The sequence below is a fragment of the Bidens hawaiensis genome, unplaced genomic scaffold (assembly GCF_021521415.1).
Source record: "Bidens hawaiensis isolate Kalapana, Puna unplaced genomic scaffold, B.hawaiensis_p1.1 tig00025381_1, whole genome shotgun sequence".
Classification (NCBI taxonomy): Eukaryota; Viridiplantae; Streptophyta; class Magnoliopsida; order Asterales; family Asteraceae; genus Bidens; species Bidens hawaiensis.
Genome location: NW_027494054.1, coordinates 72,236 through 216,414, shown reverse-complemented (window position 1 = coordinate 216,414; position 144,179 = coordinate 72,236). Strand labels below are relative to the sequence as shown.

At 38.2% G+C, this 144,179-nt stretch overlaps 8 protein-coding genes and 3 pseudogenes across 11 annotated transcripts; 7 read left to right on the top strand and 4 right to left on the bottom strand.

Moving 5' to 3' along the window:
* Positions 1-25,446: 25,446 nt before the first annotated feature.
* On the top strand, positions 25,447-30,752 carry LOC143571485 (uncharacterized). Its single transcript, XM_077056895.1, has 8 exons — positions 25,447-26,842; positions 27,162-27,995; positions 28,107-29,322; positions 29,480-29,826; positions 29,907-30,080; positions 30,288-30,430; positions 30,511-30,605; positions 30,682-30,752. The coding sequence occupies exons 1-8, from the start codon at positions 25,475-25,477 to the stop codon at positions 30,720-30,722; spliced, it is 4,218 nt and encodes a 1,405-aa protein (XP_076913010.1). The 5' UTR covers positions 25,447-25,474; the 3' UTR covers positions 30,723-30,752.
* A 2,052-nt stretch (positions 30,753-32,804) lies between these two features.
* Positions 32,805-34,997, top strand: LOC143571471 (putative L-type lectin-domain containing receptor kinase S.7 pseudogene; annotated as a pseudogene).
* A 5,830-nt stretch (positions 34,998-40,827) lies between these two features.
* LOC143571484 (E3 ubiquitin-protein ligase UPL1-like) lies at positions 40,828-57,801 on the top strand (annotated as a pseudogene). The gene is made up of 18 exons (XR_013142102.1): positions 40,828-40,931; positions 42,244-42,339; positions 42,418-42,624; positions 43,161-44,713; positions 47,856-52,059; positions 52,117-52,672; positions 52,751-53,159; positions 53,246-53,743; positions 53,836-54,153; positions 54,237-54,438; positions 54,516-54,798; positions 54,898-55,166; positions 55,249-56,356; positions 56,449-56,595; positions 56,685-56,765; positions 56,864-57,089; positions 57,171-57,310; positions 57,394-57,801. The product of XR_013142102.1 is annotated as an E3 ubiquitin-protein ligase UPL1-like (transcript).
* A 12,908-nt stretch (positions 57,802-70,709) lies between these two features.
* On the top strand, positions 70,710-72,296 carry LOC143571470 (protein NOI4-like). The gene is made up of 3 exons (XM_077056885.1): positions 70,710-70,822; positions 71,421-71,615; positions 71,936-72,296. The coding sequence occupies exons 1-3, from the start codon at positions 70,817-70,819 to the stop codon at positions 71,978-71,980; spliced, it is 246 nt and encodes an 81-aa protein (XP_076913000.1). The 5' UTR covers positions 70,710-70,816; the 3' UTR covers positions 71,981-72,296.
* A 14,093-nt stretch (positions 72,297-86,389) lies between these two features.
* Positions 86,390-88,193, top strand: LOC143571469 (WEB family protein At5g55860-like). The gene is made up of 2 exons (XM_077056884.1): positions 86,390-86,635; positions 86,728-88,193. The coding sequence occupies exons 1-2, from the start codon at positions 86,465-86,467 to the stop codon at positions 87,928-87,930; spliced, it is 1,374 nt and encodes a 457-aa protein (XP_076912999.1). The 5' UTR covers positions 86,390-86,464; the 3' UTR covers positions 87,931-88,193.
* A 752-nt stretch (positions 88,194-88,945) lies between these two features.
* LOC143571483 (altered inheritance of mitochondria protein 32-like) lies at positions 88,946-91,549 on the top strand. The gene is made up of 5 exons (XM_077056894.1): positions 88,946-89,404; positions 89,499-89,584; positions 90,346-90,651; positions 90,715-90,798; positions 91,074-91,549. The coding sequence occupies exons 1-5, from the start codon at positions 89,072-89,074 to the stop codon at positions 91,459-91,461; spliced, it is 1,197 nt and encodes a 398-aa protein (XP_076913009.1). The 5' UTR covers positions 88,946-89,071; the 3' UTR covers positions 91,462-91,549.
* Positions 91,550-91,662: 113 nt separating this feature from the next.
* Positions 91,663-94,033, bottom strand: LOC143571467 (SEC14 cytosolic factor-like). Of its 3 annotated transcripts, XM_077056882.1 has the most exons (11): positions 93,860-94,033; positions 93,730-93,758; positions 93,490-93,573; positions 93,359-93,412; positions 93,209-93,286; positions 93,065-93,118; positions 92,760-92,819; positions 92,578-92,673; positions 92,393-92,494; positions 92,227-92,307; positions 91,663-92,142 (listed from the first exon to the last, which is right to left on the bottom strand). In XM_077056882.1, the coding sequence occupies exons 1-11, from the start codon at positions 93,912-93,914 to the stop codon at positions 91,816-91,818; spliced, it is 1,020 nt and encodes a 339-aa protein (XP_076912997.1). In that variant the 5' UTR covers positions 93,915-94,033; the 3' UTR covers positions 91,663-91,815. The 3 variants fall into 3 exon arrangements, with proteins under 3 accessions (XP_076912997.1, XP_076912996.1, XP_076912998.1); XM_077056881.1 differs by having other exon boundaries at positions 91,663-92,307; XM_077056883.1 differs by lacking the exon at positions 93,730-93,758 and having other exon boundaries at positions 91,663-92,307; positions 93,490-93,596; positions 93,854-94,021.
* Positions 94,034-98,446: 4,413 nt separating this feature from the next.
* Positions 98,447-100,205, bottom strand: LOC143571482 (pentatricopeptide repeat-containing protein At3g61360 pseudogene; annotated as a pseudogene).
* Positions 100,206-115,646: 15,441 nt separating this feature from the next.
* Positions 115,647-117,770, top strand: LOC143571466 (uncharacterized). The gene is made up of 5 exons (XM_077056880.1): positions 115,647-115,811; positions 116,692-116,754; positions 116,869-117,020; positions 117,221-117,296; positions 117,415-117,770. Exons 2-5 carry the CDS (start codon positions 116,706-116,708, stop codon positions 117,597-117,599), a joined length of 462 nt encoding a protein of 153 aa, XP_076912995.1. The 5' UTR covers positions 115,647-115,811; positions 116,692-116,705; the 3' UTR covers positions 117,600-117,770.
* A 3,841-nt stretch (positions 117,771-121,611) lies between these two features.
* LOC143571480 (heat shock cognate protein 80-like) lies at positions 121,612-124,830 on the bottom strand. The gene is made up of 3 exons (XM_077056891.1): positions 124,686-124,830; positions 123,704-123,845; positions 121,612-123,621 (listed from the first exon to the last, which is right to left on the bottom strand). Exons 1-3 carry the CDS (start codon positions 124,806-124,808, stop codon positions 121,787-121,789), a joined length of 2,100 nt encoding a protein of 699 aa, XP_076913006.1. The 5' UTR covers positions 124,809-124,830; the 3' UTR covers positions 121,612-121,786.
* A 7,505-nt stretch (positions 124,831-132,335) lies between these two features.
* Positions 132,336-135,765, bottom strand: LOC143571481 (heat shock cognate protein 80). Its single transcript, XM_077056892.1, has 3 exons — positions 135,601-135,765; positions 134,538-134,679; positions 132,336-134,435 (listed from the first exon to the last, which is right to left on the bottom strand). Exons 1-3 carry the CDS (start codon positions 135,721-135,723, stop codon positions 132,610-132,612), a joined length of 2,091 nt encoding a protein of 696 aa, XP_076913007.1. The 5' UTR covers positions 135,724-135,765; the 3' UTR covers positions 132,336-132,609.
* Positions 135,766-144,179: the final 8,414 nt, after the last annotated feature.

Sequence of the window (144,179 nt, the reverse complement as noted above, 5' to 3'; positions counted from 1 at the left end):
CAAGGGCAATTTGGTCAAAACACGACAATTAATTAGCAATTACCATGTTTCATGCAACTTTTACAAAATTCAGCAACTAGTTTCTTAACAACAGAATTCTACTTGTAAAACTAGTCTATTCCATAGATCATAGCATCTCAATTAATTTACCAAAAATCATCACAAAAGCATATATGTGTTAGGTTTCCAGAACATATTTTGTTGTATTTTTATTCCATATATATTTCTCATAATGATCAATTTACCACAGCAAACTCATAACAGTCAAATTTATGCGCAACAGAATGTTATTTAAAATTCCCGTTAAACGAAAAATCCAATAAATGCAAGACCACTTGGGTTAGGTTCCTAAATCAACAAGTCAACTTTCAGAAGTGGAACCAACCCAATTGGTCTCGTAGTTCCTGAGATATAATATTTACAAAACAACCTAATAGCAGGTCTCACAACTCAGATTTGCACAACGTTTTGTAAAATCATAAAAGTTAACTTTTACACGTTCAAAAATTGCAAATTTATATTCTTTAGAAACTAGACTCAACCTAGTTTACTGTAGTATCAATTATCTCAACCAATTTTCACATTTACACCCCGTTACAGTCAATTGAACATCAATAACACAATCTGTCCAGAAACTGTTTGCATCCAAACTCAACATATTAACTATCTATGGACCACAAATCATTCATATAACATTCTAGACACTATAACCACTATCCATGCATATCAATTACACCATACACACATGGTTAGGGTTTTATTTGATCTCAAACTCAGAGACACAACAATTAACATGTAATAATATCAATACTAGTTATCAAATCATCATCAATACATCATCAAATCAAACAAAACATATGAACACAACTTATATACAAAAATCGGCCCTAGGGTTTTTAATTAACCCATTAAAAATCGAAATTAAGTATAAAGGATGCAAAGGATAGTCGTTTATACCTTCCTAGCACCTTAATCTTCAATCAAAAGCTTGAAAGATTGCTTGTATGTGTGTGTATGAGGGCCGATCGCAAGGGGGGGGGGGTCTAGAGGCTGCCGTCGGGTTTGAGAGGGAGAGAAAGAGTGTTAGGGTTTTAGGTTTATGTTATTATTTATAATAACATGTTATACTTTAGTCCCTCAACTTCCAAATGTTATTTTTCTAGCTTAATTAACTAGTTCTAGCACATTGAGTTAACGTTTATAACAATGTTATCACATAACACATAAGTCTAACACCTAATTATCACATAATTATTGTTTTGACGTTTTTCGTTTATTCACCAATCGTTTGCGTCAACTCGTTTGCGTTTCGGTGCAAATCCCCAAAGACTACACATGTACTAATTGTCAAGCGTCATTTAAACCCTAGTTTAAATGTAATGAGATGTGCGTTATAGATTCAGTGATCTTTAAGTTTGAATTGACGGAGTTGAGTTAACGGAGTTAACCTGAAATTGACGATTGTCACATCATTCCCTTGTTAAAAAATTTTCGTCCCGAAAATTTGAGTCAAGTCGTTATGAGTGTTTGAAAAAGTAAGAAAAATTTTCAGTTTGTCATAGTTTTAGTTTGAGTTTCGTTTATCTTTTATTAATTTAAGGTCTTGAGTCACGTTTATTATATGTCTACATGTTTTATATCTTTTGGTGTCTTGCATGTTAAACTCAATTCTTTCTATCTTTTCATGCGAAGTTTATGTTCGTTTTGTTCGTTATTGATTACATGATTACTTCACTTACGAGTTTTGATTTATTTTCATGTAGATGATGGCTTGGTGATCAAGGGAAAGAAGGTCTAGAAGGTTCTATCATTGCTTGGAAGTTAAGAATGAGATCTAACTTATTTAAAGAAACAAATAACAAGAAAAATTCGTGGGATATGTTTGGAGGGCGCCGCGCCGTGTTAAGGCAAAAGGCAGTATGCCTTCGCCGGGCGCTAAGGCCTTCTGGTCAGCCAAAAATTGCAGCCCAAGCCCATTCTCGCTTATATAAACATCTTCATTCCCTATCCGATCCTAAGATATATTGGAGCCGATTTTGAGAGGGTTTCCAAGGGTTTGAAGGTTATTTGGAGCTAGGAACCAAGGAGGATCGAGAGAGCTTTCGTACAAGTGTTCGAGGATCAATCGCAAAGGGTTTTATCGCTCTAACTTTCGTTCCTTGTTCATTATTTTTGATGTCTTTCCTCTTTGTTTTTAAGACTTGTTTAGGATTGTTTTTAATGATGATTCTAGGCTAAACTTCATGTCTACCTAGGTTTGATGAACATGTTTTTGACTTGATTCTTGCTTTGGACAATTATTTGATTATGGTTTCGTTTTATTAATAGTAAAAGACTTGGTTTTGTTTTCATGAAGCGTATAAGTATTTATTATCTTGATTGATTATTTAACTATTGCTTCACATGGATCTTGTTTTCTATTGATTGTGTTCTCTAGATATTATGGTTCATGTTTAATCTTTACTTAGTGTTTTGATTATTATTGTTGAATAGGCCTATTAGATCATAGAAGCTTGTTGATAGTTGGTTAGGGATTTGAATGTTTTGCTAAATTCCAATAGCTGTAAGGTGAGGAGTTGTTCATGTGTCTTGGTCAATTGCATGCTAAGATAGATAGCGACAATATTCTTGCTTATTGTGTTGATCCATGTTCATGATGTCATGTTAGCTTATCAAGTTATCTAGGGTTCAGTGTTTCGTAAGATTGCTTGCCTATGATACTATTAATTAACCCTACTTGATAACTTTGCGGAAATCAATTCAACTATTTGCTTAATAATCTAATAATTGTTCTTTGGGATTTCATTTGATTCAGTCAAGGGTCCTTTAGGGTTTGTTAGACGAATACGTTTAGAAATCAGTTTCCATAATCATGTTATTTGTCCATTGCTTGATGATTGTTGATGAATGGGATTCTTACCTAGGTAGATTCCTTCTCTATTTGGTTCCGATCTTGTGTTTGGTTGTTTGTTTCTCGTTTACTTGCTTATTTGTTTTCTTAGTTTAATATTATTCTTAAAATCCCCCTTAAAACATTAATAATAAATAGTCGTGTCGTAAGTTGAGTCTAATTAGTTAATTTACGTAATTTATAGAGTCATGTGGGTTCGATATTCCGGACTTACTTAGCTTTAGTACAATTGATCGGTACACTTGCCGGTGTTTTGTTTAGTTGAGTCTTAAGCTAGTTTTTATTACTTGTTTAATTTAGTTAATATTAATTGATTGTTTTCACCACATCAATCGACCCATACCTTGTGGACTAATTGGACCTAGACCCTTAGGGGATTAGATCTGTGTTTCTTCATTGGCGTCATCCGTGCTTATGCTAGAATTGTGAAAGTTTTTTGTTGTTTCGAATGATATGAGTCAATAACTTCAAGGGCCGACGAAAACTCCAACGACAGTTAGGCGTATGATTGGTGTTGAAGCACCTGGAGGTCCAACTTTGGGTGACTTGGGACATGTTATAGTGGAGACTCGCTGGGCTCGTACAGAATTAGGTCTGGAAGACGCATCTGATAATTCTGAACCGGCGAGATCTCACCGTCGTAACCTTGGATCTGAAGGGATTCAATTTCCCGAGGACTGGTTATGTATTCAGCAAGAGAATGCCTTAGATGAATACGAGCACATGATTCATGAAGAGCGAATCCATGCCCGCACTTTGGCCTATGATGAGACTCCCAGGAGATCTCCATCTCCTCCTCCAACAGTTCTGAGGAGCCAGATGCGTGACAGCCTCCAGACAGAGAGATTCTCTGAGAGGTTTTCTGAGGAACAAGCTAGACGACACGATCGTAACAGAGGACGTCCAGTGATGCGAGAGTCTTCCCGCAGAATAAAGCGTAAAACATAATTAACTTTAAAAAAATAAATTAAAATATCATAATTAAGATATGATTAAATTAAAATATCATAATTAAAACATAACTAAATTCAAACGAGTGACATGAATTCGTATTTGATTCCGTATCGTCCACGTTTCTCATAGAGGGTTTGGTTGTTGCACAACTGATAGACGGTTTGGTTGTTGCGCGAATGGGAAAGGCCTAATCGATAACCGCATTCCAATCAAAGTTATCATTGCCCTGTAGATCTTCAACGATATCAAGAGGGATTGGTTCTTTATATACTTAAAAACATAGTCGTCGGAATATATAGTCCTTGAAAAATATACCCGTTGGTAGTATTTGTTTTAAATTTTAATGTTAATTAAGTTTAATTTAAAGTTAGTTTTTTCCTAATTTTATATTAGTATTTAACTTATATCATATAATAAAAAGATTGGGTTGGTTGGATTATCGATGGGAGTGAGAATTTGAGTTTGGTTGGGAGGTGAAAGAGAGAGAAATTATTTTTTTAATAAGATTTTGAGTTTGGTTGAGTTGTGAATGAGAGTAGCCTAAGGTCCTATTTATTATAGATAGGACGTGGTAGGGTAAAATTAAGATAAATATGGTACAAATCTATCTTATGTTTTCAATTTTCTTTTGTTTTTAAACGTACATAATTCACCTTTTCAACCTTACAATCATATCCTTTTATCACGTACAAACCGGTGAGCATGTTAATTCTTATACTCACTAAACTTACACTAATTCATAATTCTTCTAAAATTAACTAAATGTTACACTAGAAAATAAAGATTTAAAATAATTTCATACACCCCTTTTAACAAGTGTGTTTTTTTCTTTTCCATAAGCCTTTTAAAAGATATTCGATTTAGCTCTAGTGCATTAAGAACAAATCAAATTAATTTTTAATCATTCGACAAAATAAATACTTTTGCAAAGTCACATCACTTCTACCTTTAAAATATTTCACAATACGTGAAATTAAGATTGGTATGGAGTGGAATATAACATTCATGACATATCTCATATGGTATGTTTGGAAAAACTAGTTGGCGGCTGGTGGCTAAGGTATGGTTGCAAAAGCAGTTGAAAGTTCACTCGCAATCTAGGCCGCTAACGATTTGGTAACAAAATTTTGGTTGCAAACTTGCAAAAGTAAGTAGCCACTAAGATTTAAGCGACCACTGTAACTGGTAGCTAAAGGGACAAAAAATGTCGTCTTTATAGTAGTGATCTTATAGCAAAAAAAGGGGGTTATGAAAGACAGATGTGTTTGCAAACTAATTTGCTAAATGTTGTATAACTTGTCTGAGATAATCCGCAGATTGTGGCGGATGTAAAACTTTTTATATTTCGACGTACTCGTTATGGTAACCAGAGAAAAAGGATCAAAGAAATATAGTCGTAATATTACCAAAAGGATAGTGAAACACGTTTGTTTCTTTGTATTTCTATCGTATAACATCTAAACATGCGTGCTGCAACAAATACCAAACAAAAAGATTTAAACTGCCAGTTAATTAGTCTAATTAACATGTGAGTTCATTAAAAAAATAACTAAAAGTATATCACGTTTTCGATTAATTGGTTTTGTTTATACACGTAGTACATTACAGAAACAACAACATCCAACTAGAAGTCTTGAGGCGAAAACAACCACACAGGAAAGACGGTGGAAATGTGATGACGGTAGTGGGTGTAATAATCTTTTACAACACTAAATATAATTTTTGTAGAACCATGTATTTTGTATATAACATACTGATGTATATAAAAATATACATCTTTTTAGCATCAAATAATCTCAAAAACTACAACTTCTATTGTATAATATAGTTCAAATAACTACTTATCATGTTAAAATATATTTACAAGTGAATCCAAGCCTCAAACGAAGAAACAAATGAAGAAAAGACAAAGAAAAATCAAAGAAAACCAAAGAAAACAGCAAAACATGGGGTTGTGCTTGAGAGAACATGGGGCTATGCTTCAGAGAACATGGGGTTGTGCTTCAGGAGATACGGGGCCGTGCTTCAGCTAACACGGGGCCGTGCTCATCTTTCAGAAAAGCAAAAATATACAAGAAAAGACAAAATACTAGACAGCTGGACAAGGGGCCGTGCTTCGAAGGACACGGGGCCGTGGTCACCTTTCAGAAAAGATAAAAGAGATGTAACAGACAACCAAAAACACGGAGTCGTGCCTCAGGAAGCACGCCCCCGTGCTGAGTCACCATGTACGATCTGACAGAGCATTTATTGTGACTAGACACGTGGACACGGGGGCGTGCCTCATGGAGCACGGGGCCGTGCCTGAGTGCCCATGCTGCCTATAAATAGTGGATCATGTTGCACTCATTTGGTGTGCTTGAAGAAAACTTATATACGGGTCTCTTTTATAAAAACACTCACTTTACACTCATATTGAAGGTCTTGTGGAGAGTAAGGCTTGGAGGCTATCATCATCATCATCATCCATCACCATTGAAGATGGAAGATTCATCCACTATTGGTTAGATTGTTCTAGTTTGATCATGTGTTTGTTATCTTCATCTCTTTTAATGTTCATAACCATGCTCATCATGAGCTAAACTCCATTTACCATCTAATTTCTATGAAGAAGCTTTGTTTTACTTGATGATTATATTAAACATGTGATTTTGTTTGGTAAAGTACATGGTTGTTTTCCAATTATCCTTCGGTGAAGAACTTTTTTATCACTTTAACTCTATACATCAAGGTTGATTATTACAATCATTCATGATTCACTCATGTTCTTGGAGACTATAAATGGTAAAAAGAATACATTGATACATTATTCAAGATAAAATATGGATCCTTATATTGTACTTAGAAATGATGAGATATAAATTTGTAACTTTTACTATTAATCATTGTTTATAATTGTACAAATTTTTAACTTTTACTTTTATCTTATTTTCTTTTTACTAACTATTATATTAGAATTTTTTTTAGGCTAGCCTAACCTTTAGCTTAATTAACTTATACCTTAGTTTAGTTTTAAAATAACTTAGCCTAACTTTTAGTTTAACTTTAACTAACCTTTAGATTTAAATAGTTTAAAATTTGATCTAATCCCATGTGTGTCCTCTACATTCGGACCTGAGCTTGTTTCCCCAATTTCTGAACCGGAACGACTTTTTCGTCGACGAGAACGTAAACGGACTACAGAAACCGCTGAAAACAATCAAAGATGAGTCAGTAGACTCCAATGCATCAGGAGAAAATCAAACCGAATAAATGATGGAAGCACAAAACAATGAACCAAACATGAGCCAATATGTCAAGCCAACTCTCGAAGGCTATGGCAATGGAGTGGCTCCACCCGATAACACTGAACATTTCGAAATCAAATCAAGCACCATTCATATGGTGGAAAATTCAGTTCATTTTCATGGTCTCCTTGACAAAGACCCTCTTCCTTATATATCTCGATTCCTACGAATCTGCGGAACCTTTAGAATTCAAAACTGTTCAGAAGATCATATCAAACTCAAACTCTTTCCTTTCTTTCAAAGGGTCATGCCTTAGAATGGATAGAATCTATTCCTTATGGTTCCATCACCAATTGGGACCAAATGGTTGAACAGTTTCTCCTCAAATACTTTCGGCCATATAAAACTACCAAATATCGAGTCAGCATTACCGGATTCCGGACCGACGATGATGAGTAATTACAGGCAACATGAGAAAGATACAAAAGTCTTTTGAGAAGATTCCCACACCATAGACTTAGCGTATGGTTACAAGTACAAATTTTCTTTGACGCAAAATCCAGTCAAAACAAACAGGCCATCGACCAAGTCGCCGGTGGAGACTTAGGATCCAAACCACCTAACGAAGCATTTGAAATCATGGAGAAAGCAACAAAGAAGAGTTTCGCCTATAACCCACCAAGATCTACACCAACACATAAAGGAATTCACCATGTCGATTCCAACACTCTTGTCACCGCACAGCTTGAAGCCATTTCTAGAAAATTCGAGCAACTTCAAGCTGAACTATCAAAAACCAAGATCACCTGTGGAGGAACTCATAAGACGAGTGACTGCAAACAAGTCATTATGGCCATGAAAGAAGTTGACTTCATCTCCCGTCAAAACAACGCTTTCAACAACAACTACAATCCAGGTTGGAGAAACCACCCGAATTTCAGTTGGAAGGACGGAGGTAACACTCAAACTCAACCCGGATTCGAAAAGAGGCCGGTGAATCAATCCTTCGAGCTTGAACTTCAATTTCAAGAACAAAGTTTCAGTAGCCATCAAAATCCGAGCTACTAAAAAACTGAAGAAATGTTGATCCAAATCATGACCAAGACAAATGAAGCAGAAAAGAAGGCCGACTCAAGAGCCGTTGATATCAGCGGAGAAGGGAAAGCAAAGAAGAAGGGTATTATAATCTAAGATTTAATTACCAAAAAAGGATTCAAATCTAAGATTAGCTTCTTTTTGACTTTAGAAAGTCAAACTATCAAGAACATGAGAAAAGAAGCTTATAACTAAGATTTGAGAGAGAGTTTGAGGTTTGAGCAGCTGAAAAATGGGAGGGAATGAATTGGTATTTATAAGGAAAAGGTTAGGGGGTTGCCATCAAGTTCCACCAATAGAATTACATGCATTTAAGATGGTTGGTTGGGGTTAAATGAAGTTAAAACCTTTAATTTAAATAAATTAATTAAAAGAATTATAATATTTAAAAGAAATATGGACATAAGGTATATTTTATAGTTGGTAAATTATTTATGGGATTTATCTTGGTTGGTTTTTGGCAACTTTGGTCCTTGTAGTTCGTTTTAAGCCAGATTGTATATCCGACTAACAAAAAGTTATACTCGTACTATAGGTGCGAGATAACAAAGAAGAGGGAAAGACCCTCGGACAGTGTATTGAAGCTGATCCAAAAGAAAAGGCTATACTCGTACTATAGGTGCGAGGTAGTAACGGGAAAGACCCTAGGACAGTGTATTGAAGCCGATCCAAATCGAAAAGGTGAATACGCCCCAAACTTTACAAACTTGTTTTCAAGCGAGTCCAATGTGTTATGTGAAAAAGAGTTTACATGAGACTACGTGTCTCTAAAACATTTATAAATGAAAAGTATAAACCTTGCCCTCAAGCTGTAGTATACGTTTGTCTGGATCCTTACATGCTCACCACACCTAGTTATAGTTCACTCGCTGTTGGTGCATGATGTCAGTAGTTCAGTGTCGAGTGTCTGTAATCATGTTAGTTAGATTTGAGTTTTGTATGTAAGCGAAGTTATCACAAGTTCGCTAGTTATAGGCGAACTTGTGGAACAAGCGAAGTTAGGAACAACTTCGCCTGAACTTACCAGGCGAAGTTGTCGCCTATATATTCAGCTAGGTTACGGCTGAGAAAAGAAGTTATTCAGTTAGTTTTTCGTGTATTCGAGTCAGAGAGTTTGTATTCAGTGATCATAGTATCACGTGTTTACGGTTGGAATACAACGTGTGTTTTATTATCGTATCGTGTGTTAGCTCGTATCGTTTTCTATACTCGTAACGTCTTACGTAGAGATTCCGCACCTACGTAGAACGCGATATCTCGTGTAGATCCGGCTGGGAACCTACAATTGGTATCAGAGCTTTTGCTCGATTGTGTGGTTCGTGATTATCACGCGGGTGTAGAAATCGTTCCGTTCGACTATTCGCGGGACGAGTTTTCTGAGTTTTTGTGTTATACTCACCTCCTACAATCATAAACAACCCATAACACCTTCACAAACCTCGTAAAATCCAGAAATAAAACCTGCATATTCATCGTGTTCATCAGGCGAAGTTGCCGTCACTGTTCGTAGGGTTTTAGCGAAGATATAAGGTTAAGCGAAGTTATCCATAACTTCGCCTACCTCTCAAGTTCGCTTACCTCAAGCGAAGTTATTCACAACTTCGCCGAATCAGGCGAATTTAAAAAAAAAGCGAAGTTCATAATCAGCGAAGTTCAGACTTAAGCGAAGTTATCCACAACTTCGCCTACAGTACTGTTTAAAATAAAAATTTTTATTTTTCGAGTTTCTTTGGGTTTCGTGAAAGATGTCTTCAATAAACATTACGGAACTAGTTAAGATGGAAGTCGAAGCGGGTTCGGCTACAAAGGCACCGAAGATGCTTAAGAAAACCGATTATGTAGCGTGGAAAGATCGTTTTGAACAATATGTCAAGTACCAAGATGCTAAGATGTGGGTGTGCATACAAGATGGTTACATTCCACCTACTGCTGAGTATGAGGGTCGTGATCAGATCAAGAAATACAAAGAGATGGAAGAAGAAGAGAAGAAAATGTATGAGGCCGAAAGCAAAGCTCATGCAGCAATTACAATGGCTCTTCCACAAGAGATTCTGCACACTTTCAGAAAGTATAAAACTGCCAGAGAGCTTTGGGAAGCGCTTGAAAACCGGTTTGAGGGCAATGTGGGAATTCGTGCATCAAAGATTAAACTTCTAAAAACCCAATTCTCGGTCTTCAAGTATCTGAAGAATGAATCACTTGATGATATCATCACTAGATATTATCATCTGATGACTGAACTCAGCAACTATTCAATTGTTTACAAAGAAGATGAGATTGTTGAAAAGCTTCTTGATGCTCTCCCACCGAAATGGGAGATGTATACTGTGTTGATGAGAGAAGACAAAGACTTTGCTGACTATGACCTGGAGACAGCAGTTAACAAGCAAAGAACGTTTGAACTGAACATGGTACGAAAGGAGACACCTACCGATCAGGTTCAAGATCCGGGTATGTATGGTGCAAAGGTTAACTCAGGATCAAGTTCGAAAACTGAATCATCTGCTTATTACTCTAAGGGAGAGTCAGGCGCTAGCTCAACACATGAAGGACATGTATCTCTCAACATGAACGGTGATGTGTGCTTTGTAGCTGGAGGATCAAATGCTTCTCAACCTCAAGCGACCAAGAGTAGTTTTTCCCCAAGTGTTTCAAACAACAACTACTCGAAGATGCCCATGAGTGTTAAATCTGCTGAACAGCAGTTTGCTCTCTATGCATCTTTTATTGCTTCGTATGAGAATTACATTCAGGGTAAGATTGTTGATCCTGCAATTTTGGATGAAGACTATGATCAGATCGATGCTGATGATCTGGAGGAGATGGATCTGCAGTGGCAGATGGCTATGATTGTGAGAAGGGTTAAGAGGTTCATAAAGAAGACTGGCAGGAAGTTTGTCGGTGAGAGGCCAGGGTTTGATAAGTCGAAGGTTCGCTGTTACAACTGTCAGCAGAATGGCCACTTTGCAAAAGAGTGCAAAAATGAACGTGTAGAACGCAGTCAAAACAGATCTACACAGCAGAGTGGTAGTGGTAATGACTATAGAGCCATGATTTCCAGACAGAACGAGGAGTACAACTGGAATCTGCATGTTGAAGAAGTATTTGAACAGGCCAATTTGGCAAACATCGAAACTGCAGATAGTGAGAAGGGAACTGGCGAAAATGAAGCTTACATGGCAGATGTGGCAGACCAGCTCTCCGAGGTAAGTACCGAACTCCCTTGTACTAAGTGTGAACATCTGTCTGAACAACTGACAACTATAACTGATCAGTTTGTTAGTTTGGATGCACAATTTAAAACTTTAAAAGAAGATCATCATTTCACTAAAGCTAGAGAAAATAGTTACAAAGTAAAAATTAAAGCTAGTGAGAAAGATATTAAAAGTCTTAAAGCAAAGCTTGCTGAAAAAATTCAAGTGATTGATCTTAGCTATGAAGTACTAGAAGAGAAAACCAAACTAATAGCTGAAAGGGATAAACAGATAGCTGATCACCAGGTGAAAGTGGTGGAACTTAACAGGAAACTTGAGCAATTCAGAAATTCCTCCGCTATACTTGATCACCTAGTTAGTGATCAAGGTTCCCCAAAAAGGGGAGGAATTGGTTATCATGAAGTTCCACCACCTTTCAATCATAATTACACTTATGACCCTAGTAATCAGAAATCTGTCGATGTTGACTATGGTCAGACAGTTCCGGTTAAGGTAACGATTAGAGAACCAGAAGTTAGTAAAGGCGAAACAAGTAAGCCTGTTACTAGTGTTAAGATTTCTGCTCTGAGTCCTGTCTCATCAAACTCGGACAAGTCATCTGAGTCGAGTGAGACAAAACAAGAGGAAGTGTTACCAAAAAGTGGAGAGAAAAAGAAAACACCTGAAAAGAAGTCTCCACTAAACCCGTATGTCCCACCTTATGTGAGACAAACGGGCGGTAATACAGCCTCAACATCTAAAACAACTATAGAAAAGAAAGTTGAACACATGAGTTGTTTCAGATGTAATCAATTAGGACACCTTGTTGCTGATTTCCCTCTGAAGCAGAGATTCAGAGATGTGAGGCCTTCGAGAACTGAGAATAGAACTAACGGAAATGTTAAAACTGAAAACCCATCAAAATTCAGAAATTGGTCTAATTCAGGTTTTCAAAGAAAAAGATCTCAGTTTTTCACTGCTAACAACCAAACCATAAGTAATAATTCATTTAATTCAAGACGGTTTGGATGGCCTCATAGACAATCCACAAGAAGGTATCCTGTTAGGACTCACAGAAATTATTATGATACTAACTTTGGACAGCCAAGGTACGGGATGTATCGACCCAAGACCAATCGGTCTTGGGTCCTCAGATTTTAATCATCTACTTTAATCGTGCAGGAACAGTTGAACAGGGCTGCCAACAATCAATGGGTTGTGGATAGCGGCTGTTCCCGGCACATGACAGGTAACAAGAAATTGTTACACGACTGGAAACCTGTTCAAGGAGGAAGAGTGAGTTTCGCAGGAGAGAGCGGTGGAAGGATTACCGGAATAGGGACGGTGTCGAATGGAAAGATGACTTTGGAGAAAGTAAATTTTGTTGAAGAACTGAAGCACAATCTGCTGAGTGTTTCGCAGATCTGTGACAAAGAGTACACCGTACATTTTACCAAGAATGAGGCGATCGTGCTATATCCTGGTTTCAAGATACCAGAGAATTGGATTGTTATGAAGGCTCCAAGAGTGAAGAATACGTATATCATGGATATGAGGTCGACTGAGATGGCCACAGAAGAATCGTGTCTTCTATCAAAAGCAACTGAATCGGAGTCCGAGTTGTGGCATAGGAGAATGGGGCATATTCATCTTCGGAAAATGAACTACCTTGTCAAAAATGGGCTTGTGCTGGGTGTTCCCTTGAAGAATTTCAACTTTGAAGACAAATGCTTATCAAGCAAAAAGGGAAAGCAACACAAGAAATCCCATCACACCAAGAAGGACAATTCAATTGTCAGTACCCTAGAATTACTTCACATGGATCTCTTCGGTCCCGTGAATGTAAGAAGTCTAGGAGGAACATCTTACTGCTTGGTGATCACTGATGATTTCTCTCGATATTCCTGGGTATATTTCCTGAAGTCAAAGGATGAAACAGTGCAGATGGTAAAGAACTTGATTACCAAGGTTGAGAATATCATGGGGAAACGGGTTAAATTCATCAGGAGTGACAATGGAACTGAGTTCAAGAACTATGAGATGGAGATCTTCTGCTTACAGAAGGGGATAGAACACCAATACAGCGCACCGTATACACCGCAACAAAATGGAGTGGCTGAGAGGAAGAACAGAACCTTAATTGAATGAGCCAGAACCATGCTGGCTGATTCGAAACTTCCCGTGGTGTTCTGGGCTGAAGCTGTTGCAACAGCTTGTTATATCCTTAATAGAGTGTTAACTGTTAAAAGATTAAATAAAACCTGTTATGAACTTATGCATGGGAGAAAGCCCAACTTGAGTGGTCTTGAACCATTCGGGTCCCCGTGTTCGATATTAAAGACCAATTCTAAATTTGGTGAAGTAGCCGACGAAGGAATCTTAGTCGGATACGTTGTTGGGACTCCCAACAGACGGGTCTTTAATACATCGACCAGCAAGGTTGAGGTGGTGTGTAACACTGATATCACAAGTTACAAATCACCAAAACCAAGCACGGGACCCGCTGGGGTTTTCGACTATGATAGACTTTTTAAATCTTTTAACATACCTTATCTGGATTTTGCAGAAGTTGAGGAAAGAATTGCTACGAAGATGATATGCGATGAGGAAGACACTTTGGTGCAACGACCACAGTATGATGAATGTCAGCCTTCCTCGTCAAATGCTGTCAATACCCCTGCTGCCTCTACTGAAGAGGAATTCATCAATCCGTTTCACTCTCAACATCAATCACCCATTGATGAGCTATCTTCGAACTTGGAAGATAATCTGAATGTCAGTTCGGTTCCGACTACGAGAATTCACAAAGATCATCCTTTGGAGAACGTGATAGGTGATCTGTCCGCCGGTGTACAAACAAGAAAAAGCTTGAATGAGCACACCTGTGTTTACACAAGCATTAAAGACACGGGCATTATCAACGAATGCTTGTACACCTGCTTCATCAGCCAGATTGAACCAAAGAACTATCAAATGGCTCTTAAGGACAGCTCGTGGGTCGAAGCCATGCAAGAAGAGTTAGCTCAGTTTAAGAAAATGGAAGTATGGAATTTGGTTGAAAAACCGAAGAATGTGCATGCGATAGGCACGAAATGGGTCTTCAAATGTAAGAGAGATGAGAAAGGGATTGTTATCAGGAACAAGGCGAGGCTGGTTGTTAAAGGCTTTAATCAGCAAGAGGGGATTGATTACAATGAGGTGTTTGCTCCTGTGGCAAGATTGGAAGCCATTCGGCTGTTTTTGGCATTTGCTGCTCATAAGGAGATGAAGGTCTTTCAGTTGGATGTGAAGAGTGCGTTCCTAAATGGTAAAGTCGATGAGGTTGTGTACGTTGAGCAACCTCCGGGTTTTCCTGACCCTGACTTTCCCGATCACGTGTACAAGCTAAGTAAAGCGCTGTATGGACTACATCAGGCACCTCGTGCCTGGTACTCAACGTTATCCGATTACTTGCTTGAGAATGAGTTTGAAAGAGGTAAGATTGATAGCACATTGTTCTTCAAGAGAAAAGGGAGCGACTTTCTACTGGTTCAAGTCTACGTGGACGACATTATCTTTGCTGCATCAAAGGTCGCCATGTGTCAGGAGTTTGAGGCCGTCATGAAGAAGAGATTTGAAATGAGTGCTATGGGTGAACTAACCTTCTTTTTAGGATTGCAGGTTGATCAGAAGAAAGATGGGATGTTCATTCATCAGACGAAGTATGTCCATGATGTTCTCAAACGTTTCAAGATGGAGGACAGCACTCCATATGATACTCCAGTCTGCGTCAATCACAAATTGGGTGCTGATTCAGACAACGATGCAGACGTGGACCCAACCCAATATCGGGCAATTATAGGTTCTTTAATGTACTTAACTGCTTCTAGGCCTGATATAATGTTTGCTGTTTGTCTTTGTGCACGCTTTCAGGCAAACCCAAAAGAATCTCATTTGAAGGGTGCGAAGAGGATACTGCGATATCTCAAAGGCAAGCCGAAGCTGGGGTTGTGGTACTCGAGAGGAGGAGACTTGGAGCTAGTCGCTTACACAGATTCTGATTATGAAGGGTGCAATCAGAGTCGGAAGTCAACGACAGGTGGATGTCAGTTTCTTGGTGGCAGATTAGTGTCATGGCAATGCAAGAAGCAGACCTCAGTCGCCATTTCAACCTGTGAGGCAGAATACATGGCAGCATCCAACTGCTGCTCCCAGGTTCATTGGATTCAACAACAGTTGCGCGATTATGGTCTGAATTTCTCACTTACTCCTATTTGCATTGATAACACTGCTGCTATCTCAGTAACTAACAATCCCGTAAAGCACAGTAAAACTAAACATATTGACATTCGTCATCATTTTATACGGGATTGTGCTGAGAAGAAACTGATTGTGCTCGAAAAGGTTGACACGTTAGATAATTTCGCTGACTTGTTCACGAAAGCGTTTGACAAAACTAGATTTCAAAACCTTGTTGAGCTGAATGGGATGATCAATCCCGAGTAACCATGTCGTGTGTTTGTGTTTAAAAAAAAAAAAAAAAAAACGTCACTATCGCTTAGAATTATGTCGGTTACTTCGGTTTGAAGGACATATCTTCGAATATGTTTGGTCCTCATTTCTACTTGTAGAATATGAGGATAGCCATTAACCAAATGACTGAAAGTGACCGGGGCGGCTTATTATGTGTTTTCATTCTTTCGCTGAAAATTAGTCGATCATACTTAGTTAGAAGGACACATACTTGTATGTGGTCGGTCCACCTGATCCATTGGATCTTCGGGATAGCCGTTTACCTGAAAACTTCAATTTGATCGGGGCGATTGAAGTTAAAAATTTCTTTACGGGAGATGAAATTATTTTTCAAGTCTACTACTTCGTAAGAAGTTTCTTTACTATGTTAACAGAAAATTGATCCAACCTTGGAAAGTGATAGATATACTGATTTTGTGTGCTTAACTAGTGAAGTTATTAGGCCTAAAAGACTTTAGAACAGTCATTGTATGTCATGGTAGCTTTTTATGGTGCGTAAAAGTAGAAGTGATACTAACTAAATCTACTCGATTTTATGTGGAAACTCCTTAAGAGTTGTGCATGTCTTCATACATATCTTTCCGAATGATAGGCAGAAAAGCGATTACCCAGTCATACACGAGCCCGTGAGTGTTCTGATTCCCGTGAAGATAACGTGTCAAGACACTGCAGTGATCCAGATTCGGGACTTGCAGTTGTTTTCTACTTGAAGTTGTGTATATACATGTTAAAAAAAAATTGTATTCTAGAGTTCATAATGTTAATGATTCTCAATCAAGACGCAAGAAGGTGAACGGGAAGCAGAGTCTAAGATCGAAGAGTAATTACTACTTAATCAGACACTACGGGTCGAGGTCAATTCGGGGTGACTTGGGGAAAGCCAAATACGCTTTGAGAATTGATAGGAGACATCATAATCTCTGAGTTGTTGCCCACTTAAGTTTTGAGCTTAATTGAACCTAACTCGTATCACAGAAACGATGAAAACCATTTTAAGTATATTACCTGCTTACAACCTGTTTCTTTATGTCATAATACAGCTGAACACGGATCTGTGTGACAGTCACGTAATTAGTATGATTCCTGTTCGGATCTTTTCTAAAACATGGTAGTCCCTGTCAAGACTGAAATTTGATCCCGTGTACTTTATTTTAAAAGTTTTTCTACTTATGTAGTTGTATTATTCTATACGTGGTTACTTGGTCTTGATCGTATCATTTAACGCTTTAAATGAAGTTTTAAAACTTTATTGAAAATTGTTCAAAGTATAGGGGTTTGTTTTGTAAATACCGGCGAACTTGTTCATAACTTCGCCTGGAATAGGCGAAGTTATCGATAACTTCGCCTGTACTAACTTTGACCCTATATAAAGAAGTTTTAAGGTCAGATGATTCATTATTTTCCAAATCTCAGCGAACTTATCTCCGAAACCTAGGCGAACTTATTGAGCATATATCATCGATCATCTGTGTTAACTTTCTTTTGATTCTAATCCGATTTCAAGGTGTGTAGGGTTCTTTTATCGTATAATCTCTGTCTATTGAGGTTGATCATCGGTCGTTTCGACTCGATTAACGACCTCGTTCTTTCGAACCTTAAACACCCGATTTTCAAACTTGTTATTACGTGATAGTAATTTACCTGAACGTCTAAAACTTCATAAAATCATGTGTTACGAAGTCCTCGATCTCCAAAATCATCATCTACACGTCGTTCGACAAACCTAACTGTTGCCGATTCGAATTCGGCGAAGTTACAGTTTAGGCGAAGTTATCCGTAACTTCGCCTGAGGTCTAACTTCGCCTGATAATTAATTTTGAAACAGTTTAGGAGGCGATGTTGTGGTTAGGCGAAGTTCTCTTTAACTTCGCCTGGACCATTTTACTTAACGGTTATCACACGAAGTTCAAGTTGAAGCGAAGTTGTTTCCCAACTTCGCCCCACCTTTAACTTCGCCTATTCAGAATAGATCACAACTTCGCTCATGGTAACAGGCGAACTTGTGATTTGCTTTGACGTTTATCTAACTTAACCTGTTTGTTGCAGATATGGCTGCTGTTGCTGGAGCAGGTGGTGCAGGCGGTGATGACGGAGGTGATAACCAGAGACAGTTCTTCCCGGGTCATAACATGTACATAACATTAGACCCGGAGGCGAGCGGAGTTGATGATTTTCGCGAAATCATCACGTTTCTGTTACGCTCGCGGATATTCCACGCGATTACAACAACTCTGCCGATATCCTTGCCCAACATTGAGGATTTTTGGCAGACCGTGGAATATGACTGTAGAGTCGAACCCCCGGTGATGCGCGCAACAGTAAACAATCAGATTGTTCAGTTCTGAATTAAAGTATGCAAGAGATCTTGGCTACACCGTGCTCCCACTCTCAGGCTACATCTATGAGGAAAGGGAAAGCCCTTTCAGGATCCATAGTACCTGCAGCCTCCCGGACTTCATCTTCATCATTTTTGAAAGCGGGGGGAAGGGATCTTTTTTCTACAACGGAAAAAAAAACGGAGCAGATTTGACAATGAGACCTCACTTAGTGGACGACCCAGAGGACTTGAATCAAGCCCCTTTAGCCTCGTTACGAGACTTTTTGGACGTGTTCGGTTTTTCTGAACAAATCCGGGCGGCTTTACGGTTTGGAAATGAGACAAGGGATGACCCGACAGAGTTTGTAGCTCCTTTCCGTGATTGAGCGTTTTTGAGGATGGGATACTCTGGTCCCTTGGGGGATACGCAGAGAAGGAAAGGGTTTTTTCTTGACCAGTGGCGCTTTCTCATGCATGTCATGATTGTATGCATGTCAGGGAGAAAGGCGGGCACTGATGGCATGGGTGCGACCATGCAGTCGGCGATGACTGCTCTGACTTACAACAAGCGATACAGCTTCAGTCAGATGGTCTTCTATGAGATTGATCGTCAGAGAAGGGCGATGGCGCGTGAGAGATTCATCATGTATCCAAGATTCCTACAAATGATCTTGAATCATGTTGCTCCTAGGCTACCTCAGAGCCGTCCAATCAGATATGTAGAGAGTGTGAACAAAAGAATCTTCGCCCAATGCAAATCTTCGAGTGCGAGGAGCAAACCTGAGCTCCGTCCTCGGCATACTCCACTTTTTGGGTACTTGATCAACCCGGGGTATGTGCCTGCTCGTGGGGACGAGTTTAGGGACCCGGCACCACAACAGGCAGGGGCACCTCAAGCTATACCTGCTGCTCCTGTTGTGTCACCGGAGGAGACCGTTGACCTTGACGCAGCGTTTGGCGGTCAAGGATTTTTTGACATGGAAAGGGTTGATCCAGAGGAGAATGTACAGGTCCCGGTTGAACGTGCTTCGGGTGTGAATGTTACTAGGGCAGCTACAACGGTGGCTGGCTCAGATTCTGATGATGAAGTGGCCGAAGCGAGACAGATTTTGGTAACACATGAACGGACTCATGGGAAGAGAAAGAGAACATATGATGACAGCGAGTCAGACTATGAGGAAGAGGTACAACAGTTGATCCGGAGGTCAAGAAGGGAACAGATAGGTGCAGGATCGGGAGCCGATGAGAGCTCTAGGGTGGTACGTTTCACTCCACCAGCACTATCCGGTATGACAACGGTTCCCTCATCATTATAGGTTACAAGGCCAAGCGCTACGGTTGTTCCCGTGGTGGCTACCTCATCTACATTTGGCCTCCCACCCACTACTTTCCATCTTTCGGCTCCTGAGATCGTTTCGTTGCCGCCTCCGACTGTTATTCCAACGGTGGTCGTGGCACAATTTATCGAGTCGACTGTTGTGGCCACTGCAGGGTTATCGGTGACGATACCACCTGCGGTTACGTCTATTTCTACTTCTGAGGTCCCGGTGACATCGGAAATCCCTCCTCAGTACACTCAAGATATATCACATATGAGGTTCGATTTCGATGCAACCCTATCAGACTCTGAACGAATAGCAGCACTTGAACGGGTCGTGGCAGAGCAGTCAAGGATTAATCTTATCCAGACCCAGGCTATTCAACGCCTAGTTTCAGAGAATCAGATGCAGTCGTCCCTGCTGGTAGAACATGGAAAAATCATAGATGCTTTCAAGGAGTTCTTGGCATCTCAGGGGGAGACGAGCTGTAAAGGCAATGAGTTGAGGACCAAGAGACGAAATGATAGAGACGATGATCCCAATGCATCGAAAGGTGCAGGTGGTGAGTTGCCAAGAACTGATCAAGCTCTTGGAACTTCCACAACGCAGGGGGAGTCGACAACTGCAGCTGGTAGTGATGATGTGGTGGTAGTGGAAGTTGAGGAGATGGATGATGAGTTGGTTGGTGATGATGATGTATTACCGAGTGAAGAGATAGAGAAGATTGGTGAAGAGATTGTGATTGATACAGAGATAGAAGAGGGAGAGATAGTTGAGGAAAATATTGAGCATGACATTCCAGATGTTGAGAAAGCATATATGAGTAAAGAGATGGCAAGTGATGAATCTGAATGGGAAGAGCAGCCTAGATGGAAAGAAGGCTATGCTCAGTGGTTCGTCAAAACGAAGAAACCAGCGGTTCCTACAATGTTTAAGAAGAGTTACAACATTAAAGGTTATGCTGAAGCGAAGAAAGGGATTATTTGCTGGATATATGATGAGCAGTTGAGGCTCTTCGTGATTAAGAGATATGACGGTGTTCAGTATTTCAAAAGACTGTTAAGATCGTTGAATACACTGCCAGAATGTGAAGTGAAAGACTTAGCCAGATTGGGGTTGATTAACCGAAGTGATGATAATATGGCTAGAGTTATTGGGAAAATTGTGTGGAAAGAGAGTATAAAAGAGAAGAAATTTGAGCTGTTGAAACCACAAAAGGGAAAACTTGTTGAAGACAAGGATAGAGGTTTGAGAGCAGATGGAAAACCTTGGATGATTATGAAGTATAAGCCGATCCGGTGCCTTAAAGAAGTGCCGATGAAACAGATGCCCAAGGATGTGCTCAAAGATCTAAATTGGTGGTATGTTGATTGTGAAACAGCTGAAGCAGTGATGGAAGACGAAGATGAACAAGAGCTGCTAAGAGTTTATGATCCGATGCATCTAGTGAACTTGTCACAAGCTAATTTGCAGGTGTTGCATGAGAAGAAAATATTTTATATTCCTGCTTGGAAAGACGAAGCGAAGAAATATCAAAGAATTGTATCAGTTTGTGTACGCGAAGGAGTTCATGCTTAAAGATGAAGATGCAGGATTGTTGAAGATTACAAGACACGTGTTTGAAGCTAAAGAGATGAAGCTACTGCCGGGGGAGTCTGTTGGTGCATGATGTCAGTAGTTCAGTGTCGAGTGTCTGTAATCGTGTTAGTTAGATTTGAGTTTTGTATGTAAGCGAAGTTATCACAAGTTCGCTAGTTATAGGCGAACTTGTGGAACAAGCGAAGTTAGGAACAACTTCGCCTGAACTTACCAGGCGAAGTTGTCGCCTATATATTCAGCTAGGTTACGGCTGAGAAAAGAAGTTATTCAGTTAGTTTTTCGTGTATTCGAGTCAGAGAGTTTGTATTCAGTGATCATAGTATCACGTGTTTACGGTTGGAATACAACGTGTGTTTGATTATCGTATCGTGTGTTGGCTCGTATCGTTTTCTATACTCGTAACGTCTTACGTAGGGATTCCGCACCTACGTAGAACGCGATATCTCGTGTAGATCTGGCTGGGAACCTACACTCGCCTGCGGGGAGTAATGACCATGTGTATACCTATGGTACCTAAGTAATGTCGAACGCTGCGGTGTTTGCTGGGGAGACCTTATGTAGAGACTTGAGTTTATAAATTATATTGTTTTAAAACTTGATTATTCCTAAGCCACGATGGGTCGGACCTAAGTTATGTCTCGAGGGGTAATCAAGTAAAAGAAAATATTTTTAACGTCAGCGTATTCACCAGCATATCGCTGACGTATTTTCTAACATTTCAGGAAATTGCAGTATCAAGAATTGGAGCCATTCATGAAGTAGATGTTCGCAAGGTAGAGATGGTTCATTGTTTTAAATTATTAAAACAACAAGATTAAACAAAGATTTATAAAACAAATATTTGTGTATTTATTTCCCGAGAAGCTTTTTCAAATAAAAGAAATTATATTTTATTAATAATGGTTTCAAAAGTATATAAATATTTTATAATAAATAATAAAAAGTCTTCCGCTAAAATAAACTCTGATATATTTACAAACATGTACCAACTGTTGGTCATACGCCTAGGCCGTAAGTTGGGGTGTGACAAATGTAATCGACCACATCCATTGTATTCGAAGTAGACATTGTAATCGAACTGGGCATGTAATCGAATATATATATATATATATATATATATATATATATATATGTATATGTATTCGAATGAGCTGAAGTTGTTTGGCCTTTTTATCACTATTATCAATACATTTCATGACCTTAACACCTTATTATGGTTCGGTATTAGCCTATAACCATTTACCTAACCGTTTTCGGCCAAAACTTGACCCTTACAACCTTAAAGCTTGGACATGGCTAAAATGTTCAAAAACTAGATCTAGGGTGTCTTTGTGAGCCGTTCATAACCATAAGTTCGTTAAGTCCATTTTAATCATCAAGTTTGCAACTTTATGATTTATCTAGACCCGATCTACTCTATGTTTAAGTTTCATGGCAACCCGTTCATAAAAACATAACCTTTAAAGATAAAGAACGTACCTTTACTCGTTTTTAGGTTATGGTTTAGCTTGGTTATGAACTACAATCTTGTATATTGCTTGAATATCCAAGATTTATCAAGATTTGGCTTGATTTTGGTCTTGGATTCCTTCTTCTAGCTCACGGCCGTAAGTGAGGATTTATATGTGTGTGTTTTGAGTGTGTAGAGAATAAGATTTATAGAAATGAGGGTATTAGGGTTTTAGGGTGGTTTAAGGGAGTATTTATACTCTCTTAAGCCCATGGACCTAAGGTCCATCCCATCCCTTATTCCATCTTTCCTCACCCAAGTCCATACTCTTCTTTATATTTATTTTTAATTAAATATTAACACTCGTTAAACAAACATAATTCCTCTTATTTATTAATATAAGTTTTAGGATGTTACATATTTTTATATGTAATTTTTAGTTATTTACAAAATTTGTCTAAAAATAAGAAACTTGAAAGACTTAGCCCAACCTTGACTCTAAAAGTCAAAATTACAAAGACATCAAAACAGGAGAGGTTAGAAATAATGTGAGAGTGAAATGAGTTGTGACATGGAATGAGAAGAGATAGAGACCTCTTTATATAACCAAAAAAATCATTAACTTCTAGGTAGAATGAACTAATTAAAAATAACTAGTCAAATGGCAAATCTCATGGGCATAGATCATGGAATTGGCAAAATAAATAAATATAGTTGAGTGCCATTCAAAATATGCAATTAATCATAATTAATAAAAAATGATGGTTGAAATGTAGTCAAATGTATTTATGATCATCATTACAAGTTCAAACAAAACATAAACAAATTGAATTGGCTTTGACTCAAATTCAATGTTTGAGATAACAACATTAATAAATAAATAAAATTATGGTTGAGACATGAGATAACATAAATAAATGCATAAAACTCTTTGCTTTATAAATCTACCAATACTTGCAGTTTAAGATGGGTCGGGTTTTCGAGTTTGAAAATTAACGAATGTTACACAACACTTACTGGTTTAGAATATCTTAACCATTCAGACCTCTTACTGGTTCAGACTTTCAAACAACCCTTAACCTCAACACCAACCAATTACAACAAGTTACGAGTTATCAATTTAAGAGCATTCCCGACAGTTTCTCTACCTATATCTCTATAATAATAACACTATATTTTTCTCTCATATACAATTAAATAATATTTTTTTTACATTTTTATCATTATCGTTTCTTTCTAATCCACTCACAACAACTTTCAAATATATTAAAAAATAAATAAAGAACAATATTTCTATAAATTTACTCATATATTTTAAATTTTCTCTCTTATTTACTCACAACCAGTCAACCACTTACAACCCTCTAACAAAATTTAAAGATGTCTTTCACATAATTATATAGCAACTACTGAAAATGCGTTGAATTTGAATATAATTCTTTTTTATCATGTTATAATAATGGCAATAAAAGATAATGTTTTTCTTTTTATTTTTAAATTTATTTATTTAAACACGACCGTAAAATATTATATTCGATTATTATTATCAAACCCAGATTCGAGATGCAAACATTTGAATTCTTCGCATTGGCGCTTCTTCACAACCCAAAATAATCACCACACCATCGACGGACTCCGTTGACCGGCGGTCAACATGTCGACGCTGGAGAAGATGATTGCTCAAATGTACGGTCGCAAAGACAGTATCATCGACCAATTGCAGCAGCAAGCTGACTCATACACTCAACAACTCGCTTCCAGACTCTTAATTGACGGATTCACACCTCCTCCCTGCCTTCTGAGCCCTAATTTCATTTCACAGTCTTCTAATCCCAGTGGTATTAAATAACCATCCAATTGTTCGATTTAAGTACGCGTATGATGTTAATTGCTGAATGAATTAGTAGACATATCATTTCTAGGGTTTGTCTGGGGTGAACGGGGTTTCTTCAATGTGTTTTTTAATCGCTAGGCACTTGTCGGCCATTGTCCGTTTAAGCAATTGTGAAAGTAGATATCAAATTGGATAGTGTTTGGGAGTGTTGTTGAACTCGGCCGGTGGGGTGGGGTCTAGAGATTCGATTGGAATTTTTTTTATGGGTACGTTGCAGTTTTATACTTTTATATATACACACAAACACACATTTTTATATGTAATTCTCAGTTATACACACACACACACAAACACATTTTTATTTGTAATTTACAAAGGTTGCTCGGAATTTACAAAGTTTGTTTGGAAATTTGCTGGCGATTTGGTCCAACTAGGACCGATTTGGCCGGTTAATTAAAAATTAGTCGGTCACTTGTCGATTAGCGATTAAGCATTGAGTTGACTAGTCCAATTTTTCCGACACTGATGTTCGGTTACTACTATGAGTATCTTACTACCTTTATCTTTCTGTGTATTATATATGGAACAGTGTTATGAGTTTGTGAAAAAATGGTGATTTTTTTTTTTGCAGAGTTGGAGAAAGAGAAGATCATATCTAGGCTCTTACTTCGACCTCCACTACATTCCACTCGATATTCAACTGGTGGCTGCTCTCTGTATGACAGACCAGTTGCTGCTGGGGGCAAAGCACGATTATCAAGTGTAACGTGTGTGGATAACTATGCTTTTAACAAGGCTGTCAATAAACCAACTACCGTGCGTGACAGTAATGAAATAGTAGGTAGCTTAAATCGATTTCTTGAGCTAGATGACAGTGTTAAATCTCCTCTTAACAAGGTGGATGCTAGAGTATCAAGCGTATGTGCTGCACCAGATGTGTCACTTGAGTGTAATAATAATGAGATAGTTGGTAGCTTAAATTGTGTTCCTGAGCAGGATGACAATGTTAAATCCCCTCTGAATGAGGTGGATGCGCCACTCGAGTGTCATAATAATGACACAATGTGTAGCATAAATTGTTTTGCTGAACATGATGACAGTGTGGAATCTCCTCAGAATGAGACAGATGCTAGAATAACAAGCATTTATGCTGCACCAGATATATCACTTGCTAGAATTCAGAGATCCAAGTCTCGGCAAAAAGCTCGGGAGCTTCGCAATAGTGGGAAAACGACTGCCAAAAGTTGTTTAAGTATTGAAAGCAGAACCCATATTTCTTTTAGTGGTGGCTCCAATTTACATCAAGTCACTCAAGATAAGCATCCTTCAGAAGTGGACAAATGCAATGATATCATTGGATCAACTTCTATGGCATTAGAAGAGAAGGGTGACAAAGCAAATGATAGAACCAGTCATAGTGCTACACTTGCAAAACCAAACAATTGTTATGAAAACCCAAGTTTAGAGAACGATCATGCTGAAAAAGGGTCATCTTCTGATAAGGAAAATTTTGATGGTGGTATCAAGGTGCAGCCAACAGGTGATTCATCACAACAAGATCGTCATGTTAATGGTGTTAATCTTCCTCATATCTGCTTGGGAAGTTACGCTAGCAAAAAATCAAGAACCAGGAAGAAACAGGGCACAGAAAACCGAAATATGCCCTATAGTGGGAGAACAACAAGGTCTAGAAGTTCAAGGCAACAGATTAGTGGTATAAACAAGTCTTCAAATATGGGCACATCAGTTTCTTGCAATCCAAAAGAAGGCGGAGGTGTATTGAAGCCAGTCATTTCTTCCAATATAGAGATTGAAAGATCTTCACTTGGTGGCAACAACCAAGAAAATGCTGAAATTGTTGTGCGAAACGGGCCAATAGATGCACCAGCTGTAATGCAGCCTGTAAATTCTGGTATTAAGTTGGATTTGGCCACTTCAGACTGTTGTATGAAAGTTAAACCAAAGCAACTTAACTTTGATGAAATCGGTGAATGTGATTTAAATGAAATCTGTAGCCCACTTTCCAATAAGAGAAAGTCGGATGTAATGTTGGGACAGGAATGCTATTCTTTAAAGGAGTCTGCATCATCAATAGATCATAAATCTAGTGGCAATTTATTTGAGCAGCAATTACCAAATGCAGATGTTGTGTCCAGCAACCCAAAAGCTGCAAGGACAGAGTCTTGTAACAACACTGATGAGTTTGTAAAAGATGTGATGATAAATACTGGTTTGGAAACGAATGTGAACTCAGTGGTGGAGGATGTTGAGCACAACTCTATGGTCTCCATACCTGATGATATTGATGTAACATGTGAGGTAAATATATCTTCCAAAGAAGTCGACAGTGTTTTTAAAACAAAGACGCATTCAGGAAAGTCTCATTTGAAGGAAGATTACACATCCTCGTTAAAGGTGCAAATCAAAGAGGTATTTTTACTTGATATGGTAGTTTTTTTATAAATCAAACAAACCCAATTCAATACAGCATACTCACTCAATTTTATTACTTCCTGATGTTGGCTGGAGGCCATGTATAGGCTTTGCCAACTATTTGATATCCTCCACAACTTTATGCTATTTATTTATGCTTAATGTATACTAGCTATTTATGATACATGAATTTATGTTGTTCTCCCTACTTTTGGATTTAGTTATCAAAGTTCTGATGCACTTTAAAATATGACATTTAATGATTATTTTCTTCTATTAGCAGCATTGTTCACATGATATATTTCTTTTTTGACAGGGTGATCTTAGCCATAAAAGGAAAGAAAGTGCTTCTGGTGTTTTTATACCTGTATCCCCAGATAGCAAGTCATCGTTCATTTCAAGTTTGACTAAACAAGGAAACAAGGGTTTTGATGTAGATCTTGGTTCTTCAATATCCAAGGATTTTGAAGATGGCACAAATTTAAAGGTTCCCAGTATGAAATTGAATTCTGCCAAGTTTAACACATGCCCTTTGAACCAGCAGAAAAATGTTGAGTACCAACCAAACTGCTTTTCAGAGTCCCGGAAATTTAGAGTACCTATTCAAAGAGATGCTATTCATTTGAATCTGAAGACACCTGAAAATGATATAAATTCTGTTGAGGAATCTGCTTCAATACTTTTATCTGAAAAGATCAAACTATCCCAATCACATGGCATTCAGAGCCACGATAAGAGTTTTAATAATGAGATGATTTGTGTTTTGCCAGATGGGACAGAGTCCGTACATGAGCCTCAAGCTGCAGAACCTGAAAATGATTTAAATTCCATTGAGGAATCTGCTTCAATACTTTCATCTGAAAAGATCAAACTATCCCAATCACATGGCATTCAGAGCCGCGATAAGAGTTTTAATAATGAGATAATTTGTGATTTGCCAGATGGGACAGAGTCCGTACATGAGCCTCAAGCTGCAGAATCTGAAAATGATTTAAATTCCATTGAGGAATCTGCTTCAATACTTTCATCTGAAAAGATCAACCTCTCCCAATCACATGGCATTCGGAGCCGCGATAAGAGTTTTAATAATGAGACCATTTGTGAGTTGCCAGAAGGGACAGAGTCCTTACATGCGCTTCAAGCTGCAGAGGTATTAATGCTACCCTGATAGCAACTTATTCGTGTTTTTCAGTTAAATACATTTAGTTTTCCTCTTTTGCAATCATATTCTGATCAAAATTTCTCTGTGATGTATTCACAGGCAACTGTTACTAAAGTGGATGATGACACTACAGCTATCTCTGACGCACTCAAACAGTTTGAACCAACTGCTGATGCGGGGCCTGTAAGTCCAACCATCAATGATGATGTGGTGGTTACTGAAAATAATAACTTTGAAGTAAACCTTTCTGAATGGGTGTCCTCATATGACTCAGTTCAGCCTTCACAAAATGATGACAAAACTATGGTCTCTGATGAAATTAGACCTGTTTATGAGGGTTTTTTGATAGATGAGGAAATTGGGAATTTAAATATTGAGAATAATGAAGGTGGAATAAATTTAGACACACTGGAAATCCCAAGTACCACAATGGAAAGAGTTAGCATCATAGAGCAGATCTGTAAATCTGCAAGCATGCAGACACCATCATCTCAGTTTTCACATCAGTTTCAAGGCTTATATGGATTCATGGCAGATGGGAATCAAGGGATTCTTGATGAAGATTATAGAAAGCATCTACAAACAAGTGATAGTTATGTAACTGAAATTGATTCTGTTTTGCCACAGCATCAAACGTTTAATTATGGTACTCCATTTTACTGGCAATCAGAAAACCTTTATTCGTCTCCTACTGGAAAACTATGGGACAGATCAGCATCAAGTTCTGGTAGTTCAGAGATGCAATTGAGTTCAAATCCTGAGCTTACATGCTTCCCAATTGAAGAAGATCCAAACAGTAATGAAGAAAATGAGAATGCAGAGGAGGTGAATGATGAACTTCAAGAAAATGTAATAGCAGAAAATGAAAGTTCAGTTAAGGTTTCTCCCAAAATGGAAATTGAAAGAACCGAGAATGATTATGATGAGATGGTGGTTGAAGTTCCTGAAGTAGGGTCTCAACATGCAAAACATGTATCTACCAAATCCATCAAGTATTCAGATACGTATAGTTCAAATTTAGTCAGTACAGAGGCTAGTGTTTCTAGGACTTGTGAAAAAGTCAAACATAAGCCTAAAATCCATCATGGGTTTACGGCAAGTACATATAACGGGAATAACCGTAGTTCGTCAATTGTTACACGTGCTAGTACTCGGGGGAACTTATCTGAAATTAGTAAAAACAAGAGCAGTATGAGAAGTGGAATACCCAGATCATCACAAAAGGACACTAAACGTAACAATATTGTATCAAATATGACATCATTTGTTTCACTAGTTCAACAGAAACAGGCAGCAGCAGCAGCAGCTGGCACAGGTACAAGTTATATCTTTATCTGTTTACATCTTAAATATAGAGGTGGAAGTTTCGACTAGTTTACTTATGTATGGATCAATTGGCTTCTGTTTTTTATGTATTTGTATTTTCTTGATGAATTAACATGTCCTGATATACGATTAAACTTGTTTTGAAGTGAAAAGAGACATCAAAGTGAAGGCTTTGGAGGCTGCAGAGGCCACAAGGCGCCGTGATCAAGAGAAGGAAAACGAGAGAAGAATGAGAAAAGAAGCATTGAAGCTTGAACGAGCGAGAATCGAGAAAGAAAACGCAAAGCAAATGAGATTAAATATGATAAAGAAGCAGGAAGAATTAAAGAAAAAAGAAGCTGACATAGCAGCAAGGAAAAGGTTAAGGGAGGAAGAAGAGAAGAAGCAAGTGGCTAAAAAACGAAAGCTTGCTGCAGAAGCACAAAAAACTCAAAAACTAAACTTTGAAAAAACACGTGTCGGGAAAATGGAGATCGAAAAACACGCCAAAAATGTTAGTTGTCTTTCAGTTCTTGTAGTTCTTTGTGCTCATTGTTTCAACTTTCAATACTTACTGTATTGATACTGTCATAGGCTGCAAATGCTGAAAACAAGAAGAAAGCTGAAAATCTGAGACAAAATAAGAATGCAAATGAAAGTAGTGTTAAAAAACAAGACAATGAGTTCAGGACAAACAAAGTTTTAGCAAATGCTGTTCAGCAAGTTGAATCTATTGCTGAAATTCGTGATGCTTCCGATGATTACAAGGTAAGAATGAAACTGGCCAAAAGTTGTGTAAATCAATTTATTTAAAAGAAGTTTACATTATTTAATGGACATAATCTTTTTAATCTTATTTAATATAATACATAAACAATTTACAAATTTTAAAAATTTGGGACGCTTTTATAATGTTTTTCACCTTTTACCAGAATGCCTATTTTCCTACACTGATTAACATTTTTATTTTCATAGGCAACAAACGTACACGGAAAGTCACCAGTAATGAAGTTGACCAGTCAAGAAAATTCATACGATATTTCTCCTTATCGATCTGATGACGACGATGATGAAGAGGACGACCGGCCCACGAAAAAGTTTAAACCTTCATGGGCTAGGTGAATACTAACATATATTTTTTTAATCATTAAATCTTTAAGTGAAGTTGCAAGTAAATATTCTGTTTCACTGCTTTCAGCAATAAAAATCGCTTGGCTATGGTTCTACCACTACAACAGAAACTCAACCCTGAATCAATCTTCTATGTAGATAGCTTTTGCAACATGGATGAAGGTAATTATAAATTATCCAATATTTTGTAGTGTTGATTGATGTATGATAACCATGATTTATGATTACGTGCTTGCAGTTCTCTTGCCTCGAAGGCTACTGGGAAAATATGTTACCTAAGTTAATTAATTGCTCAGCTGGAAATTAAAGGTATCAGCTTTCTTTTTACTCGGGTTTATATTTTTGTTGACATTGTACGTTTACCCAACAGTTTATGTTGCGCATATTGAATTATGACCATGCTTACAAATTTACATGCAGCTCTAGTGCCAAGCATATGTTATTGTGGGTTCTGTCTCTAGTTTTCATGCTGGTAAGCAAATATGTTTTTTGCTGAATGATGTGAAAAAGGAATGTACGGAAATGATTGTGATTCTTAGCATGTAATTATTCTCCGAAATGATTCTCTCTGGGTGGGTTATGGGTGTAATAAATCCGCCCATTTGACATAATCTTGGCCATCGGTGTTTTGGATCATGACTCTTGTTAACGGATCTATAACACATTCGAAGTTCCAACTTTTTAAAACAGTTTGTTTTGATCTATACCCATTTTTGTCAAAACCTACTTTTGGCCGAACCAAATTGACCATTTTTAAATGACCTGCTACATTGTCTGGCATGCCAGCTCGTTTTTCCAGTTGTACTATAAAGTAAGAAAACCTCCCAACCATGTTTTTGAGGCTACAAGAAACGGAGCCAGCGTGTAGTTTTTCCGATTGTGGCACAGTTGGAGTGTTGTTGAACCTAAGGTGTTCCATGACACTGACGAACCTTATGATCTACTGTGTATTTACCAGAGATATGTAATAAGTGTTAATAAGTAACTTCAAGCTATAATAAATATTATAGATCTATCAATCTTTATAATTTTAAAATCTAGAAACTATATAAATAAAAGATAAATAAATGTAGAAGTGTACAAGAAACCGAAAAAACTGAGAAATCCAAACCGAAACATAAACCGATGGTTTGGCTTTGTGTTTTTGTAAAAATTGAACTTACAGTTTGGTTTTGGCTTTGTATGTAACAAAAACCGAAAAACCCAAACCGAACTGAATTTATAGATCTATATGTTTATATTTTTTATGTTAAGTAATTCATAAGAACTTAATAAATATGTAACTCAAATGTTTTTGCCTGAATGTATATTAATCAATTTGTTAGTACTTGGCAGTTAACAAAATTACTTATATCTAAATTCATTATTTTCGGTTTTAAAGTTTTAAGATCAAATGATGAAAACCGAAAAAACCAAACAATTTGAAACCGGCCCAAACCGAACCGTGCACACCCCTAAGTGTTACTAACCCAATATCCCATTAAAATCTCAAAAACATTTCAACACGTTTCTAAGTTTACAAACTAATAGAAACAATAACATTGAAGTTTTAAAACTATCTTAATATTTCATACCTTTTTTTAAATTCATTGTACAATAGAATGTATGTTATTCTCTATTATTTCAAAATAATTTTCATTGCTTGTTGCAATTAAGTGATGCTTGCTGTCGTGGACAACTGTTTTCGATGAAAATTATGTATGGGATCAGTAACCATAGTATTGGAAAAATGTAAAACAATTTGGAGGATTGGGAGGACTGGTTTGAGAACAATTCGGTATCACGGTGTAAGATTTTGGGATAGTTCTTCAAGATTATCAACTTAGATTAGTTTTTGAATTACAAATATTTTAAATTTTTGAAAACATACAAGAAAAGTGAAACTCGATTGGTTCCGTTACATAAACCCTTCCTAGACAAGTATAGTTAAGTTGGCTGAACTATTGAATCCAGTTTCTTAAAGTTAATGGAACTATATAAACTTCAAAGAATATGAATTGGGTGATCTTCTTTGGTTTAAACAGTTCGGTCAGTTTCAACTCAAGTTACGGTAGAAGAAATGTGAACGAACACAACACCCATTATTCCAAATTTCCAATACAACCAAAGGCATAGATGTATAAGTTTAACAAGCCGACGGTTTTATGACGTGTGACAGAATCTGATTAATTTAGAATACATCGTCTAACAATTATCAAGTGATTGAGTCAACGAGTTTTAGTGCAAACATTTTGAGAATTTTTGGTCAAAAACAGTGGCAAAGCTTGAATGACAACATCAGGAGAGGAAGACTCAAATTTTCAGACGGAAACATGATAATTTACACTGCGTATACAAATTTTGTCTGAAGAAGATTTTGTCGATGTTAACTTGCCATAAGGGCATTTTGGTCATCCTCCCTCTCAACAAACTACAATATTAATCAAGAACGGCGTCGTTTTAGTATTTCAATCATATATTCTCACTCCCGCTTTTTTTCCTCTTTCAAACCGTTAAAACCCACCATCGTAATCCACCATCATCTCCACCATGAACTCAAGAAACCCACCAATTCTCTTCACAATCCTCACACTCAGCTTCATAATCAACCAATCAACCGCATACCCACGGACCATCTCCTTCCAATTCCCACCTCTGCCTCTTCAAAACCTCACCTTCTCCGGCGACTCCTACCACCGTACCACCGCCGGAATCACCCTGGACTCCAATTTCCCATCTTCCTCATCCGGCACCGTCATCTACAATAACCCAATTCGCTTCTCCGACACCCGAACCAACTCCACCACTTCATTCTCCACAGCATTCTCATTCTCAATCACAACCCTCAACCCGTTATCCCCTTCCGGCGGCGGCGGCTTATCGTTCTTCATATCCCCTGAGAATCGGACCCTCGGGTCGCCCGGAGGGTACTTGGGTCTTGTCAATTCTTCCCAATTGGCACAAAACAAGTTCATTGCGATCGAATTCGATACACGACTCGACCCGCATTTCAATGATCCCAACCGGAACCATGCCGGGTTGGATATCGACAGCTTGAACTCGATCGTGACGACCGATTGTGGGGCCGTGGGAATCGATTTACGAACGGGTGTTTCGTTTAGTTCTTGGATTGATTACAATCATGATGAGAGGAGTTTGAAAGTGTTCTTGACCCTCTCGGGTTTCAAACCCGAGAACCCGATTTTGAATGTGTCGATCGATCTTTCGGTGTATTTTCAAGAACTTATATATTTCGGGTTCTCGGGATCGACAGAAGGGAGTAAAGAGACGCATTCTATTGAAAGATGGAGCTTTAAATCGTTCGGGATCAAACGGTTCGTTCCACGGTTGGATAACCCGCATAACGTTAGCACCGAAACCGTCCCGGTTCGGTTTCCGAACACTTCTCGTGCTCGGTACAATAACCGTAACGGGCTCAGGCTCGGTCTTGAAGTTACGGGCTCGGTTTTCATCTTCGCGGGCTTTCTCGTTTTCGGGTACATTTCGGTTAAAAAATGGCGGGAAATCAAAACACAAACGAACATAAAGGAACAAGTTACGAGAAAACCGAGAGAATTTAGTTACAAAGAGTTAAAGACTGCCACGGGTAACTTCCACTCAAGCCGAATCATCGGGCACGGTTCGTTCGGGACAGTTTACAAAGCCTTCATATTATCATCGGGTACACCCGCAGCCGTGAAGCGATCATTGAGGCCTCGGGAAGCGAAAACCGAGTTTTTCGCAGAGTTATCGGCTATAGCGGGGTTACGTCACAAGAACCTTGTCCAGTTACTCGGGTGGTGCGTAAAACGGGGCGAGTTGTTACTTGTTTACGATTTAATGCCGTACGGGAGCTTAGAAAGCGTGTTGTATCAAGACCCGAAACATTGGGGGTTTTTGAACTGGGCACATAGGTATAATATTGCTATCGGGTTGGCTTCGGTTTTGGCTTAATTGCATCAAGAATGTGATAAGTTGGTGATCCATAGAGACATAAAGTCTAGTAATGTGATGTTAGATGCACATTTAAATGCCCGGTTAGGCGATTTCGGGCTGGCCCGGTTAATAGACCATGACAAGAGCCCGGTGTCTACTCTTACGGCTGGGACCGCGGGGTATCTAGCTCCCGAGTATCTACATTGTGGGAAAGCGACCGATAAAACGGATGTTTATAGCTACGGTGTGGTGGTGCTAGAGGTTTGTTGCGGTCGTAGGCCGATTGAGAAGGAGACCGGGGGTGTGAGTATGGTGAACTTGGTGGATTGGGTTTGGGATTTGCGCGCGAAAGGGGAGGTTTTGGGTGCGGTCAATAAGCGGCTTAATGGGGAGTTTGACGAGGAAGAGGGGAAGAGGCTTTTGATGGTCGGGTTGAGTTGCGTGAACCCGAGGAGCGAAATGAGGCCGTCGATGAGGCGGGTTTTGCAAGTTTTGAACCGGGAGGGGGGCGAGATGGAGGTCCCAAGTGTGAAGCCGAAGGTGAGTTTTTCGGCTAGTATGCCGTTGAGTGTTGATGATCTAGTGAAAGAAGAAGAAAAAGATGGTGATGATTCTAGGTTTGAGATACGTATAGATTAGTTTCAAGATTAGCAAGTTTGTGTATTGGTTTTGGGTTTATTCTTTGATTTGATTTGGTGTTGTTCATGCACAGTTTATGGTCATATGTGTAGTTAAAAGTTAATTGTTAGGAATGCCTTGGTAGAAACTCAATGTTAGGTTAATATTCGGTTTTGATGAATGTATAGGGCTTCGGGTAATCGGACAACTATCATCTAATACCTTATTCATTCAAAACTCATTATAGATGACAATAATGACCCATTGTCTAAATAATGGGTTGATTTGTAAAAAACGTATATATATTATATATGAGTTTATTTGGGTCAACTCAAATTAATCAACATGTTAATTCAGGTCTACTCATATTAGCCAACGAGTCAATATGAGTAATCATATATAACTTGTGTTAAAAATGTCCGAATAGGTTACTCATAACCATTGTCTGTCTTCAAAACCTACCTCATTGTCTATCTTCAATACCTACCTCATTGTCGCCGCCACCACTTCACCATCGTCGTCATCCCACCACCGCCGCCATTGCATTCATTCGTGTTGTTTTGGCTAAAAAAAAAGTTTGGTGCATCAGCATTTGCTTAATATATTTTTTTAGTTCTTACATTTAGTTACATCAAAAGTCACATAACTTCAAATATTAGTTGCTTTCGAGCATTCACATCCCACCCTCTATCTCCAAATCAAAAATTATACTAAAACTCACTTTATTTTCTCTCTCCATTTCAATTAAATAATATTTTTTATACCTTTTATCATTACCTTTTCTCTTTCCTTCACTCACAACCACTTTCAAAATATATTAAAAAATTATAGGGGATGAACAGTAACTTTTCAAATATACAGAAAAATCACTACTTTTTCTAAAATATAAAAACTCTTCACTCACAACACCTTGAATCACTCTCTAAATTATAAAAACACCCCTCACATAATATGAGGGGTTGGATGAGAATGCTCTTATACTAATATAGTATACTAGTTTTTAACCCCCCGTATTACAGGGTTGTTTACATTATTTGTTTATAATACTTATATATTTTTTTGGATTTTAATTTATTTATTGTAAGGAAGTTAATAATATACTTAAGATTTGATGATGAAACGGTTCACAAATAAATGAGATGTTATAAACCGGTTTAAAAGCTATATGAGTTTTGTGAGACCCATGACCCGCTTATTTTTTAGACTAATTGTTTTTTAATTATAAATAACTAGTTGTAGTACCCCGCGCGTTGCTGCGGGTAAAGCCAACTTTAATTCACCTTCGCCACGACATTAGTAGCTTAGCTCATAGCATGCACAGGCTGTTTTTTTATAGGAGTGAATCAGGGTTGGTACGAAAGGATTGTTCCGCTCCGCAAAGCTTAGCTTTTCGGTTCCTATCTGGTTTGCATTATTATCAGTTTGCCTCCTTTCTCTTGATGGAATATCTCAATACCCGAGCTCCTGATTTCCTTGTGTACTTCATCGGCACTCGCCGGATATATCACTCATCCGGCTCCTAAGGAAAGGAGTCTTCTGTGTTGAATCTTTACACGAATGAATCACAAGTGAGTGTCGTTCGGCAACTTATTGATAATGATAATATGCTACCAGGTTCTAGGGGGCTACTAATCTTTTTTTCTCGAGCGAGCCTCTCTCTCTCATTCCACTCGTCCAGCTCTCTTCACGAACTTGACAACCTAGCTTATCAACCATCTATTCCTGAATACATTTTAAAGCGCATTACACAAAGATGATAAAAGTCATAAAAATAAGAAATAAGATTCTCAAATGAAAGTTACCATGACAAGGTTGAAAAACACAATTAGCTTACCATCCATGACCAGAAGCTGCATAAAATACACACTGTTGTACAAAATTCTCTTGTCCTCCCTGCAGGTGATCATGTATATAAACATAAGAACTATATATTAATTAAACCATTTCACAAAAGATCCAAACCAAATATCCTAACTATGCAATTATCCTTTACTAACCGTGGTAATCACATAACTCGACACTGCTGTAACTTCCAAATATTCTACCAATTTGAAACCTCCAAGAGGAACTGTGCACACCAGGGCTATTATTATTAAATATACATATACTCAATGGTATGTTTTAAGAATCTAACTCCAAGTTGTTATCATATATCATAAAGAAACCAGTTCTACTCTATCGTCTCTAAATCAAACCTAATATCAAAATCAAAATTAAACCTGAAATCAAGAAATTAACTCATTATAACAAAGATTAAGAAGAAAACAAATCATACCGAATGTTGAATTTCAAAGTAAACCTAAAATCAGCTATACGGCGACAGTATAAATGAGAACGAACAACGATTATAGAAGTTACAAACTTAGCTTAAGCATTCATTGATAAGGACTTGAGATTGTCACTGAGCTTCCGTTGTCGCTTATTACCACCGCCGCACGCCTCATCTCCACCAAGACGAAGACGATCAACGAAGAAGACCTGCACCGCCAAGGTGTATTGTTTTTGAACGCGGTGATGGATGAAATCATGAAAGTGAGCCGGAAATGGGGTGAAGTGCCAACTGAATTCAGAATTTAGTGGTGCTTGAGGTTACAAATTCAAAACCATAACATACTACCACTTATCCTTATTTTATATTTTCTGATGAGATTAATTTTTAATTAATGAAATATTATAACTTGTTTAAGAATTATCTGGGTTTGGTGAAACCTATACCTGTGAATTCGGATCAAATACATGAGAAACTTCAATTTACAAATAAAACAAAGAGTTTAAAGGAAAATAAATAATTTAATCAAGTTACAAATATAATATATATGAAGTGTGAAAAGAAACTTAATAATTATTGATTTTTCGAGGGAAGAAAATTATGGTGATTAACCACAAAACGACATATGTCTACAATATTTTACTTTATTATAATAAGTAGATTCCATCATGTAAACATTTTTTATTAAATAGTTCATGTCAAAATATGATATTCAATTAATATTTAGTCATTACTTAATATATTGCAGTTTGAATGATACTTTCTAGATAGTAAACGTATCAATGAAATAATGTTATGTGTTGGTGACAATCATCCGTAAGAAATGATCCATAGATGATATAAATGTGTTGATGTATTGGTTAACACTTATTATTTACGATGGAAGAAAATTCATTTATGTTCATGCGCTTCATAGAAGTTATTAAAATGTGTAGCTTGAATATCAAGCATAGAGTTCAAGCCTCAAAAATTCGGTGACAAAGTAAAAGTTGGATTCACGTTTTACCTAAGGGTGCAAACGAACCGGGCTTAAATGAGCTCGGGCCTCAACTTCACTTATCAAGCGCTAGCCGACTCGTGATCCTAAATGAGCCTGTCATTAACATATTTTTATAACATATATTTATTAAATATTAATTAATATGTTTAATATTATGAAAAAATAACTATAAATATTATCTTATGCATAAAAAACTATATACAAAGTAATTATAAATATGTAAAAATATATTAAGAAATAGTAAACAAGCCGAGCCCGAGTCGAGCTCAAGCTTGAAAAGATATTCACGAGCTGCTCGTTCTTTAGAAATAGAAATAGAGATTGGAATGAGTCAAGCTCGAGCTCTAGGCTCGTTTGCACCCCTAGTTTTACAATAATCCTCCACATTGGACACACACAATTATCAAATGGTTATGAATAGTAACAACGCCACTTAAAAGGTGACATGTGATATCTTTTTAGCTTTTTTAAATTTCAATTTCAGCTTTAATGCTATAATAATCTACACGGTTTACCTATTTAATTTTTTACAACTTTGTTTTTTTCTAATAACTCGCATTAATTAACTTAAAGACTAAACAAAATATTCGGTGGTGATTCATTTTGTTTCTCAACATTTCGATATATAAATTTTGTTTAAACTGAATTGCATTCAAAATAAAATATATTTTAGCATTGTAAACCAGAGATTAACATTTTGTACTAAGTACCATTACTACTCCAATGACACCATCCTAACGATATTGTAACCGTACCATTTTTTACTTTGTGTTTTATTTCTGTATCTTTTAATATTCTTACATTGTAGATACTGAACTGGTGTTGTAAAGTCACAATCGGTATGACTTTCTGTTTGTGCTTTAACTAGTTTTCAGTTTTGGTATTAACTTACAATAAAAAAAGATAATAATACTTTATTATATTATACTTTCTAGATAGTAAACGTATCAACGAAATAATGCTATATGTTGGTGACAATCATCTGTAAGAAATGATCCATAGATGATATAAATGTGTTGATGTATTGATTAACATTTATGGAAAGCTTTGAACTTATTGTTTACGATGGAAGAAAATTCATTTATGTTTATGCGCTTCATAGAAGTTATCGAAATGTGTAGCTTGAATATCAAGCATAGAGTTCAAGCCTCAAAAATTCGGTGACAAGGTAAAAGTTGGATTCATGTTTTACCTAAGGGTGCAAACGAACCGGGCTTAAACGAGCTCGGGCCTGAACTTCACTTATCAAGCTCTAGCCGGCTCGTGATTCTAAACGAGCCTGTCATTAACATATTTTTATAACATATATTTATTAAATATTAATTAATTTGTTTAATATTATGAAAAATTAACTAAATAAATATTATCTTATGCATAAAAAAACTATATAAAAAGTAATTATAAATATATAAAAATATATTAAGAAATAGTAAACAAGCTGAGACCGAGTCGAGCTCAAGCTTGAAAAGATATTCACGAGCTGCTCGTTCTTTAGAAATAGAAATAGAGATTGGAATGAGTCGAGCTCGAGCTCTAGGCTCGTTTGCACCCCTAGTTTTACAATAATCCTCCACACTGGACACACGCAATTATCAAATGGTTATGAATAGTAACAACGCCACTTAAAAGGTGACACGTGATATCTTTTTAGCTTTTTTAAATTTCAATTTCAGCTTTAATGCTATAATAATCTACGCGGTTTACCTATTTAATTTTTTAACAACTTTGTTTTTTTCTAATAACTCGCATTAATTAACTTAAAGACTAAACAAAATATTCGGTGATGCATTTCGATATATAAATTTTATTAAAATTGAGTTGTATTGAAATAAAACATATTTTAGCATTGCAAACCATAGATTAACATTTTGTACTGAGTACCCTTACTACTCCATTCTAACGATACTGTAATCATACCATTTTTACTTTTATTATTTTGTTTCGGTATATTTTAATATTCTTACACCGTAGATACCAAACTGGTGTTGTAAAGTAATAATCAGTATGACTTTCTGTTTGTGCTTTAACTAATTTTCAGTTTCGGTATAAACTTACAGTAAAAAAAGATAATAATACTTTATTATATTCTATTATATGGAGAAAATTAACGTGCAAATGAAATTAACGTTATAAACGTGAGAATCAAGTAGAGTAATTATATATACAAGTAGAATAATTATGTAATTAATCTACTCTATTTATATATATAATTACTCAACTTGTATATATAATATTTTCATGTTTGGGACGTCAATTTTGTTTGTATTTGATCCAAACAATATATTATATTATATTATTAATTAATATGAAATATATGATATAATAATAATAATCAGCCTGTTTGCTTAACGTGTTATATATATATATACATACACATGTATATATATCGTTCGTATGACACCAATAGCTTTATAGCTTGATTCTTCTTCACTAATTCGCTTATCTTTCTTTCAATTTCAATTTCAATTTCAATTTCGGAAACAAAAACCCTAAAACCCTTCAATCCGCAATCCGACGCCATACAATTTGATCATTCGTCACTTAGGTTATAGTTTACGCTAATTGCTTCTATCTGATTCCATTCGAACGATCAACGGACCGATCGCTTCTGTTCGTTTAGCCATTGCGATTAATCTGTCTGGTTGATTTCAGTATGAAGTTGCAGAGAAGAAAGTCATCAGAAGTGGTTAGTGCAGTTGCTCTTTTACTTTTACTCTGTTTTTGTTTTGTTTTGTTTTTTGTTTGTGGTTGGTTAGGGGTTTGTTTATTGTTTTAGGGATATTTTGATTTTTGATCAACATGATTGATTGTTTGATTATGTTTATTTTTTTTATTGATTTAATGTATGATCATGGTGTTTTGAATCTACAAAAGATTGGCTATTTGTATGCGTGCACGGTGTACCGATCATCAGGCTGTACCTTTTTACTGTATAAAGTTGGAAACTTGATTTTCGAAGCAACCCTAATTCCAACCAGCGGAACGGTTCGTTATGGTACTGTCGTTTGCTATAGCAAACGATGTGTGTGACGTGTCTACTTTAACATGTGAAAAATACTATAACTAAAATTTTGCGTTGAAAAATCAAAAGTTTTGTGGTCAAAGTTGAACGGTAAAAAGTTTTGACGTGTAAAAGTGAAAGTCTAAAAAGTTTTGTGGCAAAAGTTGAAAGGTGAAAAGTCTTGATGTGTAAAAATAAAAGTTTTTGGGCCAAAATTGAAAGTTTAAAACTTTTCATGTTGCCTTTAAGATATGTAAAAGTTTGGTGGTCAAAGCTGAAAGTCTAAAAATTTTGTGGTCAAGGTTGAAATGCGAAAAGTTTTTATGTGTAAAAGTATAAAACATTAGTGGCTTATGTTGAAAGACTAATACTTTTCATGTTCTCTTTTAATATATATATAATTTTTGGATTGATTGTATGATTACATATTATATTTCCTGAAATGCATGTTTGCTTGTCTGGTATGAATTATCAGTTACTTCAATATAATGCTAAACATTCACATCTTATATGTAACTTGGAAGTGTTTGACGATGAATGGTGTGTCTGTAATAATCCTTAATATACCATGCAGACAATTGGACCGGAAACTTGTAAGATGCTGATGAATAAAGTAACTTTTTTTGACATTTGTAATTGAACTGGAAACTAGTAAGATGCTGATGGAAAAAGTAACTTTTTTGACATTTGTTTATCTTTTTGAATTGAGTGTGCTAAATCATTTCACTAATCACTAGCCACTTTTTTTGCTTCATGTGTAAGAAATTATATGAAAATGAGTTATTTTTTATTCCCTCTTTTATTGTTTTGGTGATATCGTCAATATTTTAAGTGCAACGTTCACGCCTATTTCTTTTTTACAAATATCCTTGCATTCTAGATCGTGTTTTAATTTTCTAGGCATGGCCTGCTCCCTGCAATAAGAGTTTGACATTTTAATAGTTTGATATGCTCAAAATTTGTTGACACGTGCTATATTCTTTTTATTGTGAATCAGCCTCCTAAAATTAAGTCCTTCATCGATGGTGTAATTGCTGCTCCACTTGAAAATATTGAAGATCGCTTGAGAAACTTCTCATGGGACTTTGACAAGGTATCTCTACAATCTAATTTAATTTGCATCATAATATTGACTATATTGAATTGATTGTGGTTATTGTTGTGAATACAGGGAGACTTCTATCACTGGCTTGATTTATTCAAACACTTTGAAACATACTTTGAGAGGTATATACAACCGAGGACAGATTTGCATGTGGAAAATGATTACTCGGAATCTGACATTCCTTTCCCTAGGGATGCTGTCCTGCTGATCTTGAGTGTTGTAAGAATAATTTTGGACAACTGCACAAATAAGCATTTCTATAGCTCATATGAGGTAATTTTTTTTATAAGTTCTTGATTATGTTATTTATAGTGCTCTAAAAATCCCTCTTAGGAGCAGTTAGTAGTCCATCTAGGCATTAAGCGTCGCATCACTGCTAATTAGTTGAGGTCTCTTAATTGGCATTTTAAGAGTTTATCAGCTTTTTTAACACTTAGATAAGCAACTGGTTATTAATTTAAGCATCTTAAATTAATTACAAGAGATAAATCTACCTTATTAAACTTGTTTTCATCAGCCAGTTAATTTTCAAGTTGGAATGTATTTACATGTATGTTAGAGAGGTAATTTGTAAAATGATATTATAACAAAGTTGTAAAAGTATGGTTCTTTTTTTTTTTTTGGCGTTAAATTCTGCCTAGCACACTTTAGAACACTAATAAGTTATTTACTGTCATATTGCGATTAACAGCCACTGATATTACAAGTTGATATGTATAATTCTATAAATCAATCATATGAACAATATTTCATGATAGGTTGTCTTCATTATATTGTGTATATACTAATCCTGGATTATTATCATGCAGCATCATCTCTCTTTTCTATTGGCTTCCACTCATGCGGACGTGGTTGAAGCCTGTTTGAAAACTCTATCATCTTTCTTAAGGAAATCAACTGTAAAACACATTATAAGAGACAAAACTCTAAGATCAAAGCTATTTGCCTTTGCACAAGGCTGGGGTGGGAAAGATGAAGGGCTAGGATTGGTTGCATGTGCTCTAGAGAATGTATCTGACCCAGTATCTCAAGAGTTGGGTAGCACACTCCATTTTGAGTTTTATGACAACTCTGATTCAGAAAACTCAACTAAAGGGTTACAAATAATCCATTTACCTAAAATCAACACTTACAAAGAATCCGATGTTGAACTTATGCACAGGTTAATTCAGGAGTATAGAGTACCAAGTAGTTTAAGATTCTCACTTTTGACAAGGTTACGTTTTTCAAGAGCTTTTAGCTCCATTACTGCTCGCCGACAGTACACAAGTATTCGTTTAAATGCGTTTATAGTTCTTGTTCAAGCGTGTGGTGATACTGATGATCTGGTTTCGTTTTTTAACACCGAACCTGAGTTCATCAACGAGTTGGTAACACTTTTGAGTTATGAAGATGCAGTTCCTGAAAATATTCGAATATTAAGTCTGTTATCATTGGTTACTATTAGTCAAGATCGTTCTCGCCAGTTAACCGTGCTGGTTGCTGTCACATCTGGCGGACATCGTGGCATACTATCAAGTCTCATGCAGAGGGCTATTGACTCTGCGGTTAGTAAATCGTCTGTTATGTTTGCTCAGGCTTTACTCTCATTGGTTACAAGTTTAGTATCTTCTACTGGCTGTTCTGCCATGCGTGAAGGGTTCATGCCTATCCTTTTGCCTCTTCTAAAAAATACAGATCCTCAGCCTTTGCATCTAGTCAGCATTGCTGTACATGTTCTAGAAACTTTTATGGATCTCAGTAATTCAGCTGCTGTTTTGTTTCGAGACCTTGGTGGATTAGATGATGCAATTTCCCGATTGAAAATAGAAGTTTCTCATGTTGAAAATGGGACATCTGTTCAGATGCACACTAGTAATTCGTCTGACTCAAACGCTACAAAGCCTCTTTATTCTGACGCTTTGGTATCGCTCCACAGGAAGTCATTAATGAAAGCCTTACTGCGTGCTATATCACTTGGAACATATGCACCGGGAACCACTGCTCGTGTTTATGGCTCTGAAGAAATTTTGTTACCACAATGCTTACATGCGATTTTTAAGAAAGCTAAAGATTTTGGGGGTGGGCTGTTTTCATTGTCGGCAGTTGTAATGAGTGATTTGATTCATAACGATCCAACTTGTTATCCCATCTTAGAACAAGCTGGTCTTCCGTCCGCATTTCTAGACGCTATAATGGATGGTGTGCCTTGTTCTGCTCAAGCTATAACATGCATATCCCAGTGTTTGGATGCTTTGTGTCTTAGTAATAATGGTCTTCAGGATATCAAAGATTGTAATGCTTTGAGGTGTTTTGTGAAGGTATTTACTTCACGAAATTACCTTCGTGCCCTTATGGGTGATACTACAAGTTCCTTATCTATGTTGGGTTCGTAGGCCTTGTTGGCCCGGTTTATTATATGAAGTCAAAAGAGGAGACGGGTGTGGGCGGTCGGGCCCAAGCCCGGCCCGGTTTAGATTTCTTGCATAATAATTTACTAACCCTAGTTCAGTCTCTATATAAACAACATTATGTACTTGTAATATTTGGTCACTCAATAAAGATATACCTAGTTGCCACCCGTGGACGTAGGTCAGTTTAGACCGAACCACGTTAAATCCTCGTGTTCGTTTACTGCTTTCGTGTGTGCGTTTAATCCTAACAAGTGGTATCTAGAGCTTAGGTTCGGATCACGCGAAGAACACGTTGAACCAGTTCTGCCGCCGCCGCATCAAGAGTCGGAGCTAGGGTTCCGCTACGGTACCCAGTAGCCACCGGTCAGTTTCGTTGCGTCACTGCAGAAGGGTAATCGCCGGCTAGGGTTCTGCCATACCCAGTGCCGACGATCTGTGTAAAGGTTCTGTTCGAAAGTAGGTTCACGCATCACCACCGTACCTGTGCCGCTTTCCGCCACCGATTGCTTGGTCAACGTGTATTTGTTTCCAGTTTGTTTGGCTGTATATGATTGACCATAAAGGAGAAAGTTATTATTTATTTTTTCTTTGGAGTTTGGTGTTCTTGTGGCAGAACGTTTGACGGCCAGAAGGAGCAAGAAATCAAGAATTGTTATTTCAACCTTTTTTTGGAGTTCATGCCACTATAAGACAAGAGAGTTTTTTTTTTGGTAGGGAAGAATACGTGAGCAAGGGTTTCTTAATTTTTATTTGTGGGCTGTCTCTTTTGGGCCGAAATACAAAGGGCTGTAGGCCCAGTCTCTTATATTGTGTGGGCTTGGGTTGAAGATCAGTTTTTTTAATCAGCTTTCGGTTAAGCAAAGAACGAGTAAAACAGCGAATCAAGATCCTATTTTCGTTGAAGAACAGTTTCAAGTCAGAAGAAATTTAAAGAAACTTAGAACCAGTGCCAACCGCGTTTGTCAGGTTTATCGTTTCAGTTTAAAGTTTCGGTTTCTGATTTACAGTTCGTTATTCCGCTGCACGTTAAATAGGTTGATTGTTTAACAGAGTTCAGTTGAACAGCCGTTAATTTCAGGCTCGTGCCATTGTTGTGTCTGTCTCTGTTTTTATCCAGTTTTTCGTTTTAGTCATTGTTATGGCAGAAGACGGAAAGGTTTCGATACAGAAGTTTGACGGACAGAAGTTCGGTTGGTGGAAGATGCAGATTGAGGCACTACTTTGTCAGAAAGACTTGGATGTAGTGTTCGAGGATGAAAAACCAGAAAAGTTGTCAGAAGCAGATTGGAAGAAGTTAGACAAGCAAGCTAGGGCTTGTATTACATTGTCGTTGTCGGAAGATGTGGCGTTTAACATCATAAAAGAAACCACAGCACGTGGTATGATGGAGGCGCTATCTAACATGTATGAGAAGCCTTCGGCAGCGAATAAAGTCTATCTTATCCGAGAGCTAGTGACAACAAGAATAAAAGAGGGTGGGTCAGTTACAACTCATATCAATAATCTTAATTCGATCTTGTCCCGCTTAGTGTCAGTTGACATTAAGTTTGATGATGAAGTTCAAGGCCTCTTGTTATTATCTTCTTTGCCCGACAGTTGGTCGCAAACAGTGACTGCAGTTTGTAGTTCGTCTACAAATATTACTTTCGATGGGATTCGAGATCTGATTCTGGGAGAAGATTCAAGACGCAGAAGTTCAGGTGAATCATCAGGCAATATGCTAGTCACAGAAGGTAGAGGTAGGGGAAAACAGCGAGGCAGTGGGAGCAGGAAGAGGAGTCAGTCTAAGACTCGTAAGGATATTGAATGTTGGGGTTGTAAAGAGAAAGGACACTTCAGGAATCAGTGTCCGAATGGTAAGAAAGAGGTGAACGTTACAGAAGACGACACAGATGACGGGGTCAGTAGTGATGAGGCTTTGGTTTGTAGTGTTGAGAGTAGCGTTGATGCTTGGGTGATGGATTCTAGTGCATCGTTTCATGCCACTCACTGTAGTGAAACGATGAAGAATCTTAAATTTGGGGATTTTGGAAAGGTTTGACTAGTGAATGATGATATTTTAGAGGTTACGGGTATGGGAGACGTTGATTTGATAACTTCAGCCGGTACTTCTTGGACTTTGAAAGGCGTGAGGGTTATTCCAAGTTTGAAGAAACGTTTGATTTCAGTTGGGCAGTTGGATGACCAGGGGCACGATGTTAAGTTCGGGAATGGGCAGTGGAAAGTAGTCAAAGGGAATCTCGTGGTTGCTCGTGGCAAGAAAATGGGTTCGTTGTATATGGTCGATATGTCACCGAAAGAAGTGGATCCAGTTTTGGTGAAAGACAAAATCCGGTTCACAGAATCTCGTGGGCAGAAGAAGGTTCGTTTTGCAAGTAACAAACCCAGAGCCAAAGTGAAGATTCAGGATGAACGAGCTAGGAAGGTTAAATCAGTTGGGGGACATCGTGACAGTGGGAGCACAGGTCGTGTTTCAGTTACAGTTCCAGGTCGACAGTGGATTAAGAAAACCAGTATTCCAGCTGTAAAAGTCTCTCCAATGAATTACTTGCTGAATATGGAGAGTGTTTGTTCTCAGGTTATCTCAGGATCCGGTAGTTCGTTACAGTGGGAGCCGGTAGGGACAGAGAACGGGTCAGGGGCAGTTTCAGCCATGACTGACGTGTTGGAGCTCCGGGGAGCTTCAACGGGCCTTCAGGTTAATTGATGAGAAGGCGGTGGCAACTAGAAGAAATTTAATGTTCATATTACAGAAGTACAATCAGGAGTGCAGACGAGAGTACTCAAGGCCTCCGAGTGGGAGATTGTTGGGTTCGTAGGCCTTGTTGGCCCGGTTTATTATATGAAGTCAAAAGAGGAGACGGGTGTGGGCGGTCGGGCCCAAGCCCGGCCCGGTTTAGATTTCTTGCATAATAATTTACTAACCCTAGTTCAGTCTCTATATAAACAACATTATGTACTTGTAATATTTGGTCACTCAATAAAGATATACCTAGTTGCCACCCGTGGACGTAGGTCAGTTTAGACCGAACCACGTTAAATCCTCGTGTTCGTTTACTGCTTTCGTGTGTGTGTTCAGTTTCGTGTGTGCGTTTAATCCTAACAATCTAGTGGTCTTGGTGTATTGATGAGACATGCTGCTTCTTTACGTGTGTATGGCGTTGATATGCTGATAGAGATTTTAAAATTCATTGAGAAGCTTGGTTCTGGATTTGAAGTTGTTGAAGCTCTTGACTCCTCTTCTGTTCCAATGGAAACCGATGGGGAATCCAACAAGAGTGAAAATCACGAGAACCTTGCGGAATCTTCTGCCGATACGTCTTTGTTGAATGTGGAATCTTTTCTACTTGATTGGTGTTGACAACGTTGCTCGTTTGCTCGAAACGATTCTTCAAAATGCTGACACGTGTCGTATATTTGTGGAGAAAAAGGGAATTAAAGCTGTTCTGCGGTTATTTACCTTACCTTTGATGCCTTCTTTCTGTTTCTATTGGTCGTAGCATATCAATTGCATTTAGAAGCTTCTCTGCTAATCATTCGACATCTCTAGCTAGAGCATTATATTCATTCTTGAAAGAGCATTTGAAAGTGACAAACGAGCTACTTGCATCTCTTGGAGGCATGCAACTTGCACAGATCGAAGATTCTAGAAGAACAAAGGTGTTAAGATGCCTTTCTAGTCTTGAGGGTATTTTGTATCTTTCTAATTTTTTATCAAAGGGGACTGCAAATCTCGTGTCTCAGCTTGGGACTTCTGATTCTGATGTGCTGAGAGATCTCGGAGTTGCTTACCGGGAAATACTCTGGCAAGTTTCTATTGGTTGTGAGTTCTAAAGCAGATGAAAAACAGAGTAATAAACAGAGCCTGAAAAGCTTAATCTTAATGGCACCAATACCACCATTGCTGCAAGTGATGATGATGATGATGCAAGTGTGCCAGTGGCGGGGTACATGAACCCATTTTCAAGTCGGAGCAGTTCACACCCTCATTGGAGTCTAGAACGTGACTTTGGCACAGTGGATCGATCCGGTGATAGGCTCAGTCGGCGGTCAACGACTCATTTTAGCCCAATTAAGTGCAGGAAACACCAGAAGACATCTAGAAGCCATACACGTTGATCCAGAGGCTTCCATAAGCAACACCAAGGCAAGTTCTTCACAAGATATTAAGAAAAAAAGCCCTGAGGTTCTTGTTATGGAAAATCTTAACAAATTGGCTTCCACCTAATATACGTTCTTTCTTTACCACTTTAATAAAAGGATTTCCTTCATCTAACCGGCGAATGGCTGAAAGTGGATCATTAAGTTCTGCTTCCAAGAATATTGGAACTGCATTAGCAAAGATTTTTCTTGAAGCACTTAGTTTTTCGGGGTACGGCATGGGTTCGGGTCCTGATACTTTATTGTCAGTTAAGTGTCATTATCTTGGAAAAGTGGTGGAGCAGATGGCAGCATTAACGTTCGATAATAGGCGAAGAATCTGTTATACTGTTATGATAAATAACTTTTATGTCCAGGGTACCATTAAGGAGCTACTCAACACTTTTGAGGCTACAAGTCAGTTACTATGGACATTGCCTTATTCTGCTTCAACATCTGTAAATGAAAATAATGAAGGAAACAAATTGACTCACAGTAAATGGTTACTTGACACATTACAGAGTTACTGTCGGCTTTTGGAGTTTTTTGTTAACTCTACTTATCTTTTGCCATCAGCCTCCACATCTCATGCTCAGTTACTTGTACAACCGGTGGCTGTTGGGTTATCAATTGGGCTGTTTCCAATTCCTCAAGAACCCAAGGCGTTTGTTCGGATGCTGCAATCTCAAGTTCTTGATATAATACTTCCGATCTGGAATCATCAGATGTTTCCAAGTTGTAATCCGGGCTTCATTACAATGATTGTGACTCTTGTCACTCAGATATATTGCGGTGTTGGTGATGTGAAACGACCTCGTGGCAGTGGTACTGGCGGTGCTAACCAGCGGTTAATACCACCACCGCCTAATGAAGCCGCTATAGCCACCATTGTAGATATGGGGTTTACTAGGGCAAGGGCAGAGGAAGCATTAAGACGGGTTGAAACAAATAGTGTCGAGATGGCGATGGAATGGTTATTTACTCATCCTGATGATCCTGTACAGGATGATGATGAGCTGGCAAGAGCACTTGCTTTATCTTTAGGAAACTCATCAGAGGCTCCCAAATCAGATAACAACACAGAAAAGTCAAACGATGGTCAAACAGAAGTGGGGGAAGCCAAAACACCAACGCCCCCTATTGATGACATTCTTGCAGCTTCCATTAAGTTGTTACAAAGTAGTGACTCATTGGCTTTTTCCTTAACTGATTTGCTTGCCACTTTTTGCAATAGAAATAAAGGAGAAGATCGCCCAAAAGTGATATCGTATCTTATCGAACAGCTAAAACTTTGCCCACTGGAAACTTCAAAGGAAACCAGTACACTCTGTATGGTATCACACACACTAGCATTGATTGTTACTGAAGATGTCACTGCTAGAGAAATTGCTGTGAAAAATGGCATTGTTTCTATAGCCATAGACATTTTAATGAAGTTTTTAGCGGAAACTGAGTCACAGAACGAGCTACTCGTGGTACCAAAATGCATCAGTGCTTTGTTTCTTATTCTGGACTATTTGTTGCAATCCAAACCCAAAGTATCATCTGATATAAAAGAAGGAACAGAACACATTGATGAGAAATCTACCCCGGATAATCTTGATGATGATTACTGCTGTAAGTTTGAAAAGATATTTGGAAAGTCTACTGGCTATCTGACTGTTGAAGAGGGTAGCAAGGTAGTTAATATTGCATGTGATCTGATTAAAAAGCATGCCCCTGCTATGGTTATGCAAGCGGTTTTATTAGTGTGTGCTCGTTTGACAAAAACACACACTCTGGCTTTACAGTTTCTTGAAAATGGAGGTATGAGTGATCTTTTGAGTATACCAAAGTCTTTCTTTTTTCCTGGTTACGACACAGTGGCATCTGCTATCATTCGACATCTCATTGAAGATCCTCAGACGCTACAAACAGCGATGGAGTTGGAGATACGGCAGGCTTTAAATGGCAGCCGCCATGTCGGTCGTATTGCTTCGTGTGTATTTTTGACATTAATGGCACCTCTTATTTCTCGAGATGGTGAGGTCTTCATGAAAGCAGCAACAGCTGTATGCCAGTTGATTACGACAGGTGGCAGAACCGTAGTAATACCCAAAGAGAAAGATAAAGAGAAAGAACAAGATAAATCAAAAACTCAAGGTGTTGAAATTGGAGCATCACCTGTACCTGAAAATATATCTCAAGGTGGACCAACAAATGGTGTCAAATCCCAGAAAAAAGTGCCTGCTAATCTCACTCTGGTTGTTGATCACTTACTTAAAACTGTAATGAAATACCCTTCACTGAATCCTGAGGAAGATTGCAATAAACTTTATGGTGCAATGGAGGTAGATGGCTCTGCTGCAATTAAGGGTAAAATGAAGGTCGATTATACAATGAAAGAATCCGAAAGCCTGTCAGAAAAATCAGCTGCTGAGTTAGCTAAAGTGACTTTTGTTCTCAAATTGCTTGGCGATATTCTTCTAATGTATGCACATGCAGCTGGAATACTTCTGAAACGTGATCTAGATATGCACGGTGGGATTGTACATCATGTTATGCATCACCTTCTGTATCTCTCTGTAGACAAGATATCTGGATCTGATGAATGGGGAGGGAAGTTATCTGAAAATGCCTCATGGTTATTGGTGGTTTTGTGTGGCAGATCAAGTGAAGGGCGTAGGCGTGTCATAAATGTACTTGTGAAAGCTTTGTCTTCATTTGCCACATCAGCAAGCAGTTCATCTAAGAATGGTTTATTGCCTGATAAAAGGGTGCTTGCTTTTGTTGATTTGGTTTATTCAATTCTATCCAAAAATCCATCTTCGAGTAATGTACTGGGATCTGGTTGTTCTCCAGATATTGCTAAAGGCATGATTGATGGAGGACTAATTCCGTGTTTATCCAGCATTCTTCAGGTGCTGGATTTAGACCATCCTGATGCCCCCAAAGTTGTAAATATTATTCTTAAATCTTTAGAAGGCTTAACGCGTGCTGCCAATGCGGCGGAGCAACGCTTTATCTGAACCGGTCAACAAGAAAAAGTCTGTTGGTTTGGGCAATCAGACGATTGATACTACAGTCAATCAGATACCAGTGGGTGATCAACATGAAAGCACAGGTACTGATGATGCCGAAAATCAACATCATGAAGAAACAGCTCAAGATGAAGGTGATCATGAGATAGAAGATGGTGTCGTGTTAAGAGATTCTGATCAGATTGAGATGACTTTTCATGTTGAGAGGGGAGGTGGAGATAATACTAGCGACGAGGATGATGACATGGAAGATGACGAGGATGATGGTGATGGCGATGGCGATGACGAGGATGAAGATTTAGCTGAGGATGGCACTGCTTTAATGTCATTGGCTGACACAGATGTTGAAGACCGTGATGAAACTGGATTAGGTGATGAATATAATGATGACATGGTTGATGACGAGGATGATGTGTACAATTTAAACCGTGTTGTTGAGGTGTGATGGCAAGAGGCTCTAGATGGGGCACTCGGGCAAACAGGACCCGGCGGTGCACTTATTGACATTGCTGCAGAGCCATTTGAAGGCGCCGATGTTGATGACATTTTCGGTCTTCATAGACCGATAACTGGCGGTTTTGACCATGGCCGCCGCCAGCAGAGCAGAAGCTCGTTTGAGAGATCTGGTTCAGACGTGAACAGCGGTTTGCAGCATCCTCTTCTTGTGAGACCATCATCACAGTCTGGTGAACTAGGTTCAGTGAGGTCATCAAGTGGTGGCGGTTCTATTCGGAATTTGGAATCTTTATCTGGCGGGAGCTTTGAAGGGTATGTTCCCCATTTTCCAACGCTTGATGCTCCTGTTCTTCCATTTGATCATGTACAATCTACCGTGTTTGGTGACAGAAATGGTGGTGGGGCTTCACTGCCACTAGCCGACTTTTCTGCTGGTTTGGAGTCATTACGAGCACCGACAAGAAGAGGACCAGGTGATGGGCGGTGGACCGATGATGGTCAACCGCAAGCTGGTGGTCAAGCTGCTGCTATTGCACAGGCTGTAGAAGAGCTTTTCATATCTCAGATAAGCACAGCTACTCCTTTAGCCAATGATGTTCCACAAGAAGCAGAGGCTACCGATAATGTTTTTCAGCGCCCTGAAGGTCCGGAAGATGATAATGATCAAAATATTAATCCGAACTTTGAAAATGCTGAACAAACACAAGAAGGCCAGGCAAGTGGGCCCAACCCTGATGCTGTAAACAACTGTGCAGATAGTCACGATAACATGGAAATCGGTGAAGGAAATGAGCAGCAGGTAGATTTTGATTAATTCTTTGTTCAACTGTGTAATTTTTTCTGTTAGTTCTTTTTAATTTAATTACACATGATGTGTATTTTCAGGAGTTAAATGTTGACGTGGCAAGCAATAATGTCTCCAATTTTGGTGAAAATAATGCTGATGTTAATATGAATGTTTCTGAAGGGCACTTGCTACCTTCAGTTGGTGTCATTGAGGAGTCAATTTCTGAACAGAACGCTAACATTGATGATGACAGTCAAACCGGTCAACCTGATGAACCGGTTGCAACTAACGTAGCCCAAAGTACAAATGGCATAGATCCATCATTCTTGGAGGCACTACCTGCAGAACTTAGGGCAGAAGTATTAGCTTCACAACAATCTCGGTCGGCCCCACCTCCAGTTTCTGCTCCTGCACCTGTTTCCGCTACAGCTGAAGAAATAGATCCTGAGTTTTTAGCTGCACTTCCTCCAGATATCCAAGCAGAAGTTTTAGCTCAACAACGGGCGCAAAGGGTTGCACTGCTAGCTGAAGGTCAACCCGTTGATATGGATAATGCTTCAATTATAGCTACTTTTCCACCTGATTTGCGTGAAGAGGTTTGCATACTTGCATTGTTGCATCTTGAAATTTAGAAAATCATTTGCTTACTTGTACTATGTGTTTTCTTTTTTTTTTTAACTGTCTTTAGGTTTTATTGACATCATCAGAAGCGGTTCTTTCAGCATTGCCATCATCGTTACTTGCTGAAGCACAAATGCTGAGGGATAGAGCAATGAGTCACCATCAGGCTCGTGGTTTGTTTAGAAACAGTCATAGACTTAATAGCAGGAGGAACGCGTTGAGATTTGATAGGCAGGCAGCAATAGATAGGGGTGTTGGTGTTACAATAGGACAAAGGGCATCTTCTGCTTTTTTAGAAAACTTGAAAGTGAAGGAAGTTGAAGGGGATGCGCTTTTGGATGCTGATGCTTTGAAAGCTTTGATCAGGCTTCTATGATTAGCACAGGTAATGATTTATGATTCAACAAATAATGAAGTAAATGTTTTTTTTTATTAATTGTTATGACCATTTTTACCTTTTTCTTTCAGCCTCTTGGGAAAGGCCTTTTACAGAGACTCTTTTTGAACTTATGTGCTCGTAGTTGTACACGGGCAGTTCTTGTTTTCTTGCTGCTGGGCATGATCAAGATGGACACCGAAGGCCTGACAGGTGGATTGACAATGGTTAATTCTCAGAGGCTTTATGGGTGTCAGTCTGATGTTGTTTATGGTCGATCACAGCTTATAGACGGTATGATTTTCTTTTAGCCTGGAATCCGTTTTTCTTTCCAACATATATGTTGTTTTTTATGTTAGACTCATTTACAGGTCTCCCGCCACTAGTACTGCGTCGGGTGTTAGAGATTTTGACATATCTGGCTACAAATCATTCTTCTGTTGCTAATTTGTTATTTAGTTTTGATTCTTCACTTGTTCCGAGTCTTTAAATCTCAAATGCAATGATAAAAAGAATGATAAGGGAAAAGAAAAAGTTGTTGAAGGTGGAGAATTCTCTCATCCTGTTGGATCCGAGGGTGATATTCCTATATTATTATTTGTAAAACTCTTGAATCAACCATCGTTCCTTCGCAGTACTGCCCAAGTAGAACAGGTAGTTAGACTCTACTTTTATTATTATAAAGTGACAAATTTGATTCTTACTTATTCTTTTTAGGTTTGACATTCCTTATATATTATATATGTGATGCAGGTTATGAGTCTAATTAAAGTTGTTGTAGACACTGATGCTTTAAAGTTAGAAAGCAAATCTAATACTAAACAAGTTGAAGTCAATGGATCTGCTAGTCAACTTCAGGGAGATTCTTCCTCGGCAGGAGCAGAACCTAATCATGATGATAAAGCTGTCAGCGATGGATTATCCACATCAGATGACCAGAAAAGTGTCAACGTGTATGACATCTTCATGAAACTCCCCCAATCTGATCTTCATAATCTATGCAGTCTTCTTGGACACGAGGGGTAATATTAAGTTTTTAATTGGTTATTTTGTTATTCATTTATAAGCTGAAAGCTTAATGCCTGATTTATTTTTGTTTATTAGGCTATCGGATAATGTGTATCTGCTTACTGGTGAAGTCCTGAAGAAGTTAGCCTCAGTTGCTCCATCACATAGAAAGTTGTTCATTGTAGAGCTTTCAGAGTTAGCTCATAGTCTTAGCGGGTCCGCCATTCAAGAACTTGTCACACTAAGAACCACAAACATGTTGGGTCTGAGTGTGGGATCCATGTCTGGGGCTGCTGTACTAAGAATCATGCAAACACTTAGCACACTCAATGCACCTGATGTTGATGACAGTAAGGTTTCCAAAAATGTTGATGATCAGGAGCACGCTATAATGTTGAAGTTAAATATTTCACTTGAACCTTTATGGCATGAATTGAGTGAGTGTATAAGTGCAACAGAAACACAGCTGGTGCAGGGCTCGTTTTCGTCAGATAGTTTGAATTCTAATACAGTTGAGGATGTCCCCGGTGCTTCATCTGCGTCTTCTCTGCCACCTGGCATTCAGAGACTTTTACCTTTTATTGAGTCCTTTTTGGTCCTATGTGAAAAGCTGCAATCAAATAGTTCTAGCCTACAACAAGATGATACAAATGCAACATCAACAGCACGGGAAGTGAAGGAGTTTTCTGGTAATTCGTCACCAAGTGGGACCGGGATTGATGGTGCTGTAACATTTGCTAAGTTTGCTGAGAAACATCGACGGCTATTAAATGCTTTTGTCAGACAAAATCCCGGGTTGTTGGAGAAGTCACTTTCTATGATGTTGAAAGCACCGAGGTTAATTGATTTTGACAACAAAAGGTCGTATTTCCGTTCTAGAATCAGGCAGCAACATGATCAACACCTGTCAGGCTCATTAAGAATAAGTGTTCGTCGGGCTTATCTTCTTGAAGATTCTTACAATCAGCTGCACATGCGGCCCACTCAAGAGCTAAAAGGACTGTTAAATGTTCATTTTCAAGGTGAAGAAGGTGTTGATGCTGGTGGCTTGACTAGAGAATGGTATCAGTTGTTGTCTAGAGTTGTATTTGATAAAGGAGCTTTACTTTTCACAACTGGAGGAAACAATGCAACTTTCCAGCCAAACCCTAATTCCGTTTATCAGACTGAGCATCTTTCCTACTTCAAGTTTGTGGGCCGCGTGGTACTTATTTTTATTCGAGAAAAAAAAAATTCTTATTTGTATAATGTAATTTTTAATTTTTAATTGTTGTATAATGATGGTTTGTGTTATAGGTTGCTAAAGCCTTGTTTGATGGGCAACTCTTGGATGTTTACTTCACTCGGTCGTTTTATAAGCATATTCTAGGTGTGAAGATAACATATCATGATATTGAAGCTGTTGATCCTGATTATTACAAGAATTTAAAGTGGTTGCTCGAGGTACTTTTATATAGTATTGTGGATTTGTGGTTCATTTTTTCTTTATACTTGCATTGTTTATTTTTAAACAACTCTGTTTTCTGTATCAGAATGATGTAAATGACATGCTGGGCCTGACATTTAGCATGGATGCTGATGAAGAAAAGCACATCCTCTATGAGAAGACAGAGGTATGTATTTAAAATCATATTTAAAATATGTTTCACCAAGAAAGTTGGCATTAAAGTTAAATTTGTTAAGATTTGGTTTTTATTTTGATATGGAAAAGGTTACTGATTATGAGCTAAAACCGGGTGGACGGAACATAAGAGTAACAGAAGAAACAAAGCATGAATATGTGGATCTTGTTGCCGAACATATACTTACAAATGCAATATGTCCTCAAATCAATTCCTTTTTGGAGGGTTTTAATGAGTTGATACCGCGTGACCTCATTTCTCTTTTCAACGATAAAGAGCTTGAGCTGCAAATAAGCGGGCTTCCAGAAATCGATTGTGAGTTATCTTATTTGTTCAATAAACATTTCACAGTTGTATTTCAAGATCGTTAATTTAGCCAACCTGTTTATGTTGCAGTGGATGATCTGAAGGCCAACACTGAATATACCGGATACACTGTAGGCTCTAGTGTAATTATGTGGTTTTGGGAGGTTGTCAAAGCGTTTAACAAAGAAGACATGGCTAGATTGCTTCAGTTTGTCACTGGTACATCAAAGGTATTGTACAGATTAATGTAATAATTATCATAATTATGCTGGAAGTTGAATATAATAACATAATACGTGTATAATTTCTTCAGGTTCCATTGGAAGGTTTTAAGGCATTGCAAGGTTTATCGGGTCCACAAAGATTTCAAATTCACAAAGCTTATGGAGCTCCGGAGAGGCTGCCATCAGCTCATACTTGGTTTGTGTTTTCCTTTGTTAGATTTTTTTTCCTTCAATTTTAAGCTTCGTGTTCTCACTCGTTATTTTGTATTATCAATTTCAACCAGTTAGATCTTCCCGAATACATGTCAAAAGAACAGCTTCAAGAGCGGTTACTACTTGCTATCCATGAAGCTAGTGAAGGTTTCGGGTTTGGCTAATGATGATATGCTGGATGATGTGGCGTAGGGAATGGGACCCCTAGCATCTTTCCAGCCACTGCCATGTCATGTAGATGTTAGTTTCACTTTCCCAATTTATTTTATAAAGTTTCTACTAATATGAAACATAAAGTTTTTTAAATTTTTTTGGTCGTTTTATAGATAAAGAAAGAACATTGATTATGCATCGCGATGCAACTTGAACGCGAGTCCCTGTGAAGAGAAAGGAGTCGTGTGTATCACAAGAAGATGATGAAGTAAAGCAAGTGGTTTTTTGGTTGGCTCTATTTTGTAGCATGGATATGCGATTTTTGTGGGTTGCTTTCGCTTCATGCAAAACTGAATAAAATGAGAACTTTAAATATTCATAGGTTTTATGTAAATCCTAGCCCTTTTTTTGTGATTTATGCATTTGAAGCATTGTGAAACCATCTTTGGTTCATTTCCTACCTTTGAAAAAGCTCATTCTTTGCATATGATGTGGTGGTTGAATGACTAGCCAAAATAACTTTGGAACAATGTGAGTCAGTTTTAAGAACCAGGTTTGTTTGACTAGTCAAAACAATTATATAATTTAATAGATATATATATATATATAATATATTAAATATTAAGTCGACAAAAGACCAAAAGGTTTCTGTTAGTATTCAGTGATATAAGTTTGTGGAAGGGTAGAATACAGGTTAGAAATTTTTAAGATGTATGGATTAGTGTCCATGGTGTCAATAATGGTAGGTCTGACTTAGCTGCTACACAGACTGTTATGTCTTTGTTATATTGTCTATGTGGTCGTTAAAACCGCCATGCTTATCTCACTGTGGATAAGACATGGACATCGAGATCATTATATATGGTCCGTGTAACCATCTTTTTTGGATATTTTAATATCTAGGGGTGCGCATGGTTCGGTTTGGGTCGGTTTTGGCCTAACCAAACCGAAATTTTGGTTTTTGGATTTTTGAAACCGTTGAATTTTGGTTTTTTGCCATTTGAACTTCATAAATTTTGGACAAAAAAAAAAGAAACTTGCCCCAAATATTGAATTTAAGTATAAACCATTTCGTAAATTATTAACTAAATGATTATTATACATTTTAGCAAAAACATTGGAGTAACATATTTGTTAAATTCTTATAAATTTACTCAAAATGACAAATAAAAAATGAATATCTAGAAATCCATTTCGGTTCGGCTTTTTTGGTTTTCATTACATGCAAAACTAAAACTGAACCATTAGTTCGGTTTTTACAAAAACATAAAACAAAAATGTCGGTTTTTATTTTGGTTTGGATTTTTCAATTTAGATTTTTTGTTTTTCTTTTTCAGTTTTTACGGTTTCATGCACACCTCTACTAATTTCAGTCCTTGAACTTATACTGTGAGTTATTTATCATTTGGTCCTTTAGCTTTTTAGATGAGTAATTCAGTTATATCAATTTATAAAGATTTATTAAAAGAAATAAATTACAAAAGGTTTTGATAACAAAAATATTAAATAAAGCTAACGATAGACTCATGAAAATACGTGTGCACATATAAATTAATATAATATATTTTAATTATACAAGTACTAAGTATTTAGTTTATTATAATACGTTTCTTTTACATAATTGACTTTAAACTAAAATTTCGCTTTCAATGATGAAATAAATTAAATGGTGATAATTATATACAATAAAGTTACTAGAAAAGAAGTCTTAAAAGACTACCCGACTATGAAAAGTTATAACTGAACCTGTGACGTAGCAAGCTCTGATTGGCAGAGACGCTATTATTCACTTTGCTCACAAATTCTACTCTTTTTGCTATAAATAATATATAACAAATTTATTAAAGTCAAACTTCTACCTGTAATTTTACTAAAATATAGCTTTTTATTCGTTTAACGTTTTTTTGTCGTTCATGAATGTTAAACAATATGGTTAGTGTTTATTAAAATGATCAGTATAGGCATTCATTAAAAATTAATAAATTTAAGGGATATTGATTTTTAATACTTCCAACTTTCACACGTTGGATGATAACACTTCCAACTCTCGATTTGTTACCCATCATTTCCAACTTTCACCATATTCCATGTACCCACTCCCTGTCTAACGAAACACCTCGTTAGTGTTTTGGACAACAAATGCCATTCAAATTAGTTGAGGGGGTGAATAAGAAATTTAATTTGTTTAACATATACCCAAATTTGTCTCCACCACGCACCAGATCAAGCACCCCCACTCCATCGTCAGCTTCAAATAAACCTCGCTTAGCTGCTCCTCCAGCAACTCCGCCAATGTCTCCCTCATTAGAATCAAAGTCTCCCCCATCACCCTCCGACTACCGAAGATGAAACCGAAGAGTCTCCATCGGAAGAAACCGAACCAGATCTGGGAATAGACCCGTGAGCTATTGATTATGGTGTGGGAGATAGCAGCGGAGGAGCGAGCATGTATGAAGCCGGCGGTGGAGTGGTGGTGCTTGATCTAGTGTGGAGTGGAGGCAAATTTTGGTATATGTTAAACATGAATTTCTTTTTCACCCCCCCAACTAATTTTAATGACATTTGTTGTCCACAACACTAACGAGGTTAGTGTTTCGTTAGACGGGGAGTACAAGAAAATAGGGTGGAAGTTGGAAATGGTGGGTAATAAATTGAAAGTTGAGATTGTTAGCATCCAATGAGTGAAAGTTAGGAGTATTAAAAACCAATATCCCTATATTTGAAAACTATGTAACCTAGAACACCATTTTTTTTGTTTTCTCTTTCACTTATATCTGATTAACATCTCCCTCAGGTTGTTGCAGTTTTTTCGACGATATTTCACCCCCAATTTCTATCGCATAACCTTAAGAGGCAAACCAAATGCCATCTCACTAGATGTTGCTTGTCCCCTTATTATACGTCACTAGTTGTTCACAAAACCCAAAAAGCAGTTGCAATGCGTTCTCGATTCTATAATTCATTGTAAAATAGGAGGAAAACGATAGAAAACTAATTATGCAAAATCCACACATAACTTTGAATCCAAGCTCTAGAGATATGTTGGGTGGTGAAGATTCAGCGTTGCATCCGCCGAATACTTTGATTTCTAGTTGTTCTTTGATTTGTGGTCACTAACTTCAAGATGAACAACATATTGGTTTCTTGGATGATCTCGTCAAAACTAGCAAGAAAACCACATTTCACTCAAAACCTTTTCAATACACATATGAGGAAACCAATCACAATAAAACATACATTATTACGTCAACCGATAAAAACAAATGGTAATGTATTGGCGTCAAGTCACACAAAAGTGATATTATGTTTGCACATTTATCTAATCACCATTAAAGTAAAATACTTTTTCATCAGGTGACACAAAATTAACTAAGTCTTTTATAAATATTTGATGTCTGATCTTTTTTAGCGACCAATCAAGAAATATTATTAAAAAGAAGAAAGCGAAGACCAACAAGATGCTAGTCCAGCCAAAAACACTACAAACGTTAATACCCGATCACAAACCAACCACCCACACCGCCCATAACCCTTACAATAGATCAAAGTTGAAATTGTCCCATCTCTCCAAAGTTAAGCTTGTATGTTTTGACCTATTCCAGACCCAAATAAAACTTAAGACCTTTATTTCTCGTATTACTCCACTTAGATTATGATCATTTCCTTCAAACACCGACTCGTTTCTAGCTTTCCAAATACACCATATTTTCTTTTATTGAAATATTTTATAAAAACAATTAATATATTTAGAAAATAGATTTCCTTAACAGTGTGCCCCATTATTAAATTCGATACAAATGTTTACAAAATCCCCTGGTCACGTTAACCCGAATAAAATTATTAGATACACATCATACACACAACTCACAAGCTATAATAATAATTTACAACTTGATTGTTCGTTCGTTACATGCACACAATAATTAATTGTGCCTGCTACATATTAGGGGTGTTCTTCGGGTTTATTTATTGTGTTTCGGCTTTTTCAGGTCGGATTCTTCGGAAAAGTTTTAATTTTTGAACCGAAACCAACCCAAATCTCTCACGGGTTTTTCGGGTTCGGGTTTTTCAGGTTGGGTTCATAGGGTTTCGAGTATCCTAGAAAACAAAACAAATTTAAAAAACTACAATGCTAAAATAAAAACAACATATTATTCTTTGCTCGTAAGCAAATAATCAAATAATAAACCATCATAACTTGATAAAACAATCAAAAAGAAGAGTAAAACTAAATCGAACCATAATCTTCTTCAATCGGGTGTGATTTGGTTGTTTGATGACGGTTGCTATTAGTAATAAATGGAAAATATAAATAACAATAAACAATCGATCTATAATAGTTGTAATAGCAACAATTGATTAGGATGTAACATTACGAAAATAACGAGTCAAAAATACCAAGTTCAAAAAGATAAAGGACCAAAATGTCAAAGTTTTGAACTTAAAAATTAAAAAATGAAAAATCTATCTCCGGGCCTTATCGCGATACGCGACGGCCTTAGACCAAACATCATCGCGTATCGCGATGACGAGGTCTGAGACGGTGACACGTGTCCTGCCACGTGTCACCACATGGCATAAAGCCATGACAATGTGACACGTGTCATGCCACGTGTCACAATGCGGCATAAAGCTCGCCACGTGTCACCACGTGGCACCGCGTATGCCACGTGGCAAACCTATCTACGACTCACCATAGCTACGTCGTGATACGCGACGGCTATGTCTAGGGCCATCGCGTATTGCGACGGGTCTCCAGAAAACGCTATAAATAGCAAGTATGGCATTTTAAACATCCTACAGCCTACAGCGGCTAAGGGTGCTCCTAAACAGCCTACAGCGACGAAAGGGTGCTTTGAGTGTGGTCAAGAGGGTCACTTCAGGAAGGATTGTCCCAAACTGAAGCAGAATGAGAACAATGAAGGCAATAACAGTGGCGGGAGCAGTGGTAAAGGTAGAGCTTTCGTCATTGGGTCGGCCCAGGCCCGCAGCGATCCGAATATGGTTACCGGTAAGTTCCCTGTGAACGACTGTTCTGCTTCTATTTTGTTTGACACTGGAGCTGATAGGAGTTTTGTATCGAAATTTAGTAAACTCTTAGACTTAACTCCAACCCCGTTAGATGCTAAATTTCCTGTTGAATTAGCCGACGGTAAGTCTATAGAAACAACTCATGTACTTGCGGGATGTAAGTCAAACGTGTTATATGAAAAACTTTACGTGAGACTAAGTGTCTCTAAAAACATTATAAATAAGAGTATAAGCCTAGCCCTCAGGCTGTAGTATACGTTTGTCTGGATCCTTACATATGTGGTAATAGCGTGGTGGGCACATCGCACCACACTTGGTTATAGTCACGCTCGCCTGCGGGGAGTAATGGCCATGTGTATACATACGGGTACTTAACTAAGTCGAACGCTGCGGTGTTTGCAGGGGTGACCTAGAGTAGAGACTCGAGTTTATAATGATGTTGTTTTAACTTTGTTATTCCTAAGCCAAGATGGGCCGAGGTGTCACACCCCGACCAAAGGCGGCAGAACATGCCGGGGTGCAACGTGATTGGACAAATACACAAGACACTATTTAAAGTGACAATATTTATTCAACTCATTTTAGTTCAACAAATCAATAAACAACACATCTCATTCACACAACCAAGTTAAATACAAGTAGCAAATATATTGTTCGTTTTACAAATATCCTAATAGTCTTGGTAACGTTTTCGTCAAGTCCTCGAGTCAACAATAGTCAAACCTGTAACATTTCATAAAATAAAGTTTGTCAACACAAAGGTTGGTGAGCAATTCATAAGTTTGAGCAACAATAGTATATAATATGAAAAGCCACAAAACTAGTATACAAAACAATAAATAAGAGCTATAAACCTGGATAAAATAGTTATCGCTAAACAAATTAGCGACACCTAGCTATTGGCAATTAGTCTAGGATTTTATTGACAGTTGCTAATAAGCTTACATTAGCACCACCTAGCTACAAGGGGTTGCCAAGTAGTCTAGGATTTATAGTTATCGTTAATTGCATTACGTTAACGACACCTTGCCATTGCCAAATGGTATAGATAGTTCCACCATCCAAAAGCTGTAAACACATAGGCAAATAAGCATAGAACACCAAATCGAGCAATTATTCAAGTCAAGTATACAATCACGTTTGTGGGTTTAAGACTCAAGTAAATAAAGCATTTAGTTTGATAGGTATGAAATGTCACCCCAAAACGAAAGATGGAAAAAGGGGTATGAAAGTACTCACCTTAAAATAATAAAGTTAACGAGAAATTTAAGGATGCGGTTAAGCGAGCTGACTGGTCAGAAAATAAATAAACCTGAAACTTTGAGGGAATAATATACAATTAAAAACGAGAACGTAGCCGTTGAAATCAGGTCTAACGGATGTCTAGAACTTGAGTTATGAAATAAACAATATTTAAGCGAGCTGGTACTGTTCAGAATCCAAACTGCGAGTTTGGAGTCGGGCTCTGACCACTACACTCAAAATATTATGACGAACAGAAAATTCTTCTGGTCCGAAAGCTAGTTCTAACCAGAAGATAGAGTATTCGAATTATTCCAAAATTGACTAAAATGCCCCTTAACGGGCCGGGATCGATTTGACCACCGAAAGCTCCAAATTTACAGATTTTGATTTAAGGCTTACGTTTATCATGTGAAAATGTACATCTTTTATGAAAATAACTTTACCCAAAAGATGGTGTCGGGTTTAAATAAGTTAGAGTTTGTTATTTATATATTTACGATATATACATACATATATATCTATATATAGATATATATAAACATATATACATATATAAACACGAAAACCTTGAAACGAGATCGAGATAAAAGTTTCGGTTTTTTTATAAGTTTATTAGAAACTATTTTTAATATTTATTATGATTTTTAGTTAATTAAAACGTATTTATTAAACATTGTATAAATATATATTTATACATATATACATATATATGTATAGATAAAATTAGTTTAATGAGTCAAGCCGAGAAAACAGGTTATAATGATGTTCGGTTTTAATACGAAAAAGTTTATTTATATTTAATATTAACTTTTATAAGTTTTATAACCTTTAAAATACTTAAAAATGGATTAACAAAATAAATAACGAAAATTTGAGTTGAGCCGGACTCGAACACGCGACTTGAGCCGTGCAACCCAAGTGCACTGGCCAACTGAGCCAGTGGCTAATTCAGTAAAGAAATGGAAACTAAACTTTAAATACATTAACCCAAAACCCCCAAATTGATTATGAACCCTAGAAAATCAAATCGATCAATCCGTTTATAGTTAATCAAAACGAGTTTAGGGGTTTTGATCCTCATGTAAACGTGATCAAAACCATGTATTTAATTACCTAAAACGATGATGGATTGATGGTGAACAAGGTGAAGAACGATCGATATCAAACGATCTTGTTAATTAGATTGGTTATAGGGTTTTTGATCGTTGGCTTGAGAGGATGTTGTGGTATCAATTAATTGAGTTATGATTGAGAATAATTAGTCAAACGGCTCGTTTGTATGTTTCCGACGAGTCCGTGATGTCGATCCGCGAATCCCGGCTGTGTAACGTGTTAAATCACGTGAAAACTGACCTAAACTAGCGGACAAACGTAATGGAATCGTTGTTTGGAGTTATATTGCATGTGATAAGGGGTTGCCGGAGGTGGTGGTGTTCGCCGGAGATGGTGGCCGGAGGTTCGCCGGAAACGACGGCCGGCAAGGGTGGCAGGTTAGAGAGAAAGAGATAGATGTTGTATATTTATGTTAGGGTTAGGTTTTGTGTTGGTGATATATGTAATACATATTTTCAAAACAAGCCCTCCAAGTTTCAATCATTGTTTAACATGAGTTTAAAGGTTTCCAAAGTTTATAACGAGTTTACGAAAACCCGTTTGAACCTCTTATGTTTTTCTTAACAACACTAAATTATGACAAACATCGGTTTATTTAATATCGAGGTCTTTAATAATATTATATAATAATTAAATAAAGTTCTAAAATAAGTTGAGTCGGGTTTGCATGATAAAATTTTTCGACACGAGTACAAATCGAGATTCGAATTTTGACGAATGTCACACGAGGCTTGCGTAACCCTCGAGGGGTAATAAAGTAAAAGAAAATATTTTTAGCGTCAGCGTATTCACTAGTATATCGCTGACGTATTTTCTAACATTTCAGGAAATTACAGTATCAAGAATTTGAGCCATTCATGAAGTGGATGTTCGCAAGGTAGAGATGGCTCATTGTTTTAAATTATTAAAACAGCATGATTTAAACAAAGATTTATAAAACAAATACTTGGGTATTTATTACCCGAGAAGCTTTATCAAACAAAAGAAATTATATTTTATTAATAATGATTTCAAAAGTATATAAATATTTTACAATAAATATTTTTAAAAAGTCTTCCGCTAAAAACAAACTCTGATAAAAGGTATATTAATATTTTATTATAAATAAAGCTTTATTTCAAAATATAATAATAATTTTTAAAGACTTCTGCTAAACTCTGATACATTTACAAAACCGGTACCAACTGTTGATCACACGCCTAGGCCGTAAGTCGGGGTGTGACATAGGACCATATTCTGATAACGTTAGTGGCTAAGACTAAGCCTATTATACCTAAATATATATTTAATTTCAAAACTAAAAGTTTATTCGAGTTAATTATTCGGGTTGACCCAAAACTTATAAATCAAACACGAGAACCAACCTGAATTACTTCGGTTCGGGCTCGGGTTAGTCTTTTCTCAGGTTCGGGTTTTCCGGGTTGGGTTAGTTCGGGTTCGGGTACGTGTTTTCTCGGGTTGGGTTTCGGGTAAAACTGACAGCCCTACTACATATATAATGGATGAAGCCTTATAGGGATGTTTTGAGTCACTTGTCGTTCATATTGATACATTTTCTCGATAAGAATCGTTCTTTTGGTACTCATCCTCTTTGACCATTAGTTTGAAAAATGGTCCATGAACTTTATCCTGAAATATGCCTAATTTTTTATAGTTGCTATAAAAAGAAAATGTTAGAAAACATATTAGTGACCGTTAATATTTTTTAAGAAACATTTAGTAAAATAGAAAAATATATATGTTAAACACTTACCACATTCGGGATCTTTCGAGACCGAGATCCACGACAATTCAAGCGTCAAATACTCCTCGGGCGTCCACGGCAAAATTGTTTTTTTAGTCCCTTTTTGTGTGAGCGTCCTCGCCCAACTTTGCTCGAACTGGCTTTTTTAGCTTTGCTTGAACCGGGTTGTATCACAAGCTCGTCTTGTGTCACCGGATCAGCTTGCTCTCTGTTGCTGTCTTGTCTTGTGTCACCTTGAAGTTCAGTTGAGTTAGGTTAAAAACATCGGCTTGTAAGTTGGGCATACTAAATATTCCATGTACGATATCATGTGGGTTGAAATTAACACTGAATGGGAAGTTCGGTCGACTTGCTTGGGTGGTGTGCGTCACTGTTCATGCATTGATTGATTATATTGCCCAAAACCGAACATCAAATGATTGAATGGATTCATGTGGGTAGAATGAGAGAAATTTGTTATGTTAAGACCGTTAGGTATATACTTTTGGTAGAGAATGAGATTATGAGTTGTGCTTTAAAAAATTTGATAAGTTTAGTTTTATAGGGTATAATTTTTAATAAATAAAATGATTTTTTTAAACATAGCCGTTTTACGACTATTTTAACCAACCCCCCCTCCCCATACGCTCGGGAGGGCATTCTTCCCCGTGTTTTGCTGGTGTTACGTGTGGGTACGACAGATACTACGCACGGTCTTAACAATCATTTAAAGCATTCTTAGCCCATTTCTTATCCATATAATAATAATTATATTATTATTACCCTATGCGTTGCGGAGGCTTAGGAATTTTCTCGGCTGAGGATGTCTCCGCATATGCATTTGTAGCTTCCAGGTCTCAGTCGTGGAAATTGCAGGACCACGTCCTGCGAAACACTGGTGTTACGGGGGTAGATCCTGACTACTCTTTTGCACTTGGTAATATTGGAACAACTCTCCCGAACCTTGATATAGGCGGTTTTACTGATAAGGAGACCGCCCCCAAGAAACCTCAACAAACCTTGGCGAGCGCTCTTTATGGTAAACACGTACATGATTTGGAGGAGAGATTCGATATGACCCCGAGACAAAAGGCAGTTTTAGCTTGTCTCAAGGGGGCTCATGCCCAGGATTTTTTGACTGTTGTGCCCATTGAAGGTCTTGGGCAAGGGATGTTAGCAGTTGAATACAGAGCCATCCTTAAATACCGGCTTATGATTCCCCTTTTCCCTCCAGATGAATTATGCCCCATTTGTAAAAAAACTTGTTTGGATAGATTCGGTGAGCATGCCCTCCACTGTAAGGAATTGCCGGGATTCAAGTATCGTCATGACTGGGTTAGAAATGTGTTATGGGATGTGCTTAGACGTGCCGGGATCTCAGCCAAGAAAGAGGCACCTGTTAACTTTTTGACTGATCCGCGTGAGGGAAGATCTACCCTGCGTCATGCGGATGTTCCTGTGTTTGGCTGGGCAAGGGGTAAGTATGCGTGTGTTGACCTCACTTGGGTGTCCCCGTTGGTGGGGCTGAGAGACAGTGGCTTCGTACCGGGACAGTCGGTTTTGAGAGCGGAGTCTAGGAAGGTTTCTAAGCATGAGACATCGTGTTTGGAGAATCAGCACGTGTTCATTCCATTTGCCTTCGACACTTTTGGATCCCTAGCTCCCGAGACGGTTCGCTTCTTGGAGCGGGTGCAGAAGGTAGTCCACAGTGACTCGCAGAGCCCGAGGAACCAAAGATTTATATTTAGTAGAATAGGCTTTGCGATTCAAAAGGGGATAGCGGCGCAGCTTGTTGCTCGCTTACTCATTATGCAGATATAGTTCGATTTGTGTTATATATAAAAGGATATTTCTCTTAAAAAAAATCATTCACTTTATCGTTTATTTTAAATTAAATAATATATTTTATACTTTTAACATATATTTTCTTTCTTCTTTACCTACCACTCTCAAAAAAATATTACGGTAAAAAATTATATGATTTGAATAATATAAATCCAAATTGAACGTTCCTAATGACGTTTACAAAAGTAATTGACACATGTATACATATTTACATGGAACGGGGTGAAAATGCTTGTAAATTGCAAACGGGTGGGCCCACCACATTTGAGATCTCTTGCAATAAGGCTGAGGGGTGTGGGGGGCTCTAACGGGGGCGTGAGTGGGGGCTCCAGCCAATAATATTGTGACGTGTGGCAGAGAGAGAAACTGGATAAGGTGGGTGTTGGAGCCCCCGCTGGAGCCCCTGGCCCTGGTGTGGAGGGGCTCCAGCAGGGGCTCCAGCGGATTTTTTTTTTATTTTTTTATAAATATATTCAAAAAACGTATTATTAAAAAAACTCATAAATTATTAAAAAAAACACACATTAAAAAAAAAACACATTAATATCTAAAAATAAAATAAAAATTAAAGTATTAAAAAAACATTATTCTTATTCTTCGGCTTGGTCTTCTTCGATCAACCTCTTTCGGATACGTTCCTTTTGCTTTTCCATCAGCATTTGATCGACCGGATTTAGGTTACTGAAGTCTCTTGTAAGGAAGTCCAAATCTCTCATTCGACTTTTTTCCTTTTTGTCATTAGAGACCACCTCCATGGTTTTGTTGAATTTATTGAGGGATTCAACAAGATCGACGATGTTTACGGCTCCCCCCTCAGCCGGTTTTTTCCCCTTGGCGTCCCGTCCCAATGGCCGCCTCCTCGGCGGTGAAGACGTTTCCTCCCCCGCAATGTTTAGGTCGAATCCAACGCTGCAATCCGACCCGGCGGAAGTGCTATACGCTCCAGACGAACTAGTTTTAGTCCGTTTCGGCCCTACTTCCGCATCATGGTCCGGCGCCACAAGCTCAACCCACTTGGAACACCTTTTCAACCTCTCCCACAACTTTAAATCGTCCCACGTCTTCACCGTCCCATACCTCCGCAAACACTCCTGCCTCCACTCTTCGACAGTGAAATTGTAAACCGCCAAATCATCACTGCCACTTGGTCTCATACGACCGGCGTTCCTGTTGAAAAGATTAGTAAACAAGCCGACAAATTTTCTGATTTCGGACCACCGACCCGAAATCATATCGGCGTTTCGCTCTGTACTCCCAACGAGCGTATAGAACGTCTCCCTAACCTTTGTCCAAAAAACCTTGCTTTTTTGGTAGTCGGCTGCAAAATGAGTAATTAAATTAGATTTCCAGTTAACTTTTTTATTTAACTTTTTTATTAAAAGTCATTTTTAAAAACGTTAAAACAATTACCGCAACGCCGATCCTCAGAAATGACTATCCAAGCCCGACACAAGGCTTCCTTCTCATCCGATGACCACGGAGTGGTTTTCCGTTTCGTCCTCGGAGTCGAAGCCGGTCCTGGCCCGTCCGTTGCAGGTTGTTTTTTCCGGTGGACGCGTCTTCTTGCTCCGGTAGCATCACCGTGTGATTCTTGTGTCTCTGGAACAACAAAGTTAGGAGACGGTTGTATGTTGGATGGTTGAAAGCCGGATGTTTCTTGCGGCCCCGAATAAAACATCGGTTGGTCTGGTGACGACCATAAATCGTCGTCAATATAATCTGAATCTAGGTTTGGGTACCAATTTCCAGACATTTTTGGGTATTATATAGGAGTTTGGGGTATTATATATGAGTTTGGAGATTGAAGTTGTGTTTTGATATGGTTGAAATGGGTTGATTTTGGGGTATTATATAGGAGTTTTTAAAGGTTTTTAAAAAAAAAAACGAAGCTCAACGGCTCTTTTGGGCGGGCCCACCAGCTTTTCCTCTCTCTTCTCCCGCGACCACACTCACGCCTGCCTGGGGGCTCGCGTTCGCGCCCCGTTCGCGCCCAGGTTCGCGCCCCGGTGGTGTGGGGTTAGCGTCTGGGGGCGCGAGCGGAGGGGCTCACGCGCCCAGGTTAGCGCCCCACGCCCCTCAGCCTAATAATATCTTTTTCTGTGGATCAATATTAGGGCTTCAAACTCATACTCCGTTCCGTTATCAAATTCCATTATTCTCTAATACCACACTCAATCACTATCAATTTCATGTCGGTAAGCATCAAATCTCCTTATACTCATTGCTATCAACAGATCCATCGATCGATTGTATGCCTTGTTTGTGTGCTTTGCTTATCGTGAATTTGTAGTGTAATTGTGAACTGATTAATTTAGGTATTACTTATTGATCATTCAAATTCATTCCTAATTTGGAATCATGATGTTTAATTTTGTTGTATTTACTCCTTTTTGTCTCTTTCATGATTAAATTGAAATGATTTTTAGGAGGATATTGTGTGTTAATTTGGTACTACTGGGACCTGACTAGAACAAGTATTACCTATAGTTTATGAATTTATTGATTGTGCTTCCTTTGAAACACACAGGTTGCCCCTATTATGCCCCATCGACACACACACACAACGTACTAGGGTTTCGTACAACGGGTCACCTTGTCTGTAGTTTGTCTCAGTAAGTATATATGATATGAGCATATGTGTGTGTGTGTGTATATATATATGTTTATTAAGTGTATAACATAACATCTACTGTTAAGTGTTAATCATATTGTTATTTGTGCGATAGCCGATATGTGTATCGGTATGTGCTGCTGATTGTTGTTTTTAAGTTTAGTATGTATGTGTTTATTCAGGAAGAGAAGGGCAGGCCATTGCCGAAATTTGGGGATTGGGATGTGAATGATCCTGCTTTGGCTGAGGGTTTTACTGTGATCTTTAATAAGGCCCGGGATGAGAAGAAGACAGGGGGCCAACCAGACTCGCCGTCAAATGCGAACCCTGGTGTGAAGCATGCTGCTGCTGCTGCCCCTGTAAAGAAACCTCCAGCTGTAAGTGGCCACTTTGTTTTTCTTGTTATAGCTGGATTTTGTTTTTTTATTTAACTTTAGTCATTGAACACTATAATTGTGTGCCAAGTGTTATTTGTCCTGATGGATGGAGTAGTATAATAGGTCTTTTATAAGTTTTTTTTTATGTTTTTTTTACAATATTTTGTTAATTTTGTACATTTTGTACATGACTTTATGATTCACAAACTATAGGCAAATTACAACTTTAGTGTATCAAAAGTGACTTGAATTCACAATGTAAATATGATTGCGATTAAAACACCGTTTTGACCATCTTTGTTGACCTTTATGATATGCAGAAGGGATGGTTTTGCTGCATGCAAGCACCTTTAGCGGAATCCTGATGTGGCGGACAGGTGTACTGGCACAATGAAACCGAGTGTTGCTTTGCTTATGTGTGTTATAGAGTGCGTTTTGTTTATGGGGGGAGGGAGAAAAGAAGAGTATGAAATGAAATGTGTCTATATTACAGATTTTGAGCTCCTTGCTGCTTGTGTTTGTGTGTTATCTATGTTATGCAAAGGTCATGTGTAGTTTTGACCTTGGTTTTACTTTCGGAAACTTTAATATTAAACCGATATTGTTATTGTTATGGTTATGGATGATGATTGTTTGGCGGCGTTAAGTCTGTCATATAAATTTGACCTCATTTGAGTAAAATGGATTGTCTTGTAATATAATGAAAAAGTTGTAAGCGTCGAACAAAACTATTACATGTTTTTAATAAATGGCTAGGCGTGATTTTTACAACCATGCTTATATTAATAGTTGTCACGAATTGAATCCTGTTTGGCACTTGTATATTATTATCATCAGTTTATGCCTTGCAATGAGTTTGGATGGACAGCACGACACTGTTTTATCCTTGTCATTGTCAGTCACACACAGATGAACGGAAATGTCGTGTCATTAAATAACCTGAAAATGTCTCATTCATATATTATTTATTTATGTTTGTGTTGGTAATGTGGTCGTTAAGATTGACGCATATATGCATATGATATTCAAAAGTTATACACGCACATTTTTCTAATAGTAGCGTATGCTCTCGATATTCACATATACATATTGAAGAAACACTGAATTGCCCCGGCAGATTAAGGATAATCTGGGGGTTAAGTAGATGTTTCTCACGAGGGTTAGGTCCAGCAAAGATGGCTATTCTTCTCGACCTGCAAAACAAACACCGTGAGCTCGTCACTGAGAAGGGGGGGGGGGGGTTCCTCCTTGTGACTACCCTCCGGCGTGAGAATCAGACTAGATTGCTCTGAATATAAGTGTATATAGAGAAAAATAGCTAGAGAGAAGATAAGATGATGATACCGTTCCAAGGTGTTGGAGTATTTATAGCCGAAGGTAGGTTTCCAAGCAGGTACGGCCAGCTGTATAATATTCCTTTTCCACCAACTACAGGCTATGTTCGTGCCACGATGGGAGTTGGTGGGTAGGCAGCGGCTGATAGTGACATTTTATACTGGAGCGTGCTGCTCCTCGTACTATTGTCGGTGAGCTGTCACCCTGTGATTGATTCATGGGTTGCTTTTGCCAGATCTTGTCTATTTGTCCATACATTGGTAGGTATAGTACAAAAGATCTTCTAGAAGCGTACGGACTGACTCTTTTAGGTGGGAATATTCCCGCCCTGCTCATTCCTTCTTCATGTGACATTACTGAAGTATAAGAGTTAGTGCCTCATGCGTGTAGCCTTACTGTTAGTGCGGGTAGCCCTCCTTCTTGGCTTGTATCTGCAGCTGCGGGAACAGGCAGGGTACTTTACCAAGGGTGGCTTTCCTGCGGGAACAACTGGCTTGCTGCGTGTAAGGTCTTCATCTCTCTGAGCATGGTGGGTCCTGCGGATCCAGTTGGTCTTTGCGCAGACGTCCCTCTTCAAGGTGAGTCTTGCAGGTCCAACATGGCTTTGCTGGGACCTACCTCTTCAAGTCCCCCCAGTCCATTGTTCTTCTCATGAATTGTTAATGAGGGGAACTTTTGGACTTTAAGCAAGGGGTTTTGAAAAGGGTTTTTCGTTTTTTAAGGTTTTCCGTGGGGATTCTTCCCGCAGTTTTCCTAATGTCACTCGCAGAAATTCCCGACTTTTCTGCCTGATCTTTGGGTATGATGCGGGTAAGTGTATAACCTCCTCGTAAGTCGGGAGCGTTGAGTTTCACTTGTGTAGATTCTCCACGAGGTTTTGGTAGTTTGACATAGTGATCAGTTATGTTAAACAACCAATTCCACCTTGAAGCTTCAAACAATGTAGTTCTCAACGTTCCCGCCATGCGGGGGTGCTATTTCTCTTTCTGCAAGCATGGCTCATAGGATCCTTCTTGGTTTCAATTCCCTGCAGGTGCTAAGTATGTGAAGGGTTTCGCCTTGACACTGTACCCGCACTTGTCTTACGGTTTCTTGTTTTCCAAGGTAAGGGGGGTATATTCCCTCTTATTTTTGAATCTTTTTGAATCTTTTTGGAATTCGGAGAGTTGGTGAAAGGATAAGGACAGCCCAAACGGTTGAAGGGACGTTGGCGTCTTCTGACGGTTTCAGGACGTGCAGGAAGTTATGACGACGTGACAGCATGTGGTCAATCAGGACGCTTTTTCAGGCGCGTGGGCGCGAGTTTCATGACACGCGCCATTCCGACACCTGTTGCCAGCTTGCTTTATCCACACGTGTCGCCGTTTCATTGCACCTGCGCTCCCTCTCTCTTCCGCATTAAATTCATCGCATTCATTGCGATGAGTATATAAGGGGGGAGAGGGTGTATCTCATCCCATAACTTCACTTCACTCTTCTTTTCCTTTTAAGCGATTTCCGGCGAATACTCATCTTTTCCGGCGAGCATTCTCCTGAAACCGCTTTCTTTAACATATAAAAAATGTCTTCTTCTACTCGTGATCCTGAGGTTAACGTCGAGGAGTCTGACGTTTACCTCGAGAACCCAACGTCTACGTCCGATAAGGACGATAAGAGTACTGCTGGCGAGTGCCAGTGTACTCTTTCTGTCGATGTATACCATTACATCGTCAAGAAGTTCATGCTGGAGCCGTATGAGCCAGAGTTTCCGGAGCCCAACCAGACGGTGTACGATGCCCCTAAGGGCAAGATAGGGGTTTACGCTTCGTTCTTCCTATATGGGAATCTAAGATTCCTATTAACGAAGTTCGTGTACCGTGTTCTGGAGAAACACGGTGTTCATTTGACGGAGGTGCACCCAATGGCGATTGCTAAAGTTCGCCATTTCGAATGGGTGTGCCGTATTTTGGACATCGAGCCCCGCGTCGACCGTCTGATGACCTTCTACACCTGGAGGTGCATCCAGGGCTGGTATACCCTTGTTACTCGGATCAAGGGTTGAAGATCTGCGCTACTGAGCGTAGTCTTCGTTCTTGGAAGCAGGAGTTTTTCTACATCTCCGCTCGCGTCGTCCCCATTGCGATAACGTTCAAGATTGGGAGGGCACTCCCTAACCTTCACGCCTCCAATTACCAGGAGACGGAATGGGTCGCCAAGATCTCCCAGATCCAGACTCCGGTTTATCGCTTCGCGGAGTCTGGGATGGTGATGCTTGGGATGAGCCGCGTGTGGAAGGATGCCGGGTCTGGGACGCCGCAAATACCCATCGTCCTTGAATACGGTTTGAACTATATTCCTTACGGTATGCTCCGTCTTTTGTGTTGGTTTAGGATTTTCTTCTAACATTATCTTTTTTATTTCAGAGGGGAACGACTTACAGTCGCTCTTGCATCCGCGGGAGACTGATGGTCCCGCACGGTTGGGTACTCGTGATCTCGATGAGAACGAGTTGCCCATTTTGGAGCAGACGGCGGATAGATTCGTAGAGGTCTACCCGCCGGGCCACGAAATTTTAAGCGCCACTCGGCCAGGTAAGGAGTTCTTTAATCCTCGTCCTCTCCATGCTCAAACTTCTGCTGGAATTCCTCTGATTTTGTCATCTTCTGATGAGGGACCGCAGATGGGCCTTTCTTTGTGAGGAAGAAGAAGGCTGCTGGCGTGAAGGGCAAGGCGAAGGTTGCTTCCGTCGTCGACCTGGGGAATCAGTCTGATTCCGAGACTGAAAGTGAGGAGGCGGCGGGGAACTTTGGTGGGGGTGACGAGACCATTGTCTCAGAGGTTGAGACAACGGCTGTCACTTCCAAGCCACCGAGCGCTGCGAAGGTGACTGGCGCGAAGAGGCCAGTTTCATCGGGTCTATCTCCGCCTGTCAGGTCTTTCAGGATCAAGAAAGCCAGTAAGTATATTTTTTGTGTACCTTTTCCGCATTTCCTTCCGCCTTTGTTTTTAATATCTTTTGTTTTTCTTCATGCAGGAGTGGACTTATCCGCTTTCGAGAGCGGTGCGGGAGGAAGCGGTTCAGGACCCACGACGATAGGTTTGGTCAACCTATCCGAGGCGATGACCTAGGCGGCTGCGCCTGTTTCTGGTGCTGGTTCAGTTGCTCATACTGTTGAAGCAACTGTTCCAGTTATGACGTCATCTCCGCCGGCCGTCAGTGCCATCTTTACTACATCCTTCACCGGACCGGCGGTGACTTTTTCCGCGAGCTCATCTGCGGCGGCTACCACGGTTATGAGTTCATCTCAAATGAGTTCATCTCCGATGGTCTCTACCTCAATGGCTTCTGCATTGTCGCATTCGGCGTTAGCGACTACTTCTGTTGGGGCTAGTTCCTCAGGTATGTTTAGAGTTGGGACCTCTAGACTTACCTCTGTTGATGAGGGAGTCCAACCTTTGCCTCCTTCCCATCTCGTTGACCTCTTGGATGGATATCCTTTAGGTTCAGGTGATGAGTTTAGCGGCTATCGGCCTGTTATCGACCCTACAGGTGCGTGGGGTTACTTTGGCCTGTTATTCCTCCTGATTCATTTTTTCTTAACTGTTTTTTGTTGCAGTTTCAGATTCCAATGAGGTCTATGCGCCAAGGTGGAATATCCGCCGAGGCACGACTCTCAGGACGGCTGCAGACTGCGTCGACTGGGCGCGCCATGCCGCTCCAAGCGGTGCACTAGGGAGGCTATGGCTAGCTACCAGGAGGCCAGGTTGTCCAACGAGCTTCGAATTCTTCTTGCCCGGATGCAGCCGCGTGCCGAGTTACTTTGTCGTGAAAACGACAAGTTAAAGACTGCGAATAGCCTGGAGGTGGCTCAGGTGCGATCGCTGCGGGAGGAGAACAAGAAGCTTGCAGCCACCGCTGCTGAAAAAGAGAAGGCCTTCAAGGACCTTGAGGCCGAGATCCAAGCCAGGCATGAGGCCCGTTCCAAGGCTACTCAAGCTGTTAACGAACAGCGTAGGTTAGCCAAGGAAACTGCGCGTAATGCGACCGAAAGGGCCACCAAAGCTGAAGCCGTTGCTGAGCCTCTGCACGCTGAGAATGAAGAGCTTAAAGCCAAACTGGAGAAGCTTCAGCAGGCTCATGAGGCTTTGGCTTTAGAAGATGCCAAGAAGCTACATGAGCTCTTGGATCAGAGGGGTATGCTTGATCGCACTGAGCGCAAGCTTAAAGGCGTTGAAGAGGCTGCTGCCAAGGACGTGTTACTTACCAACCTCAACAAGAATGAAGCCAAACGCGCCCACGATCAAGCTCAAGCTACCCTTCAAGAAGCTCTATCCAATAAGGATTGGCTTCTACGAGAAGCGTTGCCGCAGGTACGCATAGCTCCATAATTTCTTTGCTTTGCGCTTTTCTTTATACTTAGAAAAGTTTTTTATATATATTTTTTATTGTAGATTGTGCATCGGATATTCGCGAACACATCCTATGATGATGCCATGAGCGCAGCCCTCAACGCTTCTCATGAGGATGGGGAGAAGGCTGGTTTCTTGCTTGGTCTAGGATTTTCAGAGAAAGGCATCCCGCCTTCCAATTTTCCTTTACACGATGTTGATACTGAAGCTGCCTATGACCAAGCTGTGAACCAGTATGCTACCTTCCCGCATCCGGTTGTGGAGAAGGTGAATGAAGTTGCTGCTGCTGATGACGGGCTAGCTGTTCTCAAAGCTTTCCTCGAACCGCCGCAGCCGACTGATGGTGCGGGTTCAAGTGGGTTTGGAGGAAGTGGTCCCGAAGCTTGAATCTTGAGATTCCTTTCAACCGTTAGGATAGATTTGTATTTTTTGTAGGCGGGTAGATATCTAGCCATTTTGTAATGTTTGAACAACTTTTATTGTGAATATAAATGTTTTGTTAACGCCTTGCCTTGTAAACATTATATGATTTGCTCATGCATATTTTAGTTTAACTCAGCAATTTTCTAAGTGTTTTGAATAAGTTAACCTTTCGACGCGTGTTAGATAATAGGTTAATGTTCTGTTTCCTCTATCATGATTGCGCGGGTAGGATCGTCACTTTCACTTAGTAGGATGACCAAACTTTATCTATATCTGACCTGCGTGAAGGTTTTCTTCATCTTTCCCTTAGAAATATTTACTGTTTTTGTGTTTATGCGGGTTGTGCCGCTTTCCACACGCAACGACTTACTTCCTCCCTCACTTATTTATGCGGTGAATACCGGCATATCAGTGTGGTCAGTTCATAAGTATAAAGGTAAGGCTATCAACACAATGTGATAAGGAGAATCATTTCCATTAGAAGTGGCTCTAGGCCTTTTCTTTACAAGTTTGGAATTGATCTACATGTAACATCTGCGTAATTGAGCTCCATTCCATGTTCTTGGGATGGGGATGCCATCAAGCCTTTCGAGCCGGTATGCGCCCTTTCCCAAAACTTCTTTAATAATGTATGGCCCTTCCCAGACCGGGGCCAGCTTTCCTGGGCGCTCTTGGTTCGAAGCCTCGTTGTTACGCAGTATGTAGTCTCCGACATTGAAGTTGCAGAGTTTCACCGCGTGTTGTAGTACTTTTGCATTTGTCGCTTGTAGTTCTCTTCACGCTCTGCGGCTAGGTCTCTGCGCTCTTCGGTTAGCATAAGGTCTAACCGTCTTTCCGCATCATTGTCTTCTGGTTGAGTTATAACTCTTGGTGAGGGTAGACCAATCTCGACTGGAACCATGGCTTCAGTGCCATAGGTGAGGCTGAACGGAGTCTCACCCGTGCTTGCTTTTTTCAGCGTTCTGTTTGCCCAAAGGACATGTGGAACTTCGTCCACCCAGCCGGATCTATGCTCCAAGAGTCTTTTCTTTATGCCGTCGACGATGCTCTTGTTTGCTCTTTCCACCTCACCATTACCTTGCGGGTGTGCCACTGAGGTAAAGGTGTGGGTGATTTGAAGCTCTTTCAGCCACTTTTGTAGCTTCTGGTCAGCAAAATTGGTGCCGTTATCGCTCACCAAATTCTGTGGAAGTCCAAAACGACAAATAATAAATTCTCAAATAAATTTTTTGATATGTTTTGCGATTGTTTGGGCTAAGGGTTTTGCTTCTATCCACTTGGTGAAGTAGTCGATGGCTACAAATAGGAACTAAACGTTCCCTGCTGCTGTGGGAAATGGGCCTGTCACATCGATGGCCCACTTCTGGAATGGCCATGAAGAAGTGACTGGAACTAGTTCGTTCTTCGGGCGATGCGTGTTGGGTGCGTAAAGCTGGCAGGACCTACATTTTCTGATGTAGGCCAGCGCATCCGTGTGCATCCCCGGCCAAAAGTATCCCGCGTTGTTTAGCTTAGCTACGACTGTGCGTGGACCTGCGTGTACTCCACAGATGCCTTCGTGTACTTCCCTTAGGAGGTAGTCGGCATCTTGGTCGTCAACGCATCTGAGGAGTGGGCCAATAAAGTTACGCCTGTAAAGTATGTCATCAACAAGTTGATAGTTCAGTGATTTACAACGTATCTTTCTTGCCTGTGTCTTCGACTCTTGTAGTATACCCGCTGCAAGGTAATTTATGATTGGTGTCATCCATGTTTCCGTGCCGGTTTGGATGACACAAATTTCCTTGTGCGGGACTGATGGTGCTCCAAGAAGTTCAACGCGGATGTCCTTTCCCAAGTGGGTGAAGGCTAACGATGCAAGCTTGCTTAACGCATCCGCAGATTTGTTTTCGCTTCGCTTGATGTGCACAACTTTGCAATCGTTAAAATCGCACATAAGGGTTTTGGCTTGCGTAAGGTACATGGCCATTATGTCATTCACGGTCGTGTACGTCCTGTTTATCTGGTTGGCTACTAGCATGGAGTCCACGTGGGCTTCCAAGTTTTTCACTCCCATCTTACGCGCAATTCTTAATCCGGCCAAGAATGCTTCGTACTCCGCTTTATTGTTCGTACTTGGGAAATCAAGCCGAATAGCGTAAGTGTATTCTTGGCCTGCCGGGTTAATTAGTTTCAACCCTGCGCCTGAACCTTCGTTGTTGGCTGCTCCATCAGTATAGAGTCGCCAGACATCGTTAATGTCTTGTGCTGGAGAGGGTTGAGCCTCTTCCTGGCACTCTTTTTCCCGCGATGCGGGGACTTCCGCAATAAAGTCGGCCAAGACCTGGCCTTTTATGGCTGGTCTTGGCTTGTACTTTATCGCGTATTCCCCCAACTCAATTGCCCATTTGGCTAGGCGTCCCGACAACTCAGGTTTGCCTAGAACGTTTTCAAGTTTGAAGTTGGTGAGAATGGTGATTGGGTGACCTTGGAAATATCGTCTTAGCCTGCATGAAGCCTGTACAAGTGCTAAGATTAATTTTTCCAGGGTAGAGTACCGGGTTTCCACGTCCGTTAAGACGCGGCTTACATAGTAGATGGTGGGTCCTGCGGATCCAGTTGGTCTTTGCGCAGACGTCTCTCTTCAAGGTGAGTCTTGCGGGTCCAACATGGCTTTGCTGGGACCTACCTCTTCACATATAAAAATTGATTTATAATAAATTAGTTATCTTCAGATTGAGTAAATATGAAGGAAGATAAATATCATGCGTATTTTAAATTAAGTACCTTTGTAAATTATATTTCAAGTAGTTTATGTTCATATTTACATATTTCATTTTTAAAAGACAAAAAAAACTTATTTTCTTAAATAACAAGAGTAAACTAGCCATAATATTTCATTTTCAAATATGACCACACTTCTCTCTTTTTAATAACATTTGGAACTAGCCATAATATTTGAGTGAGTTTTTCTGAGACGTGATTTCAACAATCCATACTGATTTTGACATTTTAGGTCTGACTCATTTAGCATCATCATCAAGATGGAACCTGACATTGTAAGAAAACTTCTTTGAGTCAAGTTTCAGACTTGAAACTTCAAAAATTCTAAGCCTTAACCATCATCCTATATCCTATGTTATTGAACCCAAAAGCCAATTGCTCACTTCTCCCTTTCAAAATGTTACGAAGGCTATTTTGTGATTTGTGAACTCTCTTTTTTGGAAACTTTACAATATTTCAAATTTATTATATATTGCAATACTATGTATATGTATGGATACATAATATACTCATCTCTTTATTTCCTAAATCAAAATAGAAAATGAACTTATGCATGTATATCAGGGTCGTCTCTGAAAATGCTAAAAAAATTTAGGGTCTGGGGCGCGGATGGTACTAGACCTAAAACAAGTTTTCTCCTTCCAATTTTTTCATTAAAATGATGATAAACCTATATATAAATGTTGCGATGTAAATGGGTCTAATTTCGATATTAGAGTAATAATCAAATAAATAAAAGCTTATGAACTATAATGCAAAAAGGGTATAATTCCGTTTAAAAATAGTAAAAGTTAAACCACTCATAAGAAAAGTTTAAAAGATTAATAATAATAATAATAATAATAATAATAAAAAAAAAACAACTATTTAAATAGAGTGACTAAAATAGGACTGCACCACTTGTCTTAATCTTTTTAACAAGTCAGCTTTTTAGGTTTTTTTAAGCCTATTGATCAAATGTTCACATTTATTTTAAAGTATTTTATTTATCTTCTTTCTTGTTCATCTTTCGCTTAGCAAAACACAATTCTATTCTTCATTACAGAGCAAGGTCGATCGTCGGTAACCCCATTTTCTTTTTTTCTCTACTCTTTTCTTCTCTATTTTCACTTGAACAACCAGCCATATGGAAGGTAGTTCATACAGTCAAGTTAAAAAATATAATATTTAGAAAAACCTTGGGCCCATGGAGGGAGTGGGCGTGGGGCCGTCGCCCTCCCCTCCGGCCGGCCCTGAGGTATATAGAAGTTCCAAAAACAAGATTAAATTTTAGAGAGAACTACCATCTTCGTCTTTGTGGTTTGGTTGTCTTTTTCTTCCAAAATCTTCTTCTTCTTCTTTTTGCATTTCCATCCTCGTGGTTTCATTTTCTAGCCATTTTAGTCCAAACAACTAACTTCGTTAGCTTTGTTATGTTTAATGAGGGGTATTTTCGTTTTCTTCATTAAAGTATAATTATAAAATAAAATCGAGAATGGGCGACCCACATGTTACCAACCCGACCAACTATGCAACAAATAAAAAAACAACCAACACATGCTCTTCTTTTGGATTAAATAGCAAAACTGAGCAAACCGTGAAGACGAAATGACATTCGAAATTGTGCTAAAAATAGTAAAATACTCAAAAGTTGGATGACCCTTTATTGTCCAACAAAGTGGTAAACCTTAAAACATGATTAGCGTTAATGGTGGTTGACTTCTACTTATGAATTATCTTTTTGACTACGACTAGTTTAAAGTTCAAAAAGTAGTAACGTGTATACATAACAATAATTTACTTGATAACTATGATTATGAGTCCGACTTCAGCTCAAAAAGCTCCAAACAAAGTAATAACCGGTTTTGTGAGCATTAGAGAATTAAAAATTATAATGATCATTCTATCCACCATATATCTTTATAAAAGTTTACAAACACCAGTTAACAACTACATGATAGTAGCTATGAGAAGTTTTGGAACGTGTGAATGAGATTTCTTTGTGCATCTTACCGGATATAGGCATTCACTTGAAATATAGTTTCAAAGAATCATAAAGTTATTTTATTATTACGAGTGACTTCCCTATAAATGAAATTAATTTATTAAACATATAAATAACTAGAGTAGTGATTATTAATCTATAATTCTAATTTCTAAACTAGAGTCATGGCAATAAAAAAAATCAAGTACAATAGAAATGTAGGGTTAGCTCTAATTATTTGTACGATTAGCACGTTAAATCTATTTGCATTTGATCCTAAGAGCATTCACATTGAAGTCTCTATATCTATCTTTATTGTATAATATGAAGAACAAAGTGAAGAAAACAAGTAAAACACCTTTATATTCGATAATTTATAATAGATAACTATTTATAGAAAAGTAGAAAATTAAAGCACTTCCCTATACTTAGAGGATCATAGTCAATCATTTATATGTTGTTGTGGGTGTATAAAAAGAGAAAATCTAATAAAATAAGTGTTTATAAGTAAGTAAAGGGTGTTGCTAAACGTACCCCCTTTACACCATTTTTATTATATATACACCTTCCTTAATTTATTAGATAAATTACTATTACCTCTTAACATTATTTATATACATATTAGTCCCTATAACATTTTTTTCACTTAATAATCTTTACTACATATATCAAATTAAAAACTATCAAGTATTACTATTAATTTATTTTTTTTAGTATTAATATTGTAAATATTTATAATATTTTTTTTAATTTTAATAGTATATATATTTATAATATCCTTATTTTACCTCTCTATCTTTTACAAAATAAACCCGAAACCCGAAAACCTAAAACCTTAAACCCGAACCCGAAACCCACTACTAGAAAAAGAGATGTTTTTCTACAACCGAATTGTAGGAAATTTGTTGGACAAATTCAGTTTCTAATAATTTTCTAACAAAAAAGCTGTTGGAAAAACGCATGCTTGAAAATTGTTTTCAACCGTTTTCCAACAACTTTTCTTACAAATTTGCTACAAAAACATGTGGTTGTAAACTTCCTATAACTTTCCTACAAAAACTATTCATAATTTTTATTAGATAATGTTGTAGCAAAGTTTAAGCTTATTTTTTCTTGTTAGAAATCTGTTGGAACTACTTGTTGTAGAAAATTTGTAGGAAGTTTTTGTAAGAAAATGACTTGTTTTCTAGTAGTGACCCTAAACCCGAAACCCTAAACCTTAAACCCGAAAACCTAAACCCTAAACTCGAACCCTAAACCCTAAACCCAAACCCTAAACCCGAACCCTAAACCCTAAACTCGAAATCATAAAAAACGCAACTTGTAAAAAAAATAATATAAAATCATTATTTTTGTGTTAATTTGGTAATTATATAATTTAAAGAGGTAATATGAAAATTAGTTTTTTCAAGGAGGGAGGTATGACAAGCAACCAGGGATACATTTAACCACACCCTAAGTGTAAAAGGGTCAGATAAAAGGGTTTTATAAAGTAAACAAAATTTAGATAAATGGTTTTTCAATTAAATCATGTAGATAGGAATGTAAATTCCAATGTGAATGTTGTAATGCTTTATTATTATTTTCTTTTTTTATATTCCAAAATTCATAAAACTGAAATAAAAACTTATGTTAATAAACTAGATATTTTGGAAAAAGAATAAGAACTAGGCTACTCCAGTTGGTTATGACAATGAAGATAAGACCATCCGTACTCACAACGTTATGGCGGCGTTTTGAACGAAAACGTCAGGGCACACCCCAGCGCTTTTGGTCGGCGTTTTTGAACAACGTTTTCTACAAAACGCTTAAAAGCACGCATATTGAAACAAATTTGACCGTTATATTGTTACCATTTTTGCTGAGTCTCCGCCGGTGGATGACTTGTTGATTATGACGGTGGATTGGAGGTAGGGTTTTGAGAGTTAAGAGGGTGAGTGAGGTTGTTGATAATGATATTATGGTGTTTTGAAGGTCATGGGTTGTTTATGTTATTATTACGGTGGTTTGTTATGATGCTGAGTTACAGGGTGAAAACCGAGAAGAAGATATTATGTGTTCTTTTTATTAGTGATTTTAATGTACTAGGAGGGTTTTATGTATTCTTTTTATTTTAATTTAGTGTTTTTAGTTTTATATTTAATTATTTAATGAATTATTATTTAAAAAAACAAAATTAATAATAAAAAGTGACTGGGCGTCACGTGGCATAAAATGTCCGGGGTGGAGAGTTACGGCTACACCCTCTTTTTTCAAAAAACCAAAAATCTGACTGGGCGTCACATGACGCATAATGCCCAGGGGTGAGGCATTATCACATTATGACTAGACATGGTCTAAGAAATAAGCTTTTTTTAGAAGGTTAACAGTTCAAATCCGAGCTCGTGTCTACGTTATACCAGAGGGTTTCGACTCTTGTGGTGCAACTGATGTCAAGTGACGTCAGTAGAGAAGGTAACTTCCAAAGACGAGGGGAGGAAAAACTCTATTGGATTCTAAACCGGTGTCGAAGCAGTCTACGACCACCCAGTCATACCAAAATTATCATCGTTTTAAAAAAATAAAATAATAATAGGCTCCTTGTTGGCAAGCGCCTTTTAGTACACGGGTGTGAATAACGTGGTGAGGTCATATCACAGTACAATTATCAATGCCTTTGGTACTGCCCTCGTGTCATATCCTATATACTATACGTCTATACCTATACCTATTCATTCAACCTGTCACTTGCCTCCTTCACTTGCTTAACATACTCTCACTCCAACATTCATCCATCTGCTAATGCTATCAACCCCTTCATTCTTTATCGGTAATCATTCAAACCCTTTTCATTTTCCCCTTATTTCATCCATTAAACTGGTTAAAAATCTAATCTTTTTGTTTAATTATCACTGCACAAATCGATTTCCAACGAATTTGCAGACTCTTACAACAATTTTGCGTTGTTGATTTATAATTTGAAATAAAAAGGTTTTTTTTTAATAACCTGATGGTTATACAATGGTTAATGATGGTTAAAGTGTTGGCATTTTCACTAATGACTGCTTAATTTTGGTATTTCATTATTAATCATACTCCTAGGGATTATATTGTTATATCAACTTTTGTTTTTTTTAGGGTTTTAAAGTTTCTGTCTTTATAATGATTTCAAAAATCTTTTTGTAAGTATTGAGATTTACTTGATTAAAGTATTTTTGAACATGTACAAATGTTAATATGGTTGTGTGGTTTCATTTTCAGGGTCTTGAGCTTGATACATTGTCGTTAAAGGTTAATTTGAATAACCGAAGTTTCTTCCTGATTAATCAAGTAAGGTTTTCTAGGAGACAAGTGCTGATTTAATTATGAAATTCTGCTGTTCATAATTGTGTTTTATTTTTTAATTTTGTTTATTTATATATATATTTGGGTGATTATGATTTATGAGTTGATGCTGCTTAAAATTGTTAGATAATGGTTTGAAATACACAAATTTTTGATAATTTACAGTTTTCTTTTTGTATTAATGAGAGGAATGAATGCAATTAAGTTACAGCTTACAAAGCAAAACTGATGTCAATATCCAGTTATCTTTTATATGCATAGGACTAGCATAAACCTCCTAGTAGCGTTTACGTGGTGTGGGTTAGGGCGTATAAAAACCACGGGTGTTTATGGCTTGGTTCAGCTGGTTTTAATGGAAATTATGGGCTAAAATGTTAACTATTGTTTCGAAAACGGTTCGATTTGGCGGTTTGAAAAGGTTTTAAATTTAAAATTTGATAGTTTGCATTATCCTTCTAAAAATGGTAAAGATGGTTCTTGGAAATTATGTATACGTGTAAATGCATATTCCAAAAAAGAAAAAAAATCATAAATAATAAAGGTATGGCTATATTAAGATGATTCTTGGAAGATTTGCAACTCCTGCATGTTTCTGTGTACTTTTTTTATTTAATGTAAATGAATCGCTGACCTCATTCAATTGATCAACAGTATGCCCGCAGAAGATCGTGAAAACAAAACCGGGTCTCCAAAAGTGGAGGTTGGAGAGATCGATACTGGCACACCATTCCAATCTGTCAAGGACGCTGTAAATCTTTTTGGGGAAGGTGCTTTTTCAGGTGAAAAAAGCCCCATCAGAAAACTAAAGCCTCATTCTGCTGAGGTAAGTATATTTTATAATAATACCTTTATTGTCTTTTTTAGTAATAAGAGGGCGTGTTGATTTTTGCGACAAAATTTTGTTTATGAATGTAGAGGGCGTTGGTGAAGGAAACGAAGCTCCATTTGGCACAAAAAGAGCTTTATAAATTAAAGGAACAGTTAAAGAGTGCTGAAACTACAAAAGCCGGTGCACTAACCGAGCTCAAACAGGCTAAAAGTTTAGTAGTTGATCTGACCAAAAAGCTCAAGATTACTAACGAGGCAAAAGAGGCAGCAATCAAGATGACAAATAATCAAGCAAATCAATTTGAAAGTACAGAAACAAACCCTAATGGAAAACGCGTTCAAAAGTTGGCACATAAAGCAGCACTAGAAGAATCTGCAAAGAAACTACTTGCTTTACGGGAACAGGCTGACCTGGAAAAGTCAAAAAATCTTGAAACCCAATTTGCAGAAACGACATCTGAGGTTGCAAGATTACAAATGGAAATGGAAAATGCTCGGATTTCGGATCTTGATTCTGTAAAGACTGTGACTTTAGAGCTTGACGGCGCTAAAGATTCATTACACAAGTTTGTTGAAGAAGAAAGATCATTGAGGAAGTTGTTGGAATCTTTAAAGATTGAGCTCGAGAACATAAAGAAAGAGCACGAAGAATTGAAACTGAAAGAAACGGAAAGAGAATTTATTGATTTCACGGTGGTTACTGATGAAACGATGTTGACTTTTCAACAGTTGGTTTCAGAGAACGAAAACGCAAAACGGGAATCAGAAGAGATGAAGAAGAAAGCTGAAGAAATGAAGAAAGAAGCGGAAGCCATGAAAGATGCTTTGAAAGAAGCTGAAAGTAAACTTAATATAATTTTAATGGAAGCCAAGGAAGCAAAAGAAGCCGAATCAGGATTAAAAATCACAATATCCCGAGAAGAGTTTGAGGCATTGAGTAGGAAAGTGATGGAATCAGAGAAGTTAGAAGCAGCACAAAGGGAGATTGATGATTTGAGGGCGGCAGCAGACGCGGCATTAAAGCGTGCAGAGGTGGCAGAGGCGGGCAAGAAGACCGCAGAGGGCGAGCTGAGAAGGTGGAGAGAGAGGGAACAAAAGAAGTTGGCTTTGATACTCAAAGAAACACAAATGCAGCAATCACCATCCCCAAATCATAAGCAGAGTCCACCACACAAACAAAAGACAAAGAAGGTGTTCACTACCAGTCTGAGTAGCATGTTTCATAGGAAGAAATCACAGGTTGATATTGGCTCGTCTCCTTCATATTTGCCCGGCGAAAAGCCTATGTAAATCATAGTATTCGCGTCTCTTTCGTGCGTGTTATATTGGTTGGTGTGTATATGTTCAACCAATTTTGAAGCTAAAAGCTTTTTTTTTTGTTAATAACCTGAGGCGACACCCCGAGTGACTGAAACTGTAACCCGGGTAGTCAGGATCATTAGATTATGATGTTACGTATTACAATAAGTTTCTTTGAACATGTATTATAACATATCAAATCTTTTAGTTTTGATTCGTTTCGTTTTTAAGAAATTTTATCGTGTATAAACGGACACAAATGAAAAACGACAATTGTCAACGCGATTACGTAACTAAATTCTTGCAGATATCATTCAAAAAAAGGCTTTAGGTTAACAAAACATTGAAGAATTTTTTTTTTTTTGAATGGACAACCAAAGCTTTATTATATTAACAAATTATCGTTACAAGCAAGACATTAGCAATAACCACAAAACACCAAACCAACAAGAATTATACGTGTATGCCCAAAACTAAACGGACATACACCATCACCCAATTACAACGTAAAGTTAAACCCCCGCCAGGCTGCCACATCTCCCATGTTAGGCCCCACATCCCCCCCCCATCTCGGTTTTTAACCCACAAGAAGCTTAGCACTTTAATCTCTCCAGCCACGTTAACATTTATCTGCTTCCCCTCAAAATCCAAAGACACCAAATCGTGGTTAAACAAACCACATTAAATGCCTTCGCCTTCCGTTTTGATAAAGAGAACCGATGCAGCTCCAATAGATCTTTAATCCTGAAGGCGTAAACAGAGAAAACCTTACACCACAAAGAGACGACACTCCAAACTATTTGAGCAAATTGACACAATATCATCAAAATGTTCCGCCGACCCCACCTATTTACAAATCGGGCACACCGCCGATATCACCATCATACCTCCTTTAACCAACTCAAACAATACGGGAATACGTTCCATCTCAACACTCCGAACACGAATACCAACCATTATTGAAACCCAATTATTTCATTCCATTACATTGTCCCAAATGTTTAGACCAAAATTTTTTTTATATTTTATTTAACATTAAAACATGTGACAGTGAAGTAGCATATATGGATAATAGTAGTAATTAAGCAACACAATGAGTCATTTTCATTGACGCATTTCATCGAATACCTTGATGGCAAGTAACAGAGACGAGCCACTAACATTCCTGACCGCCTCCACGTCAGACGGCGGCGACAGTTCTCAGATCGGCAGCGCTTCCGGCAGCTTCCAAAACGATGCGTTTCTCAGCGGCTTCGACGGCGGCGACGAGGACTTCGGATTCTCTCGATCGGACTTCAAGCAGTCTCCTCCCGTAGGCACCGTCAAGTACTACCAACGCCACGTGTTCTTGTGCTACAAGAAGCCGCAAGTCTGGCCGCCGCGTATCGAAGCCGCGGAGTTTGATCGGCTGCCGCGGCTGTTGTCGGCTGTGCTGTCGTCCAGGAAGAGTGAGTTGAAGAAGCAGGTAGGGTTAATAATGTTTATTTGTTACTGTGTTTGTGTGTGTTAGGGTTTGTGTTGAGTTTGACTGATTGTTTTGGTCAACGGTGTTTGACTAGACTCGGTTGACTATTTGTGAGGGATATGATGGCACTGAGACTTCTAATGGAGATGTGTTGATCTTTCCAGACATGATTAGATACAGGTAATCAATCATTTAAATTATGTAATTCTGTTACCGAAACCGAAGTCATCGGTTAATCTATTTAATTAAACAGTTGGTTTTCGCTTAATCGGTTAGTTTGTCGGTTTTCTGTTCAGTTCGATCAATAACCAAAACCTAACTTAATTTTTGCTTTGAATTACATGAAATGGAGTTACAAACTATAAATATATGAAAAGTATGAATGCTTCAGTTTGGTTCGGTTAACCGAAGGTACAAAATAAACGATAACCGATTTTTAGTTAATTCAGTTTTTGGTTGATCGGTTTTGGTTAACAGTTCGGTTATTGCTCACCGCTAACCTATGCAGTTAAAGCGGGCCAAATTCAAATAGCGATCAAGGGCCACTATTTGAGATATAGATTATCGCGGTAAATTTAATGTCATGCAAAATTTATATATAAATATATTATATATCTGTATAAAACGTAAAGCATATATGCTATTAATAGTAATATCAAAAGTCAAAACAGAAAAGTGTCAATATTTTAAACGTGATGTCATGATCTTATCATTAGCATTGAAATCTTCCTCCACGTCCACATTAATCAAGGAATCCAATCGTTCATCAAGATAGCGGTTGATAGTGGTTGATAGCGCCAATAATAGCATTTCCGCTGTTCTGGACCGCTATTATGCAAGAGACCACTATCTCAACGCCATCACACCACTATTGACTGCATAGCCCCTAACTGTCATTATGCAAGACTAATGATTGATTGCAACATTTGAATGGTATACAGGAGATTGACTCATTTTGATGTTGACACATTTGTGGAAGAAGTTCTTGTAAAAGATGGTGAATGGCTGCCTGGAAGTCCCGAACCGCTTAGAGGATCGTACATTTTTGTGTGTTCTCATGGTGCACGGGACAAACGATGTGGCGTCTGTGGGCCCGCGCTTGTTACAAGATTTAAAGAGGAGATAGAATCACGTGGTTATGAAAGTAAAGTATTTGTTCGTCCATGTTCACATATTGGAGGACATAAGTATGCTGGAAATGTGATCATATTCGGGTCAAACAACCATCAGAAAGTCACGGGTCATTGGTAATGATAATGGCTATTTGTTCATACAATTTTACTCGATTTTAAATGTATAATTTTTTACAGGTATGGATATGTTATGCCTGATGATGTACCCTTGTTACTTGACCAACACATTGAGAAAGGTGAAATTGTAGACCGGCTTTGGAGGTAATTATGTTTTGTTTACTAATTGTGTTTTTAATTGTTGTACTACAAAAATGAAAAGAAAATGTGATGACCATGTGAAGCTTGACATATTTGGATTGCTGTTTTATATACTTTCTATAGTTATGCTAACAAAAATGTTAAAAGTGACAGATTGATAGTTAACCAATCGTTTCAATGATTAAAATAATAATTATTTCACTATCTCACCTAAACTTTCAATTTACTCCAAAAGGTGGAAAATTGATGAAATAATTTGTTAAAATAATTTTTTTTAGGGGACAAATGGGTTTATCAGAAGAAGACCAAATGAAAGCTCAAGAACAAAGGCTTATAGCAAATGGTGATGAAAACACGGAAAGAAGCATGGAAGATGGATCACAGGCGGCGGATGGTGGTTCAGCCTGTTGTCGGGTTTCAAACCCGTCTGAAAATGCAGGGAACTTCAACCTTGAAACGAAGGCTAATGGTGAGAGGAAAAAGGGTGTCAAGAATCAAATTTCTATCAATATGGGTAACAAAGATGCGCCAACACCACACAAGGTTTGCACCATGCCAACATGGCTCGAGACATGGGAAAAGGAAGACGTATATGCAGCTCTGGCTCTTATCGGCGCTGCTGTTTCGGTTGCAGTTGCCTATAACTGCTACAGACAGTTGGGCTAGTTTGATTTTGTATTTCTTTTTAAGAGTGCTATCAGGAATCATGTGTTATGTTCATGATTTCTTTGCTTGTTTGTGCCATTTGCAATTTGAATATCACTGTTTGATTTCAATATATTTATTTGAGCTTCAGTTTTGAATCATAAACAAGAAAAGCATATAAACATGTGAATAAATTATATGTTGCAAAGGCAATGGAGATGGTAAAAGTTGATGCTTTATTGTGCTTCATTATTCAGTACTTTTGAGGTCAAAATGACTATTCTCCTGTCCAGACGCAACAGGTTTATAAAATTACGAATCGATATTACAATATATATGAATAATTATAATAGCATATAACGTCCGCAACTGCTTCTATGCATTCACTTCCTTTTGATGTCCATTTTGTTCGTCAGTAAGCTGATTCTGGATCTCTAGTTTATGGAACTCGGTTTCTATGGTTTGTGCAATTTTACAGCCGGTTAAGTTGGGTTCAGGGAAACCGACATGAAATGATGCTTGTTTGATCGGGGCTCTAGGCTTTACACCTGCAGCTTGCTGGTTAATGTAATTATAGAGCTGCTGGTGAAACGCGTGGTCGAATGAGAAACAACAATCTTCACCCGTTGAGCTTTTAGAATACTTTGATGATCCAGACCCTTGTCTTCTACAAAATTGGGGTAGGGATTCATAATCCATTATCTGCACAGTGCAAGTAAATGCAAATCTTGTTAGAACTTTATACCCTCGAATCGAAATTACACAAACACCTCTAATATTTATTACCTTCAACAAGTCATCTTTACCACAGCCCGAAAGCACCTGAATCTTTTTTCTTGTTCGTTCTTGCAGTAGAGGTTTCACAACCTGCAAATATTTGAAATTAAAAGCCGTACAACAAAGACTCTTTAAATCTTGTATCAATGGTGAAGACTGAAGAGAAATTGCTAACCTTCCAACATGCTGAAAAAACATACGGTGCGTTGACGATATAATAAGTATCTGTTTTCTCTGGATAGTTCAAGTCATCAATACTAGATATAACTGTCAACAGCTGTAACATATTTTACAGCAAAATGCGTATCAGTTTCATAACAGTTGCTTCAGTTAGTGGTTCAGTAGACTACAATATCTAACCTTAATTTGATTGAGATGTGAGAGTTTGAGGCCGGTCATATCAAGAACTTTAACACACGTGCTTATGTGTCGCTCGTACTTTTTTGTTGCAGATGGCTAGAATGAAAACTAATAGTTTAACTTATATTTTAAAAGCTAACATAGTTTATGCAGTCGAAACAATTATCATAATTTGGACTTACCAATATCACACGGTCTCTGTATTCATTTATCTGGATGTGGGATTGAACATAGTAATGAATCTAATATAGGCAACACACCAAGAAACATCATGATCAATTTATAAAAGAATAAACACACACCAAGAAACATAAGGGATGTTTGGATTTATCTCAATATTGAAGTTTTCTTATAAAAACTTTTTAATGGCTTACCCAAATCTGATTATTCTGACCCCATAATCAGAATAGTAGTCACTTTACCAAAAACTCAAAACATATACATTAACTTTGAACTAAGACATCGTATAAACGGGTAATATCCTTACAGATGCTTTGTCATATGTGCTGAGCCCTACACCAACAGCAATAACAGGTCGCCCCTAAATATTAAAAGAAACCAAATGAATTAGTTGAGATCACACTGAAGTCGTTAAATCTGGCAAAACACGTAGTATCAAGTGCAGGCATACATCTTTTGTGTAACCCGACATCCCTATAAGCTGCGAGTCCCTCACGGATCTATAAAACTCTGCAGGAATTATAGGTTTCTGCACATATGAACAGAAAGTTAGCCATACAGATAACATTAAAACAAGTAAAATCCTGTGAACATAACTCACCGATAATATTTTGTCGATCTCGTTTTCAGTTCTCCAATTTAGACAATCAACAAGCTGAAAACACAAGATTCATCAGAACATCTAATGTGATAATGGTTTCAAGTTTCAACTTGAATGGAGTTTGATATAACCATGCTATGCGCTTTGGAGATGTTCCCGTCTCGTGCTTTAAGAAACCTGATCATCGTCTCGGACGGACATCCTTGATGCAAATTCTGCACATTCAATTCAATTTAACCTATCAACACTCATTCAACACTATAATTACAAAATCAAATCAAGCTATGTCGAACACCTGGTATGCGAAATACACCCGAAACAATTTGACTTTAGTTTAATGGAAATTAAATAAATTTAAAAGCGAATCGAACCTCGAATGTGATCTTGAGTTGTTCATCACCTGCAGCAATAAAATTGAACATAACGTATATAAAAATTTGGGGAAAAAATAAATAAATTAAAGACAAAATTAGGGTTTTTCTTTGGAGAAAAAACACTAACATGATTCCATTAGATTCTGGAGTTGATGGATCATATCCTGGGTTATGATCACCATTGTTCTTTCTGCTAATAAAAATCTAAACTTGATTACTAAAAGTATAAAAATTTGATGAATTTAGTCTACTGCTCATTAACCATTGAAGCAGCCTGAAAGAGAGATGGAGATGAAGATGAAGATGAAGATGAAGATGAAGATGAAGATGATGTGGGTGTGACAATGAAGAGTTGAGTAGTTGACATGCGTTTGCATTGCACTTATACTTATTAATAATAATAATAATAATAATGGCGGAAAATTCAAGCTTTTAAAATTTTATTTATTTATTTTTATTTATTTTAGTATGTGTATCATATTCTAATTCTAAGATAAGATAGATATAAATAAAAATGGAATGATTATAAATTATGGTAATCGAATTTTGACTTTTGTATTGTCTATTTCTCAATTATCCATCAAAGTTTAAAATTTACCAAAAATAAGCATACTTTTGTATAAAGTTTTAACTTTTTTTAATGTATGGTAAAATCTCAAATTAAGGGTGGTGAAAAAGATAATGGTTAATAAGAAATGTTTCATTTTAAATAGCATAGACGTGTTCTGAACCGTATTTAAAAATGAGAATATTCTATATTAATTAATAAGGAATCGTATTAGTTATTCTATTTTAAAAAATATATATTAAATGTTTATTTTATAAATATCTGGTAATTATAAGTGTTGAATTCATCATATTTGGTAAGAATAAGTGGTAAATATGTAAGATATTTATCATTATTGAAACAGGATTTATACTTTGAATTAAAATAGGGTCTATATTTTATAAATTGTTAAAATTTATTTACTAAAGTAGACAATTTTTGATGCATGGATAAGAGTTATCTAAAGATGATGAAACACATCATACTATATAAAAATCATAAAAGATTGGATCTCCCTATTTTTAGTCTATTCCTTCTTTTAGAAAGTCAGACTAACTATATGTATTTTTTTTTTGGAAAAAGGATAAATTAAATCATTTGAATTAAGGGCGGTGAGAGTGATTTTGCCGTCCTAAAACCCAATCTCATTTTATTCATTACCAAGGAGTTTTCACTACATCCCATCTTAAAATTCATCCTTCACCCTGAAATTCTTCTCACATATTTCTATTTCTATCTTGAATCATCGGGACGATATGGTGTGGCTATCCCAAAATAATATTTTTTTTGTCGATACCAAAGAGCACGGGTGGTGTTCCCGGTGGTCCCAAGACCAAGCAGAATCCATACCGTAAGTACCATGTCCACCCTAGTAGTCCTCTTTGTAATTGTAATTACTATATAGGTCAAAGTCATGATCATGTTTATTTGATACTTGTAAAGAAAAACTAGTTTGAAATTTTGTAAATAAAATAGCAAGTATATATGTGTATATAATATACCTTTGTTGAGCATTTGATAATTCAAGCAGGTTATTTAAATGAGTTTAAGATCATGTTATGGATCATGAGTATCTCAAAGACTAACTTTTAACCATCAATGGATATACCCGACACTCATAGGTATACCTATAAGCCCGATATATAATAAGTAACAGGTGAGGTACGTGATAGATATGACAATATGAGACCGAAAATGACACTCACATTAGAATATATGTTTCATACTCTACCCATTCTCATCAATGATAACAAGAAAAGAGTAAAGAACAATGCATTATTATTATACATATAAATGTGCATTGATTGGTGGGGGGTGGAAAGGATTATTCCTTACGTTGACGCAATACATGCCGGTGTCATTGTATTCCAAAGATGGTGATAGCCCATTAATAGTACACTGAAATTTATTATTTGTCCATTGAAAATATAATATTTTTAATAATTAAAGAAGGATGTTAGAACTTATGAATTGTTTACATATATATCAAAGCTTTTAGATCCAAAAAAGCATGGATTGTATATTGAGAATAATAACATGATTTAGATCTAAAGATCAACTTATTAGGTGGATAAAGCATTAGAACCAAGATACATCCAAAGATCTATACACTTGGACCCAAAGGGATGCACATGCTTACACCAATTTACACATGTTTACCCAACTAAAAAGTATTAAAGGTATGATTAGCTTATCATATACATTTTCATCTATAATAATATGTGCAAGCGAGTTGTGTGACGGGTCTAACTTAAAACACAGATTATATTCTCACGTCATCATCTTCGTGTCTTAATAGCGAATCCACTAATGTTATAATGCATAAATTCCTACATGCCTAGCTATATGTAAAGAAAGATTTTAAAGAGATTCCTAATATTTTAACAGTCATTTTAATTATAATTTAAGAATTAATTTTTCAAAATGAAAGTTAATTGACTTGATAAGATCTTTATTCTTGTTCGATGGACACTTGATCCGTACGAATTCGATGCCACAGATTTTAATCTTGATTTGTGTCTTTCCCGATTGACATGTTATGGGTTTTTAACTTTAAATAGAAAACAAAACAAGGGAATATGAGTATATGACATAATCAATAATTCGCATATCATTATGATATTGTGGAAATTGGAGAATCTTGTGCAACCACTTGAAAATTTCAGGAACACATGCTTCATGTCGGACTCAAGCACAAATGCTTCTTTTTTTTCCACTAAAAGTATGTTTTCAAGTTAGCATCTTAAAAAGTATTAAGATGAACCCTTGGGTGGGCAAAAGTAAAATTGCACTAATTTTGACGTTATTTTACTAATCACGTGAAAATAACGTTAAAAGTGGCGGAAGGTTAATCAGGCATCATGTGGTGGCGTTGATAGCCGAAAGACAAGGGCACATGCACCAATCAGCCGGTGTCCCGATGATTGAGTGTTATGTGTCTTATGTCCAAGGCTTGATTCAAAACTACTATCGAGCCGGGGGTCTCATCGGAAGCAGCCTCTCTATCCCTATGGGATAGAGGTAAGGCTGTCTACATCTTAACCTCCTCAGATCCTACCATAGCATTGCTATTGGTGGGATATACTGAGTATGATGATGATGATGATGATGATGATGATGATGATGATCTTAAAAAGTATTAAACTTTTATTGTTTATATGTCAATGTGTGTGAATCTCAAATATGCCATTCATGCAACACATGGGGAAAACTAGAGTTGGGTTGAGGGTCCCAGCAACCCTCCAACCAGTTAAATTTTCTATTAGAAGAGGTATTCAGGCATTTCAACGATATTATTTTTTATAGCAACGTATGCAAAAATGATGTATGACTTAATAGGTTTGAGTTCATGTTATAATATCTGTTTTATGCCGTTTTATTTAATTTCATTCTTGTAATTTTTATATCTTAACAAATTCATAAGTAACATAAATTTTGATTTTAGCAAAGACAATCATTCGAAGATGTTTATTTGTTCTCACGTTATCCAAATCCGACTTGGTAAAAACCGAGTACGATGCACTTTCAGACAATCATTTGAAGATTGAAACAGAACATGTTCCTTTTTTGGTGGGAAATTATCACCACAAATTTCGTTTTTGAATGCAGAAAAGGACCACAAATTCTCAATTATTGACCACTGGAAGTTGTATGGGTCACAATGTTGCAACTTAGTTACATTAATTATATGTAACAATTTGGACCATTTGGTTCCTACAACTCCCCAACCAATCCTTTTTATTTTGGACCATTTGGTTCTTTTATTTTCTTCGGTTAATCAGGCATCATGTAGTGGCGTTGATAGCTGAAAGATAAGGGTACATGCACCGATCAGCTGGTGTCCCGATGATTGAGTGCTATGTGCCTTATGTCCAAGGCTTGATGCAAAACTACTATCGAGCCGGGGGTCTCACCGGAAGCAGCCTCTCTATCCCTATGGGGTAGAGGTAAGGCTGCCTACATCTTACCCTCCTCAGACCCTACCATAGCTTTGCTATTGGTGGGATATACTGAGTACGATGATGATGATGATGATGATGATGGTTCTTTTATTTTCTTCAAAAAACAGTTTCAATTTAACCCCTTATGCTATAATAAATAATATATACATTTAACATATTTAATTTTTAATAATATTTCATTTATGATTTTAATTTTATTTTCACTGCTAACTTTTTCATGTAACTGTTAATACACAACCATGTTTCCGATATAAACTATTGAAAACGGAGTTGTAAAGACGCAGTTGTATTCAAAATAAAGCATTTTTTGGTATCGTAAATGACTTTCACACATCTTTATTGATCGGATTACATATACGCATGTACAAAATTCTTGTCATATCACACCGGACAACTCTAACTAGTTTTTAATAAAATTTGTCTTATAAAACGTGTGTTTAGTTTATTTATCCAAACAAATATTAAATTAAATAAAGATATAAACGAAAACAATGAAAAATTACAAATCATTCCCAAAATCCATCAAATTCAAGATTATACTAAGAACCCATAAATTCCTTGGATTGAAACGGTCTACTCGTTTCGGGTGGGCTCAAACAACATTATATAGCAAGTTATCACCTTTAAAGAACCGACGTTTGGTTTAAGTGGCTCTGATTATGCAACTCCAATCTGTGGTTCTTTTGCTAGCAGATCTATAATCCTGGCTCGCGCAACCAAAAACAGGGGTTTAAATGACCAGGAATTATGATCTTAAGAGAAAATAAACAGAATAATTTTACGATAAGTACGTAACAGAACAACAATCATACCTCATGAGCAGAATTCCATTACCAAACAACACAATTTTGTCCCAAATAAGCAGGCAACCCGAGAACACACCCACTTCAAGAATCTGATAAAACTTGTAATAAATGTTATATTGATGCTACTCGGTTCTGATCAGGGTCAGAAGTGCCAATGGCGTGCCCTTTTGATGCAGGTAACACGGTTTGCAGCTTCTTAATCATCAAATTAAGCATCCTTAATTTATCGTCATCATTACTTTCTATTAAATACTTTTCTAAAACACAAAAACTATTGTTACTTAAATGCCTCCCTCTTTCAAGAATTTGTACAGAGCACCCGAAAGCTTGTTCTACCCGTCCATCGGAGCACAAGCTTCTTAATAAAACATCCATAGCATGACTATGTGGACAATATCCATTCTCAATTAAATAATTCCAAAAACCAAACGCCTCATCTAACTTACGCTTCTTACAAAAGAAACTCATTAGCATTACTACCGTTGGTGTTTTAGGCACAAAATTTCTATCAATCATCTTGTTATAAAGCTCAAGAACACCATTGGTTCCATTAGATTTCATCAGTCCCGAGAACACTGTATGATATGTAACATTATCATGAACAAGATTATTACCTTCCATTTCATCCATTAGTCTAGTTGCAGACTTGACGTCTCCTGATCTGATGTAAGCAGTTATTAACGCGTTGTATGCACCAGAATCTGCGATTAATTTTCTCTTGGGAATTTCATTGAACAATTGCCGTGCTTTGTTTGCGTTTTGAGCAATGCCAGCTCCATGGATCAAAGTGGTTATTGTCTTTAATGTGGGAAAGCAGTTAACTTGTTCCATTTCTTCTAGAAGCCTTAACCCGTCTAAAAAACGACCTCTTTTGCAGTAAGAATCGATTCTGATATTGTACGTTACAATGTCGGGTTTGAATCCTCTTCGAATCATTTCATGGTAAAACAGTTCTACAGAAGTAACATCACCGGATTCTTTAAATCCCAGAAGCAAAATATTCATTGTTTTCGTTGTCGGTAAAAATCGAGAATAAAACTTATTGAATACCGATTTAGCTTCCTTCATTTGCCTCTGTGTGCAGTATGCGCGAAGCAGAAGATTGAATTCATCAGTACCGAATCGCTTGTCATCAGATAACTTATCCTCCAACTTTTCAAATGCTTCAAGGGTTTCGTCAAAAGATTGAAACTTTGCAATTCTTGACAGCATTATGCTCATTGATTTGAGGCTGATCAATGACGGGCGTGTTTGATGAACTTCATTTATTAAATCCCATGCCTTGTTAAAATGGCGCATTCGTGTTAATATATGAAGTGTCTTTTCAAATGTGTCCGGAGTGGGGGTAAATTGGGGAAACTGGAGGGAGAATTTGAAGAACTCGTACGCTTTAAGTCCGTTAGAGTGAGTTGCGAAAAGACGACCGAGAATGTTTTCTACAAAAGCGGTTGAAATGCAACCCGAAGGGATGACTTGAGCAAGTGTAGGGTGAATCGGTTGGTCAGGAAACGGATGGTCATTGATGATCTTGGTGATATTCTTGACTTCAAACTCCAAATCCGATGAATAAAACCGGAAACCGACGTTGACTAATAATGTAAGTGGTTGAGGAGGAGCTTGAAGAAGTTGATTGCATCTTCCTAAGAGCATAATCTTAAAAAAATATATTATTATTATAAGTTACAAGTTCAAGTTCAAAACCAGCTGAGAATCAATGCTAAAGTAACACAAACTATTGTTTAAATATTATATAATCAATCAAATTAGGCAAAATGATAGGTGAAAACTTAAACCTGCAATCCGGTAAAACCCTAACAGAATGAAACAATTTGATGAATTTTGACAAAATAATAAAAGCGTAATCACTAAACTAATATTAGGGCTTACAAATAAACATGTTGAATCGAACGAACTTACCGAGAAGATAGGATGGTGAGTTCGGCAATGGAGAAGCTGGTACTGTAATAGGCTCATGCTCGAGACGAACCTGAAGCTGTGTCAAATAACCAATGTTTTAAAAACCGTATTTGACTCGTAACTGATTTGGTTTAAAAATTGCACAACCGGGCTCAACAGGTTGAATTGTTAACCCTGTAATTTCATATAAACACAACTTCAATTTAAAAAATAACTCAAAAATATATTAATGAGCATCACACGTGAATCATACATAACACATGAACAATGATCGAGTAGGATAGGAAGTTTGTATTTTGTATACGAACATAATCAATTGCAAAAGATGTAAAGAAACTAACCCTGGATTTGCAGGATACAAAATTAGTTGATTAATAAATCGTCGTTTATTGTGTTTACTCGTTTCAATTTTGTTTGGTAGGTTAAAAGTCATTTTTAAAAAATATGGGCCGCAAAAAAATATCATATTTCTCTTGATTTTAAAACCAGTTTGCCAGATTAAACTAGTATTTTACAAAAAGAAAACGGTGGCACGATATTCTAGCAAACTGCCCAAAAATATCGATATGACAAACTGAAAAATTTTTCTTGCTTTTTCAGACACCCATCGCGACTTGACTCAAATTTTCGGGACGGAAATTCTTTCAACATGGGAATGATGTGACACTCGTCAACTTCAGGTTAACTCCGTTAATCCAAACTCCGTCAATTCAAACTTAAGATCACTAGAACTATAACGCACATCTCATTACATTTAAACTAGGGTTTTAAATGACGCTTGACAATCACTACACATGTAGTCTTTCGGGATTGCACCGAAACGCACACGAGTCGACTCAAACCATTGGTGAACAAACGACAAACATCAAAACAATAAATATTTGATAATAATGTGTTAAGTTATATGCTACTTGATATTTATACATAGAACACAAAATTCAAGAGTCAAGGGTTATTAATTATACTAGAAATTGAATAACAAGAAGTAGAGGGACTTAAGTGTAACAAGTTAATATTTAATATTAACAAAAAAAACCCTAACCTCCCTCCCCCTCCCCATAACCGATCGCCCCCCCCCCCCCCCATCCCTCTCCCTTGGCTGCCGTCACATCACACACACATACATACAACCTTTTTCAAGTTTTGTTGAAGAACTAAGGTGCTAGGAAGGTAATTAACAACTACTCTATGCATTCTAGGTGTTTAATTTTAATATTGAATGGGTTAATCAAAACCCTAATTCTCGAAAATTGATGATTAAAATGAGTTAGGTTTGATTATATGCTTGATGATGAATTGCTAATGAAATTAATAACTAGTTGTGTTATTGTTGCTTGTTAATCACTTGTTCTTTGATTTTAAACTTTCAAGAAAAACCCTAACTATGTGTGTAATGTGAAATTGATATGCATGGTTGGTTAATCTTATGTCTAGAGTGTTATATGCATGGATTATGATTCATAGATTGTTGTTATGTTGAGTTTTGGTGTAAACTGGTACTAGACAGATTGTTAAATTTATGTTTAGACGACTGTAAATGAATGTTAATGTGGTAATTGGTAGAAATTATTAACACTACAGTGTACTAGGTTGAGTCTAGTTTCTAAAAAGTCCAAGTTTGTAATTTTTGGACGTGTAAAAGTTAAGTTTTATTATTTTACAAAAACGTAGTGCAAGTCTGAATTGTGGGGTCTGCTGTTAGGCTGTTTATCATATCTCATAAACTACAAGACCAAATGGGTTAGTTCCACTTCTGGAAGTTAACATATTGAGTTAAGAATCTAACCCAATTGGTCATGCATTAATTGGAATTACCATTTAACGGGAATAACAAATAAAGTTCTGTTGCGCATGATTTTGACTTCTGTGAGTTTACTGTAATGTTTTGATCATTGTGAGAAAACTATGTGGAATAAAAATACAATAAAAATATTTCTGGAAACCTAACTCATGTGTGCTTCTGTGACAATTTTTGTTAAATTAATTGATATGTTATGATCTGTTGAATTGATAAATCTTTCCAAGTAGAATTCTGTCTTGATAAAACTAGCTGCTGAACTATGTGAAAATACATGAAACGTGTTTGTTGATCGATATTTGCTATGTTTTTGACTAAATTGCCCTTGTGGGGAATAATTACTAGTAATGTACAATGTTAGTACTTGATACTTATGTAGTTGTTTACACATGTAACGTGTCACCAATGTGTTTGTCGAGTCACACATAATTCACAAACGAAACACGAAACGTATCTCATGCATAGGTATTATGTGCCGAGTCTAGAGACTCAATAATAGTTCCAATACTTAGAAAATCTCATTCTTGCTTTAGAGCGCTAGTGAGGATTTTCTGTGACGCGCATCTCTCGGTTGACTTGTTTTTGAATTCTTCGCAAACAGTGAGTTTCACGTTCCCTTTTTACTCTTTTAAACGCTTTTATTAGGGGGAGATAACATACTCCAAACGCTTTAGATTTTGTTATTAGTTATATATCACTTGTAAGGCTAAGTGGCAAACAAACCAGCTAAAGTCCTTCATAACATTGAACCGTTTAGTATTTGTATAATAGCGAGTCACTGTTGAGTAGTACTACTGGGTTTGACAAACCCCACCCAACTCTAAACTCGACGGCAGGTCGAGTGGGTGTAATATTGGCTAACACATTTTCCATGGTCGTGGTAGACATGGTGGCAAGGCAATTGATAAACAGTCAGCTTCGGTGTCGAACACTTAGTAATACTTGTTTTATAGGCTAGCTATCTATTGATATATAATTGACTTAACATTATCTGGTAACGCAAACGCAAACACTTAAATGCAAACATTTTCTTTATTTACATATGTGAACTCACCAACCCTGTGTTGACACTTTTAGTATGTTATTCTCAGGTAGCCGGAGCGGGCGCGCGGTATAGAAACATGCATTCATTGAATACCATCGTTTTGAAAAACTTGTTTTAAAATTTTATTAATTGGGTTTTTAAGTCGTCATGCGTGACGCAACACTTGGTTTATGATTTACGCTTCCGCACTTATTTAAATTTAATGTTCGTGGTTTGAAAAATTTGAACATAGTGTTTGATTATAACTAATGATTCCGATCCTGTTAGTTCACACCCTCTGATAGTAAAACTCCGTTAGTGGATTTTGAGGGTGTGACAATCGAGCTCTAAATACCGATTGTCTTACCAAAATATAGTATAACCGGTTCAACCGACCGGTACATACCGGTTTTTAAAACATTGCAAATAACTACGAAGGGGTAAAATCTTAACATTAGTAGACTCGAAAAAACGTTGTTAAAAAATAGTTTTGATAAATATTCTCTTGTTTTATTTAAAACAAGAGTTAGTTACTAGAATTAGAATGGTGTTCTCTAATGCTTAAATGTTTTGGTTTTTGTTTAAAGGTTTGAAATAATAGTGGTTTGAATCAATAGTTTATAGGTGTGCAAATGTAACATTTTAATTCCTTATAATCAAATTTGGTAATTTTAGGTTGGCGTGGTGTCCTAAATCGGGACACCATAAGCCAAACACCACAAATTTTGGGCGGCATACACCTCATAGATTGGCGGCACAATTGGATGCTTTGAAAGAAAGTGACTCCATCTAAGCACGAGGGTGGTTGGTTGTGGTCTTCGAAGGTGGCTAATGGTTGGGGTTGAGTGAGCATCAATTAGTCAATACCCCAAAATAGTCATCAAGAATGTTCTTTAACAAGTTCCGTCGAATCTGACAGCTCTTTTAATGAGTTATGTTGGATCCAACAGTTCTTTAACAAGTTTCGGGATCCATCGGTTGAATACGAGTTCCGTCGGATCCGACGGTTCTTTAACAAGTTCAATCGGATCCTTCGGGTGAATATGAGTTCCGTCGGATCCGATGGTTCTTTAACGAGTTTCATCATATCTGACGGTTCTTGATAGCTATTTTGGGGGTTTTAATTAATTGATGGTTAAAATTAGAAATCGGGAGGTCATCATGGCTATTTTGGGAATTTTTTCTTGATGTATTGTCTAATTTCATAATTTTAATTACGTATTATCTTATTGTCTATTAACTAATTGATTGAATCATGTTCTATTTTGTGTATAATAGATTTTGAGGTTTTTCTAATGAGTAGTGAAAAGAACAAATTATGGATTTATACATTTGAGTTCTTATAATTTATTTAAGAATGTATTTATAAATCTATCGACTTAGTCTCGTAAGTTTTACTCGTGTTTTTAAGAGTTTTCTTGCTAAAAGAACTGTTAGATTTAATGGTCGGTTCGGGTCAAGTCAACGTGGACCGACCCGAATGTGACCCGGTATGGGTTACACCGAGGGTAACGAAAATATAAACCCGCTTAAATGTTAACTGGGCCCGACACATTCAATTAAAAGATAGGATGGTGGTTTAGGCCTTGATTTGATAATTGGGCTCAAGCCCAATGGGTTTAATTCTAATTAAACCCTAAACTCTTTCTATATATAATATAACATTTATTATTAAAGGGTTAACCTTAAAAACCATAAAACCCTAGCTGCTACCCTATTTCGGCGCCGCTTTCCGGCCAACCGGTTTTCCGGCAACCCTTTTCCGGCCGTCTGAGATTCCGACAGCCGCTAATAGACCATCATCGGAGTTCCATTGGAGCTACCGGACCTCCGCTGCCTCTATCCGCCGCCATCATCAACCTATAAGCAATTCCCGGAAAAGTTTTTCCGGCGAGTCTCCGACGCACCATTTGCTCCAGTAGCAGCTGCTGTTCGGGTTTGTGTTGGTGTTTGAGCTGTTGCCGGACTAGTTTGCTGCCACATCTACGCCAAACCATCATCGAAAAGGTCACCGGAATCCGCCGCCGCCGCGCCGGATTAGATCGGAGATCTCGTTTGATTCATCATCATCATCATCATCATCATCATCATCGTACTCAGTATATCCCACCAATAGCAAAGCTATGGTAGGGTCTGAGGAGGGTAAGATGTAGGCAGCCTTACCTCTACCCCAAAGGGATAGAGAGGCTGCTTCCGGTGAAACCCCCGGCTCGATAGTAGTTTTGCATCAAGCCTTGGACATAAGGCACATAGCACTCAATCATCGGGACACCGGCTGATCGGTGCATGTACCCTTATCTTTAAGCTATCAACGCCACTACATGATGCCTGATTAACCGTCCGTCACTTTTAACGTTATTTTCACGAGATTAGTAAAATAACGTCAAAATTAGTGCAATTTCACTTTTGCCCACCCGAGGGTTCACACATATATACATCATATGTGCGCACCGCAAGCAGGGCAATAGATCTCGTTTGATTGTGTGTGTCATTTCTAGCTCTTTCCGTTAGCCTTCGGTGTCTTCCCGGTTTCGATAACCGAGGTATATCGACTACTTTAACTATGGTTGTTTTATTGTTTATTATTCGTGCTCGTACATAGTTGTAATCGGATCCGGGTTTTGGGTTTCAGTTTTTGGTTCGTGTTAATCGTTTATATTCCGCTGCGTTTTATAGTTCGTTTATACATGTATATTAATATTGATTAATATCTATCGAAACGAAATAATTATTAACTAAAACGGGTTTTATATATTTGACCGTTTTCGTTCCGAACCACCGTTGAAACCCAACAGTGGTATCAGAGCCGCGGTTACAATGTACGAGTCGATCCCGGTTCGTTTAAACCGGATCTACATCTCGAACTTTAAAGTTTGTAGATCTAGATTAGTTTTCGGGTGATTTTAGATTTGGTCAAAGTTTTGTTTATTTTATTTGAGCAAGTCAAAACGACCCGAAATTTTGTTTATTTTGAATATGTAAATCCGGCCCCGACCTATGTTTGTTTGGTTGTGTTTGGTTGTTGAGCTTGTTTTTGGCCATATGGATGGTTCAAAATTGTAAACGGTTATTATTATTTTTTTCGGTTTTCTTTTGGCCATAAAGATGGTTCAAATTTGTAATAGGGCAAATAATTGTTAGTTTATAAATTTGTAATTAAGACGACGCGAAGATAACCGAGGACGAGCTCAAGGATTTCTTGGAGTTAGTGGGAGTTCGGGCGAGACGACGGGATGCACGAAAAAGTCCATCCTTGTGGTTGTTTTGTGTTGTGAACCCCTTGACCCGATCGGTCTCCCTAATTGGCTCTAGCGAGACCGATCACCTTTTGGCCATAAGAATTTACATATTTTTTATTTGCTATTGTGGTTGCTTGGAATGTTTATAATAGTATTATAATATCCCCGACCTAATACCAAATAAATTTGAAAATAAACATTTTATTAAACAAGTAAGTTTTGCAAATTAAAAGCGTTTTGATTTCCAAAACTAATAACTTAATAGATTTTCTATTAACTTAAAATTGGTTAGTTATATCGCGACAAACTTAGTTTTTAATAGGTTATTTAAAACTAAGTATCCTGAGAGATGAAAGGGTTCATCAATTCGTCCCGATAATAAATACAGTAAAATTTGACTTTTACTCTATTTGGTAATTTTAAAATTAATCCCAATTTAAAAACCAATAGTTTATGTTAATCCTACTGCAAGTCACACTTGAGGCATACTGCGAAATTTCGAGTGTTTGGAGCTACAGCACCGCACTTGTTTTCTAGCCTATCCCATCAAGGTGAAAGCGCTTCGTTGACACATCCGGCCCTTTCACACGTCACGATACTAGGACAACTATTACTTTACTCTCTTGTTATGTGCTAAAGCTGTCTAGAGACTTAAAGTGAGCAAAGATGAGGCTAAACGTTTCTATACAGACATTCGTTGTCTCTATAGGCCTCATAACCGAGAGTTGTGCTCTATTCACAATTGACAATCGTTGTCAGTCTGCCTAACCACTTATTAAAGTTGTGTGCTACAGCTGCCTTTAATAACTGGAAGCCAGATTCTCATACTCTTATTTAATTAATGTTATTGGGTCATTAATAATGAGACTACAACGTCGAAAATACTAATTAAATTTACTTTTGCTTAATTAATCAGATGTCGTCAAACGAAAACTCACCCTACGCCCTTAAGACTATCCTTGAGAAGGATAAACTGAACGGTACCAACTTCATCGAATGGCACCGCAACTTAAGACTTGTTCTCACCATGGCAAAGCGCCTGTATGTTCTCGATGGACCTGTTCCAACCGAGCCTGAAAACAACACGGTCGCTGCTCGAAAAGCACTTGACAAGCATAAGGATGACTCGGCTGATGTCTCCTGCATTATGCTAGCCACCATGACTTCTGAGCTTGCTAAAGGCTTGGAAGTCTTTGGTGCCTATGAGATGCTTGAGCAACTCAAGGGCATGTTTCAGAAACAAGCATGTCAAGAACGATTCGACACCATGAAACAACTCATTAGTTGCAAGATGGCAGAGGGGTCTCCCGTCAGTGCGCATGTTCTTAAGATGAAGGGGCACATCGATCAGCTCAAGAAACTTAATTATCCCCTGCCCGATGAGATGGCAGCTGATTTCTTCCTCAACTCTCTCCCCAACTCATACGACCAGTTCCTAATGAATTTCAACATGAATGGTTGGGTGAAGACAGTGTCGGAGCTTCATAACATGCTCAAGACGGCTGAGATGAACATTCCTTCTAGGACCAATCAAGTTCTGATGATTCGATCTGCTGGTGTCAAGAAGCCAAAACCAAATAATCGGGGTTTTAAGGGAAAAGGCAAGAAGAAAGTTACTGTTGCTGCCAAGGTTGCCACCAACACTAACAAGAAAGTTGCAAAGCCACCTCCGCCGCCCTTTGAGGAGCGCAAGTGCTACAAATGCAACCAGATGGGGAACTGGATGAGAAACTGCCCCGACTACCTTGCTGAGATTAAGATGAAAAGAGCCAATGGTGAAGGCTCTTCTCGAGGTATTTCCATATACGTTATTGAACTTTTCACTGTCTCTAGCAACACATGGGTATTTGATACCGGATGTGGTTACCACATCGTTAATGTCTTGCAGGAGCCTGAGAAGTGGAGGAAACTGAATAAAGGCAGCATGGAACTCATCGTTGGAGATGGGAAGAGAGTACCAGTTCTGGCAACTGGAGTATTTCATTTTACTTGTCCATCTGGCCTAGTTTTTCCTTTAAATAATTGTTTGTATGCTCTTGGCTTGACCAGAAACATCATTTCAGTTTCGTTGTTGTTTGAACAAGGATTTAAGTATGTTCTTAATGGCATGACTATTTCTGCTTACTTAAATGATATCTTTTATTTTGAGGCTAAACCTCGAAATGGTTTTTGTGAGATTGAGGTTCAACCTGACAATAACGTATATCATCTTTCAAAACGTATCAAGACTAGCATCAATGATACTTTTCTGTGGCATTGCCGACTCGGCCACATAAGCAAGGCAAGAGTTAAAAGACTCCAATCCGAAGGGATTATTGAATCCACAGGACCGGACTCTTGGACGATTGTGAATCTTGCTTAGCTGGCAAACTCGCCAAAGACTCCTTCACTAATAAAAGTGAACGAGCAAGTGATTTGTTAGGACTCATACATACTGATGTATGTGGACCTTTCAGAACCATGACTAGAAACCATGAAAGATACTTCATTTCTTTTATCGACGATTATAGTCGATACGCGTATGTGTATCTTATGAAACACAAGCACGAAACTTTTAAAAAGTTCAAAGAGTTTCAAAGCGAAGTGGAAAAACAACTTGATAAAACCATTAAGATACTTCGATCAAATCGAGGTGGAGAGTATCTCAGCTCAGAGTTCATCACTCATCTAAAAGAGCATGGAATTGTTTCACAGCTCACTCCACAAGGCACACCCCAGCTTAATGGCGTGAGCGAGAGGAGAAATCGAACTTTGCTAAACATGGTTCGATCGATGATGTGTAGAACTAACTTGCCTCACTCCTTTTGGGGTTACGCCCTTATGACCGCCGCCCGCATTGTCAATCTAGCTCCAACTAAGAAGATAGACAAAACTCCATATGAGATATGGCATATGGGAAAGAAGCCCAAATTGTCTTATCTTAGAGTATGGGGATGTGATGCTTATATCACAAGTGAGTCTGATGACAAACTTGATCCCCGCGGCGAAAAGTTATTTTCGTCGGATACTATTACAAAAGCGGTTATTACTTCTTTCATCCTGATACAAATACGATTTCTGTCAAGAGGAAAGGCCACTTCCTTGAGAAGAAATTTCTCAATCGAGGAACTAGTGATAACATTGTCGATCTTGAAGAAATTCAAGAACCACAACCAACCGCTGAGGAAGTTGGAGAGTCTGATCAACAAGTTGTTGTTGCTGATACATCAGACGTGAACACAAGCGTTCGCAGAAGTAGTAGGACTCCCGTACCAAATTCTAGATACTTATGGCATCTAGATGGTCCCGAAGTCTTATTAGTAGCCGAGTCTGGTGACGAGCCTACTAACTACAAATCTGCTATCTTGGATCCGGAATCCAAGAAATGGCAAGATGCCATGAACGCTGAGATGCAATCCATGCATGATAACCAAGTTTGGAACTTGGTTGAGCTACCCCCCGATAGTCGGGCAGTAGGGAGCAAATGGATTTTCAAGAGAAAAACTGACATGCATGGAAATGTGCAAACCTACAAGGCACGGCTAGTCGCGAAAGGTTTCACTACCTTGATGAAACTTTTTCGCACGTTGCTATGACCAAATCTATTAGGATATTGCTTGCCATTGCTGCATACTATGACTGAGATATGGCAAATGGATGTCATAACCGTTTTCCTTAATGGACATCTTTCTGAAGATGTCTATATGGTTCAGCCTGAAGGTTTTGTCGATCCAAAATATCCTAATAGGGTTTGCAAATTGAACAAGTCCATTTATGGACTTAAGCAGGCATCTCGAAGCTGGAATCTTCACTTTGACGAGAAAATCAAAGAGTTTGGTTTTGTCAAAAATGAAGATGAACCTTGTGTTTACAGAAAGGCTAGTGGGAGCACTATATCATTCCTCATCCTGTATGTGGATGACATACTGATCATTGGAAACAACATTCCTATTCTTAAGGAAGTTAAGCAATGGTTGGAATCTTGTTTTGCAATGAAAGATCTTGGAGAAGCAGCATATATTCTGGGAATAAAGATCTATAGAGATAGATCTAAGCGGATTCTAGGGATAAGTCAAAGTACTTACATAGACAAAGTAATGGCACGCTTCTCAATGGAAAACTCCAAGAAATGAGCTGTTCCAATGACTAAGGGAACCGTGTTGAGAAAATCGCAATCTCCGGCAACGGACATTGAATCTAAACGTATGCAAGTAATTCCATATGCTTCTGCGGTTGGCTCTATCATGTATGCTATGTTGTGTACTAGACCTGACGTCTTGTATGCCTTGAGCATGACCAGTCGTTTTCAACAGAGTCCTGGCATTGCCCATTGGACTGCTGTGAAGAACATTTTAAGGTACTTGAATAGGACCAAAGACATGTTCTTGGTGTTTGGGGGAGTGGAAGAGGAGCTCACTGTAAAGTGTTACACTGATGCTAACTTCCAGACTGACCGAGATAATTCTCGCTCACAGTCAGGTTTCGTCTTCACTCTCAATAGAGGAGCTATTTATTGGAAGAGCTCCAAGCAGAGTGTAGTGGCGGATTCTACCACCGAATCCGAATAAATAGCTGCATCAGATGCTGCTAAGGAGGCTGCTTGGATGAAGAAGTTCATCACCGATCTCGATGTGGTTCCGAGTATTCACAAACCAATCGAGATATTCTGTGATAACACTGGTGCTATTGCTCAAGCCAAAGAGCCAAGGTCTCATCACAGAACCAAGCACATTCTAAGGAAGTTCCATCTTATTCGGGAAATATTTGAACGAGGTGACATCGTGATAAGCAAAGTAGACACAGATCAAAATCTAGCTGACCCGTTCACTAAGCCGATGACTCAGGACAAGCATGATCAGCATAGAGATGCTATCGGGCTTAGACTTACTAGTGATTTATTTTGATTTAGTATTTGGATGTAAGAACATTTAATCAGTTGTACTTCTCTGTTCACTTTTGATTTAATGGTTAAATGCAAACGTTGAATAATACAACGGTGTTCATTTTAATACGTTTAATCCGTGAATATTATATTCTAAATTATCCGTAGTCGGTCAGACTCATGGGAACGATTCTGAATTAAGACTATTCTGACTTTGGACTCAAGCAGTTGACTTCCAAACTCACAGACCTCATTATGAATGACGTTGGATGTAACTCGCATCAAATCAGCTTCATGGATCTTGATCATAAGATGTTTTGATAATAGTATGCTCATTTAGTATCCTAAGACCTGAGATACATATTAGAACTTTCGTTTACCGATGAATATTCTTTGATCATGTCAACCGCTGTTGCGTAACTGCCAGCCATAAAGGCATTGATTGGGACTGTTCTGGAGTTCAGTGGGAGTTGTATGTAGTCAAGATGGGATTCTGTACTCTTACATTAAAATGTAACAGTTAGACATATTGGCGCTCTCGTTGATTCAAACTGGTAAAGTGTGAGGCCTCACCCAAACTTACTGTGTGTTTGATTGGACCACTTTGACTCTATATCGAGAACTACAATAATTGAACAATATATGAGATTGATTTGATCCATGTCTCATTGTTCAATTAATGTCTTATACAGAAAGGATAGATGACAACGATTACTATAAATTCATTATCTTGCAATAAGGTATTCCAAGATACTTTGGCTATGGATTAAAAATGTCACATTTGGTTAGGGACAGCTATGTGTAGCTAGAACGCCTCTAGCTGTTAGCGTTGTGATACTTGACCCAAATCCGTCCAAGTGGGAGACTGTTGGATTTAATGGTCGGTTCGGGTCAAGTCAACGTGGACCGACCCGAATGTGACCCGGTATGGGTTACACCGAGGGTAACGAAAATATAAACCCACTTAAATGTTAACTTGGCCCGACACATTCAATTAAAAGATAGTATGGTGGTTTAGGCCTTGGTTTGATAATTGGGCTCAAGCCCAATGGGTTTAATTCTAATTAAACCCTAAACTCTTTCTATATATTATATAACATTTATTATTAAAGGGTTAACCTTAAAACCATAAAACCCTAGCTGCTACCCTATTCTGGCGCCGCTTTTCCGGCCAACCGGTTTTCCGGCAACCCTTTTCCGGCCGTCTGATATTCCGACAGCCGCTAATAGACCACCATCGGAGTTCCATTGGAGCTACCAGACCTCCACTGCCTCTATCCGCCGCCATCATCAACCTATAAGCAATTCCCGTTTTTTCGGCGGGTCTCCGACGCACCATTTGCTCTAGTAGCAGCTGCTGTTCGGGTTTGTGTTGGTGTTTGAGCTGTTGCCGGACTAGTTTGCTGCCACATCTACGCCAAACCATCATCGGAAAGGTCACCGGAATCCGCCGCCGCCGCCGACAACCGCCGCCAGATTAGATCGGAGATCTCGTTTGATTGTGTGTGTCATTTCTAGCTCTTTCCGTTAGCCTTCGGTGTCTTCCCGGTTCCGATAACCGAGGTATATCGACTACTTTAACTATTATTGTTTTATTGTTTATTATTCGTGCTCGTACAAAGTTGTAATCGGATCCGGGTTTTGGGTTTTGGTTTTTGGTTCGTGTTAATCGTTTATATTCCGCTGCGTTTTATAGTTCATTTATACATATATATTAATATTGATTAATATCTATCGAAACGAAATAATTATTAACTAAAACGAGTTTTATATATTTGACCGTTTTCGTTCCGAACCACCGTTGAAACCCAACAAGAACGACGTCCTTTGTGTGCTTATTACCTTTATATTTATGTCTTGGCGTTTGACATGTCAGAGTAGTGGAAATAGCTTATTACATAAATGCTGGGTAAGAATGTATTCATCAGCTCCAAATCAACCCGACACTCATTGAACCCGCACATCCCAAAAGTTCTCACGCTAAGCGAAATATTTACCAAACGAATTTTAGTTCCATCAATGGGAGAACAATGTGGTTGTTAGTAATCAATCATCTCTAAAACATAATGCTTTAGACATTTTACAACGTTATATGAATCATCCAATTAAATTACATGCCAAATCAAATTACAATCTAGATTTTAGCAAGCTTCCACTTCTTAATCATGGGCACCAGCAAGATTAGACAAATTGTTAAACGTTTTGCCAGCATTACTCATATTGTGGTTAGCATTGCTATTAGTTCTATGAAAGCGGCACCTAAACGACCCCGTGTGGGTGGTAGGGGAGCAAAGGCAATTGAGATTAGCGTCGGAAGGGACCCTGTTCATGCCGCCGCCCTCTTTAATGTCCAAATGTGATAGTTTAAAAAATCCGACACCATGACGTGGCGATTGCGGATCAAGATGTGTAGATATCTTGCTTTGTTCCATTGTTGGTTTTGGTTGGTCGAACTTTGGTCGTTGTTGTTGTGCTTCCATCTTAACCACTATATGTTTGATTGTCATTACGTTAATCATGTGCAAACAATATATACATTTACATTTCGAAAGGCGAAAACATTTGTTATTTGAATTGTCAAGCATTCATCAAACATGTTTGAAATAATTGATTTGTAAGATTCTTTTGTTTTCTATAAGAAATTACCTGAAACAAAATTTTTATCGTCTGTCTGCGAGTTTGGAGCCTTGTATGTAAGTTATTGATAGAGAGAAAGAGGAAGAAGAGTTGAAATTTATGTTGAATGATCGGAGAAGGCAAAAGAAGATAGATATATGGCTAAGAATACCAAGACATACTAAATTTGTCATGGAATTTAATGGTAGATACTAATATACATTTTAGAGCTAATTACATGAATTTTCGGAGTTTGATACTTTTTTTCCTCGAATATCACATCCAATGTTCATTGTTCGCCAATCAATAACACATTTGTAAGAAATTTGAGTTTGCGTCTTTATCCATATCTATTTATAGAAAAGTTATTACTAAAGATAAGCCTTTATATGTATAGTTGATAGTGGATTAGTTCTTTGGGCAGACCGGGGTCACCATGTTTAATTTTTGCGGGTGGGTAGACCGAGGTCACCATATTTAATTATTTGGATGGAAAAAAGATCTATTTGTTATGGTGATCTCTGGTGACTAACCCTTTGTTTGAAGGAAAAAGAAAAATACTATATGTATATTTATATTTTCAAGAACATACAAATTTGATTTTAGTAATTTGAACTAAGGCTAATTGGTTGGTAATAGCATTGGTTGGTAATAGCATGCACGGACAATGTGAGCTTAAGGCGGTACTACCAACATGTATCGATCCTAAAATTTGAAAATATTTGATATCGGTACCAGTACCAAAATGTTTGGTTCGGTACTGTTATTTCATGCAAAATTCAGGAAATATCGGTACGTACAGAACCGTACTGGTACCGAAAACTCAAAACTTGGTACCGATGGTATCGAAAACGTTCATCCCTAATAATCACTGACACTAGTAACTTTTACTTTCATCGTTAGTGACACCAGTTTAATAATAAAAATAACTTCCATTAACTTTCATTTATGTAATTTCATAACAATTCATCATAAAAGGGAATAAATTGTTTAGATAAGCGGAGTTACCTTTATATTGCCATTTGCAACGAAGTGAAAGCCAAGGGTCTTACTATTGGAAGAATAATTCCTAGCCTTTTTCCCATTCACAATATTGATACATATAGGCAAATACATAACCGACAACCTACTGTAACTATGAAACCAATTATTACAATAATTACAATAATACATTACATATATATTTGTGTTGACTAAGACTTACTATTTATAAAAATAAATCAATTTGCATCATTATTATAAAAATATATATATGAAGGTGAAAATTTAATAAAAACAAAAAGAAAATGAAGACATGTATAAGTTATATCCTTAATGGTAGAGCACTTACTTTACAAGTGAGAGGTAGGGGATCAAACCTCACTATCACCAACTTATATGGGAGATATGAGGATGACCCTGGTTTGCCAGGGTTCGAGTCATGATCTCACCCGGTTTTACCGGCTCCTCGTTGTCATGCCGTTTGGTGGGCGTGAGGGTCGGGTTTTATCCGGTGAATCTCTCAACAGGTGGATCGCTAGGGGCTTCGTCTGTCCGGACTAGTGGCCGGCTTGGGCTACCTTTAACTAATGGGGCCGTGTACGAGGTACCCGGCGTTACTTAGGTGGCCGTTAAAAAAAAAGGTATATCCTCAAGCAATAAGCAAATCCTCTAGCTCTAGCAGCCTCTTCTTGTGTTGTCTGTGAGTCGTTCGTGCAATTCGCCAATCCGACGTGGACGGGGGTTTACATCAACCCAATATCTTGGTTGGTCGATAACACCCACCGCCGGAAACTTATTAAATAGTTTCTTTCATTTCAAATAATTAAAGGTACAATCTTTCTTTCTTTCTTCATTAGGGTTTCAAATACAATGGGTTCTGTCTGTAATAATCGTTAGATTCAATGTAAGAACTCAGATTAGATAAGGTTATCCGGTTCTTACTTGTCAATTTAGGGTTGTAAATGAACCGAACCCAACAAGGCCCTGTTCACGTTCGTCCGTTTATCGGATAACCGAACGAAGTTTCTTGTTTATAGAATGAATGAAAAGAAATAATAATGTTTTATTTGATTTGACTAACCGAGATTGGTCAGTGTCAATGGTTCGGTCTGGCTCGGCTACCAAGTTTGTGACTTTGTGTTGGTGTGTTTTTTTATCGTCATGTTCATATGTAATTAATATGCATATAAATTAATCACATAATATGCGTGTATGTGTTTTGTTGCTTATAACTTTGCTTAAAAATATATGATAAGATCAGTCATCAGAAACGTCATTAAAAATATTAAAGCTTTAAATCTTTAATGAACAAATATTAACGTGCATAAACAGACATAAATAACGCAATTGCACTAGCGTGGATTTTGCTCGTGTTCGTTCAATTATTAAACTAATGAATATATAGAACTTCCCGCTGAACAGTTAAAAGTTCGGTTCGTTTACAGCCCTACATGTCATTGTTGTTACCGAATTACTCTGCAGTTCGTAGGGAAGAAGGTTTCTGTACGTATATGGGCTTGAAACTGGTCAATTTGGGGAGAATTGGAAACCTAAAACTATAGGATTAGAAGTATGTTTTCACAAAGTTTATGTCACTTAATCCCTTTTAATTTTAATTAGCCTGTTCATGTCTATTCGGTTCTGCAATATTCTGTATGAACTCTATATAAAGTTTGTGCAATCGTGCCCTAATGTGAAGAACGTTTCAGGTCAGTATCTAAAGATGTTCTCATTGAGTGCAAGTGTGGTTCCAAGCTCCACCTCTCAACTAGGTTTGAAAGTTATTCTGCTAAATTATCTTAAAATATTGATATTTCATATATGATGTTAGATGGTTTTGTAATGACTGACTTTCGGGTTGTGCAATGTTGGCTTTTTGTTAACAGTGAGGTCGGAAGTACCAAAAGTTGGGCATGTCAAGTCTACCAGTCTTTGTTCGTTGCCACTTAGACCACTTTCCACACAACCTGCAACATTTGGAGGACAGGTTCAAGTTTCGAAGATGAAGTCTGCTGCTTTTATATGTGCTGCAGCTTTGGTTAGTTCAGTTTCATCATCTCTCACATGTGCATATTGTGTTTTTGTGTTCAACGTTATGAGTTTTGAAGCAGTGGTGTAGAAAGTTTTAAAAGATTGCGTCTTTATGTACTAAACTATGATAAATGCTGTCAGGAGTAATGATAATCTAATATATTATATAAGACAAGTTATGAAATTCCTGCATTTTGCTCTATGCAGAATGCTAGAATGGGTGCAGAGCAGACTCAAACGGTCACACGTCAGTCATCAACAATCACCATTGCTCCTGTCCAAGGTAATATTCTTGTTTCCTTTATACGAAAATATATAAAATAAGATTCGGGAATTTAGATTGTATATGTAAAGAAACGATGTTTATATAAAACTGTTTCTGACAATTAACTGGAAAACAGGGAAGGAGAAGTCTCCGGACCTTGATGATGGAGGTACTGGACTACCGCCACGTGATGATGATGGAGGTGGTGGTGGTGGAGGCGGAGGAGGCGGGTGGGGAAAAGGCGGGTGGTTCTTTTTTGGGTTTCTTGCGTTTCTAGGGTTTCTCAAGGATCAAGAAAAAGAGGGGACTTACAGGGATTAGAGGTTAAAACCGGTGTAATTCTGTTATGAAGGGCCTGGTGATAAATTTGAATATCTTACTCTCTTTGCAGTTTGCATTGGCATTGGTTTAATTGTGTTTGGGTTGATTGTAATAATAACTAAATATGAAACATAGTGGAGTATTTAAGAAAAAGATATTTGGTTGGTTTTACCGTATTGTTATTTACTGTGTTTGTTTTGTTGATTGGGTGGTTCTGGAACTGACCAAAGCTAAATCTGACAGACCGAAGAACCAAATGACCAGACCTGACCAAGGCTAAACTGGTCACCGGTCAAGTCAATATAGATACCGAGAATTCGATACATTTCGTGATTTTGATCGTCTTTTGTCAAGTAGATCAAGATTCAGGTTAGGCTAGTGTGTGAAATGAAAATAGCGCAAAGTAACATTACTTAGTTTTGTCACTATCACAAATGAGGTTTACTCGGCAACTCAACTTCGATGTAAAATAAGTACGTGAGAATAGGTACAATAAGAGGTTTTATATACATGCTTGCAGCCGTGATTGAGGCAGAGCTAAGGCTATGTCAGCCAGTAGATGAACGGATTTGTAACATGTGTTGACGCACTGCAAACAATCCAAGTTCTATTATGGTTTAGACATAGACCAGACCACCCGATCATATTGTGCTTCATAATACATTTTTAGTGTTAGCTTATATGTGATTCACCAAACTTTATATCTTAACTTCTGGTAGTTTAGTTTAAAATCATAGCCAACACAAGCTTTTTCAAGACCCAAAACGGATAATAAAATTGAGGTCTGTTTCATAATTTTATATTTTATATGTTCTATTCTAATTTTATATTTTATATATTCATATATCTTCCATGTGTATGTTAAATATTAATCACACACCAAAGCCCAAATTACTTGCATGGGCCTATAAAAAGCCCAGGATTTTGGGAATAGGTAACAAGTTACAAGACTTTGTTTTGAAAGAAAGTTTGGCTAAGTAACTTTCACTCAAGGAGTTGTTCTCAAGACTGTATGAACCAGAAACATTCAAAAAGTGCCTCACTTCACAAAGGATTAAAGTGAAATATATGCAACAAAGACCATAAAGTGGGGATGGAGGAAAAAGAGCTTGTCCGACAACAGAAGGAAGGAGGTTAACCGTTGATGACAGGTATATCGGTTAGCTTTAATTCAAGTATCAGGGATCATCGGAACAAGCGAGAGATGGGTAGCACTTGATTTGGCAAGGCCTCATAGATGGAGTAAACGGTCCTAAATTTATTCAGATTGACATAAGTAGATGTGTTAGGCTGTTTGGGCCTATGGGGTAGACGTGCACAAAAAAACCGGTTCCGGAACCTAACTGGTGGAACCGAACCGGAACCGGTTCCAGTTCCAACCCGGTTGGAACAATACCCGGTTTGGGTATTTTTGTACCCGAAAATCGTACCCGGTTCTCCTATTTGTATGTCAGTACCAGTTCCAACCCGGTTCCTACCCGGTTCTTAATTGGAACCGGTTCGGTTCGTACCCGGAAAAACCGGTTCCGACGGGTTTTTTAGACACCAATTAGCCGTTGTAACCGGTTCCAACCGGTTCCAACGGTAATATAGCCTTTGGAACCGGTTTTTTAGACACCAATTAGCCGTTGGAACCGGTTCCAACGGTAATATAGCCGTTGGAACCGGTTTTTGAGACAATAGATCCGTTGGAACCGGTTCCAAAGGTAATATAGCCGTTGGAACCGGTTTTTGATGCCCAAACCTATATATAACTTGTTTCCATTACTTGTTTCACCACCAAACTCAAAAACAAACTAAAATACTACTCCTTTAGCAAACCCGTTCCTTTACCCGACCATCAAACTAAATATTATTATGGCACCCATCAAAAAAACTAACAACAAGGCTAAGAAGAGTGTTTTTGTTGCCCCCGTTCCTGTTACGGAGGACCCAAGGGTTGTTACGGTAGTCAACCATAACCGCAACCAAGACATATGGAAGAATTGGGATTTGATTGTGGATGACGAAGGTTATCAAAAGGCTCGTTGCAAACTATGTGGTTCAATATTAAAGCACGATTCCAACTCTACTTTGAGAAAGCACATCGAGAAGCCATATTGCAAGGCGTTGAAAGGGATTAGCGCGACCGATCAAATTGGCTTTGTATGTAGAATGGCAAAGTTCAAGATAGAATGGCAAAGTTCGTTATTCAACGAGGTATAAACTTGATGAACTTGATGGTAGGCCGTGCAATGACCCACTTATAAACTTGACGAATGGGATTCGTGAATCGGCATCTAAGAGGCAAAGAGGAAACACACTAAGTAGCGAACTTGGTCGATATAGTGGAGCAAACTATGTTGAGGGCGCAACGGTCGACGAAATTCGCAATATTGATTTGTTGGCTTGGTGGAAAGGTAAACAAAACGAATTTCCCATTCTATCCGCCATGGCTCGTGATTTGCTTGCCGTACAAGCCTCAACGGTTGCTTCCGAATCGGTTTTTTCTCTTAGTGGGAGGGTGTTATCTATGCGAAGAACAAAACTAACTCCCGAGTCTCTAGAGGTTTGCATTTGCCTAAAGGACCATTTTGATGCGGTGGATCGTGTACAACACAAGGCGAACTTTGAAGACGAAATACCAATAGAGCGTCATATTCATGATGAGGAGGCGGAGGACGGGGTTTCTTCCGATAACGAAGACGAGGGTGAAGACGAGAATGAAGACGAAGAAGAGTTGTAATTATTTGTTTTGGTAAAATTATTTGTAACTTGTTCAACTAATATTTAGTTTTGATTTGTTTTATTATAATTACTTTTGTTACTTATGATTAATTTTTGTTACTTTTTTAATAACGACGAGCATTTTATTTATTTAAAAACTAACTATTACAAACATTATTAAAACATAAACAATACTAAACATAACAACTAAAACATAAAAAACAAAGTCCGTCGTTTTAATCCGGGAATACTTATTTTTGGGTTGTAGAGCCGGACGACTCTCCCACTTCCGTTTTTTAGCTTCCAATCTTCTTTTTTCTCGACAATACTTATTCGTATGTTTTCGTAATGTCGAGTTGGACCCTGCTTTAAGAAACTTCGAGCAATATTTGCAACGTGCCAACTCATGTGAGTCGGTCATGAGACACAAATCGTAATGAACCCAAACATCGGGGCATCTTGTTGTTTCGATCACCATAACAACGTCATCATTGGTTGCCATTTGTTGTCGGTTTAAGGTTAATTGTGGTTTGGAGTGTGTTTTATAGTTTTGGAAGTGGTTTAACAAGTAAACAAACAAACCTTGCTATTCATAGTAAGAAAATAACCTATTTATAGTTAAAAAACCGGTTCCAACGGTCAAAAACGGCTATATAGCCGTTGGAACCGGTTCCTAACGGCTCTAATTTTTAAATTTCAAAAAAAAACCGGTGGAACCGGTTTTTACGTAAAAACCGGTTCCGGTTCATACCCTACCCGGTTCTTAAAAGTTCGCATATCTAGGCATCGGTTCGGGTCGGGAACCGAACCGGTTCTTGATTGGAACCGGTGCCATTTTACAACCTGGTGTAAAAAAATCGGTTTGGAACCGGTTCGGGTTTTCCATTTGAACCCGATTTGTGCACCTCTACTATGGGGTTGGTCTGCAGTCGGTTTTTTAATTGGCTTTGTATGTAGCTATTGCTTTTGGACCATTTATGTACAGCTTAATGCCGGCATTATTTTTAAAAATTGTACTGTTTGGCCGTTCAAAAAAACAATCCTGGTAAGTCAATGAAGCATAAACCACAAGATGATTCATCATATAAAACTCTATACATGAAAATTGCCACCAAACTACTGTGTCTTAAAAGTTCGCATATCTAGGCATCGGTTCGGGTCGGGAACCGAACCGGTTCTTGATTGGAACCGGTGCCATTTTACATTTCAAAATGTAGCTATTGCTTTTGGACCATTTATGTACAGCTTAATGCCGGCATTATTTTTAAAAATTGTACTGTTTGGCCGTTCAAAAAAACAATCCTGGTAAGTCAATGAAGCATAAACCACAAGATGATTCATCATATAAAACTCTATACATGAAAATTGCCACCAAACTACTGTGTCTTAATGAAAACATCCCAATCTTAAACCAAAAAGAGAAGTAAAAAAAGTTTCATAAACATAAAAAAAACCCAACTCCATGACTAAAACCAAAAAACTTAGTCAACCTCCTCCATCTTGCTCTCAGCATCGTCTCCAGCTTCCTCAAGAGCAGGCACATCAGCATCCTCCTCGGCATCCTCATCAATGCTCAATCCAAGCTTCAACATCCTGTGAATCCTGTTGCCGAAGGTATTCGGCTCATCAAGGCTAAACCCAGATGTCAACAAAGCAGTCTCGAACAGCAACAGCACCAAGTCCTTGACAGACTTGTCATTCTTGTCAGCATCCGCCCTCTTCCTCAACTCCTCCATGATCGCATTCTCAGGGTTGACCTCCATAGTCTTCTTGCTTGACATGTAACCAGCCATGCTTGAGTCCCTCAAAGCTTGTGCCTTCATGATCCTTTCCATGTTGGCGGTCCACCCGTACTCACCAGTAACCAAACAGCAAGGCGAATCCACCACACGGTCTGAAACAACCACCTTCTCAACCTTGTCACCCAACACATCCTTTATCACCTTGCACAGACCCTCAAACTTCTCCTTCAAAGCTTCCTGCTTTTGCTTCTCGTCCTCGGTTTCCTCAAGCTTCAAACCCTCTTTGGTTGCAGAAACCAACTTCTTACCCTCAAATTCCTTCAACTGACCGACTGAGTACTCATCAATGGCATCCACCATGTACAGCACCTCGTAACCCTTCTTCTTTAACTTCTCCAAGAACGGAGAGTTCTCAACTGCCTTCTTGCTTTCACCAGTGATGTAGTAGATATCGTTTTGACCCTCTTTCATTCTGGTAACATAGTCCTTCAAGCTGGTCTGCTCATCACCACTCTTGGAAGAATGGTATCTTAGCAATTCAGCAAGTTTGGTTTTGTTTTGAGAATCCTCATGGATACCCAACTTGAGATTCTTCGAGAAAGCTTCATAAAACTTAGCATAATCTTCCTTGTTCTCAGCAATCTCCTGGAACAGCTCAATACACTTCTTCACCAAATTCTTGCGGATCACCTTCAAGATTTTGTTTTGCTGCAACATCTCACGAGAGATGTTAAGTGGAAGATCTTCAGAATCCACAATACCCTTCACAAAACTCAAATACTCAGGAATGAGTTCCTCACAGTTGTCCATGATAAAGACACGACGGACATAAAGCTTGATGTTGTTTTGCTTCTTCTTGTTGTCAAACAGGTCAAACGGAGCCCGTTTGGGAACAAAAAGAATAGCCTTGAATTCAAGTTGACCTTCAACCGAGAAGTGCTTCACGTTCAAGTGTTCTTCCCAGTCGTTGGTGAGACTCTTGTAGAAAGCAGCATATTCTTCCTTGGTGATTTCCTCAGGCTTCCTCATCCAAATGGGCTTTTGTTTGTTTACCAAGTCCCATTCGTGTGACACTTCCTTAATCTTCTTCTTTTTCTTCTCTTCCTTCTCCTTATCTTCGTCAACATCCTCAACTTCTCCATCCTCTTCTTTCTTCTCCTTCTCTTCATCATCTTCATCATCAGAAATTTCTTTTTCTATGGTTTTTTCAACCCATAGAGAGATCGGGTAGCTGATGAACTCAGAGTGTTTCTTGACCAAATCCTTAAGCCTACGCTCTTCAAGGTACTCTAGCTGATCTTCCTTTAGGTAGAGGGTCATTTTGGTACCTCTGCCAAGGGATTCACCAGAAGTGTCTCTGGTAACAGTGAAAGACCCACCAGCTTGTGACTCCCAGACATACTGTTCGTCATCGTTGTGCTTGGTTGTCACCACAACCTTATCAGCAACCAAGTAAGCAGAGTAGAAACCAACACCAAATTGCCCAATCATGCTGACATCAGCACCAGCGGTGATGGCTTCCATGAACTCTTTGGTTCCAGATCGAGCAATGGTACCCAAATTGTTAACCAAATCTGCAATTATTGAAATAAAGCCATCATTAGAATACAGATTCTATACAATTTTTTAAATAGTTGAAAATAGGTTGTTACTCACCAGCCTTGGTCATTCCAACACCGCTATCAATGATGGTCAAGGTGTTGCTAGCTTTGTCAGGGATAATGTGAATAAAAAGCTCAGGCTGTCCATCTAGCTTACTCTTGTCAGTCAAGCTCTCAAAACGGATCTTGTCCAAAGCCTATTCATAAGAGTTATACAAAGATCAATACTAATGACATTATAAACAAACTATCACATCAAGAACATCAACAATTGTATAACAAGTGGTTTCAAAATCCAAAACAGAGCATCATAGAATAACATATATACAGACACACAAAAACATACAATAAGATTCAACTAGTTTATAATGTGCAAACGACTAGCACAACTAAACGTCATTGTAAAGTTTTATACAGGTAATCCAGTCAAAACCTCTAGCATACAACAATCTTAAGTACAAATGTACATAATCCCTCTCGCATACATCAATCATAAGTATAAATGTACATATAGTGTAGGCGGTATACAATATAATGAAACTCAATTAGTTGCATGTACAACTGAATAAATTAACTCCAATTGACATATCTCTAAGCACATACAAAAGTCTAATTGTTATAGTGTAAGATGTATACAATACAATAAAATAGTTGCATATGTATATAATTATCATGTAAAATTGAACAGATTAACCTGTTTTAGTGATTATGTGTGCAGCTGTAAGCAGATATAGTGCAGTTATATACAATTTAATAAAATTCAATCAGCTGCATATATATATATACTTATTTAATTATACAAATAAACTCCAATTAACGTCATTCTAGTGCTTATGAGTGCAACTGTAAGCACATACACAAATAAACGATTCAAAATCATCAAATAGTTACAATAATAACCTAAATACTCGTGTATACCTAATTAAATACCAGATCGCAACCTAAAACATCGATGAATAAAACCCTAGCCTATCAAAATCAAAACAGAGGCATCATACACGAAGGATCTAGTAGTTTAATCGAGGAAGTAGACTTACATCAGACGAGTTACTGATGAGTTCACGGAGAAAGATCTCCTTGTTGCTGTAGAAGGTGTTGATGATGAGACTCAACAGCTGGTTGATCTCGGCTTGGAATGCAAACGTCTCACTGTCCGCCATTGTTAATGAAAGCTTGCTTGACGAAGAAGAAGAACGAGCGTTTGATTTGATTTGATTTAAAGAAGTTGGTGTGGATTATTGAAGGAGGCGAGTTAGGTTTATATAATAACGAGTGAGGTTAGGGTTTGTTATTCTAGATCCTTCTATTCACAAACCACACCCAAGACTTCTCTATTTTATTTTTGTTATTATTATTATTATTATTATTATTATTGTTAATTTACATAAAGACCCTTGACTTTGTTTGTTTTTGCATGTACACCTTCAAAGTATTAACGCTGAGTTTTATTTAATGAGAGAAAAGAAATGAAAGGGAATTAAGAGAGAAAAGAAACTAAATGAAAGGAAAAGTTGTAATTTTTTTTGTGTTCCAGGGTTTAATGTAACTCAAAAGAAAAGAAGGGAAATTAAATATTCTTATATATTCCCAAGTCGGAATGAAAATAAAAGAAAGCTACAATTTTACTATTACGCCCTTTAGTAAAATTGATCACTTAAGAGTCCCAGCTGGAGTAAAAATCTGCTTCCATTATCAAGATGTGATTTAGTATTAAGCATTATTCTTCGTCAGTGTACTCAGTACACTGATGATATACATGAACCTTTACATCTTGTTTTTATGATTACTTTTGATGAAAAAGCAACTTATCCACAGTTGAAACAATATGGGCATGTTAAGCATTTGGATTGACTGTCTTTGGCAGCACCAGAACTCTGCTCTTGAATAAAGTAGTTATATAAAACAAAAATATAGATAAATATTATTAAAGTTCTAACAGCACTGCAGACAAAAGAGAAAAAAATTAACTTGAGAATTTGACAAAGAAATATCCCAAGATCCAACACAAATAGTAAAATATCCGACAAAGAAATAAAAGTCATAAATGCACAGTTATTTAATAAAAAAATTCAACTAAATAAACTGCATCTTAAACTCGCTTAGTTACCGGAACCCATCATATCTCTTAGTAAACCCAACCGAACCTGGGGAGGACAACTAAATAACGCCCTTGTGTCTGCTTGGTTGGCCACCAAGTACCTTAAAGCTCTTCGTATTTCATGGTATTCCAAACCCATCGGCTCCAATGCATTGTAAATTTCTTCACCCGTGTACTCTTGATGAAAAACACTTTCTAGTAATTTATTGCCTTCTAAAATAGCATTAGCCACGCTACCAACATTTTTCATAATCATAGTGCTTAGATCTTCTTCTTCTTGTTCAACTTTTCTTTTTCTACTCCTAAATTTCTTTGCACTTGAAGAATGCTCATGTAGAGGAGAAGTAGGATGCACTATTTGAACATCATCATTATTATTATACTGGCTCTACAATATTACATCATTTGTAGTTAAGAAATCATCTACTTCTGGAATTGTTTCTAAGTTAACGTTGTCATTCCTCTGCAATCGGGCATTTCTCTCTTTAGCAGTTTCAGCCTGTGCACCGGATGCCCTGTCCCTTGCAAAAAGTTCTAGCATTTCATTAAAGTTTGATACTTTCTTTATCTTCAACACTGCAACATCAGGCTTCGACTGTTTAACAAAATCAAGATAATTAGTTTTAATTTTGAATATAACATAATATATATCATTTATTTACTTTTATAATAATATTGTGTATAGAAACATATATTTAATATATTAGACAAAAGTTATTTAAAGTTATATAAATTAATGGGCTCACAAGCCAATTACAGTATGAAAAGTCAAGCTAAGACCTAGCTTGTTTATTAAACAAAATTACTTTTTATCATAATTTTATGTATATTAATAAATATATAAACAATACGTTAGTTTAGTCTCCCTCGAGCTAGCCCAAGGTTCATAAGTAATGCTCGTGTTCGGGATCAGGCTAGGTTCAAACAGTTGACTTTGAAAGTCAACCATGTATTGTTTTTGGCATAAAAGCTTAATACTTTACTCAATTTGTTTATAGGTTGGAATGTGTGTTAAATTTGGCATACCAATGCTAATTCTTTTTGTCACATTCTCTCAGGTTAGTATAATCATTTAATCCGATTGAAGTACATTAAATTTAGATTAATTTATATGTGATCTAATTTCTGTTTGGAAAACAGTACCTGAAACAGTTTCAGGCAAAACAATTGTCAATATTGGAGCTGTTCACGCTTCTTTTAATGATCGCAGTGATCTGGGCCTATGCACACTTATTAACCGCTAGTGGTGCATATAAACATCAAGCAGAACATACTCAAGTGCATTGTAGAACTGATAAGGCTGAACTCACCGAGGTGACCCGAGACCCGATCTATCCTAACCCGTAAACAACCAACACAAACTACAGCACGCATGTTTATTTTTAATATCTATTGATCTACTATGTCAACTTTTTAGATTTTTTTTATTTGTTGATCAAAAACCGGCCTACTATAACCCGATCCATTTAACCGAAATCCAATCAACCCGCTTGAACATGGATCAGTCTTGGCGTTAATTTATTTTACACCCCAACCTATATAACCCAACTGAACAACCCGAATAATGAACAAAAATAAAACCCCTAAATTAAAGCATACCTCTATTAATCTTTTCCAGACTTCATCCTCTGCTTCAATTAATCGAGTAGTCGAATTCCACGAGAACCCACACAATGACGTTCCACGAAACAAATCATACCTTGAGAAAAACGCTCTTTCAACATTTTTAATCGATTCTTTAAATGTTTTTTTGAGAAATTCATTTGAAGCTTTGTGTTCAGCTCCTCAACCATATTGTTGTATGCATTTGTAGTAAAATTTCCATTAATCCTATTGCCTTTATCCTGTTGCGTTAACATGGCTTGTATGAATGCATTATCCATATTTTCCGTCCACTTTAGTATTTCCTTCTTTAAGGTTATCTCGTGTATGCTCATTATAACTTTCTACATGGTAACATAAAGAGAAATCACATACGTAAATATATATATATATATATATGGTTGCTTATGCTAAATTTGAATTACTATATGCACACACACACAAATAATTAATAAATAACCAGACCACAAACGAATTAAAACCATAAAAGTCAATACAAAATAAAATTGAAATTCTATGATGTAATATCCTAAAACTACTTTGACATATCAATTTCATTGTTTGGACACATCATATAGTTAGTCCACATGTTAGTTGCAATTGAGTTCCTTAGTTGTTCGCATTCGGTACTTCCTTCACGTATGTCTCTTGTATTTTGGCGTTCTTCCTCTTGTGGTCCGCATAACACTTCTTGTATGACATCATCTTCAAGATCTTTGTCACGATCTTCCTCTAGTAAAAAGTTGTGTAAAATACAGCATGCCAAAAAGATCTCATACTGTGTTTCGCAAGGGTAAAATGGTTCTGTTGTACTTCTAATAATAGGAAACCTCTTTTTTAAGACACCAAATGCTCGTTCAATTGCGTTACGTAATGATGCATGACGAAGGTTAAACAACTCCTTTGCATTCTGAGGGGCACGAGCGGAATACTCTTTCAAATGATACCTAACACCTCTATATGGTGCCATTAAGGTACTCGTATGAGGTAAACCAGCGTCTACTAAATAGTATCTACCTATAAACAAGTTGCAATTAGTAATATAATTAATAATTACACAATTAATTATTTTCGTTTTACGATATTACCTGTTGGAATTACTAATTTATCATCTCTAGTAAACGCGTTCTTTATAATTCTAGAGTCTGATGCTGTACCCTCCCATCCAGTTAGCACATATGTAAATTTTAAGTCAAATGTACAAGCAGCGAGTACATTTATTGCCGGGTATCCCTTACGCCCACGATATCTAGGAGCATCCTTATTAGGTACTTTGACGCGAACATGTGTTCCATCAATTGCATCGATGCAATCCTTAAAGAAAGGACAAAATCTATTTTTTTTCTTGAATTGCTTTCGGGACAATTTCACCTTTAGGTTGTTGAAGATAACGTCCTTCTAATGATATAATCGCTTTCAAAACTCTATGAAGGCAACGGCTAGTTGTTGATACGGAACGACGATATATCCAAGAGGTCAACCGATTTCTCAAATCATTACCTACAGTATGCAAAAACTTGCAACTTGCTCTTCAACTGATATGCATTGAGTAGCTTGAAGTCCACCATCACGCTTTAAGATACTGCACAATGTCATAAAAGCTTTCTCACTCATGCGAATAAGGTTACGACATTTACCGCCATTTAAAAGGTCGTGTAACATCTCTTCTCGTACATATCGTCTTTGTAAAATTTCATCTCTAGTAGGTAAATTAACACGATTTCTGGTTTTCAGCCTACGTAGTGCAACGAAAGCCACCAATAAGCAAATCAAGTGAGCTGCTTGCAGTTGTCTGGCTCGCACAAGTTCAACTACCTTGCGTATTTGATTATCCATCAAATTTCCTACATAATTGCCTACTTATGTTAATCTACTTCAAAAAAACATGCTTAAAACAAACAGAAACAGAGCTCAGAAAATATGCTTAAAACACTTATGTAATAATCTAATTGCCTACTTATGTTAATCTACTTCAAAAAAAAGTGACTCAATTATTTGTATATTTAAGAAAGAGAACTTCAAAACAACAAAATAGACAAGTCCTAGTAACAACTTAGTGAACCCATTACATAACAACATGAATAAAGAAAATAAACACACAAACAACAATTTCAGTTGACAACAAACTGAAACTAAATAAACTCAATCTAAAAATACGCAATACTACAAAAACCACTAACTTGAATAGCTACAAATATATAATAAATGTAAAACACATGTATATTTGAACAACAAAATACTAGATGAATAAAGGCAAAAATATACACGGTAGCAAACACTAGAGTGTTCACGGTTCAGTTATGACGGTTTTTAAGCCAAACCGTTTGTAATGATTTTTATTCTTCATTAACCGAACCATTCAAGTTTTAAGCGAATCAAACCGAATCGTTACTAACGGTTTGGTTCCTAACAAGAGTTCTTAGCCCACTATCACTTCAATTGTATGGAAACAAAACAAAAATAAAAAACTCATTGCAAATTGTGTTTTGGGTAAAAATATAAATAATAGTATACGCAATATTTATATTAAGGCTAACAGAAGTTTCTTAGCCCAATATCACTTCAATTAAGCCGAATAGAATGAGTAATATAAATTATGATTGCCCCAAAATAAACAATTTACAAAAAAAAAAACTTGTTCTTTTTTAAATTAGGGTTACATATAGTTTCAAAAGCATATTAAATTGATGTGAGATTGAATTGAAATAAGCAATTATGACAAAAAAATGTTGGTTAAACACACATAAAAAGGTCATAGACGATGCAATCGTGGTGGATGATTTATATAAAAGCAAAGAAAGATGTTACCTGTGGAAGCAATGAAACAGGTTCAACAATGGTGGAAGCAATGAATGGCAGAGAAGGAGTTGGGAGACTGCGATTTATAGGAGATGTCATGGAAGTTTTGTTGAATAAATGGCGGGTTGTAGGAGGCAATCCCGCCATTTTGTTGATAGGGATAAAAATGAAATTGAATATTAACCTGATCCGACAACCTGCCATTTTGTTGAAAGGGATAAAAATGAAATTGAATATTAACCTGATCTTAATCTCTTTCTTTGTCTTTAAATCTTTTCAATTTGGAAAGAAATAAATATATACTAAAAACTCCTCCGCTCCTCTCCCCATCTCTTCATTTCTCTCCTTTAAAAAAACTCTGGAACACAAAATTTATTCAAATCATTCCAAATCATTTCTTTTCTCTCATTAAATGAAACTTGAGAACAGAGTGTAAGTGGTTTCACTTGTGGTGCTTATTCTGACTTCTGCTATTTCTTTGTTTTTTCTTAGGGTGGTTGTCAATCTGACATGATATGACCCGTATGATTTGTAAGAGCACCGACTAAGATGACTTGTATAAACATTATGATATGTGTGGTTAGAAGCTATAATATTGGTACGACTCTGTATAACCCCTCATATGATCATTTTAATATTTTAATTTTAATGGCGTGTGGTTAGTATATTAGTGGTGAATATAAACTAATGTTTTATTAGCTTTTGTATCAAGTAAACCATCTAGAAAGAACGATTTTATATTTTTTGTTAGTGTATTTCTTTGATATGGAATATGGTGGATATGGTGGGCACGTTGTCACGAAATAATAAGGTGAAAGAAGATAACGAATTTTCATGATTTTTTAATTTTTAATGCTTAAGTATTCTCATTTTTATTTTTAATCTATAGTTATTTGGTATTTTAAATCCACAACCTATACCGTCCATGTTATATTTAAGCAAACAAGTGTGTTAAATTTGCAATTAATGAAATTTATGAACCAAAGTCATAAAGTTATGATTAAACATGGACCTTATATGTAATTGATTAAAAATCTATGTAATTAATTTAACAAATAACTGATAAGTGGCCCACAATTACCCTTGGTGACATTTAAGTATACATCGTTTTCATTGTTTTTTTTAACTAAAAAAGGGTAAAATAATTGATGAAAAATATGCATAAATAAGAGTAAAATATACATATTTTAACAAAAAAAAACATTATATTGGTGAATGTCTTATTTTAAACATATAAAATATATGCTTTTTATTTATTTATCGGTTTAATTAACGTGTTTGATTTAAAATTCATGACATTTATAGATTTAATCATGATAGCATGTTTGCTTTTATTAATAGTTCATTAGTTGATGATTTATAGGTCCATACAAATATACTCTTTAACCTTAATCTTAAGGAAAAATAATAAACATAAGAATCTGACAATAGTAATTTTAATTTATGAGTTATTTAGTTTGAGATTTATTCGGATGAAACGAAAACCCAACTAATATCACTACGGTACAATTTGTTTTATAAGAGGTGAAAACTAAAAAGCCACATTGCCCATGTTTCTAATACAATTTTTCATTGATGTTGGGACTAAATTACCGAGATCTTAGAATAATGGGGAGATGACGAATTCACGAATGTGTCATAAGGGACTAAGGATGAGTAAGACCATTATGTAAAGGTGGCTTCGATGATGGTGAAATGGTGGTGAGTGAATGTTGTCACTGTTTTTTTTACAAAAAAAGTTGTGCGTACATACAATGGTAAGAAAGGTGTGTATCGGAAAAATATTTTTCTTCTTGATTTTGTTAGATTAATAGAAAAGGGAGCAAATCATCATGTTAGTAAACAATGGAAAATTACGCGGGAGCGCAAGGTTGACAAATCGTGTTTTATCGCATACCAGAGACGACGTGATTAACAAAATCATCAAACATAAAAACGACTCGCTTAACACTTATTTTTTTTATGTTTTTAAACAGCTACCCAACTTGCCAGCCCTACACAAGATATGGATCAACAAGAAGATTTTTAATTCAAAATTTCAAATTATGATTTATCTATTTAGTTATTTTCAAAATATCTAGTTTATCTTTTTTTACTTTTGAGTTATCTTTTCATCATGTTTATCTTTTTCTTTAACTATCTTGTTTCACAAATCTTCAGTTATTTAATAAAGAAAGTTAACAAATGATGGAATCATGTTTTATAAGTTTTGCACGCTTCTTATATGGGACCATTGGGATGGAATATGGATACCTTCCTCTTCCAATAAACTTGTTAAAAAGTTATTTTCATCCCAACCCCTTGTACTATACACACTTCACAAACATGACATCCAAGTTGAAGAAAACTGTCATAACAAAACTAATTTTCCAAACAAGTTATTTGATCAAGAATAACATTATGGTTCATAAAATTTCAACTCCTAACTGCAACAAAATAACTCCAAACATAATTTTTCAAACCTAATCAACTTCCTCCATCTTGCTCTCTGCATCACCTTCTTCAAGAGCAGGCATGTCAATGTCACCATCGCCACCGTCCTCATCAATGCTCAAACCGAGCTTCAACATTCTATGGATCCTGTTACCGAACGTGTTCGGGTCATCCAAACTAAAACCAGAAGTCAACAATGATGTCTCAAACAGCAGCATCACCAAATCCCTAACAGACTTATCATTCTTGTCAGCATCAGCCCGCTTCCTCAGTTCCTCCATTATCGGGTTCTCAGGGTTGATCTCCATTGTCTTCTTGCTTGACATGTAACCAGCCATGCTTGAATCCCTTAAAGCCTGTGCTTTCATGATTCTTTCCATGTTGGCAGTCCACCCGTACTCACCAGTAACCAAACAGCAAGGCGAATCCACCACACGGTCTGAAACAATCACCTTTTCGACCCTGTCGCCCAACACATCCTTCATCACTTTGCATAGACCTTCAAATTTCTCCTTCAAAGCTTCTTTTTTCTTCTTTTCATCTTCACTTTCGTCAAGTTTCAAACCTTCTTTCGTTGCAGAAACCAGCTTCTTTCCATCGAATTCTTTCAACTGACCCACTGCATACTCATCGATCGCATCCACCATGTACAACACTTCATACCCCTTTTTCTTCAGTTTCTCTAAAAAGGGTGAGTTCTCAACTGCCTTCTTGCTTTCACCAGTGATGTAGTAAATATCACTTTGACCCTCTTTCATTCTAGTCACATAGTCTTTCAAGCTGGTCATCTCATCACCACTTTTGGTTGAATGGTACCTTAGCAATTCGGCCAGTTTGGTTTTGTTTTGAGTATCTTCATGGATTCCTAGCTTAAGGTTTTTAGAGAAAGCTTCATAGAATTTGTTGTAATCCTCTTTGTTCTCAGCAATCTCCTGGAACAGCTCGATACATTTCTTGACCAAATTCTTGCGAATCACTTTCAGAATCTTGTTTTGTTGCAGCATCTCACGAGAGATGTTAAGAGGAAGATCTTCGGAATCCACGATACCCTTAACAAAACTCAAATATTCAGGAATGAGTTCTTCACAGTTGTCCATGATAAAGACTCTTCGGACATAAAGCTTGATATTGTTTGGTTTCTTCTTTGTGTCAAAGAGGTCGAACGGAGCCCGTTTGGGGACAAAGAGAATGGCTTTGAACTCCAACTGACCTTCAACCGAAAAATGTTTTACATTCAAATGATCCTCCCAGTCGTTGGTCAGACTCTTGTAAAACGCAGCATATTCTTCTTTGGTGATCTCTTCGGGTTTCCTCATCCAAATGGGCTTTTGTTTGTTAACCAAATCCCATTCGTGTGACACTTCCTTGATCTTCTTCTTTTTCTTCTCTTCCTTCTCTTTCTCTTCATCAACTTCCTCCACTTTCCCTTCTTCCTCTTTCTTTTCTTCCTCTTCCTCATCGTCAGAAACTTCTTTTTCGGTGGTTTTCTCAATCCATAAAGATATCGGATAGCTGATGAATTCAGAGTGTTTCTTGATCAAATCTTTGACCCTGCGTTCCTCAAGGTATTCTAGTTGGTCTTCTTTTAGGTACAGTGTCATTTTGGTTCCTCTGCCAAGGGTTTCACCAGAAGTGTCTCTAGTAACAGAGAAAGATCCACCAGCTTGCGACTCCCAGACGTACTGTTCATCATCATTGTGTTTGGTTGTTACCACAACTTTATCAGCAACCAAATACGCAGAGTAGAAACCAACACCAAACTGTCCAATCATGCTAACATCAGCACCAGCAGCTATTGCTTCCATGAACTCTTTGGTGCCAGATCTTGCAATGGTACCAAGATTGTTCACCAAATCTATAAAAAGTATAAAACATATTAATATATTGTTATAAGTAATATAACATCTTTCTGTGTAATATAACAAGGGCTAAATACTGTATTAGATTTATGTCTCACCAGCTTTGGTCATTCCAACTCCACTGTCAATGATGGTCAATGTATTGTTGGTCTTATCAGGAATAATGTGGATGAAAAGCTCTGGTTGTCCATCTAGCTTGCTCTTGTCGGTCAAGCTTTCAAAACGAATTTTATCCAGAGCCTAAAATGGCATACAAATTATTCTGTTTAGCAATATTATAACAGATTAATGGTTCTTGAAGTTTAAAGAACCATATGGTGAAAAGATTATGCAAACCGAGGAATCTATTAGTTAATCAGATAGAAAGACACCATATTAACGCTTATTAGTATAGGCGTATAGCTGCTATATATAATGCATAGATTTTCCTATAGGCACATGGATTGTCATCGAAACACGTTAACTACCAAAGCATTAGCAACATTACTTTGATAATTTTTGACTTGATGAGGTGGCAAAAAAAAAAACACTCATTGATTCACTAAGGTACTTAAATTATCAGTCTCTAACATGCTTCTATTGAAAAGTTTATTTACAAATACATATCAAACCATACAGTGAATGTTTAAATAGATAAACAAATGTCTGCACATAAAAAGTCATCAATTATTCAATAAAGGTTGAAAAGAGAAGAAGATGGTGTATTTATCTTCAATGCTAAAGCATCCAGTGAGATTAATCAGACATATAAATAGGTGTGTAAACGAGAGCAGAGACGCTCACAAGCTAAAAAGCTCGAAGTGAGCTGTACGGGAAGCTTGTTTAGGATTGTCGAGCCTTGCGTGTTTTTAAGCTTTGCCTATATAAATTAACTAATAAAAATTAAACGAGCCCGAGCTTTAGAAAAGGACTCGCAAGCCGAGCCTGACTCACAAGCCGAACTCAACTCAAACCAAGCCGCTCGGCTTGGCTAGTTTACACTCGTAAGTATAACCATTGCTCCGATAGGATATATATAATTGTTTCTTACATAACAATAACAATAACAACAACGTTTTGTATTAATCAAGCATTATGTAACGTTTTCAATGACTTTACGATAGAATCAATTAAGAAACAGAAGTTGAAGTTGATCAATATATAAGCATTAAGAAGACTTACATCGGATGAGTTACTAATGAGCTCGCGTAGAAAGATCTCCTTGTTGCTGTAGAAGGTGTTGATGATGAGACTCAGCAGCTGGTTGATCTCCGCTTGAAACGCAAACGTCTCCGTGTCCGCCATTGTCACACAAGACCAGAGCTAGCTTACAGACGATCAAATGAGATGATGAAATGAATGGTGAATGCATGTGAGTACAAAAGACTAAGCATAGGGTTTGTAGATCCTTCTATAGAGGAGGAATTAAAATCGATTTTGACTTATTAAATTTGTACACTTCTTTAGGGACCGGCATGTGGTGAACGGTTGATACAAGTTGCGCAAATTTTGTGATTTAGAATACAAGTTAGTTACACAGATAGTACCTGTCATTTTTCATTATTATAACTTTAGTTATTAAGTTTTGAAAATTGCATTGTTTACACAAACGTAACAATGGCAATACACAAAGCATTTGTAATGTTTGATCATGTTTTATCTAACTATTCTAATTAAAGCCTATTTTGTTAATATCTTTTTTATTATAACATGACATTGGAAATGAACGAACGAACATGAAGGTAGCAATGTCAACCGTCTCTTGAAGATTGTTAAAACTTAAAACACTTATTTTTATTGTTTTTTTTCCTATTATAATTTTGGTTTGGAACATTGAGTTTTTATTTGAATTTTTTTTAGTTGATATGATTGGTCGATACCTTTGAGATTGTGGTTTGTTTTATAAAATGGTAATTACATATTCTGTTGAGGTTCTGAAGAAACACTAAATAACCCCGGCAGATTACGGATAATCTTAGGGTTAAGTAGATGTTTCCCACGAGGGTTAGGTCCGGCAAAAATGGTTATTCTTCTCGACCTGCAAAACAAACACCGTAAGCTCGTCACTGAGAAGGGGGGGGGGGGGGTTCCTCCTTGTGACCACCCTCCGGCGTGAGAATCAGACTAGATTGCTCTGAATATAAGTGTATATTGAGAGAAATAGCTAGAGAAGATAAGATGATCATACCGTTCCAAGGTGTTGGAGTATTTATAGCCGAATGTAGGTTTCCAAGCAGGTACGGCCAGCTGTATATAATATTCCTTTTCCACCAACCACGGGCTACGTTCGTGCCACGATGGGAGTTGGTGGGTAGGCAACGGCTGATAGTGACATTTTGTACTGGAGCGTGCTCCTCCTCGTACTATTGTAGGTGAGCTGTCACCCTGTGATTGGTTCATGGGCTGCTTTTGTCAGATCTTGTCTATTTGTCCATACATTGGTAGGTATAGTACAAAAGATCTTCTAGAAGCGTACGGACTGGCTCTTTTGGGCGGGAATATTCCCGCCCTGCTCATTCCTTCTTCAAGTGACATTGCTGAAGTATGAGTTAGTGCCTTATGCGTGTAGCCTTACTGTTAGTGCGGGTAGCCTTCCTTCTTGGCTTGTACTCACAGCTGCGGGAACAGGCAGGGTACTGTACCAAGGAGGCTTTCCTGCGGGAACAGCTGGCTTACTGCGTGTAAGGTCTTCATCTCTGAGCATGGTGGGTCCTGCGGATCAAGTTAGTCTTTGCGCAGACGTACCTCTTCAAGGTGTGTCTTGCGGGTCCAACTGGGCTTTGCGGGGACCTACCTCTTCAAGTCCCCCCAGTCCATTGTTCTTCTCATGAATTGTTAATGAGGGGAACTTTTGGACTTTAAGCAATGGGTTTTAAAGAGGGGTTTTCGTTTTTTAAGGTTCTCCGTGGGGATTCTTCCCGCGGTTTTCCTAATGTCACTTGCAGAAAATTCCTGATTTTTTCTGCCTGATCTTTGGATATGATGCGGGTAGGTGTGTAACCTCTTCGCAAGTCGAGAGCGTTGAGTTTCACTTGTATAGATTTTCCACGAGGTACTGGTAGTTTTAGACATAGTGATCAGTTATGTTAAACAACCAATTCCACCTTGAAGCTTCAAACAATCTAGTTCTCAACGTTCCCGCCATGCGGGGGTGTTATTTCCCTTTCCGCAAGCATGATTCATAAGATCCATCTTGGGTTCAATTCCCTGCAAGTGTTGAGTATGTGAAGGGTTTTGCCTTGACACTGTACCCGCACTTGTCTTATGGTTCCTTGTTTTCCAAGGTATCCTCTTGGCTTCAATTCCCTGCAAGTGCTAAGTATGTGAAGGGTTTCGCCTTGACACTGTACCCGCACTTGTTTTATGGTTTCTTGATTTCCAAGGTAAGGGGGTATATTCCCTCTTATTTTTGAATCTTTTTGAATCTTTCTGAAATTCGAAGAGTTGGTGAAATAATAAGGACAATCCAAACGGCTGAAGGGACGTTAGCGTCTTCTGACGGTTTCAGGACGTGCAGGAAGTTGTGACGACGTGACAGCATGTGGTCAATCAGGATGCTTTTTCAGGCGCATGGGCGCGAGTTTCATGTCACGCGCCATTCCGACACCTGTTGCCAGCTTGCTTTATCCACACGTGTCGCCGTTTCATTGCACCTGCGCTCTCTCTCTCTCCTCCGCATTAAATTCATCGCATTCATTGCGATGAGTATATAAGGGGGAGAGGGTGCATCTCATCCCATACCTTCACTTCACTCTTCTTTTCTTAAGTGATTTCTGGCGAATACTCATCTTTTCCGGCGAGCATTCTTCTGAAACCGCTTACTTTAACTTTTAAAAAATGTCTTCTACTCATGATCCCGAGATTAACGTCGAGGAGTCTGACGTTTACCTCGAGAACCCGACGTCTACGTCCGATAAGGACGACAAGAGTACTGCTGGCGAGTGCCAGTGTACTCTCTCTGCCGATGTGTACCATTACATCGTCAAGAAGTTCATGCTGGAGCCGTATGAGCCAGAGTTTCCGGAGCCCAACCAGACGGTGTACGATGCCCCTAAGGGCAAGATAGGGGTTTACGCCTCGTTCTTCATATATGGGAATCTAAGATTCCCATTAACGAAGTTCGTATACCGTGTTTTGGAGGAACACTGTGTGCATTTGACGGAGGTGCACCCAATGGCGATTGCTAAAGTTCGCCATTTCAAATGGGTGTGCCGTATTTTGGGCATCGAGCCCCGCGTCGACCGTCTGATGACCTTCTACACTTGGAGGTGCATCCAGGGTTGGTATACCCTTGTTACTCGGATCAAGGGGTTGAAGATCTGCGCTACCGAGCGTAGTCTTCTTTCTTGGAAGCGGAAGTTTTTCTACATCTCCGCTCGCGTCGTCCCCATCGCGATGACGTTCAAGAATGGGAGGGCACTCCCTAACCTTCACGCCTCCAATTACCAGGAGACGGAATGGTTCGCCAAGATCTCCCAGATCCAGACTCCGGTTTATCGCTGCGTGTGGAAGGATGCCGGGTCTGGGACGCCGCAAATACCCATCGTCCTTGAATACGGTTTGAGCTCTATTCCTTACGGTATGCTCCGTCTTTTGTGTTGGTTTAGGGTTTTTCTTCTAACATTGTTATCTTTTTTATTTCAGAGGGGAACGACTTACAGTCGCTCTTGTATCCGCGGGAGACTGGTGGTCCCGCACAGTTGGGTACTCGTGATCTCGATGAGAACGAGTTGCCCATTTTGGAGCAAACGGCGGATAAATTTGTAGAGGTCTATCTGCCAGGCCACGAGATTTTGAGCGCCACCCGGCCATGTAAGGAGTTCTTTAATCCTCGTCCTCTTCATGCTCAAACTTCTGCTGGAATTCCTCTGATTTTGTCATCTTCTGATGAGGGATCCGCAGATGGACCTTTTTTGTGAGGAAGAAGAAGGCTGCTGGCGTGAAGGGCAAGGCGAAGGTTGCTTCCGTCGTCGACCTGGGGAATCAGTCTGATTCCGAGACTGAAAGTGAGGAGGCGGCGGGGAACCTTGGTGGTGGTGACGAGACCATTGTCTCAGAGGTTGAGACAACTGTCACTTCCGAGCCACCAAGCTTTGCGCAGGTGACTGGCGTGAAGAGGACCAGTCCCATCGGGTCTATCTCCGCCTATCAGGTCTTTCAGGATCAAGAAAGCCAGTAAGTATATTTTTTGTTCATCTTTTCCGCATTTCCTTCTGCCTTTGTTTTTAATATCTTTTGTTTCTTCATGCAGGAGTGGACTTATCCGCTTTCGAGAGCGGTGCGGGAGGAAGCGGTTCAGGACCTACGACGATAGGTTTGGTCAACCTATCTGAGGCGATGACCCAGGCGGCTGTGCCTGTTTCTGGTGCTGGTTCAGTTGCTCATACTGTTGAAGCAACTGTTGCAGTTATGACGTCATCTCTGCCGGCCGTCAGTGCCATCTTTACTACATCCTTCACCGGACCGGCGGTGACATTTTCCGCGAGCTCATCTGCGGCTGCTACCACGGTTATGAGTTCATCTAAAATGAGTTCATCTCCGATGGTGTCTACCTCAATGGCTTCTGCATTGTCGCATTTGGCGTCAGCGACTACCTCTGTTGGGGCCAGTTCTCCAGGTATGTTTACAGTTGGAACCTCTAGACTTACCTCTGTTGATGAGGGAGTCCAACCTTTGCCTCCTTCCCATCTCCTTGACCTCTTGGATGGATATCCTTTAGGTTCAGGTGATGGGTTTAGCGGCTATCGGCCTGTTATCGACCCTACAGGTGCGTGGGGTTATTTTGGCCTATTATCCATTCTTATCATTTTTTCCTAACTGTTTTTTGTTTTTGCAGTTTCGGATTCCAATGAGGTGTATGCTCCAAGGTGGAATATCCGCCGGGGAACAACTCTAAGGACGGCTGCGGACTGCATCGACTGGGCGCGCCATGCCGCTCCAAGCGGTGCATTGGGGGAGGCAATGGCTAGCTACCAGGAGGGTAGGTTGTCTAATGAGCTTCGAATCCTTCTCGCCCGGATGCAGCCGCGTGTCGAGTTACTTTGTCGTGAAAACAACAAGTTAAAGACTGCGCGTAGCCTGGAGGTGGCTCAGGCGCGATCGCTGCGGGAGGAAAACAAGAGGCTTGCCGCCATCGCTGCGGAGAAAGAGAAGGCCTTCAAGGACCTTGAGGCCGAGGCCCGTTCCAAGGCTACCCAAGCTGTTAACGAACAGCTTAGGTTGGCTAAGGAAACTGCGCGTAATGCCACCGAAAGGGCCACCAAAGCTGAAGCCGTTGCTGAGCCTCTGCGCGCTGAGAATGAAGAGCTTAAAGCCAAACTGGAGAAGCTTCAGCAGGCTCATGAGGCTTTGGCTTTAGAAGATGCGAAGAAGCTACAGGAGCTCTTGGATCAGAGGGCTGTGCTTGATCGCACTGAGCGCAAGCTTAAAGGCGTTGAAGAGGCTGCTGCCAAGGACGTGTTGCTTGCCAACCTCAACAAGAATGAAGCCGAACGCGCCCGCGATCAAGCTCAAGCTACCCTTCAAGATGCTCTATCCAATAAGGACTGGCTTCTACGAGAAACGTTGCCGCAGGTACGCGTAGCTCCATAATTTCTTTGCTTTGCGCTTTTCTTTATACTTAGAAAAGTTTTTTATATATTTTTTTTATTGTAGGTTGTGCATCGGATTTTCGCGAACACATCTTATGACGATGCCATGAGCGCAGCCCTCAACGCTTCTCATGAGGATGGGGAGAAAGCTGGCTTCTTGCTTGGTCTAGGATTTGCAGAGAAAGGCATCCCGCCTTCCAGATTTCCTTTACGCGATGTTAACACTGAAGCTGCCTATGACCAAGCTGTGAACCAGTATGCTGCCTTCTCGCATCCGGTTGTGGAGAAGATTAATGAAGTTGCTGCCGCTGATGACGGGCTAGCTGTTCTCAAAGCTTTCCTCGAACCGCCGCAGCCGACCGATGGTGCGGGTTCAAGTGGGTTTGGAGGAAGTGGTCCCGAAGCTTGAATCTTGAGATTCCTTCCAACCGTTAGGACAGATTTGTATTTTTTGTAGGCGGGTAGATACCTGGCCATTTTGTAATGTTTGAACAGCTTTTAATGTGAATATAAATGTTTGTGCGGGTAGGACCGTCACTTTCACTTAACGGCTTGCTTTATAAACGTTATATGATTTGCTCATGCATATTTTAGTTTAACTTAGCAATTGCCTTGCCTTATAAACATTATATGATTTGCTCATGCATATTTTAGTTTAACTTTGCAATTTTCTAAGTGTATTGAATAAGTTTAACTTTTCGACGCGTGTCAGATAATAGGTTAATGTTTTGTTTCCTCTATCATGATTGTGCGGGTAGGACCGTCACTTTCACTTAGTAGGATGACCAAACTTCACCTATATCTGACCTGCGTGAAGGTTTTCCTCATCTTCTCCTTAGAAATTTTCTAAGTGTTCCGAATAAGTTAACCTTTCGACGCGTGTCAGATAATAGGTTAATGTTCTGTTTCCTCTATCATGATTGTGCGGGTAAGACCGTCACTTTCACTTAGTGGGATGACCAAACTTCATCTATTTCTGACGTGCGTGAAGGTTTTCCTCATCTTTTCCTTAGAAGTTTTTACTGTATTTGTGTTTATGCGGGTTGTGCCGCTTTCCACACGCAACGACTTCCTCACTTATTTATGCGGTGAATACCGGCATATCAGTGTGGTCAGATCATAAGTGTATTTGTGTTTATGCGGGTTGTGCCGCTTTCAACACGCAACGAATTCCTCACTTATTTATGCGGTGAATACCGGCATATCAGTGTGGTCAGTTCATAAGTATAAAGGTACGGCTATCAGCATCAATGTGATAAGGAGAATCATTTCCATTAGAAGTGGCTCTAGGCCTTTTCTTTACAATTTTGGAATTGATCTACATGTAGCATCTGCGTAATTGAGCTCCATTCCATGTTATTGGGATGGGGGTGCCATCGAGCCTTTCGTGCCGGTATACGCCCTTCTCCAGAACTTTATGTATGGCCCTTTCCCAGACCGGGGCCAACTTTCCTGGGCGCTCCTGGTTCGAAGTCTCGTTGTTACGCGGTATGTAGTCTCCGACATTGAAGTTGCAGAGTTTTACCCACGTGTTGTAGTTGTTTCCCCAACTGGGGTTCTACACGCGTTAGCCTGCTCAACACCCATTACGCCACGAGGTGTGTGAGTTTTCCATCTCTGACGAACGTTTCAACGACATCCTTCAAGGATATGCATTCCTCAGTGGTGTTGCCTTTTGTCCCGTGGAAGTCACAGGATTTGCTCTGATCAGCGTATTGACGCTGTCGGATTATTGGAGCCTTTGGCCATGGGATCCTCTCGGTGGAAAATATCTCGATGACGCTTTTGGTGAGTGGCGTCCATCTGGGATTTCGGTTCGACGACTGCATGTTGTCCTTTCCGCCTAAGAGAGGGCGAGAGTTGGATGAGGTGTCAAAGTTTACCCTTGACTGCCAAATACCAAGCTTCCTCTTTTTGTTTTGTCGGGCGGTAAGGACATTACTTTCTCTTGTTCTCTGAGTGTAGAGGTTTGTGCTCTGGGGAAGATCTCTACCCAGTTGCCTCTCCGTTTCGGCAAAGCGTTTAGCTGCCGTCATGATGGCATCCCACGTGGGTGGCATGCCGTCTTTACCTGTCAAGGTGCGGATGAGCTCTGGGTACTCAGCGCCCTGGATAAAAGCGGCGCGAACAAGATCTTCGCTAATAGCGCTTAGACTTAGCTTTTTTGAGTTGAAGCGAGTGATGAAGTCTAGAAAAGATTCGTCTTCTTCCCGGATGCATTTGAGGATCGTCCATTGCTCTTCAGTATATTTTCTTTGTTGACTGAAGTGCTGGCTGAATTTGTGCTGGAAGTCTGCCCAATCGTAGATGTGGTGGACCGGTAGACGATCGAACCACGCTCTGGCTGCCCCGACGAGCGTCATTTGGAACATGTAACACCATGTGGGTTCCGTCCAATTACTGACGGTTGCCCCCGCTATAAATCTGTTCAAGTGATCGTCCGGGTCAGATATGCCATCGTAAGTGCCTATGTTGGACATCTGTTTGGCACTCTTTGGGGCGATTGCTTCCGCAATGTCCCGTGGGTTTCCCCCCGTGTTCTTTGGTTTGAAGGTTCCCTCGAAATTTCTTCTCGAGTGGAAGTCTGCTTCTTTACGCTTACCTTTCGCCTTATGACGAGGGTTTGCGTCACTGTCAGATTCTTCCCAATCTTCATCATCCGAATACTCGCAATCATTGCTCAAGTTGAGCTGTTGTCGAGTGCTTCCGAATTTGTCGTTGGCCTGTTGGAGTGAACGTAAACGTTCGTCCAACTCAGCTTGGAATTCTTTCTGGTATGCTTCCGCCCAAGCTTTAACTTGTTCAAGTGTTTGCTGGGGGAGTCTCGTCTGTTGTCTCCCCAACTAGGTATCAACGAATCCAAGGAGAGGATTGTTTACTGCACTTGCCCCGGCTTAGGTAATCGGGGTAGTGTTTGTAACAACCGTGTATTCACCGGTGTTCACCCCAGTAGCTGGGGTTGTGGTTACCGGAGTTTTTTGGTCACCCGGTGGCTTTGGCATCGGAGTAACCTTAACCATCTTTCCAGAAGTTTGAAAAAACTGAGAAAAAGAAGATTAAGTTCTAGCTTAATGCACGGATGGCGCCAATGAAGAAACACTAGATGACCCCGGCAGATTAAGGCTAATCTTAGGGTTAAGTAGATGTTTCCCACGGGGGTTAGGTCCGGCA

Bases quoted from the DNA above. Each gene is read 5' to 3' on its own strand.
- LOC143571485 (XM_077056895.1), top strand. From the start codon at position 25,475: ATGTGTAGCATAAATTGTTTTGCTGAACATGATGACAGTGTGGAATCT. The intron at 30,081-30,287 runs GTAAGAATGAAA...TTATTTTCATAG, and splicing joins ATGCTTCCGATGATTACAAG to GCAACAAACGTACACGGAAA. The intron at 30,431-30,510 runs GTGAATACTAAC...CACTGCTTTCAG, and splicing joins TTTAAACCTTCATGGGCTAG to CAATAAAAATCGCTTGGCTA.
- LOC143571470 (XM_077056885.1), top strand. The intron at 71,616-71,935 runs GTAAGTGGCCAC...TATGATATGCAG, and splicing joins CTGTAAAGAAACCTCCAGCT to AAGGGATGGTTTTGCTGCAT.
- LOC143571469 (XM_077056884.1), top strand. From the start codon at position 86,465: ATGCCCGCAGAAGATCGTGAAAACAAAACCGGGTCTCCAAAAGTGGAG. The intron at 86,636-86,727 runs GTAAGTATATTT...TTATGAATGTAG, and splicing joins TAAAGCCTCATTCTGCTGAG to AGGGCGTTGGTGAAGGAAAC.
- LOC143571483 (XM_077056894.1), top strand. From the start codon at position 89,072: ATGGCAAGTAACAGAGACGAGCCACTAACATTCCTGACCGCCTCCACG. The intron at 89,585-90,345 runs GTAATCAATCAT...AATGGTATACAG, and splicing joins CCAGACATGATTAGATACAG to GAGATTGACTCATTTTGATG. The intron at 90,652-90,714 runs GTAATGATAATG...AATTTTTTACAG, and splicing joins CAGAAAGTCACGGGTCATTG to GTATGGATATGTTATGCCTG.
- LOC143571467 (XM_077056881.1), bottom strand. From the start codon at position 93,914: ATGGTGATCATAACCCAGGATATGATCCATCAACTCCAGAATCTAATG. The intron at 93,574-93,729 runs GTTCGATTCGCT...TTGAATGTGCAG, and splicing joins AACTCAAGATCACATTCGAG to AATTTGCATCAAGGATGTCC. The intron at 93,413-93,489 runs GTTATATCAAAC...TTGTGTTTTCAG, and splicing joins TCTCCAAAGCGCATAGCATG to CTTGTTGATTGTCTAAATTG.
- LOC143571466 (XM_077056880.1), top strand. From the start codon at position 116,706: ATGTTCTCATTGAGTGCAAGTGTGGTTCCAAGCTCCACCTCTCAACTA. The intron at 116,755-116,868 runs GTTTGAAAGTTA...TTTTGTTAACAG, and splicing joins AAGCTCCACCTCTCAACTAG to TGAGGTCGGAAGTACCAAAA. The intron at 117,021-117,220 runs GTTAGTTCAGTT...TGCTCTATGCAG, and splicing joins TTATATGTGCTGCAGCTTTG to AATGCTAGAATGGGTGCAGA.
- LOC143571480 (XM_077056891.1), bottom strand. From the start codon at position 124,808: ATGGCGGACAGTGAGACGTTTGCATTCCAAGCCGAGATCAACCAGCTG. The intron at 123,846-124,685 runs GTAAGTCTACTT...TCTTATGAATAG, and splicing joins TCATCAGTAACTCGTCTGAT to GCTTTGGACAAGATCCGTTT. The intron at 123,622-123,703 runs GTGAGTAACAAC...CAATAATTGCAG, and splicing joins TGTTGGAATGACCAAGGCTG to ATTTGGTTAACAATTTGGGT.
- LOC143571481 (XM_077056892.1), bottom strand. From the start codon at position 135,723: ATGGCGGACACGGAGACGTTTGCGTTTCAAGCGGAGATCAACCAGCTG. The intron at 134,680-135,600 runs GTAAGTCTTCTT...ATGCCATTTTAG, and splicing joins TCATTAGTAACTCATCCGAT to GCTCTGGATAAAATTCGTTT. The intron at 134,436-134,537 runs GTGAGACATAAA...TACTTTTTATAG, and splicing joins AGTTGGAATGACCAAAGCTG to ATTTGGTGAACAATCTTGGT.